Source organism: Panthera onca, chromosome B2, assembly GCF_046562875.1.
Source record: "Panthera onca isolate mPanOnc1 chromosome B2, mPanOnc1 haplotype 2, whole genome shotgun sequence".
Taxonomy (NCBI): Eukaryota; Metazoa; Chordata; class Mammalia; order Carnivora; family Felidae; genus Panthera; species Panthera onca.
Genome location: NC_138343.1, coordinates 71,140,692 through 71,262,587, shown reverse-complemented (window position 1 = coordinate 71,262,587; position 121,896 = coordinate 71,140,692). Strand labels below are relative to the sequence as shown.

Here is a 121,896-nt window from a genome sequence, read left to right as displayed (position 1 = left end):
TTGACTTATTTCTTTTCTTCTTTCATTCTGTGCCCTGGAAATTCAGTCTACCTTTTTGTAGGTGTGAGTGTATTGTTGGATTGCTACTTTTATTTTATGCTTTCATTTTAATAGTTCTTGCATCAGATTGGTCTACCAGTTAGAATATAATATTCTCCCAGCAGTTCCCTTAGTCCTTTTTTCCTGTTACAACGTTCTGGACTAAATCTTTTTATTTTCTTTAATTTGAGCTTTCTTCATTAAATCATTCATTCATATGTGTGTTTGTGGCTGTTGTTGGCATTCCAGATAATAGAGTGAAAGAGACAGATACCCCCTGCACTTGTAATTCTAATCAAAGTCTATGCCACCAAAATATTGTTTTTACTTGGTGATAGCTACATTGAGAGTCATTGTATTAGTCTATTTTTGCATATGTTTGAACATTCTTTTTATTTTAAACGTTTTTATTTATTATTTTTGAGGAGAAAAAGAGAGCGCCCCCAAGCTCCAGCACACAGGCACAAGCAGGGGAGAGGCAGAGAAAGAGGAGGACAGAGGATCTGAAGCAGGCTCTGTGCTGACAGCAGAGAGCCAGCCAGATGAGGCTCCAACACACAAACTGGCTGGAGATCATGACATGAGCTGAAGTCAGTCACTTAAACAACTGAGCCATCCAGGTGCCCCTTGAACATTTTTATAATACAAAGTTAAACTAAAAGACACCCAAAGTGCTGAGAGTGTACCTTGTAAGTTCACCTCCGTTTGTTATCAGAATCTTTTGCTGAACAACAGCTGTCTTACCATTAGTCAGTCAGAAGGTCAATTAGGGATATTTATTTTATGGAAAACTTATGTAGAGTTTTCACTTCTTTAAAGTAAACGTACCACTACATTCAGTTAATAGATTCTGTGGTTTAAATACCTTCACATCAATTGTTTCCTCCCTTCAAAAAGGATTCTACGCATCACATTTATATGATGTATTTATGCAACCACGGGGCTCTGGTCCGGACACCAGGATGTAGTGCTATCCTTACGTGTGCAAAGCCCTATGCCATCACCTGTTTACAGTGGTTGATCCTCCTGTGTATGGATGGACTGTGCCCAAACTGCTGATTCTACAGTCTCTCCATCTCTGGAGCCGAGCTGTCTTCAGGAGCTACAGCAGCAGGCTCCACACACATCCTTCCACCTGTTGTTCTTTCCCCACGACTATGTCACCTACTTCCTTGCATGTATCACTCATTTACGCCAGACTCGTTTGGCACTCATAGCGAAAACAATGTGCTGATGCGTCTAAATTAGTTTTCTCTCTTAGGAGATTCTCACTTATGATACTAATTTGCATCATAAATATTTTCTTTCTTGATTCCAAGAAAAACAAGAGCCCAGTCAGATCTGAATGATCACAAGTCCTCAATCACGGAGGTTCAAAATAATAAACTGTAATATACATAGTAGTCTTTCCATTCCAGCCTGATTAATTCCAAACTCCCCACAATCAGGGTAACTCTTCTCCCTGGAAGCATTCTGGAAAAAGTTTGCATGCCAAATGAGACATAGAACTGAATAATTGTCTCATAAAATATTAAAATTTGCTTAGAAAAAAGATTCTCTGGACATCTAATGTTTGCTGGCTGAAGCAAGGTTGTGTCCCAGCAAGCTTATCTGCTACTAATTACAATGCTTCTTCCTCCAGAACACATTTACTCGAAATATAAGTATTCCAAACATAATTACTCTTGGAAGGCTATTGCATGATAATGGTTGTGACAATCTGGGAATATTCCCAGTGGAATAGCTCCAGTTTGTTCATTGATCTATTAATAGTTCTGCATGTTTTTTTTTTTTTTTTCATGTACAGATGTTCTTTGAAAACCTATGCTAGATGATTTTTCCTGCTCAGTAAGAATTTAAATCTTCAGTATTTTAATAATTTGGGTATTTCAATATCTTCTCCTTAGTCACAAATTTTAATTTTTCTTGTCATGAACCACTAAATTAATCATAACTTTAACAGGCAAAAAAATTACAGATAGGTATTACTTTTAATAAAAATTAAAACATGACCCACAGTTACAATTCTATATTTCTTCTTATTTGTCATCAATAGCAAATGTTCTTTCTTTTTTTTATAGATAAGTAATATTCCATTATGTGAAACACAAAATCTTTATCCATTCATCTATGGATGGACACAGGTTGCTTCCATATCTTGGCTATTGTAAATAATGCTGCAATAAACATAGGGTGCATTTATCATTTTTAATTACTATTTTCATTTCTTTGGGTAAGTATCCAGTAGTGGAATTACTGGATCATATCATAATTCTATTTTTAATTTTTTGAGGAACCTCCACACTGTTTTCCACAGTGGCTGCAAGGGCTCCTTTTTCTCCATATCCTTGACAACACTTCTTATCTCTTGTGTTTTTGATTGTAGCCATTCTGAAAGGTATAAAGCAATATCTCATTGTGGTGCGTGTGTATGTTTTTTTAAGTTTATTTATTTATTTTGAGAGAGAGAGAGCACCAGCAGGGGAGGAACAGAGAGAGAGACAGACAGAGGGAGAGAATCCCAAGCAGTTTCCACGCTATCAGTGCAGAGCCTACTCAGGGCTCGAACTCACAAACCGTGATATCATGACCTGAGCCAAAGTCAAGAGTCAGATCCTTAACTGACTGAGCCATCCAGGCACCCTCATTGTGTTTTAAATTTGCATTTCTCTGATGGTTAGTAATATTGAACATCTGTTTATGTATGTGTTGGCCATGTATATGCCTATGTGTTGGCTATTCCTCTGCCTATTTTTTAATTGGATTATTTGAGGGTTTTTTTGGTGTTGAGTTGTATAAGTTCTTTATATATCTTGGATATTAACCCCTTATCGGATATATGATTTGCCAATTTCTTCTCTCATTCAGTAAGTTGCCTTGCTGGTTTATTGATAGTTTCTTTCACTGTGCAAAAGCTTTTTATTTTGGTATAGTCACAATAGTTTAATTTTGCTTTTGTTTCCCTTGCCAGAGGAAACATATCTAGAAAAATGTTTCTATGGCCAATGTCAAAAAAATTACTGCCTGTGCTTGTTTTTCTTTCTTTCTTTCTTTCTTTCTTTCTTTCTTTCAGGAATTTCATGGTTTCAGGTATAACATTTAGGTCTTTAATCCATTTTGAGTTGTTTTTGTGGATGTTGTAAGAAAGTGGTTTAAGTTTCATACACATGCAGCTGTCGAATTTTCCCAACACCATTTGTGGAAGAGGCTGTCTTTTTCCCATTGCATTTTCTTGCCTCCTTTGTCATACATTGACATAATTATTCATAATTATTCATAAAAGCATGGGTTTATTTCTGGACTCTCTGTTCCATTGATCTATATTTCCATTGATCTATATTGATCTATACGGTGCCAGAACCGTACTGTTTTGATTACTACAGATATGTAGTGTACCTTGAAATCTGGGATTGTGATATCTCCAGCTTTGTTCTGAGCATGGCTTTTTTATTGTCTCCTTACAGGCATTTAATATTTTTATTCTTAAAATATGAAATAAGTGGAGAAATGAAAATGGAATCTACTTGGACATAATTATTTCATTTTGAAAAATTTTAAAGGCTTCTAATGTTGTTAGACTTTTCCACATTTGTTAATATGTATTAATTTCTCTTTAGGCAATTGTCCATATCCTTTGATTTTTGTGCTTTGTGGAGTTTTCTTTCCCTATTTTTAATCTTAGGAAGTTTCCTCTTTGCAGAAATTAGATAAAAATTTACTTTAATTTTATGCTGCTTTTTATATTTTGAATTTTAAATTTAATTCTTAAATTCATTTGGTATATATTTAATGAAATGGTATAGTCCAAGTTATAAATAAAGATCTCTGAGCCCATGACTTTTCCCAGAATCATTTAATGAATAATTCTTTCCTTTTTTCTTTGACTTGGGACATTAACTTTATCATATATTTTAATTTTGTGTTAGTACTACTTAAAAATGTTTGTAACATATAATATTTTAATGTCTGTACAGGCTATATCTCTTTTCATGATTATTATTTTTAATTTTTAAAAACTCACTTTATGTGTTCATTCATCTAAAAAATTTAAGATCAGGGACAACTGGGTGGCTCAGTCAGTTAAGCATCCCACTTCAGCTGAGGTCATGATCTCACAGTTTGTGAGTTCAGGCCCTGCATCGGGCTCTGTGCTGACAGCTCAGAGCCTGGAGCCTGCTTCAGATTCTGTGTCTCCCTCTCTCTCTGTCCCTCCCCCGCTCATACTCTGTGTCTCACTCTGTCTCTCAAAAAATGAATAAATGTTAAAAAAAAAATTTTAAATAAATAAAAAATTTAAGATCATTTTGAATACCTTAAAGAAATGGTTTTGAAATGTCAGTGAGCCTATAATTCAATTGGAGATGATTTGACACTTTTAAATTACTCAGTTTTCTTTTCCAGGGACATGGTATATTTTTAGTTTTTTCTTTACATAGGTCACAGAAGGTGACTATTGTGACTGAAATATCTTGTCTTTTACATTAGCTAGCCAGATATTGGCAGATATATAATGACAACATCTGTAATAGCCATATTTGTCTGTATAATAATATCTATCTCTTTCATTGTCTACCTTGATATTGGCATGTATATAATAATAATATAATAATATAATAATTCATTAGCCTTCGGGTTTACTAAGCAATTATCTTATTTAACTTTCAAAACAATCTGAGGAAGTGGCATTATGGTTTCCATTTTTGGACAAGGAAAATAGAGTTGAGTAACTTGCCTCAAATTGCAACTTCTGGGTGACAGAGCCAAGTGTGTGTGACCTCTGACTTCATAGTCTGCACTGTTAACCATACCACTTTACAATATAAAAACCATTAAATTTTCTATTTTTCACTTATATTCCGATTGACTGAACTTCAGGATTTAGAGAAAAGTACATTTGAATTACAAATTTCAAGTCAGCATTCTTTATTCCCTGTTGCAGACTCCTCAATAAATCCTCTATTGAATTTCAAAGAATACTCCGGAAACAACAACTCTCAAATGACTGTCAGTAGAATGTCAAAAGAAGATTAGAAAGGCTCTATTAATATTTTTGCATATATTATGTCCTAAGTACAAACTTTGCAATTTAAAAATTATGTCTCCCTCCTACCCTGGAATTTCTTGTGTAAAAAAGCTTCTGGACATGTCTAGAAACTCCTATTTAATATTTTTACACACTAGACAACCATTATAATGACATGATGTTAATATACCTACCATGCTCACAACAGGAAAAATAAGAGGAAGAGACAGATCATTTCCTCTCCAAAGGCCATTGAGAATTGTGTTCATGAGCTGGAGTTTCTCAGCACCACTCAACTGGCCACCTAACTAAAATGACCATGCAAAAATGACTGATAACATATCAAATAACATTTGTTGCTTGTGAACAACAACTATAACATTTCTTCAGGATGAAAAAAGGCTAAAAATCTGACCAGATCATATAATTTTCTCAGAAAAATGTACATTATCAAAGATAGTGTGCTGATAGTGTGGATCCTGTGTGGGATTCTCTACCTCCCTCTTTCTCTGCCTTTCTCTCTGTCTCTCTCAAAAATGAATAAATAAACTTTTTTTTTCCCAAAGATACTTCATGGAAGAGGAAGGAAAATGGCCAAGTCTTACAAGATTAAGTCACCCAGGATCTTGGCTATTCTGATGGTATCTGTCCATCATGGCTACAAGCATCACCCATCTTGTTTTGATACATCATGTTTGCATGACCATCCAAGTGGTAAAAAACAAAGAAACAAATCAAAACCAAAACACATTAAATTTTTGGTCCCTTTTCTTCACTGGGGCCACAGGCATGAATTATTTTCATTTAGATGATGAATTTCTTCTGCACAAAGTTCATTTGGACATGTGAGTATCTTGTCTAAAACTGAGGTTTTGTTGTGATTTTGAAGGGGTTCATCAGAATTCAGACTTGCAAAATATCTCCACGTGTAAGCAAATATACAAACACCATCTTCTTTTCTTTGTATTTTTGATCAGAGTAATATCAGGACTGGCAGGTATAAATTCAGAGGCCATAGCAAAGATGGTGAAACTAGAACTTTGTCCTTGATTTGCATTAGCTGTGAACCCTGTCTCTTCTTTCTTCATTTGGCTGTGTAGACCGTGTAAGTGCTTCTGAAAGGAAAATTCCAGCAATAACTGAAAAGCAGCTTCCATATGAAAAACTCTCTGGGAGACAGAATCCTCTCCAGTCTACTGCAAACACAATGAAAAGGGCCTAAATCACCAAGACAATGAGGGGGTTGATTCCACACCATAGGGCACAGTATCCTATGCTTAGAGTAACTGCTGTCCAAAATACTGCTATCAGTATGAGAAGCCTCTAACCTATCTTGAATATCAAACAATCAGTATAGTATGCTTAGAAGTGAATTGTGAAATTTGTAAGATGTAAAGCCTCAGTTTTGATAGCTGGGAATATTCCCGAAGCAACTATGGATTCTCTTAAACCAATACTTTTCAAACTGCACTGTGCATACAAATCACCTGTGATGAAGATTCTGGGGTCTGGAGTGAGACCTGAGATTCTGATTCTCGGCAATGCTGGTACTGTTTGTTCATTGACCCCACTTTGAGAAGCAAAACCTTGGCCCAAAAAAACAGAAAAAACACAAAAAAAAACACATCTCAGCTGACTTTTAGATAGCTCACTGGGAAGTCCACCATGGCTCCTTTAATATTTCAATACTCTACTTCTCCATTATACAGTAAAGAATTGGGGATGAGGTTTTGTAATTCCAAAGAACTTGTACATAGTCTAAGTCATTACAGCTTGCAACAAAACAAGCCCAGCAGAGAGGTCAGTAAAAAAGGTGCTTCAAAAAGTAAAAAACCAGGGCGCCTGGGTGGCTCAGTCGGTTGAGCGTCCAACTTCGGCTCAGGTCACGATCTCGCGGTCTGTGAGTTCGAGCCCCGCGTCGGGCTCTGGGCTGATGGCTCAGAGCCTGGAGCCTGCTTCCGATTCTGTGTCTCCCTCTCTCTCTGCCCCTCCCCCATTCATGCTCCGTCTCTCTCTGTCTCAAAAATAAATAAACATTAAAAAAAAAATTAAAAAAAAAAGTAAAAAACCATCACATTTTGGAAACGTCATCCAAAAAATCTCAAATGGCCTTCATCAGTGCTTCTTGAAATGGTGGATATTTTTGAAGTGGCTTTTTCTCTGTAGTAGGCTGGCATGCCACCCTTTTGATGTTTAATTAACACTGAGTCCTTGACCACTGACTTTTGTAGAAAATCTTTGCTGGATGTTGCATGAAAGAATGTGCTCTTTTGAGACACTGGCAGAAATGTATTAAAGTAAAAGGCACAGCAACAGATGCTATGGTCATGACATTGAAGTACAAGTAAAACAGGTTTGCTGAAGGCACTGATAGTTGTGCCAGCATGTAGGCTACTATGCAGAGGCACCTTCTACGGTAACCATTTACTTTCTGACCGTATTCCGCATTAACCACGCCATATGTGACAAGTTCTTCCTGTGGAGCTACTCAGCAGCCCGCATGGCCTGGGCTCCTTGATCAAGTAGGAACAACAAGATCATGTCTGGTTTCTGGGGACATGACCAGCGAGTGCACAATCAGGAAGTAGCAGCTTCAGGCAGAGTATGTCCTACTGGGAAAGGTCTCATTTGTGATCTCTGCAGTGGTCAGATTTTTATCTGGTTGCAATAAATACAAGAGGAAAAATGAATATGCATGCTCCTCATCCTATAGAAAAATCTAGATAAACAGGATCATAGTGGGGGACAAAATCCAGGAGCAGCTCAGTAAACTCTGTGGCTCGTCAAACTTTCCATTCTAGTGTACATTCAGAATTTATTCCTTTCTGAAAGTGGTGCCAGCTTCCTCTCTTCAGTTCCAACTTTTGCTTCTTCCAATTACCAGTGACTGTAAAGTCCAGCTTTCCTTCTTGGCCTCTTTGATTCTCCTTTATGCAGCTAAATATTGTTTTAAATTCTTTATTTGCATGTATAATACTTTACAGCAAACCCATGGTCATGACATTTTTTTAATGTTTTTTTTTTCTACTGTAAAAATAATGGAGATAGGAAACTTAGAAAATGTAGAATTATAGATTCCCCCCCCAAAAAACTGTCCATAATTCTTATCATTCAAAAAGAACCACTAATAACACTTTAATGTAACATTTTACATTTTCCAAATACTTAGCATTTAAGATTAGTTTGTTTTTATGAAAGCAATATCACCACTTGGAAGCCCTTTAAAATTATACAGATGTGTCTGTGTAAGACTCCTAGCCCCTTCTCTCACTTCCTATGCCAAGTCTCACTCCCCAGGCATAATAATTTTCATCAGATAATCATGCCCATTGGATATATTATTTTTGACCATTGAATATTTTTAAGGGAACTTTGTTTGTTCATTTGCTTGTGGTGGTTATTCTTTAACCTCAAAGAATACATTTTACTTCTATTTCTTGACTTACTGATTTTAGGCAGTATTCATCAACTTGTAATAAAAGATGAGGAAATTAGGACATTCCACCTCTGTTCTTCCTGATTTTGTTATACTTTTTAAATTGTTGATGCTTGTAATGTTTATATTGTTTCATTGTTTTCATTTTAAAATGTAGCTCTTCTATGCTGTGTTTATAAATTGAGTTTGGAAATGTAAACCCAGGGGAATGAGAGAGAAAGAGAGGGACAGGGGCAGTACTTCTTTAATTAGTTATGCTGATGATATCCCCATCCTGAACTGACTTTTGCAAATGTTGCCTCTGAACTTGGAATTTCTCTGGGCCTCCTGTGGAAACAAGTCCTTTTATCTGTGAAGTTTAGGGTTATAGTGTTTCACTTCTCTATGTATTCCTTTAGTCTGATCCTATTTAGTTTCTATCTTCCAGAATTTTTTCAAACTTTTGGTCAATTGCTATCTCCATTTTATGACCCCTCTCTTAACCATATGTTCTTAATCTTTAAAAAAAACTTTTTTTTTTTTTAATTTACTTAATGGCTCTCCTATTATTTTACTGAGACTTCGAGAGGCCAGTGTCTAGACAGGTATGTGCAATTCACCACCTAGCAACAATTTCTCCTGTATATCCATTGCTTGGTTTCAGCCATCTTATTATGAGCCTTGATGTCTTGCTGATTGGATTATTAGACCTTAATAAAAACAAAGCCATAGGATCACATCAATACTTATTCAGATGCCAGGGACCTGGAGTTCCCTTTTCATCTTTGTGTCTATCTTCTGCTATACTCCCTACATCCTCTCATTGTTTCTTCTGTTAGATACATTCTTTTTTTTTTTTTTTTTTTTTTCCTTAGAGTGAAAGAGAGAGCGAGCTCCAGTGAGGGAGAGGGATGGGGTGGGGGGAGGGAAGAATCTTAAGCAGGCTACACACTCAGCATGGAGCCTGATGTGGAGCTCTAAGTCCACAATGCTGGGATCATGACCTGAGCCAAAATCAAGAGTCAGATGCTCAACCGGCTGAGCCACCCAGGTGCTCTTTGCTAGATCCATTCTTGCCCTAACCACCTACTTATGTGGTTCCCATAAACCCACTCTGCAAAAACCAAAGAGAAATTGAGCAGTAATTATGGCCCCCCTCCTGCTCAAAATTTCATTCATTAATATTTTTTTAAGCATATTTTTAGTGCCTACTCTGTGCTGGGCCTATTCTAGGTACTAGGCATACAGCAGAGAATGAAACAGATGAACTCTCATCCTTGCAGTGCTTATATTCTGGAAGGCAGGGACATGTTATATCCTGTAGAATTACAGTCATCCACACAAACTAGCAAACACTAGAAGCATAAAACGTGTAATGCTGCCAACTTAATAAACACATCATCAAAACTCCTAGCTGTCTTCTAACAAATTCCTAGGTAGTTAGAATCACTCTGGTCTACAGATCAGTGGACATTTAAGAATGATAATAATAATCACATTTAAAGGAACAGATGTTATAATTCAATTCTTAAAATTTTAAAACAATACTGACATCCTATACTAGAGTAATGGTTAAGTAAATTATGACATATCTGTAAAGTGGAAAGATGAGACTATCATAAATGATATTAAAGAAGACTTTAAGATAGATGACCAAATTGTTACTATTAAGCAAATAATCATGATATAAAATTATAAATATAGTTTTATGTCAATTGGGCTGTCTCAGCTTAGTGGATTAATAAAAATAGTGTCATTTTTCCCCCCCAATCATTGCTTTCAACTGTGCTGTATTGAATTCCAGATTAACATCTTGGACAAATTCCATAAAATTCTGGTTACTTTCAGGTTTTGAAGTGTAGTCCAGTTTCAAAACTTCAGTCTTAGGGGCATGTGGGTGGCTCAGTCCATTAAGCGCCCAGCTCTTGATTTCGGTTCAGGTCATGATTTCACAGTCGTGAGATTGAGCTCCATGTCAGGCTCTTCACTGACAGGACAGAGCCTGCTTAGGATTTTCTCTCTCTCCTCACTCTCTCCTCTCCTCTCCTGTCTCCTCCCCTGCCCCCCCTGCTTGTGCTCTTTCTCTCTCTCTCCCAAAATAAACTTAAAAAAAAAAAAGAAATCTTCGGTCTCATTTCTGATTCAATCTCCTTTCTTTCCCTCCTGTAACAGAAGCTAGAACTCTGGACGTGACGGAAGTAGGGGAGATGATACTACTGGCTCTGGTGGGGGGATGGGGAAGTCATCCACCTTTATATGTGAATGGTCCACAGGTCAAGCTGGGGAGGCATCACTGGCCTCACTCTGGTTCAGCATGTTCGTATCTGAGACCAGTGTCTCAGAAGACAAGATGGTCTCTAAGCATATGAAGTGTACCTCCCTTGGCATAATGCTCAGCTTTACCCAGTTCTTTTCTGCTGTTGTGAGGAAGAGAGGGACAAAGTGGACTTCCAGGTTGAGCAGGAGTTCACTCTCTCAGCTTCCTCTCTGGGTTGTATGTTTACCACCCCGTAGCCTCCTAGGGCAACCCTGTGCTCATCTGCCTTCCTCTAAATCTTCACTCCTTTTATGGAATCATGAAACCCAGACATCCGTGCTATGGCCTTTAAGATCATGAAGAACCAGACTGGGGCCAGGAGCCCTCATCTTCTCAGATAAACTGTCTTTAAACCCTATTTGTAGTGGTTTTTCAATTCCCACCTTTAGAAATTTCTAGAGTAGAAATGGACATTACTTTTTTATGGATGCCCCCATGAACAATGGAAAAATCTCCTAAAAATCTCACATGCTTTATTCCAATGGCAGCACAAAGCTACAAAACAGCTACAACAAAGGAGCAGACACAAGTCAGGAATCTAGATGCCAGTCTCTCCTTCTTCAAGGCACCTTATGGGTGTCTATGAATTCTTTTCTGGGAGTTCCTCCCCTAACCCCTACCCACTAGGCCATTTCTTTGGTGAGGTGAAGGTGAAGAGAAGAGTTTTCTAGGGTTGTGGTTGATGGTAGAAAGGCTGGTTATATACTTTTTAATAAGCCCCAGTAGAATGTTTTGAGTCCTAATTATTTATGGCTTTTAAGAGCATGACCTCAGCTTTAGACAGTAGCCACAACTCTAGGGTAACAGGAAAACTCCCATGCAAGATTCCATTTCGCAGAAAGTAGAGAGGGACATTTTCAAATTTAGTAATTTTTTACTTGAATATTTGTATTGTTTAATCTGTGTTAGGTAAAACAAAAATCTTAATTCATTCAACTACTATGATTTTCCTAAATATTGTGGGTTATGTCATACTGTTCGAGTCTACCTGGCTTCTGTTCCCATTTATTAACTTAGTGTTATAGACTAGACCAAGGCACATGAAATTGCTACGCTGTTCTCCCCACCTTGCTGCCTGATCCAGATACCATGACCTTGACCCCACTTTTGTCCTGTCACTAAGAGCAGGCAATTGGTCACTATCCCTTGATGAGAAGAAATGGAGTTCAGTGATGCCAAACAAGAGAAATGGGACCATGCTTCCGGCTATCTCATTTCTAACCAGAGCCTGCATATCCAGGTGCCTTGGTCTTGTCTCGGGATCCAATATGGTGAATCACAAGGTTATTAATACTCAGTCACAGTCTAGACTTGCCACAGATCCCACTTTCCCTCTTGAGTGTTCAGGAAGGGCAGCTGGTGCATCAGCTTCACTAAACTCTAATGGCAGAGTGTGATCCATCACTACTTTCTGCCTATGTCAATGCACTAAAATTTCTTTTATCAGCAATAACAACAATTTTAAATTGCAATATTTTTAAAATTGTGGTAAAACACACATATATATGCAAAAAATTTACTGTTTTAACTATTTTTTAAATTTAATTTTGAGAGAGAGAGAGTGTGTGTGTGCACTAGTGCACAAGTGGGGGAGAAGGGGCAGAAGGAGAGAGAGAAAGAGAGAGAGAATCTTAGGAATCTGACTTGGGGCTCAATTTCATGACCATGAGATCATGCTGAGCCAAAATTGAGTTGGATGCCCCTGTTTCAACCATCTTTAAGCATACAATTCAGTGGTATTAAGTATATTCAAAGTGTTGTATAACCATCACCATTATCCATTTCCAGAATGTTTTCATCATCCCAAACAGAATTTCTGTATCCATTAAACAATAACTTCCATTCTGTCCTCTCTCCAGTTCCTAGATACCTCCACTTTCTGTCTCTGGGAGTCTGTGTATCCTTGATATTTTATATAATATTAATGTTTTTCCCAAGGCTTACTCACCTCTGGGTATACTGATCATTGAATGTCCAGACTTTTTGGGGAAATATTTATGTATGTATGTATGTATGTATGTATTTATTTTGAGAGAGAAAGCATGCACGAGGAGGTGGAGAGAGAGAGAGAGAGAGAGAGAGAGAGAGAGAAAGAATTCCAAGCAAGCTCCACGCTGTCAGCACGGTGCCTGATGTGGGACTCTATCTCATGCACGAACCATGAGATCATGACCTGAGCTGACATCAAGAGCCGGATGCTTAACCTCCTGAGCCACTCAAGGACCCCAGAGTGTCCAGATTTTTGAATCAGGAAAGTAAGAGAGGGTACAGCTAACTTAAGAAAAGTTTACAAGTGCATGCCTCCCCCATGCATGAAAGTGAGGCAGGATCCTGGCTGTAACTACAGCACAACTGTAGAGAACTGAGTTTCCTAGAACTGCCGACTTCCTGATTTTTGCTCTTTGTTTGTATTGACTACATCATATTTTTAATATAAAGAAACTATGTCACTGGAAAGTCAGTGTTATTTATAAACAGAAGAAACGATGAGCACTGATAGAATTTAAACATGGTTATTACATTATAGCTAGAAACTATTGCATGCGGTTTGTGTGTAAAAAGCTAGCTCTTGTTTTTTGTAAAAAATACGATTAAGAAGTATTAGCAAGGTACTAAAGACTACCAGCAGACTGAGATTTTTTCCCCTAAGTTAAAAAGATTCAAAGCCATTGATATCAATAGATTATATCAATAGACTACTAAAGTGATTTCAAGGACCACTAGTGTCAAATGGTCAGTATTATGGGCAGCACTACTTTGTGAACATTTTACCCTTTTTGTCATGTTTCCCTAGTGTTATGTAGGTCCTCCACCCTTACTTAGCCTAATAAAAATTACCTATATGCATGTAGTGAGAAGGAACATCAAATAATATGTTTTATAATTTCTTTTCCTCTGGAATCATATTTCTAAAATTATTTTCCTATTGACTTAATTATCAAGAAAAAAATTTTCAGGTGCTGAGATCAAAGATTATTTGAACTTACCAAGGCATAAAAGGTTAAAAAAAAAAAAAAAAAAAAAAAGGAAAGAAAGAAAAAGCATGTTAATTCCTCTTTAATAATTCAAGATTTCAGTGATCTGAAAGTATGGGGGGGGAAATCACCTGAGTAATAAAGTATGCATCATTTGAATGGATTAAAGTTCAAATCACTGCAAAGCGGCTTATTTTTCATCCATCACCATGGATACAAAAGGACAGCTGAAGTGCAGGCATCTGACATCACAAGCATGCCCAAACATGCCCAGGAGGAGAGCTGAGCCAGTGCCACAAAGGACAAGAAAAGCAGTGAAGGGAGGGGAGAAAGAGGCAGAAGGAAAGGGTCATTGTTAAGACGATGAAACAGAAGTTCAGTTGGGAGGATTAAATACGGGGAGGCTCAAGGCCATCTGAGAAGCTTGGAGACCAGCAGTTGTTTATACCGACCTTTTAATACCTTCTTAGCCAGAAATAGAAACAGAGGGGACTGAAAGAGAAGGTATATCAGATAATTCCCTTCTCAAACAGCAGTTTCGATAATTTCTTTTATGTTCTTCTTATGTTTAGCCTTTAATTTAACTAATGTTCTAAAGCTTTGACCTGCCTGGCTCACTTATTATTAAAAATCAATCCCCCAAGTTATTGAAGACTCCAAATAACAGCTTGAAAGACAGTGGAATCAAGTACCCACAGGACAATAGAAAGTGGTAAATATTGAGAAAAATTACTATTTTGGGGTATTAAGTTCTTTTTCGTAAGAAAGAAATAAGTTTTACTTTATTTTAATTTTTTTATTAACTTAAAATTGTGTTTCCTATCAAAAGGCAGTCCATCTATTCTCTGCTGAATAGCAGGTAAGGACCTGAACTCAGGAATACTGGATTCTGAGGTGTGCTGGTAAAAGGTTTGTTTAAACAACCAGTTCTCTGGGGAAAGCCCGGATTTGTAGCACTTGCTGACTTCTGTGGTGTAAATATTTTCACCATGGCTGATTTCCAGCTACCAACATGGTGTCAACTGGCTTGCAAAATTTCTAAAGATGTAACAATTGGGTCTTATGACTGAGTGCCAGCTAGCTCTAGCATACCAGGGACTGGGTTCTGTACCAGCTCTGACACCAGCTTGTGGTGAGATTTTGAGCACCTCACTGGGCCTTGGCTTCCTCACCAGATGAAGGGGTTGGAACTGGGTTAAAACTCTAATTGTTAACATTCTGCATCAGTTTGCCCTGTGGTTTGAGAGAGGATTCCAGGGGCTGCTTTTGGAAGGGGGTGTTTGAGAGATGCTGAACTGTTAGGGTTCTATCTCCTCACATCCACTTCAACTTTGCAGGCCCATTCTGACTCTTTCACAGAGTATTTTAGATTTCTATGTAAGGTACATACTATTTGAAGAGAAGCTTTTATTACTAAGGGAAAAAAAATCAGAAAGCCATTTGAATAATTGATCTCAAAGACCCCCTTCCATTTATGAAAATCGATGATACTATGAAACTTAAAATGTGAGTCAAACACCAAGATAATGATGTCTGTGGATAGTACTGGACTTTTCTCTTTCTTGGTTAAATCTTGAACTAATACTGGTTGAAAGAGTCAACAATGCCTGAGTGGAATTATATCCGTGGAATCATAAGTTTTTTTTTTGTTTGTTTTTTTTTTTAATAAGGAGGATCTTAGAGATGACTTCCTCCAAGTGTTTTCAAATATGCCCGAAGGGTTCATCAGAGCCCCCTCAAAAAACGCCTCTGTGTATCTGCATGAGTGTGCATGAACACATTAAACATACTGTAACCTACTTGTGGCCCCTCCCCTTCCCACTGCCATGCCCCCTTCAACAGAGAAGCGGCCCATATGCTTCCTGTTTTTGAAATGTTGGGCTTCCATACAAGATGTCTTTTGAGGACATCCTCCTGGGGGGGAGGAGGAAGAAGTAAAGACAACTGATTAATGCCAGTTGCTTTGTTTAACAGGCCAGAAACCAAGCTTTAAAGAAAAGGAATACCTTGTCACTATCCCACAACCAGTAACAGGCAGAGTCATGTCTAGAATTCAGGTCTCTAGGTTTCCAGACCAATATTTCCTTTTTCAGAAGCTGGCTACCTGGCAACGGTACTTCCCATTATATGTCTCTGTGTAAATAATCTAATCCTATGTTGTCCCAATAGGGTAGTCACAACCCACATGTGACTATTGAGTACATGAAGTGTGGCTAGTCTGAATTGAGATGTGTTCTAACGGTAAAATACACACTGTCAAATTCTTAGTAATAAACAATAGTGTGAAATAGTTCATTGATAATTTAAAAATAGATTACATGTTGAAATGATAATACTTTAGATATGTTAAATAAAATATATGATAAATTTCATTTTTTAAAACTTATAACGTGACTACTAGACAATTTAAAAATAAATATGTGGCTTGTGTTATGTTTCTATCAGACAAATCTGATTTAACCTAGGGTCAAATTTCCACACCTATTAAAAGTAGAAAATATCTGCCCTTCTAATTTCTCAGGGTTGTTTTAAAATCCAATGAAGTAATCTTTGTGAAAGTGCTCTGCAAAATGCTACTCAAATATAAGATCATACTTTGAGGCATTTTAATCTTTCTTGGCCACCTATTGTGTTAATGTTTCCCTGGAAGGCAGTAAAAATTTTGTGGACTTTTTTCTTTGCTGTTGTTTATATGTTTTGGGGGGGTGGAGGTGGGGGAGGAGGTAGATAATAGTGTAGGTTACAAATGTTATAATGAACACATTAAATTTTTTTTTTTAACGTTTATTTATTTTTGAGACAGAGAGAGACGCAGCATGAACGGGGGAGGGGCAGAGAGAGAGGGAAACAGAATCGGAAGCAGGCTCCAGGCTCTGAGCCATCAGCCCAGAGCCGGACGCGGGGCTCGAACTCCGGACCGCGAGATCGTGACCTGAGCCGAAGTCGGACGCTTAACCGACTGAGCCACCCAGGTGCCCCTATAATGAACACATTAATTCTGTCTTATTTATATTCTGCGTGTGTGCTGAGCCCATCTACTCATTAGCCTCAGCGTAGAGCCATATAGATTGTAGATGCTTCTTACATGCAGTGAGAATCTCAGTTTGAGTGACAGACCTCAGAACCCTCCTGAGAAAGAACTTTTCCAAAGGGAAGAGTCAAGCATGGCTAACCTGATCAAGAGCTGTCAAAGAAGGTAGTGTCTGACTATAGCACAGTGACCTGTTCAAATCTATACCAGGCCAGCTCCCTACTGTGTTTGTGCCATAATGCAGGAGATATGAAAACACTTCCACTAACTTATATAAAACATCTGGACATAACAAATGTCACAGTTCAGAATGCTATAACAAAAGTACCATAGCATAGCCTGGGTGGGTTAAACAACAGAAATTTATTTCTCACAGTTTGGGAGACTAGAAAGTCCAAGATCAAGTTGTCAGCAGATCTGGTGTCTGGTGAGGACCCAATTCCTGGTTTGCAGACGGCTGACTCATTGTATCCTCACATGTCATTTATAAGAATAAAGGATACTAATCCCATTCATAAGGGCCTCATCCTCATGATGTAATTATCACCCAAAGACCCCCATCTCCTAATATCTCACATTGGGGGTTTGATTTCAACAAACACACTTTGGGGGGGGGCACAAACCTTTAGTCTATAACAGCAAGTAACACCTCACTAGGATCCATCTAGCAGAAAGTAACACACAGGGAAGGGGGCATTTCACTTTCACCTCTAAAGCTTGGTTCTAGAACTCTAGATCAGTCACGATACTGTCAGGAAACCACACTAGATTTGTTTATTTGTATTTATTTATTTTAAATATTTATTTTTTTTGAGAGAGAGAACAGGTGTGTGTGTTCACGGGAAGGTGCAGACAGAGAGAGGGGGACAGAGGATCCGAAACCACACTAGGTTTCTTTTATTTTATTTTATTTTATTTTATTTTATTTTATTTTATTTTATTTATTTTATTTATTTTATTATTTTATTTATTTTATTTTTTAAATTTTAATTTAATTTTTTATTTTTTTAAATTTACATCCATATTAGTTAGCATATAGTGTAACAATGAGTTCAGGAGTAGATTCCTTAGTACCCTTACCCATTTAGCCCATCCCCCTCCCACAACCCCTCTAGTAACCCTCAGTTTGTTCTCCATATTTATGAGTCTTTTCTGTTTTGTCCCTCTCCCTGTTTTTATATTATTTTTGTTTCCCTTTCCTTATGTTCCTCTGTTTTGTCTCTTAATGTCCTCATATGAGTGCAATCATATGATATTTGTCTTTCTCTGACTAATTTCACTTAGCATAATACCTTCCAGTTCCATATATGTAGTTGTAAATGGCAAGATTTCATTCTTCTTGATTGCCAACTAATACTCCATTTTATATATATATACCACATCTTCTTTATCCATTCATCCATCAATGGACATTAGGGCTCTTTCCATACTTGGCTATTGTCGATAGCACTGCTATAAACATTGGGGTCCATGTGTCCCTTCAAAACAGCACACCTGTATCCTATCCTTTGGGCAAATACCTAGTAGTGCAATTGCTGGGTCATAGGGTAGTTCTAATTTTAGTTTTTTGAGGAAATTCCATACTGTTTTCCAGAGTGGCTGCAGCAGCTTGCATTCCCACCAACAATGTAAAAGAGATGCTCTTTCTCTGCATCCTCGCCAACATCTGTTGTTGCCTGAGTTGTTAATGTTAGCCATTGTGACAGGTGTCAGGTGGTATCTCATTGTGGTTTTGATTTATATTTCCCTGATGATGAGTGAAGTTGAGCATTGTTTCATGTGTCAGTTGGCCATCTGGATGTCTTCTTTGGAGAAATGTCTATTCATGTCTTTTGCCCATTTCTTTCCTGGATTATTTGTTTTCTGGGTGTTGAGTTGGATAAGTTCTTTATAGATTTTGGATACTAACATTTTATCTGATATGTCATTTGCAAATATCTTCTCCCATTCCATCAGTTGCCATTTAGTTTTGGTGATTGTTTCCTTCACAGTTCAGAAGCTTTTATTTTGATGAGGTCCCTATAGTTCATTTTCACTTTGTTTCCCTTGTTTCTGGAGACGTGTTGAGTAAGAAGTTGCTGCAGCCAAGATCAAAGAGGTTTTTGCCTGCTTTCTCCTCAAGGATTTTGATGGCTTTCTGTCTTACATTGAGGCCTTTCATCCATTTTGAGTTTTTGTGTATGGTGTAAGAAAGTGGTCCAGGTTCATTCTTCTGTATGTTGCTGTCCAGTTTTCCCAGTACCACTTGCTGAAGAAACTGTCTTTATCCCATTGGATATTCTTTCCTGTTTTGTCAAAGATTAGTTGGCCATATGTTTCTGGGTTCTCTATTCTGTTCCATTGATCTGAGTGTCTGTTCTTGTGCCCGTACCATGTCGTCTTGATGATTACAGCTTTGTAGTTCAGCTTGAAGTCTGGGATTGTGATACCTCCTGCTTTGGTTTTCTTTTTCAAGATTGGTTTGGCTCTTTGGGGTCTTTTCTAGTTCCATACAAATTTTATGAGTATTTGTTATAGCTCTGTGAAGAATGCTGGTGTTATTTTGATAGGGATTGCATTAAATATGTAGATTGCTTTGGGTAGTATCGACATTTTAACAATATTTGTTCCTCCTATCTAGGAACATGGAATCTTTTTTGATTTTTTTGTGTCTTCTTCAATTTCTTTCATAAGCTTTCTATAGTTTTCAGTGTATAGATTTTTCACCTCTTTGGTTAGATTTATTCCTAGGTATTTTATGGTTTTTGCTGCAACTGTAAATGAGATCGATTCCTTGATTTCTCTTTCTTTTGCTTCATTGTTGGTGTATAGAAATGCAACTGATTTCTGTGTGTTGATTTTATATCCTGCAATTTTGCTGAATTCATGAATCAATTCTAGCAGTTTTTTTGTGGAATCTTTTGGGTTTCCCATATAGAGTATCATGTCATCTGCAAAGAGTAAAAGTTTGACCTCCTCCTGGCCTATTTGGATGCCTTTTATTTCTATGTGTTGTCTGATTGCAGAGGCTAAGACTTCCAATACTATGTTGAATAACAGTGGCAAGAATGGACATCCCTGTCTTGTTCCTGACCTTAGGGGGAAAGTTGTCAGTTTTTCCCCATTGAGGATGATATTAGTGTTGGGTAGCTCATGTATGGCTTTTATGATCTCAAGGTATGTTCCTTCTATCCCTACTTTCTTGAGGGTTTTTATCAAGAAAGGATGCTGTATTCTGTCAAATGCTTTCTCTGCATCTATTGAGAGGATCATATGGTTCTTGTCCTTTCTTTTATTGATGTGATGAATCATTTTGTGTTGTGGATATTGAACCAGCCCTTCATCCCAGGTATAAATCCGACTTGGTCGTGGCGAATAATTTTTTTAATGTATTGTTGGATCCAGTTGGCTAATATTTTGTTGAGGAATTTTGCATCCATGTTCATCAAGGAAATTGGTCTATAGTTCTCCTTTTTCGTGGGGTCTCTGTCTGGTTTTGGAATCAAGGTAATGCTGGCTTCATAGAAAGAGTTTAGAAGTTTTCCTTCCATTTTTATTTTTTGGAAAAGCCTCAAAAGAATAGCTGTTAACTCTTCCTTAAATGTTTGGTAGAATTCCCCTGGAAAACCATCTGGCCCTGGACTCTTGTTTTTGGCAGAGTTTTGATTACTTATTTGATTTTCTTACTGGTTATGGGTCTGTTCAAATTTTCTATTTCTTCCTGTTTCAGTTTTGGTAGTGTATATATTTCTAGGAATTTGTCCATTTCTTCCAGATTGCCCATTTTATTGGCAGATAATTGCTTATAATATTCTCTTATTATTGTTTTTATTTCTGCTGTGTTGGTTGTGATCTCTCCTCTTTCATTCTTGATTTTATTTATTTGAGTCCTTTCCTTTTTCTTCTTGATCAAACTTGCTAGTGGTTTATCAATTTTGTTAATTCTTTCAAAGAACCAGCTTCTGGTTTCATTGATCTGTTCTACTGTTTTGTTTGTTTTTCTGTTTGTTTTGATAGCATTAATTTCTGCTCTAATCTTTATTATTTCCTGCCTTCTGCTGGTTTTGGGTTTTATTTGCTGTTCTTTTTCCAGTTCCTTAAGGCGTAAGGTTAGGTTGTGTATCTGAGATCTTTCTTCCTTCTTTAGGAAAGCCTGGATTGCTATATAATTTCTTCTTATGACTGCCTTTGCTGTGTCCCAGAGGTGTTGGGTTGTGGTGTTATCATTTTCATTGGCTTCCATATACTTTTTAGTTTCCTCTTTGACTTCTTGGTTGGCCCATTCATTCTTTAGTAGGATGTTCTTCAGTCTCCAAGTATCTGTTACCTTTCCAAATTTTTTCCTGTGGTTGATTTCGAGTTTCATAGTGTTGTGGTCTGAAAATATGCACGGTATGATCTTGATCTTTTTGTACTTACTTAGGGCTGATTTGTGTCCCAGTATATGGTCTATTCTGGAGAATGTTCCATGTGCACTGGAGAAGAATGTGTATTGGTCTGCTTTAGGATGAAATATTCTGATATATCTGTTAAGTCCGTCTGGTCCAGTGTGTCATTCAAAGCCATTGCTTCCTTGTTGATTTTTTGATTAGATGATCTGTCCATTGTTGTGAGTGGGGTGTTCAAGTCTCGTACTATTATGGTATTACTGTGAATGAGTTTCTTTATGTTTGCAATTAATTCATTTATATATTTGGGTGCTCTCACATTTGGTGCATAAATGTTTATAATTGTTAGGTCTTCTTGGTGGATAGACCCCTTGATTATGGTATAATGCCCTTCTGCATCTCTTGATACAGTCTTTATTTTAAAGTCTAGATTGTCTGATATAAGTATGGCTACTTTGGCTTTCTTTTGTCATGATAGTTGGTTCTCCATCCCCTTATTTTCAATCTGAAGGTGTCTTTAGGTCTAAAGTGGGTCTCTTGTAAACAGCATATAGATGGGTCTTGTTTTCTTATCCATTCTGTTACCCTATGTCTTTTGATTGGAGCATTGAGTCCATTGACATTTAGACTGAGTACTGAAAGATATGAATTTATTGCCATTATGATGCTTGTAGAGTTGGAGTTTCTGGTGGTGTTCTCCGGTGCTTTCTAATCTTTGTTGGTTTTGGTATGTATGTATGGATGGATGGATGTATTTATATTTTCATCTTTTCTCCCCTCAATAAGTCCCCCTTAAAATTTCTTGCAGGGCTGGTTTAGTGGTCACAAACTCCTTTAATTGTTGTTTGTCTGGGAAACTTTTTATCTCTCCTTCTATTTTGAATGACAGACTGGCTAGATAAAGAATTCTTGCCTGCATATTTTTCTGATTCAGCACACTGAATATATCCTGCCACTCCTTTCTGGCCTGCCAAGTTTCTGTGGATAGGTCTGCTGCAAACCTGATCTGTCTTCCCTGGTAGGTTAGGGACTTTTTTCCCTTGCTGCTTTGATGATTCTCTCCTTGCCTGAGTATTTTGTGAATTTGACTATGATATGCCTTGTTGATGGTTGGTTTTTGTTGAATCTAATGGGGGTCCTCTGTGCTTCCTGGATTTTGATATCTGTGTCTTTCCCCAGGTTAGGAAAGTTTTCTGCTATGATTTGCTCACATAACCCTTCTACCCCTATTTCTCTCTCTTCCTCTTCTGAGACCTCTATGATTCTGATGTTGTTCCTTTTCAATGAGTCACTGATTTCTCTAATTCTTAAATCGTGCTCTTTTGCCTTAATCTCCCTCTTTTTTTCTGCTTCATTATTCTCCATAAGTTTGTCCTCTATATTCCTGATTCTCTGTTCTGTCTCATCCATTTTTGCTGCTGCTGTATCCATCTGTGATGGCAGCCCAGTTAGAGCAATTTTTATTTCATCCTGACTAGTTTTTACTTCTTTTATCTTCGCAGAAATGGATTCTAATCTATTTTCGACTCCAGCTAGTATTCTTATCGTGATTCTAAATTCTGGTTTAGACATCTTGCTTGTATCTGTGTTGGTTAAATCCCTGGCTGTCGTTTCTTTGTGCCCTTTATTTTGGGGTTAGTTCCTTCATTTTGTCATTTTGAAGGGAGAAAAGGAATTAATGAGGTGGAAAAATTAAAATTAAAAAAAACTTAAAAATATTAAAATTAAAAATTAACACACACACACACACACACACACAAATCTAATAAATGATGCTAGATCCTAGGTGTGTCTTGGTCTGGGTATTGAAAGTGGTTTATAGATTGGAGAAAAAAAGGGGGGAAAAAAGGAAATTGTTTGAGAATTTGAAAAAATGAATACACTGAAGTAGACTAAAATGAAATGATGGAAGTAAAACGGAATTTGAAAAAAAATTTACACAAAAATAAAGAATATAGTAGAAAAAAATTAAAGAAAAATAATTTTAATAAAAATTAAAAATAAAAATGAATTTTTTCTCTTTCTGTCTTCAAGAAAAAGAAATGAAAAAGAGAAAAAAGAAAAAAAATGAAATTGTTTGAAAATTTGAAAATGTGAATACACTGAAGTTGACCAAAATAAAATGATGGAAGTAAAATAGAATTTGAAAAAATTTACACAAAAATAAAAAATGTAGTAAAAAAATTAAACAAAAATATTTTTAATAAAAATTTAAAATAAAAATGAATTTTTTTTCTCTTTCTGTATTCAAGGAAAAGAAGTGAAAAAGAGAAAAAAAAAGAAAGAAAATTGAATAGATGGACCTGCTAACAGAATGAAATAGGACTGAAAGTACTTCATTTTCCCCTAGAAGTCAGTCTATGTAGTTCTTTATAGTCCATAAATTAAGCAGGTGGTGAGACTTGTGTTCTTGAAGAGTGAGATCAGCCCAGTTGGGTGGGGCTTAGTGTAACAGCTCCATTCTCCACTAGATGGCACTGCTAGCCTACTGGGGTGGATTGTTGTGGCACTTGTAGGTGCGTGTGCGCATGTGAGGGAGTGGTGTCACCCACTTACCCAGTGTCTAGTATCAGAACTGTGTTCTCCTTGATCAGCAATCACAGACTGGTCCTCTGTCTTCAGCTTTTGTCCTCTGCCCACTTTTTCACTGTCTGTGACCAAGCCCCAGGCAGTACCTCTCTCCCGAGTTTTGTCTCAGATGCAGGTGTTTCCCCCGGCCCCTTCTGAAGGACTGCAGCTTTGACCCGTTCTGCCCCTCTGTGGGAGGGTCTCACCTGGGCTGCACCCAGGAACGCTTGCTGGACCCTGCTGCTGCCAGTGCCCTGAGACTACAGCCAGGTGCCGGCCTGCCCCAGAAAAAGTTTGCCAGATAGTGTAGCAGCAGCTTTTCAGGGATTATGGAAAATTAAAACACACATCTGGCACCAGGCTTCACCCTTAACGACCTTATTCCAGTACCAGCAAATGTGGCAGTTCTCTGGGGTCGGCTGGGACCAGGTGGCCTCAACAGTCTCTACCAAATGCCCTTCCAGCAGTGGAACTGCTTTTCCCTGTGTGGCCCGAGAACCTCCCGGACCCCACTCTGCTCCTGGGGATTCTCCCTTCCAACCAGAGCACCACCAGGTATCGAGCTGCAGAGTTGCAGACTCTGTGCTCTCCTTGTTTACAGTCTTAATAGAATTTAAACCCTTTCTCCTTTCTTTCTCCCTTTTTAGTTTAGTCCCTGTCTGTTTCCAATTTTCCACTTTCTCTCCAGCTGCTTTTCAGGAGGGGGGCTTTTCCCATATTCTCCCCCCAGTCTCCGTCCTCTCTCCACAAAAGCACCTCCCTTCCCGCTGTGGCTTCTTGCTCCCCACGTTCACCTTTCTACGCCGCGTACCTGCTGAATTCTGTGGTTCAGGTTGTGCAGATTGTTGTGTTAATCCTCCAATCAGTTTTCTAGGTGTGCAGGATGGTTGTGTTGGTCTGGCTGTATTTCATGGACGCGAGACACACAAAAAACTTCCATTTTTTCTGCCATTTTGGCTTCCCCCTCTTGTTTATTTTAAATGTTTCTTTAGTTTTGGGAGAGAGAGAGAGAGAGAGAGAGAGCAGGAATGCATGCACTAGCAGAGAAGGTGCAGAGAGAAGGGGACAGAGCATCCAAAGCAGGCTCTGCGCTTACAGCAGTGAGCCTGATGCAGGGCTCACAGAAAATTGGTATAAAGGTGTTGAAAGGCTAAAAGATCACAAAGAGAACACTGAGGTAAACCAGATATTTGTAACTGAAGAAAGGAGTTAACCTGTGTAGTTAAGGGAAGAAAATAATTGGGGTTGGGGGTCACTGGAGTGTACGAACTCAGAGAAAAGGCCCTACAGGGCTGGTATCTACACTCCTAGGGGAAGTTCTAAACATGTAGATCCAGAAGCAGCAAAAGACATGTTACAGTAGAGCCAATTGCTGGTGCTGTAATAACACTGATAGAAGCATGGACATCAAGAAGGAGATTCTTTCTCACCAACTCCCACCTTCCAACCTTTCCCTAATGCTTCCTATTGTCAGAACCTAGCAATGAGCTAACTAGCAAGGGTTCTGGGTAATGTAGCTTGTTGAGTCCTAGTCCCAGCACTATATAATAGAATCTAGAAAGGCAGGGTAGGATCTGAGAAACGGTAGGCATACTTCTGGCATTATTCCAGTTCACCTTTGTAGCGACATAGTCGTGGTGAATCAGTGACGGCCACCAGTGGGTTCTGGAAAGAAATGGGATAGACTGTTGCATGATATAGCAGTGGCCCTGCTGTTTTTCCTAGCAAGGACCACCAGTGAAGGTAGATGTGTTTTTAAGTATGAGACCCTCCCCGGGAAGTCCCAGAAATTATCATGGGAAAGTCTTTTGACGGTGGAAGTACTATAAATCAGAAGGGGTCAAAAGACAACAATATTTGGTTGATAGTATCTATATTTACATCCTGGAGAGCTTAAAATTGCATATATGTTTCTTAGATGAATTTTAAATTAAGTATGCGCCAGACTGGTCCACGAACCTATACTAATTTTCCTTTGGAGAAACAGCTCTCTCAGCTCTTCTGGGAGAACACGAAAATTCAGGAGACTTGATGACACCTTTTCTACCTTCTCCACTCCAAGCAACCACTTGGCCACAGTAATTAGTACATGTTCAGGTATAAGCAATCAGAATAAATATTACCAGGATTTCAATTGGACCAATGAGAAAAGAGGTGTTCTTTTCCCCATGGGGTTGCTAGGTGACTAGAGTAGAGTGTAAGTTTGGAGCTTTGGTGTTAATACCTGGCTTTCTCTAAAGCCTGTCTGATATAAAAATTTTCCTATGTAAGTACATGAAAAACATAAAGAGAAAACATAAAAAAGGTTTTAAATAAAATTTTAATGATATTCAGCATATGGATCTAACTATATCTAGAGATAGGTCTACTTCTAAATTTTTCTATTATATAAGTCCATGTATTTTTTTTTAACTAAGTCATTTAAAAAGTTGAGGTAATGCTCACATACAGTGAAAAACATCTATCTTAAATTTACATTTTGATGAGTTTTGATAGAGGAAGCATTCTTTTACCTCCACCTCTGTCAAGATATAGCATATTTACAACACTAAATTTCATTCCCTTCCAGTCAATCCCTACCCTATCCCCATAGTTGATTGTTCTGATTTTCACCAGTATATAAATTAACTGTTTTTGAATTCACTATTAGTGGAAATATACAGAATATATTCTTTTGTGGTTGACTTCTTTTGCTCAACATACCTTTGAAATTCATCATGTTCATCGGTAGTTAATTCTATTGATGACCAGCATTACATTATAAGGATATACATTTTAAAAATTCATGCTGATGTTGATGGATATTTGGGTTGTTTCCTGTTTTATTTAATATGAATAAAGCTGCTATAAACACTGTTGATTAAATATTTTTTGGATATATGCTTTTGTTTTTCCCAGGTAAATACCTTGGAGTAAAATTAGGACATGTTAGAGATACATGTTTAACTACATAAGAAATACCATCTGCATTTTTACCTGGATGTCCCATGGATACCTCAAACATAGCTCCCAAAATACTTATTACTGTCCTTTACCTCAGACTTGAATTCTGTACTCACTGTCTTGGTGAAGGGAGCCAGGTGTCTTAGCCAGGAATCAGCATATTTGTCAATTAAAATTAAAAATTACCTAGCACACTAATTAAGTTATAATAACTTAATAATTACTTAATATTAATTAATAATTATCTAGCATATTTATTGTAAATTTAAAATATAGTCACCAATTTTAACAGAATTTCCTATGTATTATTTTTAGTAAAGGACAGGCAATTGTCCACTAAGAAAATTGTATTGACATTCTCCCTTTCAAATCTAACAATGTGAATAAGAATAGAATTATGGCTTCCTTCAATGCTATTTCTACTGCTTTGGAGGTAGCATTTAATCTATAGGTCAATTTACTTAAAGATATAATTGTGGAGTAATGAAATCTGAAAACATGTATTAAAAACTAGCTTAAACCAACTTTTGATTTAGATCTTTTCATGCAAAACAAAAGCAAAAAACCCCACATTCAAATAAATTCCATGACATTGAGAAACTATTAATGATTTACTTGCCAATTATGAAAGAAGAAAAATACTAGTAAATATCTCAGTGGTTTTTTTTTTCTCCACTAACAAAATTAACTTGTAAATTTCATCTAGCAATCAAAAAAGACTTATCATTTAATTTTTTTTCAACGTTTTTTATTTATTTTTGGGACAGAGAGAGACAGAGCATGAACGGGGGAGGGGCAGAGAGAGAGGGAGACACAGAATCGGAAACAGGCTCCAGGCTCCGAGCCATCAGCCCAGAGCCCGACGCGGGGCTCGAACTCACGGACCGCGAGATCGTGACCTGGCTGAAGTCGTATGCTTAACCGACTGCGCCACCCAGGCGCCCCAAAGATTTATCATTTAAACAATAATCAAATGGTGCCAGCTTTCTGTACTGCAAAGGCAAATAATAGCAATCAATTAGACTCAATTTGTTTTTATAAGATCAAATCACTGTCCCTAACTTGTTTTCCTAAGCCATTCAATTTCTTTTAAACACCTAGCATGTTTAAAAGTTAGTATTATATACTGACAACCTACTATTTACCTGTAATTTCTCCTTTTTCTTTTTTATTGAAAAAAAATTTTTAATCATTATTTATTTTTGAAAGAGAGAGAGAGGGAGACAGAGTGTGAGGCGGGTAGGGGCAGAGGAAGAGGGAGACAATTTGAAGCAGGCTCCAGGCTCTGAGCTGTCAGCACAGAGCCTGATGCAGGGCTTGAACTCACAAGCTGTGAGATCATAACCTGAGCCGAAGTCGGACTCTTAACTGACTGAGCCACCCAGGCACCCCTTACCTGTAATTAATGTTTAAATTTTTCTAGCAATATGCACACCAGAAGTTAAATTTAAAAGTTTTAAATTTTGTATTATCATCTATCTAGGTAAAATGTATAAAAATTGTGCCAATACTTTTTTTTTCTAAAGAAGTATTAAATGAACAACTGAACTTTAGCTAAGGATAATTATACTGGTGTGCTTTCCAAGATATGATTATTTATAGTATGCCCCTTTTAAAATGTAGTCATTGTAATTTCTGGATTGTCTAGAATTGGAAAGTCTACCTATTAATTTTATGAAACTTCTGACATAGAGTTCAAATTTCTTAGTTTCTCCATACAGAAAATGATTAATTTTATTGGTAAGCACATCTAGGAAGATTTTAATTAATATTATCTGTATTGTCACATAGCGTTAAGAAAGGCAACTGAGGTCTTGTAGAAAATGAACAGTTAGCAATATAATTAATCTGGAGATACTGTAATATCAATGTAAGCCCAAAATATTAAAAATAAAACCTCAAAGTCCCTAATGATCATTAGTATAATTCCTTTCATAAACATAATCTTTAAAAACAATAAGAAGTCTGATTCCTGTTAAATATAATTTCAAGTGGCGTAATATAAAAATGTACTTTTGTTGGCTTTTGTTTTTTCTGAAAAGCAGAATTCTATGTAGTATATAATAGAATGAGATATCAAATAGTATTATCTTAGAAAATCTAATCCTATCAAAATGATTATGTCAAAACCAGGTAACATCATATAAAAATTTCAGAAATTATCTCAAACTTTTGGATAACTTTTTAAAAAATTAGTTTAATAAGCTGGTTTTACTTATGGAGATTTAGAAATCCTTTGGGTCTTTATTCAAGGTCAAATAAATTGATAGTCACTGTTAACTCCAAACATGATAGAGTGAATAAAACTGCACATTGTAAATACTTTGAAAATGTGTTATATACAATTAGACAATTTTTTGGAGACTTCCAACCTTTCAAATGCTTCCTTGCTTTCTAGCAATTCTATTAACCTGTGGGTGAAACACATTAAAGGCGTTAAATTTGAAGCCTGGAATTTAGCTGACCTAGGCTTGATTCTCGCCCCTACCACTTACTACTTTAGTTATCTCCTGGAAGATTCTTTCATCTGTCTGAATCTGTTTCCTCAGGTATAAGAATGAATAACAATACCTGTCTCAAATCAGGAATGAAGATACAATGAGATTATATTGCCTGGGTATTGCCCGTGCAAAATAAATGTCAGTTTCATTCTCAGCTGTCCTTGAGTGCTAACAACCTTCATTTGACTCTTTGGGGAGAGACGTTTTGTTTTTTTCACCTAAATGCACGAGGCATGTTTCTTGACCCTCAGCTATTTCCTTTAAAAGTACTCCACCAAAGCGTTGCACTGCATAATATTAACTCTAACGGAGTCAGTAATAACTAGTGAGCTATTGTAACGAAGAGTATTAGCAAATTTAAACTGATGAGAAGTTACTTAAGTGCACTTTAGGTATTACTCATCTTTATTTTTTCACTGACAGACAATTGCTATCTTCTGCTTTCCATACAGAAAATTGCACTTAATTACAGTAATGTTTAGGTGGGTTAGTCTGTAACTTGAAGTAAAATATATTGACGGGATAAAATGAAAGCTTTGAAATAGTGCAAAATTGGGAAAACGAGGTCAAGCAAGAAACAGAATTACTGTAATTCATGGTGAGAAGATTGATTAGCACGCATTTGCCTTCAGCCTTCAAGATTTAGATTCTCTACAGAATGGAGGTAAAGCCCAGTTTTCAAGGAATTACCAATGGCGAATAAAATAGCGTTCGGTGTTAGGCCATCTTGGTAATCACAAGGTTCAGAAAGGCTTAATTAAAATAACCTTCACTGAAGAGAGGATTTTTTTTTTTTTTTTTTTTACTTTCCCTACCTCCTGCAATTAATGCAGTTTAATGCACTGTCAATTGTTTAAAGGGGAAAATACGCCATACTGCAGTTCTCAACAGGTTACTGACAAGCGCCACAGACATTTACTAAAACAAACAAAGAAACAAACAAAAAACCTGTGCAAACGTCTCAAAATCATTCCACCTCTAACCCGTTCCAAAACCTAAAAAAATCACTTTCAAGCCAAACTCAGGGCGTGTTAATGATTTACCTCGAGGCAGGAGCATTAGTACACTAACTACACCTACTCCTAAAAATACGCAATCTCAGGGCTAAGACAGAGAAGGAACTGGCTGTTTGCTTATAATTTAAAATCAAATGCGTTCCCAAAGGAATTCGAAAAAATTTTCAATGTTTTCAATCACGCATTTGCTGATTTCTACAATTCATTACACCACCGACCTTTCTCCTCCACCCACACCCTGCCCTCAAGACCCAAAATCCCTGCAATCTCGCTTCGCCCAGCTGCCTAAAAGGCCCGGCGCTTGGCCGGGTTTGGGTGCAAACCATTTCCGTACACTCGTTCCGCGCTACAGCTAAAGCGGTCAACCAATGGCTGCCTTCTCCTGTATTCATCGTCCCGCCTTCCGATTCCACTGAAGCCAATAGAAAAGGCCACCTGGTGTCGGAGGCCAATGGGAGATTGGGGGGCGGGCGTCATTGGCTGCAGCCGCGTCGCAGTGCAGTATGGGCCTCCGTCTCCGTTACCCTGGTGCCCAAGTCGCCGGGCCCGGCGCTGCCAGGAAGCTGCTGTCCCCGCCCCTATTTTGGTCCTGCGTTCAAACTTCCCGCACCCCGTCAGTCCCGGCGCCCGCCCCCCAATCTTTGCAGCAGCAAGGTACCCACTCTTCGACAGCTAGACTCTGAATCTCCGGCCGGGAGTTTGCTCCGCGGAGAGAAGGCAAGGAGGCGGGACGCCGCGTCGGATCTGAGGAGGGCCGGGGCGGGTTGGGGGTGGGCTTTGGCGTGGGCGTGGAGATTGGGGAGTTGGGGGTGCGAAGTGAGGCTGTGACTGGAGCGTGGAGGGCTGGCCTTTCGTGGAGGCCTGCGAGTTAAAGCGGGGAGGATGAAAGGATTAGGGATGGGGAGGGTTTAGGGACGCGGGGAGAGCAGAGTCCTAGGAAAAGATGTGAAGAGCCCGTCAGCTGGGAAAGGACCAAGAGGATGGGAGGTTTACCTACACGTGGGGGGGATTAGGAAGTTAGGAGGAGACGGAGTTGGGGAAGGGTTGGTTATTTGTTGGAATCAGGAAGGGAGCTTATTGCAAGAGGATCTAGAGAAGGGGTTAGGAGTTATTAGAAAACCTTAGAAGCCTGTGGCGACTGAAGGTGGGAAAGGAGGGACAGAGCCGAGAAGGGAAAGGAGGCTTTGAGGCTTTCGGTATCTCTGGGATAAAAAAATGGAGATTAAGACTATGGTTGGAGTAGAAAGGCCCATTCATTTGTCCAGGGTTTAAAATTGTTAACATGTCTTTCCGGATGAGAGGAGGAAAGATGCTTGGCAAAAAATGCGCCTACTTGGCACAGAGGAGTCACTACTCAAGCAGTTTTTAACAGTGGTGAAGATCATGGGTCCTGAGTTTAAACACCTCTCATACACTTGTGACCTTGGACAAATTACTGACATCAATTAGTAACGAATTATTGGCTAGTAACAAATTACTAGGGGCATATATATTTTTTTCTATTTGGGAATGGGAGTAGTAGATATTATGAGGATTATTGAGATGTTCATTTACCTATACTTAGGTAAGTGAAAACAGTGGATGGTTCTGTTAAAGTGGGTTTCTTATTGGAATTTGATTTGTGTGAGCAATTCGATGGGCTGAATTTATTGGAGATTTTCTTAATCTTTTCCTTCGTTGACCCTGCTCTGAGAGTCTGAAGAAAGTTTTGGCCCCTCTCCCTAGGAAAATATACTTGGACACATACTTGTTATGCCCGTCCTTTACCTGCAGGTTAAGAACTTCGGTTGATATATCTTTGGGATCAAAAGTCATCCTTCAAATAGTTGTTGTTGTTGTTATTATTATTATTATTATTATTATTTTGGCGGGAGGGGACTACATGCAGTTTGGGAAAAAGGGTACAGTTCTGGAGAGTGTTTACTTTCTTTAGTATGTTGTTATTTTAATCCATATTTTTTTCCAGTTACAGTTCCATACTTGTATATTACTATTCTGTTTCACTTTGGGCTTTTGTTGCATGTTGACTTACATGTTTATCCAAACTCACAATAGGAAATAAGTTTGTTTTGAGATTCTGAATTGACAAAGCATCATTTCAAATATCAGAAAGTAATTGGTGACTTTGGAAAAGAGATTTTTCTTCTTTTGTCAGAGTCACATCTTTCCTTTCTTCCTTCCTTCCTTCCTTCCTTCCTTCCTTTCTTTCTTTCTTTCATTCAAGTTTATTTGTTTTGAGAGAGGCAGAGACAGTACAAGTGGGGGAGGGGCAGAGAGAGGAGAGAGAGAGAGAGGGAGAGAATCCCAAGCAGACTCCTCACTGTCAGTGCAGAGCCCAGCCTGATGCAGGGCTGAATCTCACCGACTGAGAGATCATGACCTGAACTGAAATCAAGAGTTGAACAGTTAACCAACTGAGCCACGCAGGCGCTCCAGAGTCACATCTTTTCTGTTAAGCAGTCATGGAACAGTGTAAGACACAGAAGTCCATTAGAAGATGCTATTCTCTTGGGGCACCTGGGTGGCTCAGTTGATTAAGCATCCCACTAATCCCAGGGTCTTGAGATCTGGCCTCTGTCCGTCTCTTCGCTGAGCGTGGAGTCTGCTTGGGTTTCTCTGTCTCCCTCTGCCCCTCCCTGGCGCGCATGCGCACACACATGCTTTTTTTCTCTCTCTCTCTCTCAAAAAAAAAAAAAAAAGAAGTTGCTCTTCTGGCACCTGGTTATTCTCCTGCGTGTTATTACCCATTTTCTTTGTGGGATGCTCCTCCTCTGCTCATCATTTAATTATCGTGTTTCCTCATAAGTTAGTCTGCTTTCTCTTCACTCTGTGTTCTTTTCTTGGCTGAGTTCATCCTCAGGATTCTGGTAGTCTTGGCTTCCACCATCTATATTTTATTAATGTACTCTCAATTTTTATCTCTATCCTGGAACTCTTGAATTAGCTCTAAATTTGTATAGTTAATTTTTGATATTTCCAAATAGATTTCCCACAGGCATTCTAAAGTCAGTCTGCCTGATATTAAACCATCACCTTTCCCCACCAAACTTGTCCTATTGAATGCTACCATATTTACCCAATTTTTTAAGCCCAAAACTTTGGAATTCATTTAGGTTCTTCTCTGTTCTTATAGTCCACATACAATCTGTCACCTAGTGCAGTTTGTTTCACTTGATAAAACATTTCTTAATTCTGTACTCTACATCTCTACTTACCCACATGAGTTCAAACCACTATCATTTGTCTCCTGATTTCAAGAACAGCTGGTCTTCTGCCTTCAGTCTTATTGGCCTCCAATTCGTGGGTTGGAGATGGATCTTTGTAAATGTCAGATCTGGTTATTTTATTTTATTTTATTTTATTTTTTTGACTAAAAGAGATTCATTTTATTTATTATATTTTTTTGCCAGTGAGATTTTTACTTATTTATTTATTTTGTATTTTTAAAAATTTACATCCAAATTAGCATATAGTGCAACAATGATTTCAGGAGTAGATTCTTTAGTGCCCCTTACCCATTTAGCCCATCCCCCCTCCCACAACCCCTCCAGTAACCCTCAGTTTGTTCTCCATATTTATGAGTCTTTTCTGTTTTTTCCCCCTCCCTGTTTTTATATTATTTTTGTTTCCCTTCCCTTGTGTTCATCTGTTTTGTCTCTTAAAGTCCTCATAAGTGAAGTCATATGATATTTGTTTTTCTCTAATTTCACTTACCATAATACCCTCCAGTTCCATCCATGTAGTTGCAAATGGCAAGATTTCATTCTTTTTGATTGCCGAGTAATACTCCATTATATATATATACACCACATCTTCTTTATCCATTCATCTATTGATGGACATTTGGGCTCTTTCCATACTTTGGCTATTGTTGATAGTGCTGCTATAAACATGGGGGTGCATGTGTCCCTTCGAAACAGCATACCTATATCCCTTGGATAAATACCTAGTAGTGCAGTTGCTGGGTTGTAGGGTAGTTCTATTTTTAGTTTTTTGAAGAACCTTCATACTGTTTTCCAGAGTGGCTGCACCAGCTTACATTCCCAAGATCTGGTCATTTTAATCCTAGAAGATATTTTGTTTCCAACCACCTTCTTTGTATGATATAAAGGTCCTTGTAATGATCTCTTTGACTTGATCTCATCTCATTTATTACTTTGTCACTACCCTCCCTAGCCAGTGCAGTCATTCTAAATCAACATTGTCTAAAAGAAATATAATGTGAACCATATACAGAGTTTAACATTTTTTCAGAGCCACAGGAAAATACAAACTGTGAAATTTTAATAGTATATCTTATTTAACCCAATAAATCCAAAATACTATTTTAACATATGATTAATATTTAAGAATATTCTTAAAAATTTTTTTTTAATGTTTATTCACTTTTTGATAAAGACAGAGTGTGAGTGGGGGAGAGACAGAGAGAGAGGGAGACACAGAATCCGAAGCAAGCTCCAGGCTCTGAACTGACAGCACAGAGCCCGATGCGGGGCTCCAACTCACAGACCTTGAGATCATGACCTGAGCTCAAGTCGGACACTTAACCGCCTGAGCCACACAGGCACCCCTTAACAGTATTATTAAGGAGATATTTTATGACCTTTTTTATGGACTAAGTTTTCAAAATTCCATGTGTATTTTATACTTATAGCATATCTTGATTCTGACTAGCTAGCTCAGTAGCCACTGTATTAGATAGCACAATTGTGTACTATTTGCAGTTTGATGATATTCCACACTTATAAATGCCTTTTACTTTTGCAAATGTTGCTTCCTCTTACTGAAATTGGGTCTTCTCTCACCTCATCTACCTGCCCAACTCCCTCCCCATGTCCCCTCTAAAAAAAACAATCTGCAAATACATATACTTGTGCATAACCTCTGCTAATACCTAAAGATTCAATTTAGGCCTTACCTGGAATTGTCCCCAAACTCCCTCTGTCCTCTAATCTTAGTTGTTTGTTTGTTTCTTTATATATATGTATGTATATATATATATATATGTATATACATATGCACATACATATATGAGCTCGAAGCAGGGTTCCATCTCATTAACCAAGAGATTATGACCCGAGCTGAAATCCAGAGCTGGATGCTTAACTGACTGAGTCACCCAGACACCCCTTTCCTCTAATCTTAGTTATAAGTTTACTTAGCCTGCTTTACTTTTTTGGTCATTAATACTCATACTCTTGCATTATCTTTTTCTTCTTGTATTGGAGTTTCTTAATAGTAGCGTATCAGTTGTATCTTACTTAATTTTGTATCTCCATTCATAGGTTGGTGCCTGGCATAGTAGGTGTTCAGTAAATGCCTTATGCATGAATGAATAAATATTCTGTGATGTTTTCATTTGACTGACTAGACTTTGGGAATGCATGTTGTAGTTAAGATGCTTTAATTTGACCCACTGTTTCAAAATGCTGTTTAAAATGAAGCTGATTATGCCTTAAATTTTAAGTGTAATATATATTGTGATCTGACCTAGAGTCTGGGAAACCATACTCAAAATCTAAACATAGTTTGATTTTAAAGCAAGAGTAGGTATTGTGTAGGGGTGTCTGGGTAGCTTCGTCGGTTAAGCGTCTGACTTCGGCTCAGGTTAGGATCTCACAGCCTGTGAGTTCCAGCCCTGTGTTGGGCTCTGTGCTGACAGCTCAGACCCTGGAGCCTGCTTCAGATTCTGTGTCTCCCTCCCTCTCTGTCCCTCCCCCACTCACACTGTGTCTGTCTGTCTCTCTCAAAAGTAAATTAACATTAAAAAAAAAATAGTAAGTGTTCTGTAAATAAAGGTAGGATAAAGAAATGCTTAGGGGATATCCTGGAAAATATAGGTAGAAGAGTGAAAAACTACTTGGTTTTATTATCTGTTTATAATACTTTATCTCTTTTATAGGAGAGAAGCAGTTGCAGTTTTAAATGCAACAATATTGTTTTTACCTTTGTCTCATCTTCAGTTATTTCCATTCCTTTTTGAGAGATCTCCTTATTTATATCTTTCTTTCTTAGTTTGTTTTCATTTTACTCATCTAGTTGTCTGTTGTATGAGCTCTTCTGCTGGCAGGAGAGATAGCCAGGCACCAATGTTTTACACAAAGAAGCCTGAATACAGGGAAATGACAGGAAATTAACAGTTCTTTGATTTTGTATAGTTTTTTTTTTCCTTAAAACTAAGAACTTTTCTTTTTTTATTTTTTTAAAATTTAATGTTTATTTATTTTGAGAGAGAGAAAGGGAGACAGAGCACAAGAGGGGGAGGGGCAGAAAGAGAGGGAGACATAGAATCCAAAGCAGGCTCCTCTGTGACCCTCCCCCGTTCATGCTCTGTCTCTCTCTGTCTCAAAAATAAATAAACATTAAAAAAAAAAAAATTAAAAAAAAAAAAAAGAATCCAAAGCAGGCTCTGGGCTCTGAGCTGTCAGAACAGAGCCCGACGGAGGGCTCAAACTCACAAGCTGTGAGATCATGACATGAGCAGAAGTTGGACGCTCAACCGACTGAACCACCCAGGCACCCCTAAAACTAAGAACTTTTCTTAGTCACATGAATCAGCTAATCATGATATTCCATATATAGTAGACTTTTGGCTTAGGTCTACTTTCTGATTCATTTGAAACTTTATATAAGGAGGCTTCTGGTACTGAATGGGCTTCTGGTCATCTTTTTCTGACCTATTATGTGTGACCTATACTATTTGGGACTTTTTTTTTTAGAAGTAAGTTAATTTTTGGATGAAAAGTGATGTGTTAGATTTGCTGGTTTTCTAGCATCGCCATAGTAGCACTCCAGGCCATTTGTGCTATCCAATACAGTGGCTACTGAGCTAGCTAGTCAGAATTGAGATATGCTGTAAGTGCAAAATACACATGGAATTTTGAAAACTTAGTCCATAAAAAAGGACATAAAATATCTCCTTAATAATACTATTAAATATTAATCATATGTTAAAATAGTATTTTGGATTTATTGAGTTAAATAAGATATACTATTAAAATTTCACAGTTTGTATTTTCCTGCAGCTCCTGAAAAAATGTTAAATTCTTTATATGGTTCACATTATTTCTTTTAGACAATGCTGGTTTAGAATGATTGCATTGGCTGGGGGGTAGTGACAAAGTGATAATTGTTAGGAAATAAACAATTCTTAGGAATTGAAATTGGGCAAGACTTGGAGTTTTTCTTTTTTGCTTTTATCTAGTTACCCTTGTATAGATAGGGAAAGCAGATGAATAACTGTTAGTTAATTCATTCTCCATCACAAAGAATTAATTTAAATTAGCTGGAGAACTGTACGTGGAACATAAATCTTCAGTGTTCTGTTAATTTAGGTAACTTTTCTCTCTTAAGAGAAAAGTTTGGATGTGGGATGTGAGGTTAAGAAGGAATCCATGATCCTTAGATTTGCAACATAAAATCTAGTAGATGGATGTGCCATTTAATGAAATTAGAAAAATAGGAAAGAGTGGGTGTAAAAAGAGGACAAATCATGATTTTGGTTTTGGATATATAAGTTTGAAATGATTTTCAGATACCCGGGTGGAGTTGTCAAATACATAGGTGGATATGTGAATCTGAAAGTCAGAGTAAATGAAGTCTAGATGAGATCACCTAAGGAGAGAGTGTAGATAAAGAAAAGAAGGCCAATATGTGGGGACTTGGGTTTTCCAACATTTAGAGATAAGGAAGAGGGGGCAGACTCAACAAAAGAGACTGAGAAGAGACAGCCAGAGAGTTAGTAAGAAAACCAGGAAAGCAGCTGGCTATGGGAGCCTAGAAAGAAAAGAGACTTCTGGAAGGAGGGAGATGGTTAGTTGTTTCAAATGTTGCTGTAAGGTCAAGGATGAATAGTATGGAAAATTGGCTACTGGATTTAGCCAAGATGAATGGTGGGGATGAAAACCTGACTAGTGTGGATTCAGATTCTGGTTGGGAAAGTAGAGATAACATTCTAGATTCTAGATTACTCTTCCAAAGAGATTCACTGGAAAATTAGAGTAGAGCAATTGCATCATAGATGCATTCGAATGTAGAGGTACACAACAGCTTTATTAGAGCCTCTGTTGATAGGAATGGTCCTATACAGAGGGTAGCAAGAGCAGAATCCTTGAGATAGAGAAGTGTGGGAAGGGAGATAGGTCAAAGGTTTAGCTCTGAAAAAGAGCAGAAATGTTTCTTTAGTTTTAGTGGTGGGAGGGCAACAGTATGAGATAGATGCTGATGGAGATGACTTCAAAGATGAGGCAGTTCTCATCTGATTGTTGATATTGAAATACCAAATGGATTACTCAACTGAGAGAAAACTGTACAGTCATACCTCATTGCACATTGATATGCTTTGCATATACTGCCTTTTTTTTTTTTTTTTTTTTTTTTACAATTTAAAGATTTGTGGCAACCCTGCATTGAGCAAGTCTATTGGCACCATTGTTTCAATAGCATTTGCTCACTTTCTGTCCGTGTCACATTTTCTTAATTCTCACAGTATTTCAGACTTTTTTGTTTTTACCATATTTGTTATGGTGATCTCTGATTAGTTATCTTTGATGTTACTACTGTAATTGTTTTGGGGTGCCATGAACTGCACCTGTGTAAGACAGTGAACTTAACTGATTATTGTGTGTATTCTGATTGCTCCACCAACCAGCCGTTACCCCATCTCTCTCTTCCTGTCCTTGGGCATTTCTATTCCCTGAGACACAGCAAGATAGAAATTAGGCCAGTTAATAACTCTATGATGGCCTGTAAGTGTTCAAGAGAAAGGAAGATTCAGACATCTCTCACTTTAAATCAAAAGCTAGAAATGATTTAAGCTTGATGAGAAGGCATGTCAAAAGCCAAGATAAGCCAAAAGGTAGGTCTCATGTATCACACAACCAAGTTGCAAGTGCAAAGGAAAAGTTCTTTAAGGAAATCAAAAGTGCTGCTGCAGTGAACACATGAACAAGAAAGTGAAACAGCCTTATTGTTGATACGAAGAAAGTTTTGGTGGTCTGGATAAAAGATCAAACCAGCTATAACAGTCTGTAAGCCAAAACCTATTCCAGAGTAAAGCCCTAACCCTCTTCAGTTCTGTGAAGGCTGAGAGAGAGCTGCAAAAAAAAAAAAAAAAAAAAGTTGAAGCTACAGTAAGTTGACTCATGAGGTTTAAGGAAAGAAATCATGTTAATATCAAAGTGCAAGGTTAAGGAAGTGCTTATGTAGAAGCTACAGCAAGTTATCCAGTAGATCTAAGATAATAAAGATGGTGGCTTTACTAAACAACAGATTTTCGGTGTAGACAACAGCTTTCTATAGAAACAAGATGCCATCTAGCACTTTCATAGCTAGAAAGGAGAAGTCAGTGTCTTCAAAGCGTTAGAGGACAGGCTGACTCTTGGTATGAGCTAATGCAACTAATGACACTAAGTTGAACTAGTGATCATTTACCATTATAAAAATTCTAGAGCCCTTAAGCATTATGCTAAATCTGTGCCTCTGCTTTATAAATGGAAGAACAAAGCCTTGATGATAGCGTATCTGTTTACAGCATGGTCTACTAAATATTTTAAGCCTACCATTGAGGCCTACTGCCCAAGAAAAAAGACTCCTTTCAAACTATTACTGCTCATTGACAACACAGCTGGTCACCTAGGAGCTCTGAGAGGGACAGACAGATTCATGTTGTTTTTATGCCTGCTAACACAGCGTCCATTCTGTCTCCCTGGATCAAGGAGTAATTTTGACACTCAAATCTTATTTTGAAAATACATATTAGCAGGGCGCCTGGGTGGCTCAGTCGGTTAAGCGTCCGACTTCGGCTCAGGTCACGATCTCGCACTCCATGGGTTCGAGCCCCGCGTCGGGCTCTGTGCTGACAGCTCAGACCCTGGAGCCTGTTTCAGATTCTGTGTCTCCCTCTCTCTCTGACCCTCCCCCGTTCATGCTCTGTCTCTCCCTGTCTCAAAAATAAATAAACGTTAAAAAAAAAATTAAAAAAAAAAAAAAGAAAATACATATTAGCTGTATATGTAGCTGCTATATGTTGTGATTCCTCTGATGGATCTGGGCAAAGTACATTGAAAACCTGGAAGGGATTCACCATTCTAGATGCCATGAAGAACATTTATTTGTGGTCTATATATTAACATTAATGGAAGTTTGAAACAAGTTGATTCCAGCTCTCATGAATGACTTTGAGGGATTCAAGACTTTGGAGGAAGTCAATGCAGATGTGTTGGAAATAGCAAGAGAACCAGAATTAGAAGTGGAGCCTGAAGATGTGACTGCCTTACTGCAGTGTCATGATCAAACTTGAACAGGAGTTGCTTTCTATGGATGAACAAAGAGTGATTTCTTGATATGGAATCTTCTCCTGGTAAAGATGCTGTGAAGATTGTTGAAATGACAACAAAGGATTTAAAATATTATATAAACTTAGTTGACAAAGCTGCGGCAGGGTTTGAGAGGATTAATCCCAATTTTGAACGTTCCACGAGTAAAATGCAGTCAAACAGCATTGCATGCTACAGAAGAATTGTTCATGAAAGGAAGAGTCAATCAATCAGTGACACAAACTTTATTGTCTTCTTTTAAGAAATCACCGTAACTACCCAATCCTTCAGCAACCACCACCCTGATCAGTCAGCATGCATCATTATCAAGACTTTCCACTGCAAAAAGATTACAATTCCCTGAGGGTTCCAATGATAATTAGCATTTTTTAGCAATGAAGTATTTTTAAATTAAGGTATATACCTTTTTTTAAAGACATAATGCTCTTGCAGTATGGTTTAAACATTTATATGCATCAGGAAACCAAAAAATTCATTTGACTATTTTTCTTTCAGTCTTCACTTTATTGGAATATTCGTTTTATTGTGGTGGTCTGGAATTAAACCTGCAGTATATCTGAGGTATGCTTGTGGTCCATTTCAAGGCTTACTGTCTTAACTCTGTGACCTTAGGTAAATTATAATCTTTGGTAACCCAGTTTGTTTTTATGGGTGCTAGTTTTCTTAATCTGTTCAAAGAAAAGAGTGATCCCCCAGGTTTCATTCCAGTGCTAAGTTGGTATGTAATCTTATTAAGCTAGAGTACTTATTTTTATTTGCTTATCCTTTTTTTTAAATTACTGTAGTACAGTTGACACAGTGTTACATTAGTTTTAAGCATACAGCGTAGTGATTTGACAACCTATAGGTTATGCTATGCTTACTACATGTGAAGTTACTGTCACCATACAATGCCATGATGATACCTTTGACTAGATATTGTATGCTGTACCTTCCAACCCCATGACTTATTCATTCCATAACTGGAATCTTGTACCTCCCATTCCTCTTTACCCATTTTGCCCATCCCAGGCACCCCACCTCCAACCCGAGTAACCACCAGTTTTCTGTATTTATGGGTCTGTTTCTGATTTTTAAAAATTTGTTCATTTGTTTTGTTTTTCAGGTTCCACATATAAGTGAAATCATATAGTATTTGTCTTTCTCTAATTGATTTATTTCATTTAGCATAATACCCTCAGGGTCCACCCGTGTTGTCAGAAATTTCAAGATCTCATTCTTTCTTATGGCTGGGTAATACTTCATTGTGTATATACCACATCCTCTTTATCCATTTGTCAGTGGATGGACACTTGGGTTGTTTCCATATCTTGGCTATTGTAAATAATGCTGCAGTTAATGTAAGGGCGCATATATCTTTTTAAATGAGTGTTTTTGTTTTCTTTTGGTAAATACCCAGTAGTGGAATATCTATTTTTAATAGATAGTGGTATTTCTATTTTTAATTTTTTCAAGACTCTCCATACTGTTTTCCTCAGTGGCTGCACCAGTTTACATTCCTGCCAACAGTGCATGAGAGTTCTCTTTCTCCACATCCTCTCCAGCACTTATAATTTTTCTTTTGGATACAAGCCATTCTGACTGGTTTGAGGTGATATCTTATTGTGGTTTTGATTTGCATTTCCCTGATGATTAGTGATATTGAGCATCTTTACTTGTGTCCATTGGCCATTTGTATGTCTTTGGAAAAAAGTCTATTCAGGTTCTCTGCCTATTTTTTAATTGGATTGTTTGGTTTTGGGTGTTGAGTTGTATAAGTTCTTTATATATTTTGGATATTAACCCCTTAACAGGTGTACTAGGTTGGCTTTTTGTTTATGGTTTCCTCTTCTGTGCAAAAGTTTTTATTTTGGTGTAGTCCCAGTAGTTTACTTTTGCTTTTTGTTTCCCTTTCCTGAGGAGAAATATCTAAAAAGTGTTGCTACGGTCTATATCAAAGAGATAACTGCCTATGTTTTCTTCTAGGAGTTTTATGGTTTCAGGTCTCACATTTAGGTCTTTATTGTGTTATTTATTTTTGTGTATAGTTTAAGAAAATGGTCTAGTTTCATTCTTTTGCATGTACCTGGTCAGTTTTCCCAACACCATTTATTGAAGAGGCTGTCTTTCCCATCGTATATACCCTCCTTTGTCAAATGAATTGACCACACAAGTGTGGGTTTATTTCTGGGCTCTCTATATTGTTCCATTGATTTATGTGTCTGTTTTTGTGCCAGTACTGTCTGGGATTGTGGTTCCTCCAGCTTTTTCCTTCCTTCTCAAAATTGCTTTGGCTGTTCGAGGTCTTTGTAGTTCCATTCAAATTTTAGGGTTATTCTAGTTTTGTAAAAAAAATACTGTTGGTATTTTGATAGGGATTGCATTGAATCTGTACGTTACTCTGAGTAGTATAGACATTTTAACAACATTAATTCTTCTAACATATGAGCGTGGTGTATTTTTCCATTTGCTTCTGTCATTGTCAACTTCTTTCATCAGTGTTTTACAGGGTTTTGTTTTTTTTTTTAGGTTATTTATTTATTTTGAGAGAGAGAGCAAGAGAGAGACAGACAGAGCTAATCCCAAGCAGTCTCTGCCCTGACAGCACATAGTCTGACATGGGGCTCAAACTCATGAATTGTGAGATCCTGACCTGAGCTGAGATCAAGAGTCGGATGATTAACTGACTGAGCCACCCATGTGCCCAGTGTTTTATAGTTTTGAGAGTATAGGCCTTTCACTTTCTTGGTTAAATTTATTTTTAGGTATTTTATTCTTTGTGGAACAATTGTAAATGGAATTTGTAAATAAAATTCTGCTACTTTGGTATTAGTGTATAGAAACACAACAGATTTCTGTATATTATTTTTGTATCCTGCAAATTTATTGAATTAATTTACTTTAATAGTGTTTTGGTAGTCTTTAGGGTTTTCTATGTATAGTTTTGTATTATCTACAAATAGTGACAGTTTTTTTCCTTTACCAATTTGGACGCCTTTTTAAAATTTTCTTGTCTGATTGACGTGGCTAGGATATCCAGTATTATTTGAGTAGAAGTGTCATGAGTAGACATCCTTGTCATGTTCCTGATCTTGGTGTAAAAGCTCTCAGTTTTTCAGCAAGTATGGTGTTTAGTTGTGGGTTTGACATACATTGCCTTTATTATGCTGCAGTATGTTTTCTTTTAACCCACTTCGTTGAAAGCTTTTGTTCAATAGATGGCTTGAACAATTTTGAATTTTGTCAAATGCTTTTTCTACACCTAATGAGATGATCATATGATTTTTATCCCTCATTTTGCTATGTGGTGTATCATGTTAATTGATTTGCAGATATTGAGCTATCCTTGCATTCCTGGAATAAATCCCACTTGATCATGCTGAATGATTGTTTTAATGTATTGTTGAATGTGGTTTGCTAATATTTTGTTGAAATTTTGCATGTATGTTCATCAGGTATATTGACTCGTAGTTTTCTTTTTCAGTAGTATCTTTGGTTTTGGTATCATGGTAGTGCTGACCTTATAGAATGTATCTGGAAGCTTTCCATCCTCCTCTGTTTTTGGAATAGTTTGAGGAGAATAGGTATTCTTTCTTTTCTTTTTTTTTAAGTCTTTATTTAAATTCCAGTTAGTTAACTACAGTGTAATGTTAGTTTCAGATGTGCAGTTTAGTGATTCAGCACTTTCATATAACATCCAGTGCTTATCACAAGTGCACTCCTTAGTCCCCCATCACCTATTTAACCCATCCCACCACCCATCTCTCCTCTAGTAACCATCAGTCCATTCCTGGTTTGCTTCTCAGTTTTTCCCCTACGTTTTTTTGTTTTGTTTCTTAAATTCCACATATGAATGAAATCATAAGGTTTATTTGTCTCTCTGACTGACTTATTTCACTTAGCATAATACTCTTTTGCTCCATCTATGCTATTGTAAATGGCAAGATTTCATGCCTTTTTATGGCTGGGTAATATTCCATTGTGTATATATACCGTATCTTCTTTATCCACTTATCAGTCAGTGGATACTTGGATTGTTTCCATGGTTTGGCTATTGTAGATAATGCTGCTATAAATATCAGGATGCATGTATCACTTTAAATTAGTGTTTTTGTATTCTGTGGGTAAATACCTAGTAGTGCAATTGTTGGATCATAGGGTAGTTCTATGTTTAACTTTTTGAGGAACCTCCATACTGTTTCGCAGAGTGGCTGCACCAGTTTGCATTCCACCAACAGTGCAAGAGGGTTCCCCTTTCTCCACATCCTTGCCCACACTCGTTGTTTCTTGTGTTGTTGATTTTAGCCATTCTATCAGGTGTGAGGTGATATCTCACTGTAGTGTTGATTTGTATTTCCCTGATGATCAGTGATAATCAGCATCTTTTCTTGTGTCTGTTGGCCATCTATATGTCTTCTTTGGAAAAATGTTGAGAGTAGGTATTCTTTAAATTTTTGGTAGAATTTACGTGTGAATACATCTGATCCTAGATTTATTTTTGTTGGGAGTTTTTTGATTATCAATTCATTTTTTTTTTTTTTTTTACTAGTAATCAGTCTGTTTAGATTTTCTATTCTTGATTCAATTTTGAAAGATTGTATATTTATTTAGGAAATTAACCATTTCTTCTAAATTGCCCAATTTGTTGTCCTAAATTTTTTTCATAGCATTCTATTCTAATTCTTTGTATTTCATTTGTTACATCGCTTTAATTTCTGATCTTATTTATTTGTGAGTTCTTTTTTTCTTGGTGAGTGTGGCTAAAGGTTTGTCAATTTTGTTTTTCTTTTCAAAGAACCAGCTCTTGGTTTCATTAATCTTTCCTTTTTTTTAGTCTTTATTTCACTCTGATCTTTATTATTTCTTTCCTTTTACTAGCTTTGGGCCTTTTCCTCTTGAAGCTTCTTTAGGTGCTGGGTTAGATTGCTTATTTGAGATTGCTTGTTTCTTGAGGTAAGTACAAATCATTATGAATTTCTCTCTTAGCACTGTTTTCACTGTGTCCCAAAGGATTTTGGACTGCTGTGTTTTCATTTTCATTTGTTCCTATGTATTTTATTTTATTTTTTTTTTTATTTCTTTGTTGAGTCATTGGTTGTTTAATAGTTATACTTTGTAAGAAAAATTAGTAGTTGTTTTATTAGTTGCCTTACTTCATCTTCCTTTTTCTTTTAGCCTAGTGTTTAGGGTCTTTTTGTTTTTAATTTGTTACTTTTTGTTTGCTTATGTGGACTTTTTCTGGCAGTACTATTAGCCAGGCAACATTGTTTCCACAAGGTCTAAGCACTAATTATTTATTTATTTATTTATTTATTTAAAAAAAAAATTAACGTTTATTTATTATTGAGAGAGAAAGAGCATGAGCATGGGGGGGACAGAGAAAGGGGGAGACACAGAATCTGAAGTAGGTTCCAGGCTCTGAGCTGTCAGCACAGAGCCCGACGTGGGGCTCGAACTCACAAGCTGCAAGATCATGACCTGAGCTGAAGTTGGACTCTCAATGGCCGAGCCACCCAGGTGCCCCACTAATTTTTTAAAAGTAAATTTTCATAGGTGTCTAAGAGTCTATTCCTTGGGAAGGCTTAAGTCATTGAGTGCTATATTTTCTAAGGAATGTTTGTTTTCATGAAGGATTATAACATATTATAGGATGTCACAAGTATATGTAGGTTAGAAATACCCACCTTATGGGGCACCTCTGTGGCTCGGTTGGTTGAGCATCCGCCTTCAGCTCAGGTCATGATCTCATGGTTTGTGAGTTCAAGCCCCATGTCAGGCTCTGTGCTGACAGCTCAGAGCCTGGAGCCTGCTTCAGATTCTGCCTCTCTCTGCCCCTCCCCTGCTCACACTCTGTCAATCTCTCTCTCAAAAATAAATAAACATTAAAAAATTTTTTTAAAATAAAAAAAGAAATACCCACCTTAGTTCAGAATAGATCCTAAATCAGAAACTGGGTAAAGATAAGATATTCTCTAGTATTTTGGGGGTTACTCTTGAATTTTGTCACTTTTAAAGTTTTCTCATAAAATTAACATGCAATATTTTTTAAGGAATATATGAAGGATATATATTCATATATATTATATGTACATATCTTTTATATATTCCCTAAAGGAATAAAGGACATTATGACTTTTTCTTAGTTGTCTCTCTTTGATGGAAGAGCCAGACCCTGCTCTAAAAGAACTCACAGTGTATTCTTGCTCAAATTGCTTTCCTCATTGTCTATAATGGCATCTGTACCATCACTAATTTTTGTTGACTGACTTGGTGTATGAATTGCAGTTGTATGGATTTTGGAAAAGTGATTGCTTATATCAAGTTGCCTTAAAAGGGTGGGAATAACTTAGAAATAATTGGCTTAAAATATATTTGTTACATTAACAAATTAAAGATGTAGATTTGTATTTTTCTCCTCTCTTCTTGAAGACCACATTAAAACTATATTAAAGAAGAACAACAGAATGAACCTATAACTTTGAAGGGATGGTCGGGTACTCTCTGATAAAACATCACAGCACATTTTCTGAAAGTGGAAAAGAATAATGATGAAACATTAAAACAGAAAACTATGTCAAAATATTCAAGAGGGAACTATAGCAAAGAAAGTTCAGATATATTTAACAGGATCTTAGAGAATCTTAGCATTTAAAAAGTCAGAGACCAAGGGTAACTGAAAATGGGAAGAATAGTTGAAATATATAACTATATATATATATAGTTATAACTATATAACTACATAACTATATATGTATAGTTGTAACTATATAACTATAGTTATAACTATATAACTATAGTTATAACATATAACTATAGTTATAACATATAACTATATATATAACTATATAAATATATAACTATATAATAGTTATGCCTCCTTTTCCACTGAATCCCATACAGAGTGACTCAGTATAATATTCCCTGCCCTTCACCACTCCTTTTCTTTCCAATCAAAAAATACAGAAGTCATTTTTTCTGGAAATAAAAATAAAGACAACTCTAAAGGAGAAGTACAGTTGTCATGGTGGACATTTGTATCTGGACATTATCCCTCCTCATCTAGGGAAGCCCCATGGAAAATGACTGATTCTCTGCTGTTCATCCTAAAGCATAGTGTGCCTATCAGGAACCCCTACTCACATGTACTTGTTTTCCATTCATTCTTCTTTTTTCTTCTTATTTATCAGTGAACAACCAATAATTACCTTCAAAAAAATAAAACCAGCAGTATTATAAATGAAAATTCTATGGTAAAGAGAAAAACTTTCACCATGTGAAACAGATAGTTCCTGAATCAGAAGAGATCTTAATTTAAAACAAACAAAATGGAGGCACCTGGTGACTAGGTTGGCTAAGTGCCCGACTTCAGCTCAGGTCATAATCTCACAGTTCGTGAGTTTGAGCCCCACTGGAGCCCCGTGTTGGTCTCTGAGCTAATAGCTCAGAGCCTGGAGCCTCCTTCAGCTTCTGTGCCCCTCCCCCACTCACACACTGTCTCTCTCAAAAACAAACATTAAAAAAAAATAACAAATAAAAAATAAAATGTCTAGTGTTCTCAGAGAAATACAAATGCATTGCCTCAGTAAAGCAAGAACAGAATAATTATTAAAAAATCATAGTAAGAAAGATTTATTGGAAATTAAAGTGTTTATACAAATTAAAAACAAAAGCAGAACAACCCTGGATAGTTAAAAGATAAGTTGAGTAAGTTTCTATTTGAAAATAGAAAAACAGAGAGCAGGTTTGTTATTTAGTCAGTTATTTAGTCAGTTTTAAAAAGAGTAAACAGGAAAGTGGGTTATCAGAAAAGTAACATAACATTTCTAGTGCTTAAAGATATTGGTTTCAATATTAAAAGAAGGAGGGAGGTAAAGGGGCAACACAATCAATGAAAAAAATGACCCACACCTAGGCACGTTGTGGAATTGCAGTATAAGAGGAGGGAAAATTCTAAAAGCTCCTAAGGAGGGGGAAAAAAAAAGATAACCTATAAAGGAATGAGAATCAGATGAGCATAACTAGAGTGTAAACTCCATAATGGCAAGGATTATTGTTGTTGTTTTCTTTATGGTTACATGGTAAAAGTTCAAAAGAAATACATGTTGAATAAAAGAACGACTGTAACATCTAGCAAGAACCTCTTCAGGGTTTAGAAGACAGTGGAGCAGTGTCTTTAATGTTCTGAGAGAAAATGACTTAACTTAGAATGCAGAACCTATGAAAAGTATCAAATTGGAGGGCAAAATAAAGACATTCTCATGTATATAAGGACTCAGAACATTTACCTCTTAACCTATCTATATACCCTTTCTGTTGAAGTTATTTGAGGATATGGATCAGTAAAATGATCAAAACTAAAGACGGTGACATGAGCTACTAGAAATGGTGGGTCAACTCAGAAGTACTATAAAAGTGATTCCAGAATGACAGTGGTATAACAGATATACAAAGTAATTGTTTAAAGTAGAAAAGGGAATAATTGGTCCCCAAGGAAAATGTGTTTAAGAGGAAGAATGGAATGGATTCAGCCTGTAGATAGAATGACTAGGAAGCTGGGTAAATATTAGTGATATAGAAAGGTGGTTTTTTCCTTTCAATAGGATAAAAGGACAATTAGGAATTCTAAGGAAAAAACCTTGCATAACCCAACAAGCCGTTGCATGTTGCAAACATTTAAAATGAGTCACAAGTTAAATCCTCATCTTTTATAGTCTCAAGTTGCTAATTCAAGAAATAGCATAAGCATGAAAGTATAAGCCATTAAAATAGTTATTCCAGGGAGAGGGACTTGAATAATGGGTCAATGGATGTTTCCTTTTTTTAAAACTTTATGCATATATTTGAGGTAGGATGGGGGAGAGTGGGTGTTGGTGCATAGGAGGTAAATGACAGGTAATGTTTTGTGGGTTCTACCTTTTGCAATGAAAAGTTAGGCATTTCTGATTAAGATGTGATAGGTCATAGGGAGTTGCTTCTGCTATATGCATATAAACAAATAATCCCCATCTATACCATATAATCAGCTTTTAGTTATATTATTGGAATTAAAACAGTTTTGACAAGGAATATAATCAATTTACTGAATATCTTGTATGTTTGAATTGAAAATAGTTGATTTTTACCGAGTGCTTATTGTGTCATAGTTATTGAATTATCCCATTTAACTGTCATAGCAGTTCTCTAAGGAAGTTACTATTATTATTGTCTTTAAAGATGAGATCATTGAGATTCAATGAGCCAAGCACCAGTATATGCAGCTTTAAAAACTTAAGTTAATTAAAATTCAACAAAATTAAGAAATTAGTTATTCAGTCACATTTACCACATTTCAGGGTGCCCAGTAGCCATATGTGGCCAGCTACCATACTGGACAGCACAGATTATAGAACATTTCCATTCTTGGTGAAAGTTTTATTGGACAGCCTTGCCTTACAGAACCCTTCTTTTCCCCCCCATTAAGTGTTTCTTTATCTTTTTCCTTTTTAAAAATATAAAGCATTATGTATGCAAATTTGTAATCTCTCTTTGATGAAGAAAGACTATACATGATTTCTCCATATTCTTGTGCTTAATACATTGTGGGGGTCACTCCAGACTGCAGAAAATACACAGAGGTAGTCCTCATTCCCTTAGTAGCTTGATAGTATTGTACTTCACTGTGTGGTTATATGTAGCTAGTTCCTCATTGATGGTCCTTTGATTGTTTTAGTTCTCTACCACTGTAATACTGCTGCAATGAACAGTAGTAGTGCCACCTTGTGCATATGTTTCTTTCATATAGTGCTAGAAGCACTATACTTGTAATAGTAATTTCATCAGTGGGATTTTTTTTAATATTAAAAACGATTATTCCAATTAAAAAAGTAATCTAATTTTATTTTAATAGAAAATAAAAATATATAAAGAGAGAAAAAATCATCTAAAATCCATGCTGCTCAGACACTATTTGGGTGTATATATATCCCTTACTTTGCAAATATTTTTCACTTCATCAGGGAAGAGTACTCCTTAGTTTTGGGTTTTTGGGTTTTTTTTTTTTATGAATATGTGTAGTTGAGATCATATTGTGTTCACTAGTTTGAATTTTTTCTTTACCATAGTAGTATAAACATTTCCTCTGGTAACACAAACGTTTTATAAGTTTTTCTAACGACAGCACGATATTATGCTGTATTGATTTTTACAATATTCTTAATTATTCTGCTATTGTTAGAGATTTTGTTTGCTTCCTTTTTTTTTTTAAATTGTACTGCATATTTGATGGGGGGGTGGGAGGGAGGGGAGGGTGGGTGATGGGTATTGAGGAGGGCACCTTTTGGGATGAGCACTGGGTGTTGTATGGAATCCAATTTGACAATAAACTTCATATGTTGAAAAAAAATAAAAAAAATTGTACTGCATAAACATTTGTGCATAACTTTTCCCCTAATTTTAGGATTATTTTCTTATTACATAGGAATAGGATTATTGGGCCAAAGGTTAAAAGCATAATTAAAGTTTTAATATATCTTGCCAACTTTTTTTCCCAAAAATCCTGTGGATCTTTTTTTTTAAATGTTTATTTATTTTGAGAGAGAGTGCGAATGAGCATGAGTAGGGGAGAGGCAGAGAGGGGGAGAGAGAATCCAAAGCGGGCTCCATGCTATCAGTGCAGAGCCCAATGTGGGGCTCAGTCTCATGAACCATGAGATCATGACCTGAACTGAATTCAAGAATTGGGTGCTCAACTGAGTGAGCCACCCAGGTGCCCCACTGTGGATCTTCTCTTGATAGGCATTCCAGCAGCATTAAAAAAATATTTATTTAAGTAATCTCTACACCCCAGCGTGGGGCTCAAACTCATGACCACTGAGGGCCCCCTGGGCACACCCTCCCCTTTTTTCTTTGAGTGCACTGCCGGCTATGGGTCTTAACATGTATTTGCCCATTTAACTTTTGACCTCCTATTTTTCTCGTGGGGTCATAGGAGTTATTTATTTATATGTTAAGGATGATAACTATTTTTCTGTCATGTTGCAACTTTTTCACCAGGTGTTTAAATTTGGTTAATTTTTTACATACTTTAATTTTACATTTTTATGTAGTTATTTTTGTTTGTTTGTTTCTAGTAGTAGGCTTGCCTTTACCACTCCCTGCCTCCCCAGAAAAGAAAAAAATGGTGAATAATGGTCATTATTCATCTGTCAAAAATCAGCATTTGTGTTTATTATAAATCTTAAGATTCAGGGGAGTCAAATTCAGTTAGCATTTATTCAGAAACATTATATATTAGGTACTTTGTATGTTCTCTGTCCAAGCTACAACATTCTGTCTTTTCTATAGACTGTAAATAACAATGTGAAAATAGGGATGAATTGAATTATAGCCTCTTTTAAAAATTATAAGCAGTATTTATTTGCTTTAAGTATCTTTATAATAAACTATAAAACCTATTTCACAAAATATAATGAGTTTCCTTCCCTCTTTCCTTAATTGTAAGAACAAATATGTATCTTCTGGTTGCTAATGGGCTAATCTCTACTACAGATATCTAGAGAAAACAAATTGCAGACATGAATATTATCACCAGGATCTGAAGTCTCTAAAGGTTGCTCTTCAGGCTTGTCGTGGATTTTTTTGGAGAAAGGAAATCTGTGAAATTATGTGAATAGAGAACATTTTTCAAAAACCATGGGGGAAAGAGAAAGAAGTCCAGATAATGATCAAGAAAGTAAGACAGATAAACGTTATTACTCTTATTCTTCATCTGATTTGGAAACTACTCAACAATCTTCTGGCCGGTCATCGCTAGTCAAGTCCTCTTCACCTAAGAGTAAAAAGGGAAAAAATCCTAAAAGACAGATTTCAGATAGCCAAGTACATCACCAAGGTAAGCATTCTAAAAGAGAGTCTAGAAGACTCATTTTAAGTGTTTAAGGAAAGTTGTATGAATGAAACTCTTCTATTACTATGTATATTGATATGTGCATGGAAATGGGCTGATTTATAAATATATGTGTGTGTGTGTGTTTGTGTGTGTGTTATATACACATAGTTTTGTATATATAGTTGTTGCTTATGGTGCTGTGTATTATCCTTTGTTATAATAAAAATCATACTATATACAGAAGAAAGAACTGTACATTAAGTCTTCTCATTTTGTTTTATTCTTTCTAAATAAATGCTTGTCTTGGTGTTTCTGAGGTACTATACAGGCAAAAAAAAAAATCACAAAGTAGTACCTTTTTAAGTCTCCACTTTTAATAAGCAGCAGAAGACATTGCTATAAAATACTTAAGGGGCATTTTTATAGATTGAGTAAAATTACTTCCTCTAGGTTACACAGCGCTTACTACAAAAGTTCAAATTAATTCTAGAAATGGAATTTGGGACTTGGGACCACCACTCTGTTTTCTATTAAACTGTGTTATAATGCAAACAAGATTAATCATTAGAAATAATTTGTCTTATTAAAATGTTACTAGTCTGGAACTACATATTAATACATATTTGACAAGGCAATATTCTAGAAAACTCTTCTTTGTCTTAATGAATTTCTGGTCAAAAAACCTCTGATGTACTTAGTGACAAAATATGTAAGGACTACCGTAGAAAAATACACTACAGAATTATAAACTAAGGCAAATGAGTTAATTATAGTGTTCATTAATAAATGCAGCACAGCTATAACAGCCCCATTTAGAAAGATTATATAGTTTAGATTGCAAGGCAGGGAGGGGTAAAACTGGGAACTGAAACAGGGGCCAGGTCATGAAACTCCTTGAATCCTCTAATAATATATTGACTGTCTGTTTCTGTGGAGAAATAGTTAGCTATAGAATAGATTTAAGCAGGGGTGTAATTAAATTTGCCTTTATACATTTTTACTTTGAAAAGTAACATTCGCTTTGAAAAAATCAGCAAAGAATATATGTTAATTTTGAAAGCAACCCTTTCATGGACCCCTGATCTAACTTCCCAGGGATGTTCATACTTATAACAATTGAGTGCTTTTTCTTTCTCTTCCTTTCTTTCCTTTTCATTCCTCTTCTTTTATTTCCTTTCTTTTCTTTCTTTCTCCAGTACAGTGCTACAAGTTTTTTGTTCTTTTCCTCAGTGTGAGCCTCTTATTTTGATTTTGTGGTTGAAAGCATGATCTGATATTAAACTTTTGCTATCTAATTAAGAATAAACAGACTTTAGGGTTGAATCTTAGACAATACCCATTTACTCCTAAGAAATAATTTACATACTTCGTGAATTACTTGCAGGAATACTTTAATTTTTTACTACTTCCCCAAAGCAATTTAGGAGGCTACCTAATTAAAGAGAATTCTTAAACCTTACCTTATTTAAGAAGATAATTGAGAAAAATCTATGAAAAACAGTTCCAACATCACCCAGAAAAATCTGTTATTGTCTTTAGTCTGACTTTTACTATTTTCTGCTTTGTATTGCCTTCTGAATTAAAATCTGTGGTAATTTGTCTACCTTAGATCAATCAACAGGACCATACCAGTTACACTTAAGCACTTTAGTGTTTCCTTAAACACTGAGTTAGTGTTAAATAGAATATGCTATTTAAGTTGCAACTGCCAGTGTATAATAAACTAAGGAAAGAACACATGTAATTAAAACAGCATCTTGAACACTTGAATTTGTGGATTTGAATGTTTGATAGCATATTCTTCCTTTCTCTTTTTAATTATCAGCATATCTAATTATTTTTAAAAATGAAATTGTTCTATCAAAAGTTATATGCATAATGATAAAATTTGATGATAGTTTAGGTTATACATGTTTGTATATTACATGTTATATATGTTTTCTATTTCGTGTGTTACCAATAATATAAATATCAAGTTTTTTTATAGATATGTAATTCATCTTTACTACATTTTTTTTACTGCATGTTTTTTAAAGGAGTCCTATTTTATTTTTATCACCTGAAGGAAGAAAAAAAGCAGTACTTTCTCACCCTCTTTTTCATACTGACTTAGCAAGGGGCAAATGAAGAGTGATATACATGACAGTCAATCATCTTTTCTTTTCTCACTTGAATTAGCACTGTATTTCATCTTGATAGTTTTAAAAATGAAAATAAGTAAATGGCATTTAGGAAATATTTTTGAATTAGGTTAAGTGTCCTTTTTATGATCAGTTTGTAGTCATATGAATAGAATATGCTGTAAATCAATGTTCCAGTTATTAGGATGTGAAAAAGTTGGTTTTGGAAGGCCTTTCTGTTTGACTGAATAGCTGAAGTATATTAGAGGAAAATTCTGTCGATTCTTATGTAGGCTTTAACTTTTCAAATAAGTTTCTATTTGTATGAAATCTTGTTTGCTGAGTAATATGATTTTATACATAAAACAGAAATTTGGAAGAATTAATACTCATCTTTATAATCATTTTTATGTATAAAGTTTCTGTCATTCTAAGAGTTGAGTACATATTCCATAATAGTATATGGATACCAAAACTGTTACTAACTCAGTATGTTGGGAAAGAAAGAAAATTGAAATGATGGATGCCCCAATTTAAAATTAGAGCAGTGCTATCCACAGGAAATATAATGCAAGTCACAAATGTAGGCCACACATGCAATTTTATATTGTCTGATAACTATATTACAAAAGAAAAACAGGTAAAATTAATTTTAATAATAGACTTCATTTAAACCAACATATCCAAAATCTTATTTATTTATTTATTTATTTGGATAAAGAGTGAACGTGCATAGGAGAGGGGCACAGGGAGAGGGAGAGGGAGAGAGAGAATCCTAAGCAGGCTGCATACTGTCAGCCCAGAGCCTGATGCCTAGCTTGATCTCATGAATGCTGAGTCCAATCAAGTCGGACGCTTAACTGACTGAGCCACCCAGGCACCCCCAAAATATTATTGTTTCTAAGTGTAGTTAATATAAAACATTATGTTTGGAACATTGTGCTTGCTTTTTTTTTTTTTTTTTTTTTTGAACTAAGTGTTTGAAATTCAGTATGTACTTCACAGTATACCAGATCTCAGTTTGGACTGCCCACGTTTCAAATCTCTCAGTGGCTACATGTGGCTAGTGACTACTACTATATTGGATAGTGTAGTTTCAGAGTTACAAGTAGGCTTTCCCTCATTTATTATCATTACCACTTCCTTTTGTGTATTCACACATTTTTAGAACTGGAATCCCAAATCAGTACACATTCAAATCACAGTCATTAGAATCTTCTGTTTTTTAAGTGAAATTTTGTAATGTAAATTGTAAATATTACTTGTTTATATAATGGAATTAAGGTATCCATGACTAGAGAGATGGGTAGGGAAAGGTTAAATTTTCTAGTTTTTCTTTTCTTTTTTTTTTTTTTTTTCATCTGGAATGCATTTCCTTCTTAAAAACTGCAGTCACCTTGGAGATTAAAGTTCATTATTCTCAACTGTGGCAGGCTTCCAGATGCCTCTTTTAAAGGACAGGGGCTCTGTACACTGGGGCCTAAGTTTAATGAACTTTTAGTATAAATAATGACATTCCAAATTTTTGCGAAATGTTATTTAATATGTATAGTTTAAGGATTTCATATGCATATATTTTTTAGGGTGTAGTTTTTTTGTTTTTGTCTTGTTCTCAAATTGCATCAAATGTTTTTGATTGAACCTTACACAAAGAAAGCCCCTGAGCAAGCATTTAAAATCATGTCTGTACTGCTAAAAGTGTTTTTCATTTTTAATCGCTGATAAATGGGATTAGGTTCTTATTGTGCCAGAGAATATTTGTGGAGAACTTCCTATTTTATATGAATTCTTTGTTTAGTCCTCACAACAACCTAGTTATATAGGTGCTGTTATCCTAATTCTATGGGTGGGGAAAATAGACCTGGAAAGATTTAGCCGAATTGCCTAGGAAGTTCTTAAGTGGTAAATCAGAGCCCCAAACCCAAGTCTTCTTGTTGTATAATATGTTGTAATCTTCTTTCCCCAAATAAAGAAAAAGTTCTAGTTAATTTAGAGAAAACGTACATTTCATCATTCTGAATTATAATCCCAAATATCTTGGCATAAATTACTTGAATATCACAATGTTTTCTCCAGTGTTTATTAAACCATGCTAATGGTGATGATGACCATATTTGAATTCTGGCTTGCCATCTTATCTATAAAGTTGAAAACGGTAAAGCCTGATACTGGCATTAAAAAAAAAATTTTTTTTCAATGTTTATTTTTGAGAGAGACAGAGTGAGAATGGGGGAGGGGCAGAGAGAGGGGGCTACCACTCATACTGCCATATTTTAAAGCAGTGTAAAATAATTCCCTGTAAACTGTTGAGATATCATTTTGATAAGTCAGAATATTCTTGACCTTTCTTAAAAGGATTCTGAATGTTTCTTAATAAAAACATTAGTATATAAATATATGTATATTTATATACATTAACATTATATTAAGACCTCTAAAACCTGATACTTAAATTTTGTAAGGTCATTTTTTAAGGAACAATATAATTAAAGAATGTTATGGATCCACTTGTGTTAGAATGAATAAGTAATATTACATTGGTAGGGCTCTCACTTTACATTGTTACTGTTTCCTTTTTAGCCGCTAGGAAGCCAAGCCCTAAGGATCCACCAAACAGAAAGGGAGTCCGAGTGGGATTTCGCTCCCAGAGCCTCAATAGGGAGCCACTTCGGAAAGATACTGATCTTGTTACAAAACGGGTTCTTTCTGCAAGACTGCTAAAAATCAATGAATTGCAGAATGAAGTAACTGAACTCCAGGTCAAGTTAGCTGAGCTGCTAAAAGAAAATAAGGCTTTGAAAAGGCTTCAATACAGACAGGAGAAAGCCCTGAATAAGTTTGAAGATACGGAAAATGAAATCTCACAACTTATTGCTCATCATAACAATGAGATTACAGCACTCAAAGAACGCTTAAGAAAATCTCAAGAGAAAGAACGGGCAACTGAGAAAAGGGTGAAAGATACTGAAGGAGAACTATATAGGACAAAATTTTCCTTGCAGAAACTGAAAAAGATCTCTGAAGCTAGACACCTACCTGAACGAGATGATTTGGCAAAGAAACTGGTTTCCGCAGAGTTAAAATTAGATGACACCGAGAGAAGAATTAAGGTAAAACTTATACAGCTTTAATTGTGCTGTTTTGATATCGTTTTTCATTGGGTATTTAAGAGCATACTCTGTTAAGACTGCTTATTGAAATTCAGATTTGCTTAGAAATGAAACTATTTCTTTAATATTTTAAAAATTATCTTTCTGAGGAAGATTAGGAAAAAATTAAGATTGTATATTTAAGAGCAAGATACAAAAAATTTATACATTAATGGGAAGGTTAATGAATGAATGAGTGTTTAATTCCACGAATCTTAGTCATTTTGGGTAAGTACATCATTTGATTACCGGAGTGTTTCTCTAAAATTGAAAACAGTACACTGATAGCTATAGTGTATAAAACTGACATTTGGGGCCATTGTGTAAGAAATGCCACAAGAAAAATACTTTGTTTTTATTTCTTTGAACATTTGTAAAAGACATTTTTGGCAGCAGAGCATATCCTTATCCCCCCAAATAGAAACTAACATGAGAGGTGGGTAGAAGAATGTTGAGTTACTAGCCTGAGAATACAGCAGAACGTTTATTTTTTCATTTTCATTTTTATATTTTTAAAGGGAGAGGGAGAGGGTGTGTGAGTGGGCAAGGGGCGGAGGGAGAGGGAGCATGAGTGGGAGAAGGGAAGAAGGGGAGAGGGAGAGAGAGAACCTGAAGCAGGCTCCATGCCCAGTTCTGAGTACATGCAGGGCTGGCTCGATCTTAAGACATGCAGTCATAACTTGAGCTGAAATCAAGAGTTGGATGCTTAACTGACCGAGCCACCCGGGCACCCAGAAAGGTATTTTTCTTGGGGCACCTGGGTAGCTCAATCGTGCCAAATTCTTGATTTTGGTTCAGGTCATGATCTCACCGTTTGTGGGATTGAGCCCACATTGAGCTCTGCACTGACAGAGTGGAGTCTGCTTGGGATTCTCTCTCTCCCTCTCTTTGCCCCTCCCCTGTGTGTATGCATGCATGCCTGCTTGCTCTCTCTCTCTTTAAATAAATAAACTTTAAAAAAAAAAGGTATTTTTCTTATAACAAGTTGGAAAAAGAGTACTATCCCATGATTGTTATACAGAGAATTTATATTAGATGCTAACTCATATGTATGTATATCATGTGCACATGATAAAATTACATAGAAGTAAATGCATATACAATATACACATGAATATGTGTGTGTGTGTGTGTGTGTGTGTGTGTGTGTGTGTGTGTGTATGTGTATGTATGTGTGTATCAAACAGAAGCCCTGAGTCAGGGCTTATTAAAACTGATGAGTAGTTTGGAAAGCCAAGGTAGGGGAAAAGTATGGGAATAATGCCTGCTGTGACATCTCTCTGAGGAAGGGCAAGTCAGAACTACAAGTAAATTAGCTTCTGCAATGTATTAATTGGGTGTTTTTAATACAGGGTATGTTATTGTACTTCTTTGTATAGTATACCGTGTTCAATATACCAATGCTAAGCCCAGGAGCAGTGGCTTACTAATAGAGTGTACATCAGTGGTTAGAAAAAGTATCTAACTTACTCTATAAAATTAGCAATTATTATCTTCTGCTTGAGTGCACAGAAGATACCATATTGTGTAGGCTTCACCAGTGATCAACCCAAACTGCAGAGCAAACATACGGAAACTTTTTTTTTTTTTTTTTTTTTTTAAGGGGCCGCTTACCTTGAGGTGGCTTGGAGGTAGGGGCTGAAAGCAATTCCTGTCACAAAAAACAACAAACATTTTAATTGTTTTTAAAGGGGAGTATAAAATGTGCCAAATCGTAGGGTTTGAAATTGGGAACCAAGAGCACAGAATGCTAATAATGATAAAAAAAACAAAAACCACCTCTGTGTATGTTTGTATAAAACTAGAGAGAACATGGCATTGCATTGTACACACATATACATACACACACATATGCTGTGGTTCTCTCTTACAACCAGTTATGAAGGAGGTTTATAGGGTGTTGGCAGAAAGAGGAGAAAGAAGGAAGAGAGGAAAAATAAATCTGTGGATTCTGAGTAGTAGATGGAGGTTAATTATGTGGCTGCCCACTTGGGAGCATGAAAATCAGTCATCTGTAATGATATCTTTGAAATACTTGTTAACTGTATAGGGTCCTCAATTTTTTTTTCTTGCTGGATTTAAAAAAGTGCTTTTAACTTTTTATTTTGAGATAATTATAGATTGATACGCAGTTGTATGAAAATTATATGTAGAGATCCTATATACCCTTCATCCAATTTCCCCAGCAGTAACATACTGCATAACTACAATATTGCAGCCAGGAAATTGGTTTTGATAGTGATACAATTCATCAACCTTACTCAGGTTTCATTAGTTTTGCATGAATTCATTTGTGTTTGTGTGTGTGTATATGTTTAGTTCTCTGCAGTTTTATCACTTGTGTAGATTTATGTGACCACCACCAGAATCAAGATGCAGAACAGTTCTATCACAAGGATCCTGCGCTACCAACTTTTATAGGCACAGCTACCTTCTTGCCTTCCTTCCACTCTAACCTGTGACATCCACTAATCTGTTCACTATTTCTTTAAATTTGTCATTTTAAGAATGATATATAAGTGGAATCATGTAGTATTTAAGCTTTTGAGATGAATAGATTTTTTTTTTTTCCTAGAGCTCCATCCAAATTGTTGTATATATCAATAGTGTGTTCCTTTTTTATTCTTGAGTAGTATTCCATAGTATGGATGTACCACTGAGTGTTATGGTGTATCCCATTGGAGGACATTGGGGTTGTTTCCAGTTTTTAACTATTAACTAATAATGCCACTATGAGCATTCCTGTACAGTTTTTTGTGTAAACATAAATTTTCATTTCTCCGGGATCTGTGCCTGAAAGTGTACTTGATGGGTTGTATGATAAATACATTTTTGGTTTTGTAAGAAACACCATTCTCTTTTTAGAGTGGCAGTGTTATTTTACATTTGTACTAGCAATGTATATGTGATCCAGTTTCTCCACATCCTTGCCACCATTTGATGTTCTCGCTCTTTTATACTGTAGCCATTCCAATAGGTATATAGCGCTGTGTCGTGGTTTTAACTTGTATTATTCCTAATGGCTGATGGTGTATATCTTTTCATGTGCTTATTTGCCATCTGTAGATTCTATTCATGTTCATATTTTTAGCCTATTTTTAAATTGGATTGTTGGTGCATTTACCATTGATTTTTGAATCTTTATATATTATAGGTAATCTAGGTCCTTTGTCAGATGTGGGGCTTGCAAATATTTTCTCCCAGTCTGTAGGTTGTCTTTTCATCTTATTCACAGGGTCTTTCAGAGGGAAGGTTTTAAATCTTGATGTAATCTAGTTTATTAGATTTTTCTTTTATGGATTGTACTTTGGTGTCAAATGTAAGAATTCCTTGCCTATTTCTATCACCCTTTGCCTGTAGCTCCAGAGATTTTTTACTGTGTTTCTATCCAAAAGTTTTATGGTTTTATGTTTTCTTTTCTTTTTTTTTTTTTTAATTTTTAACTTTTTTTTAGAGTTTATTTTGAGACACAGAGAATGAGTGGGGTAGGGGCAGAGAGAGAGGGAGAGAATCCCAAACAGTCTCCGCACTGTCAGCACAGAGCCAGTGCGGGGCTCAGGCTTACAAACAGTGAAATCATGACCTGAGCCAAGATCAGGAGTCAGGCGCTTAACTGACTGAGCCATCCAGGCACCCCTATATTTTACTTTCAAGTTCATTTTGAGTTGATTTTTGTATAAGATGTGGGGTTTAGGTTGGGATTCTTTTTTTTTTTTTTTCTTTTTTTGCCTGTGGTACCCAGTTACTCTAGTACCATTTGTTGAAAAGACTATCCTTCTTCCTTTTAATTTGGCACCTTTGTCAAAAACCAGTTGGGGATATTTTTGTGGGTCTATTTCTGGATTCTGTAGTCTGTTGATCTATGTATGTATATGTCCCTCTGCCAATGTCAGACTTCTTCATTATAGGCGACATAGTAGGCCTTAACATCAGGTAGTGATTCCTCTTATGTTATGCTTTTTTTTTTTTTTTTTAAAGTTTGGCTATTTTAACTATTCTGGGTCCTTTGCCTTTGCATATAAACTTTAGAATAAGCTTATTTTTGTCTACAAACACCTTGGGATTTTAATGGGAAATGCATTAAACATGGATCAATTTGTGTAGAATTGATATGTGGAAACTTTCTACTCTTGAACACAGTATATTCATTTATTTCATCATCATCATTCCCAGGATATAGATCCATACAGGTTTTTTTAGATTATACCTAAGTATTTATTTTCTTTAGAGCAATTGTAAATACTTTCAGTTCTTTCTAGATGAGGAAATTATGTTTGGACTTTTATTTTCAAATTTCAAAGCTTATTTTGTTGTAATAATTATTTTCACAAGGAGTTATGAATATTTTATGCACATGAAGGAAGAGCTTGGTTTTAGCAGTTTACTTTCAAATATTAGGAGTGTTGAGTTAATTAGCTGTAAGCCCCAAAGTTTGGTTGGGAGATACAAGCTACTTCATTTATATTGTGTTTGAAGTTCTATTGGAAATGACATTTAATATGTAATTATGAACCTACTATGCTCAAATCAGTCTTATTTCAGCTGTCATACCATACTGAAAATTATTTTCATTTTTTAAAAAATTTAAATCCAAGTTAGTTAACATATAGTGTAATGATTTCAGGAATAAAATTTAGTGATTCATCACTTACATATAACATCCAGTGCTCCTCTCAACAAGTGCCCTCCTTAATGCCCATTGCCCATTTAACCCATCCCCCCACCCAACACACTGCCAGCAACCCTCAGTTTATTCTCTGTATTTAGGAGTCTCTTATGATTTGCCTTCCTTTCTGTTTTTATCTTATTTTCCTTCCCTTCCCCTATGTTCATCTGTTGAGTTTCTCAAATTCCACGTATGAGTGAAATCATAAGATATCTTTCCCTGACTTATTTTGCTTAGCATAATACCCTTTAATTCCATCCACATTGTTGCAGATCGCAAGGTTTTATTCTTTTTCATCACGGAGTTGTATTCCATTGTATCTGTATATCACATCTTCTTTATCCATTCATCAGTCGATAGACATTTGGGCTCTTTCCATACTTTGGCTATTGCTGATAGCACTGCTATAAACATTGGGGTGCATGTGCCCCTTCAGGTCAGCATTTTTGTATTCTTTTGATAAATACCTAGTACTGCAGTTGCTGGGTTGTAGGGTAGTTCTATGTTTAACTTTCTGAGGAACCTCCATACTGTTTTCCAGAGTGGCTGCACCAGTTTGCATTCCCACCAGCAGTGCAAAAGGGTTCCTCTTTCTCCGTATTCTTGCCAACATCTGTTGTTGCCTGAGTTGTTAACTTTAGTGATCCTCACAGGTATAAGGTAGTATCTCATTGTAGTTTTGATTTGTATTTGTATTTGATTTATATTTCCCTGATGATGAGTGATGTTGAGCGTTTTTTCATGTGTCACCTGGATGTCTTCTTTGGAAAAGTGTCTATTCATGTCTTTTGCCCATTTCTTCACTGGATTATTTGTTTTTTGAGTGTTGACTTGGATAAGTTCTTTATAGATTTTGGATACTAACCCTTTATCTGATATGTTATTTGTAAATATCTTCTCCCATTCTGTCAGTTGCCTTTTAGCTTTGCTGATTGTTTCTTTTGCTGTGCAGAAGCTTCTTATCTTGATGAGGTCCCAGTAGTTCATTTTTTGCTTTTGTTTCCCTTGCCTCGAGAGACATGTCAAGTAAGAAGTTGCTGTGGCCAAGAAAAAAGAGGTTGTTGCATGTTTTCTCCTCTAGGATTTTGATGGCTTCCTGTCTTACGTTTAGGTCTTTCATCCATTTTGAGTTTATTTTTGTGTATGGTGTAAGAAAGTGGTCCAGCTTCATTATTCTGCATGTTGCTGTTCAGTTTTCTCACCACCATTGCTGAAAAGACCGTCTTTTTTCCATTGGATATTCTTTTCTGCTTTGTCAAAGATCAGTTGGCCATATTTGTGGGTCCGTTTCTGGGTTCTCTGTTCTGTTCCATTGATCTATGTGTCTGTTTTTGTGCCAGTACCGTACTGTCTTGATGACTGCAGCTTTATAATGCAGCTTGAAGTCAGGAATTGTGATGCCTCCACCTTTGGATTTCTTTTTTAACATTACTTTGACTATTTGGGTTTTTTTCTGGTTCCATACAAATTTTAGAATTGGTTGTTCTAGTTCTGTGAAAAATGCTGTTGTTATTTTGATAGGGATAGAATTGAATATGTAGATTGCTTTGGGTAGTATCGACATTTTAACAATATTTGTTCTTCCAATCCATGAGCATGAAATGTTTTTCCTTTTTTTGTGTGTCTTCTTCAGTTTCTTTCATAAGCTTTCTATAGTTTTCAGCGTACAGATCTTTCACCTCTTTGGTTAGGTTATTCCTTAGGCATTTTATGGGTTTTAGTGCAATTGTAGATGGGATTAATTCCTTGACTTCTCTTTCTGTTGCTTCATTATTGCTGTATAGAAATGCAACTGATTTCTGTACATTGATTTTATATCCTGCTACTTGGCTGAATTCATGAGTCCGTTTTAGCAGGTTTTTGGTGGAGTCTTTTGGATTTTCCATGTAGATATCATGTTGTCTACGAAGAGTGAAAGTTTGACTTCCTCCTTGCTGATTTGGATGCCTTTTATTTTTGTTGCCTGATTACTGAGGCTACGACTTCCAACACTATGTTGAATTACAGTGGTGAGAGTGGACATCTCTGTCATGTTCCTGACCTTAGGGGAAAAGCTCTCATCCTGATTGAGGATGATATTGGCTGTGGGTCTTTTGTATATGGTCTTTATGATTGTGAATTATGTTTCTTCTATCCCTACTTTCTTGAGGGTTTTTATCAAGAAAGGATGCTATAATTTGTTAAATGCTTTGTTTGCGTCTATTGAGAGGATCATGTGGTTGTTATTCTTTCTTTTATTAATGTGATGTATCACATTGATTGATTTGCAGATATTAAACCAGCCCTGCATTCCAGGAATAAATCCCACTTGGTCATAGTGAATAATTCTTTTAATGTATTGTTGGATCCAGTTGGCTAGTGTTTTGTTGAGAATTTTTGCATCCATGTTCATCAGGGAGATTGGTCTGTACTTCTTTTTAGTGGGGTCTTTGGCTTTGGAATCAAGGTAGTGCTGGTCTCATAGAATGAGTTTGGAAGTTTTTCTTCCATTTCTATTTTTTTGGAATAGCTTCAAAAGAATAGGTGTTAACTCTTCATTAAATGTTTGGTAGAATTCCCCTGGAAAGCCGTCTGGCCTTGGACTCTTGTTTGTTGGGGGATTTTTGATTACTGATTCAATTCTTTACTAGTTATGGATCTGTTCAAATTTTCTATTTCTTCCTGTTTCAGTTTTGGTAGTGTATGTGTTTCTAGGAATTTGCCCATTTCTTCCAGATTGCCCAATTGTTGGCATAAAATTGCTCATAAGATTCTCTTATTATTGTTTGTATTTCTGTGGTGTTGGTTGCAATCTCTCCTCTTTCATTTGTGATTTTATTTATTTGGATCCTTTCCTTTTTCTTTTGATCAATCTGGGTAGGGGCTTATCAATTTTGTTAATTCTTTCAAAGAACCAGTTTTCATTGATCTGTTCTATTGTTTTTTTTTTTTTATTTCAGTATCATTGATTTCTGCTCTAATCTTTATTATTTTCCTTCTTTTCCTGGCTTTATGCTTTATTTGCTTTCTTTTCTAGCTTTTTTAGGTGTAAGGGTAGGTTGTATATTTGATACCTTTTTCCTTCTTTAGGAATCCCTGGATGCTACATACTTCCCTTTTGTGACTGCCTTTGCTGCATCCCAAAGGTTTTGGACTGTCATGTTTTCATTTTCATTGGCTTCCATGTACTTTTTCCTTTTCTCTTTAATTTCTTGGTTAACCCATTCATTCTTTAATAGGATGTTCTTTAATCTCCAAGTATTGGCAGTCTTTCCAAATTTTTTCTTGTGGTTGATTTCAAGTTTCATAGCATTGTGGTCTGAAAATATGCAAGGTGTGATCTTGCTCTTTTTGTACTTGAGGGCTGATTTGTGATCTAGTATGTGATCTATTGTGGAGAATGTTCCAGTGCACTTGAGAAAAATGTGTATTCTGCTTTAGGATGAAATGTTCTGAATACATCTGTTATTGTTTCCTTGTTGGTTTTTTGCTTATATGATCTGTCCATTGCTGTACGTGGGGTGTTGAAGTTTTCTCCTGGTACGGTATTATTATCAATGGGTTTCTTTATGTTTGTGATTTATTGATTTATGTATTTGGGTGCCTCCACATTGGGGCATAACTATTTATAATTGCTAGATCCTCTTGGTGTATAGACCCCTTAATTATGATATAATGCCCTTCTTCATCTGTTACAGTCTTTATTTTAAAATCTAGTTTGTCTGGTATAAGCATGGTCACTCTAGCTTCTTTTGATGACCATTAGCATGATAGATGTTTCTCCATCCCCTTACTTTCAATCTGTAGGTGTCTTTAGGTCTAAAATGAGTCTCTTGTAAGCAGCATATAGATGGGTCTTATTTTCTTATCCATTCTGATACCCTAGGTCTTTTGATTGGAGCATTTAGTACATTAACATTTAGAGTGAGTACTGACATACTAACTCTTTTCTAAATGGAGGAGCCTCTGCAGCCCACCTGAGGCTAATTCCTACCTTTTCATACTTCCTAAAGCCTTTGGCCCAATTTGTAATTATATTTTCCGTAATCTCAGTGATCAATCCAGAATTTGAAATCTGTACTCGTGAGTTTCTTGATTTACTATGAAAATTAGCTTTTGTTTTTGTGCCTCATACATTTATTCATACTTTATTACTTTATCCAACACAAGGTTAATCTTTTTTCTTCAAACTCAATAGGTTATAGTCAGTACCACTAATTGGGTAAAAGAGACCTCAAGGAGCTCAATTGTGGTGTTTCATTTTACATAACTAAAACCCAGGAAAGTCCTGAGTATCCCTTGAAATTGCAGTGAAATAGTAGTGCTATCTTTAAGGTCTGTGCTACTGTTTCTTAAGAATGACTGTATGGTGTTTTTTGTTTCATTTGGTGTAGCTTTTTTTATGTTCCTTAGGCTGGAACTCATGGCAGGCAGGTTTGTTTATTTGTTTAGTGATTGTCTCATTCCAGGAAGGATTTCGGGCCATGATTCTTACTCCCTTTTGAGTTATATTTTCTTTTTAGAGGACAGGACAAAAAGCATTTTCCAAGTTACCTATAAATAATTTAGCTGTGGAAAAACATCCCTCTGACTATCATCCTCTCTCTACGTTGGGTGCAGGCTTATTTTGTTAGTTGATGGAACTGAGAGAATGCACAGAGTCCCCATGATTTAGGAGCATGGTAGTTTAGAAGTAGATACATGTTTAGGGAGACAAATAACCAAAGGTATGAGTGGAGACAACCACCCATGACCTCTATTTTTTCCCTTGTGTGATATGGTCTGCCCCAAAATGGACCATATACCAGGGATGAAGAACTGCTTGATATGGTTAAACTTGTTTAATTCAGTACAAAGGGGCAGACAGGTAAATCAGACTACATATTTATTTCTTCATTTATGGTTGGCTTTATACCATCATTTTGGCTTTTACTTCAGTTAATTTACTGAATAGAGTTGTTCAGTAGTAGCCCCATTTTAATATATTAACTTAAATATTAAGTTATATGTAATATTTAATAGTTAAATAAAACTGCAGCAAAGTATAAAAAAGCTGCAAAAAATATAAAAGTGTGCTTTTATAGCAGAAAAACATTTTTAGTTATATAATGCAGTGATTCCCAGTTTGTGGTCTGAAGACCTGTTGATATGTTTAAACATTACAGACCCCCCTTCCCCAGGAGCTTTTGTTTATGTGGGTATATCAGAAATGAAAACTGAGAACATTTAACTATATTTCTTAATTTATTTAAAAATAATAATAAACAACTGACTACGTGTTATAATATTTTTTAATGAAAAATATTGTATTTTCTAAACAAAAAATGAGAGAAGAGTGGCATTGTTTTCTATATTTGCAGTTTTATTCAATGTCAGGCTTAATATAGAGGACACCTGCATACTTAAAGCTGCTTCTGCATTCAGTCTGTTGCTGTATGTTATTATGGTTGATAGATGTTTAAAAAATGCAGCCTCACACAAATGTCTATAGGAGTTAGAAAATGGAAGAACATTTTAGAAGCCTTTTCAGATAGATAGATAGGCCTCTTTGATACTAGATCAAAACATAGTAAGTGGTGTTTCTTATAGGTTTGTTGCAGAGTGGAATCTGAAGCCATGGATCAGTGAACTTTTTGTACTCTGTCATATCACTTTTGTACTTGTTCATTGTATTAGGTAGATTTTCTAAATGCTGACCATTTTCTTTATATATTGTCACATATTATATATATAGCCTTTGGAAAATTCTAACATATATTCATGATGATGAGTGAAAACAGCAAATAATATTTCATTATAAAAGGGTTCTGAACTTGCAGACTCCTGAAAGTGTCTAAGGGACCTTTAGGTGATCCCTGCACCTCTTGTTGAGAATCACTGATTTAACATAAATAGTTCTTTATTAGCAAGTTCATTTGTGATTACCCCCAAATGCAGTTTCTTTTGATGACTGCCAACCTGCATCCACCATGGCTTACGAGGCCTGCAGCTGGCCTCCAGTAGCAGCTGAAGGTAAAGGCACTAATTCTGTCCCCATTCCTCATTAGAAACACAGAGCTCTGGTTGCATTCCTCATCTAAGGGTACAGTAGCATACGGTCATAGGGAAGACCAATAAAGCAAATACCATGAGTTGTAACTATCTTAAGAATCCTTAGTCATTAAATAAGAAAATTATCTACAAAGTTATGAAAAGATCATAAATGTAATACCATATTCATGCTATTAAAAGGATACCAGTAAACTGTAGGGTGTACACTTAATACATTAAAAAAATCCAACCGTGTTTTAGTATTGAATTGGCACAGAGTAAACTAAATAAATTACCTTGTTAGAAAAACATTATTAACAAGGCTTTCTCTCCCTTTTTAGAAATTTTTAAAGATTTTGGGGAGTGATTTGAGTAGCTTGAGTATCATACAGCTATGAAAGGAGGTTTGAATACTCTTCTTTTTCTTTTGATAGATTTTCCTGTTAGAGACTAGCATTCAAATTCCCTTGACCCTAGAGCTGCCCTCGAGTGGGTATTTGTTTCTCCGTGATACAAACATAGCCCTCCAATGTAAACCATTTTCAAAAATAAGAATTGATTCATCATTATCTTCTCTTACGCTTCCTAGTTTATTCAGAACCAGAATGGAACTGTCTAGTATTGGGTCCTTTTCCTGCATCTTTCCCTGCCATACCTTACTCTTGTGTCTAGGTATCTGCTCTAAGCATTTTCTGTCCTTTCACCCTTCAGAAACCGAAAGCCAGAACGCCCCTCGTTGCCTCACTTACTTGGTCTGTATTATTTCTTAAAAAATGAAACTAATTAGCACATTTGGAGGTCAAACCGAGAAATCAGTTTTGTTTTTGTCCCACTCTGACTTAGTGCAGGTCCCTTAATTGACAGGTTTCAGTTGTTTCATCTGAGGAGTGAAATGGAATGATTTGAGCCGCCTTTTGTTTCTGAAACCTGATGAGTATAAATCATGTTTTCAAATCTTTTATGGGCCAAAAGTGTTTTTAGCGTGGTAAACCATATTTATTAAAAAATAATGAAGTCCTTATTATGTCTGTTGAATATTGGGAAAATGTAAGATTTTTAATGTTAAAAAAAGGAACTGCTTGTAAAATATAATAGCATTTGTTGAGATCTTACTAATTTTTATTGTATAATTATTCAAGGAATTGGCTAGATTTTGTTATATTGTTTACAAATATTTTTACCAATTTTGGTGGGAGTGTATTTACAATGAAATTATGGGATCTGTGATTCAAGGGTAAAAGTTTAATACTCTTTATCCAGAGAATAAATTTTACAGGATCCTTTCAAACTATCCATTTAGTTAGAACAATTGTTATAGCAATTTTATGTTAATGTTTAAAATAATGTTTCTGTTGAAAAGTAATACAAGCATTACAAAAGTCCTAAAAATTCAAATAATACAGAGAAGTAGACAACGAAACATCACTATCCTTTCTGTTATCCTTGTAGACTCCTTTCCAAGAAATAATCACTGTTAAGAAATCATCTCAACAGGTACAAGTTCAGGGCACCTGGGTGGCTCAGTCGGTTGAGCATCCGACTTTGGCTCAGGTCACGATCTCATAGCTCGTGAGTTCGAGCCCCGCATCAGGCTCTGTACTGACAGCTCAGAGCCTGGAGCCTGCTTCTGCTTCTGTGTCTCCCTCTCTCTCTCCCCCTAACCCACTCGCATTCTGTCTCTGTCTCTGTCAAAAATAAATAAACATTAAAAAAAAAAATTAAAAAAAACATGTACAAGTTCATAAAGATCCTTTTTTTATTCACTAACTATAATGGGAGTGTACCATGCACACTGCTTAGTATGTTGTTTTTACTGAAACATATTTTGGTACTCTTTACATGTTACATGTTATTGTGTGCATACATACAAGATTATATATACATCTATATATATATATACACACACATATATATATGTATATATATAAACTCACAGCATGAATAAAATCTGCCTCATTCTTTTTTTTAAATTTTTTTTTTTTCAACGTTTTTTATTTATTTTTGGGACAGAGAGAGACAGAGCATGAACGGGGGAGGGGCAGAGAGAGAGGGAGACACAGAATCGGAAACAGGCTCCAGGCTCCGAGCTGTCAGCCCAGAGCCCGACGCGGGGCTCGAACTCACGGACCGCGAGATCGTGACCTGGCTGAAGTCGGACGCTTAACCGACTGCGCCACCCAGGCGCCCCAACCTCATTCTTTTTTTAAATTTTCCAGGTATATTGAGATATAATTGACATACAACACTGTATAAATTTAAGGTGTACAGCATAGTGGTTTCCGTATATTGTGAAATGATTATCATAATAAGTTTAATAAGCATCCATCATCTTATATACAGTCAGTAAAAAGAGAAATCAAAAAAAGAAAAATAAATGTTTTTTTCCCTGTCATGAGAACTCCTGGGATTTACTCTTGTAACAACTTTCATATATGTCATATAGCAGTGTTAATTATAGTCACCCTTTTGTACATTACATCTCTAGTATTTATTTATTTATCTCATACCTGGAAGCTTATGCCTTTTGACCATCTTTCTCCAATTCTCCCTCCCCCCATTTTCCTCCTGGTAACTCCAAGTGTGATTGCTTTTTCTAGGAATTTTCTTTTTGGTTAAATATGCCACATGTAGGTGAGATCATACAATAATTGTCTCTTTATGACTTATTTTACTTAGCATAATGCTTTAAAGGTCCATCCATGCTGTCCCAAATGGAAGGATTTTCTCATTTTTTATAGCTGAATAATATTCCATTGTATGTGTGTATACACCACATCTTTATCCATTCATCCATTGATGGACACTTAGGAAGTTTTCATGTCTTAGCTATTATAAATAATGTTGCTATGAACATGGGGACACAGGTATCTTTTAGAGTTAGTATTTTTGTTTCCTTTGGATATATTCTCAAAAGTGGAATTGCTGGACCATAGGTTCAGTGTAATTTTAGTTTTTTAAAGGATCCTTCATACTGTTTTCTGTATTGGCTGTACTAGTTTACAGTCCTACCAACTGCATAAGGGTTTCCTTTTCTTCACATCCTTACAAGCATTTGTTATCTCTTGTCTTTTTGATTATGGGCACTCTTATAGGCATGAGGTAATATCTCATTGTGGTTTTGATTTGCATTTCCCTAATGACTGGTGCTGTTGAGCATCTTTCACATATCTGTTGGCCTTTCATATATCTTCTTTGGAAGACATTTGGAAAATGTCTATTCAGGTCTGCCCATTTTTAAGTGGACTTTCTTTTGCTATTGAGTTGTAGGAATTTAGGAGTTCTTTATATATTTTGGATTTTAACCCCTTATCTGATAGGTGGCTTGCAAATATTTTTTCCCATTCAGTATGTTGTCTTTTTAATTTGTTGATGGTTTCTTTTACTGTGCAGAAACTTTTTAGTTTGGTGTACTCTCTTCTTGTATATTTTTTATTTTGTTGCTTGTGCTTTTGTGTTCTGTCCAAAAAATCATCACCGTGATCCATGTCTTAGAGCTTTTTTCCTTTGTTATAGGAGTTTCATCTTTTCCGGTCTTATGCCTAAGTCTTTAATCCACTTTGAGTTAATATTTAAGAGTAGTGTAAGTTAGAGGTCTAGTTTCATTCTTTTACATGTGAATATCCAACTTCCCGAGACCATTTATTGAAAAGACTGCTTTTCTCCATTAAGTATTTTTGGCTCTCTTGTCAAATATTAGCTGACCATAAATACTTGGATTTATTTCCAGGTTCTCATTTCTGCTCCACTGATCTCTTTGTTTTTATGCCAGTACCATACTGTTTTGATTACTGTAGCTTTATAGTATAGCTTGAAATAAGGAAGTGTGATGCCTCCTGCTTTGTTACTCTTTTTCAGGAGCACTTGGCTATTCAGGGTCTTTGTGGTGCCATGCAAGTTTTAGGATTTTTTTTCTATTCCTTTAAGGAATGCCATTGGGATTTGATAGTGATTGCATTGAATTTATAGATAGCTCTGGGTGGTATGGACATTTTAACAATACTATTAATTCTTCCCTTCTATGAACACAAGTTACCTTTTTCCATTTATTTGTGCCCTCTTTGATATCTTTTGACAGTGTCTTGTATTTTTCAGAGTAGAGATCTTTCTTCTCCTTCGTTAAGTTTAATCCTAAGTATTTTATTGTTTTGGTGCTATTATAAATGGGATTGTTTTCTTTCTTTTTCACATAATTTATTGTTAGTGCACAGAAACATTACTGATATTTGTAGATTAATTTGGTATCATTCTAACAGTTTTTTGGTTGAGTCTTTAGGATTATTTTTTATATATAAATTCATGTCATCTCAAATAGAGACAATTTTGCTTTTTCTCCCCAATTCTGATGCCTTAAAAATTTTTTTTAACCTGTTTGCTATAGGTAGGCCTTCTATTAAATAGGAATGGTGAGTGGGTACCTTTGTCTTGTTTCTGAAAGGAAAAGCTAAAGCTTTCAGCCTTTCACTATTGAGTATGGTATTAGCTATGGCCAACATATATGGCCTTTATTATGTTGAGGTATGTTCCTTCTATACCTAATTTGTTAAGAGTTTTAATTATGAACATTTGTTGATAATACAGTTTGAATATGAATTACGAATATTTGTTGATAAAACATTTTTGTCAAATGCTTTTTCTGTATCTATTGAAATGATTATATGATTTTTTTCTTTCATTTTATTAATGTGTGTATCACATTGTTGATTTCTATATGTTGAACTATCCTTGCTTGCATTCCAAGTATAAATCCCACTTGATCATGGCAAATGATTCTTTGAAACGGCTGCTAAATTTGATTTGCTAGTATTTTATTGAGAATTTTTACATCTGTTTTCACCAGGGATATTGTATTTTTTTTTTTTTTTTCCTTCTGATAGTGTCCTTTTCTGGCTTTGGTATCAGAGTGATACATGCCTTGTAAAATGAGTTTGAGAGTATTCCCTTCTCTTCAGTTGTTGAAAAAGTTTGAGAAGGATTGGCATTAATCCTTCTTCAGATGTTTGGTAAAGTTCACCAGTGAAGCCATCGGGTTCTGGGCTTTTCTTTGTTGGGAGATTTTTGATTACTGGATCAATCTCCTTACTAGTGATTCATCTCTTCAGACTATTTCTTCCTGATTTAGTCTTGGTAGGTTGTATGTTTCTAAAAATTTTTCCATTTCCTGTGGTTGTTGAGTTTATTGGTGTATAGTTATTCATAGTAGCCTCATGATTCTTTATATGCCTGTGTTATCAATTGTAATGTCTCCCTTTCAGTTATAGTTTTGTTGATTTGAGTCTTCTCTGTTTTTTCCTTTGTTAACTTTGGGTTCAGTTTGTTCTCATTACAGTTCCTTAAGATGTAGATTTGGGTTGTTTATTTGGCATGATTTTGCTTCTTACTGTAGGCATTTATTGCTGTGAACATCACTCTTAGAACTACCTTTACTGGATCCCATAAGTTAAGGTATGTTATGTTTCCATTTTTGTTTGTCTAAGATACTTTTAAAATTTCCCCTTTATTTTTCTTTGCTATACTGGTTATTCAAGAATGTTAATTTCCATGTATTTTTGAATTTTCCAGTTTTCCTCTTGTTAATGATTTCTAGTTTTATACCATTGTGGCTAGAGAAAATACATGGTATGAGTTTAATCTTCTTGAATTTGCTAAGGATGTTTTGTGGCCTAACATGTAGTTTATCATGGAAAATGTTCCATTTTCACTTGAGAAGAATGTGTATTCTATTGTTGGATATGCGTACGTTAGGCCTGTTTGGTCTATAGTTTTCAAATCTCTTCTTTCTGTATTAATTCTCTGTCTAGATGTTCTATTGATTGTCGAGAGTGGGTTATTAAAGTCTCCAACTGTTATTTGGTATTGCTGTTTATTTTTCCTTTTAGTTCTGTTGGTTTTTACTTTATGTATTTACGTACTCTGATCCTGGGTGCATAAATATTTACAATTATTATATCCTCTCGATGCATTGGCCCCATTATCATTATATAATAATCACCTTTGTCTCTTTTTACATTTGTTAGTTTAAAGTATCTTTTGTCTATAGCTGCCACTGTTTTTTTTTTCTTTTTTCTTTTTTTTTTGGATATCATTTATTTGAATGACTTTCCATCCCTTCTTTCAGTCTTTGTGTGCCTTTAAGGCTATAGTTGGGTCTCTTGTCTCCCATCCAAGTAGTAACCAGGCCCCACCCTGCTTAGCATCTGAGATCAGATGAGATGGGGCGCTTTCAGGGTGATATGGCCATAGACTGGGTCTCTTGTAAGCAGCATATCAATGGATTAAAAAAAATTTTTTTTAAATGTTTTTATTTATTTTTGAGAGACAGAGACAGAGCATGAGTGGGAGTGGGGAGGCAGAGAGAGAGGGAGACACAGAATCTGAAGCAGGCTCCAGGCTCTGAGCTGTCAGCACAGAGCCTGAAGTGGGGCTTGAACCCACGAACTGCAAGATCATGACCTGAGCCAAAGTCAGACGCTTAACAGACTGAGCCACCCAGGCGCCCCGGATTTTTTTTTTTTTTTTAAAGCATTCCACCATCATTTCTATATCTTTTGATTGGTGAACTTAATCCATTTATACTTAAAGAAATTATTGATAAGTAACAACGTACTAGTGCCATTTTGTTAATCATTTTCTGGTTCTATGGATCTCTTGTTCCTTGTTTGTGATCCTGTTGTCTTTTTTGTGTGTTTTGATGTCTCGTGTTGTCAGTATGCTTTGACTTCTTTATCATATTCTTTTGTGTAATTACTACAGATTTTTTCCTTGTTTATCATATTTTATTTACACATCAAATATCTTTAAACTATAACCCTCTATTTCAAACTAATAAGTTAACTTCAATAGAATTCCTAAGCTTTACACTTTTACTTCTCTTTCCCCTCATATTTTAGGTTAATGTTACAATTTACATATTATTTAATATTGTATAACTAATAAGATTACTGTAGTTATGGTTATTTTTACTGTATTTTTAAAAACTTTTAATCTAGAGTTGTAGTTGAATTATGCATTGAAATTACCATATGACAGGATCCAACTTTGACTCTGTATTTACCATTACCAGTGAATTTTACTCTGCCTTCTTATGTTTTTATGATATTAACTAGTGTTCTCTTATTCCCACTCAACTCCCTTCAGCATTTTCTATAAGACAGGTGTAACAGTGATGAATTCCCTCAGGTCTTATTTGTTAGGGGGAGTCTTTATTTCTCCATTGCCTAAGGACAGCTTTGCCAGGTAGCATTCTTGGTTGATGGGTTTTTTTCCTGGAATATTTTGAATATGTCATCCCATTCTTTTCTGGCCTGAAAAGTTTCTGTTGAGAAATCCAAAGATTATCTTATGGGCGTTCCTTTGCGTGTAATTTCTTCCTTTTCTCTTGATGTTTTTAAACTGCTGTCTTTGACTTTGTACAATTTTATTATAGCATGTCTTGATGTAGTTTTATTTGGGTTCAAGCTATTTGGGGTCCTTTGGGCTTCTTGAAACAGATCCCTCCTGCTTCATTCTCTTTGAAGGTGGTATATTCTTCCATTGTGTAGAAACATTATAATACGTTTAACCTCTTCCCTTACTAACATATATGTTAGGAACTTGTTTTGATAGTGTAATTATACATGGCAGTGAACTTAAGTCTTTGCATGCATATGTAAGTATACTAATGGAAATTCCTGGAAGTGGAAATCTCTGGATCAGTAAAGCATTTTCAAATCACTTTTGGTTATTTGTTAATACAAGGAATCTAAAAAATGCTACTGGATAATAGTTTTTCTTATGGTAATCAAGTTAAGATCTTTTATGATTAAATTGGCTTTCCTTGTGATATCATTCAAGAAGATTTTTATTTTATTTTTATTTTTTTAAATGTTTGTATTCATTTTTTAGAGACAGAGAGAGACAGAGTAAAATCAGGGGGAGGGACCAAGAGATAGAGGGAGACACAGAATCTGAAGTAGGCTGCAGCCTCCGAGCTGTCAGCAGAGAGCTGGACACGGGGCTCGAACTCACTAACCACAAGATCATGACCTGAGCTGAAGTCAGTCACTTAACCGACTGAGCCACCCAGGCGCCCCAGAAGATTTTTAAAAACACGTATTTTTATGAAAGCATCTTTAATATGGAAACATTGATGAGTTGTGCCAACTTGTCAGAAATTATTGGCTCAAAATTTAAGACCAAATAAAAAGTTATTTATATTTAATTATGCTGTTGACGAATACCTACTTCCTAAGGTGTTAAGTTCCTAATGGAAGAGAATTTTATACATGCACACATGCACACAAACTAGGTTCAGATTCTGGTTCTATACTGGGCTATCTTTGTGAAATCCAGTACCACTTAGATTAGTTGAACCTAAGTTTCCAGTCTGTAAAATCTTGCGGGTGGTGATAAACAGTGTTAGAGGTAAAGTTCATGATGATTCTAGCTTACTGCCAACTACTTACTAAGCACCTAATGTATGGATAAAAAATAAAGTACACTCAGAGAAAAGTATGTTATTTAAAAGGAAATACATGGGGCGCCTGGGTGGCGCAGTCGGTTAAGCGTCCGACTTCAGCCAGGTCACGATCTCGCGGTCCGTGAGTTTGAGCCCCGCGTCGGGCTCTGGGGCTGATGGCTCGGAGCCTGGAGCCTGTTTCCGATTCTGTGTCTCCCTCTCTCTCTGCCCCTCCCCCGTTCATGCTCTGTCTCTCTCTGTCCCAAAAATAAATAAAAAACGTTGAAAAAAAAAAATTAAAAAAAAAAAATAAAATAAAAGGAAATACATCATAGCATGGTAGTATTGGAGACTTTGAAAGGACCATGGAAATTGTTTTTTGCATTGGTTTGCAAATGAGCTCAGTGTACTTCAAGGGTTCTATTGTTTTTCAAAAAATTTTTGAAAGTACTGATTTCATCCATTGGTTTTTCAAATTTTAGCATTTCTTCAGAGGCAGCCAGATAAAGGCCTAACTATTCTGTGTGGTGACTGGTGAGTTAGGTTGCAGAGAGTGCTTCAAAAACTCACTTGCCCCGCAATCTGATGCAGCCCCTGAAACACCTTCTTGGGGAACTGTCTAGTCCAACTTAAGCATTTAACAGTTGAGGAAGCTAGGACAGAGAGATGTTATTTTTCTTCTTCTAGATCACATAGAATCACACAGGTCACTAGAATCACATGTCTGGAACTAGAACTACAGTCTGCTGTGTCCCATTCTTTTGCTCTTTCTAGTCTATTATCATTTTAGTAAAATCTTATTTTATCACATATTTAAAAGCTGAGTAATAGGATTCTCTTGTAATAGTACATTTGAGTTTTATCATAATTTTATAACATGGATAAAAATATTAAAATTTGGCTATTTTATCAGTATCTTCTAATAAGGTGATGCACATGCTGGAAAAGAAACATTGTTTTTTTTCAAAATCTGTCATATCTTGTTAATTCTCTGTATACAATGTATTGAGTGGGAACCACTTCTGAAACCTGTTTTATTTTTGGTATTAACAATGCTCAATACTGTGGAGTAAAATCTAACTGTATGTTGGAAGACAATATCAGAATAAGCAAAGGCTTATAAACATTTTAAAAGAGAACAACAGCGATTTCATTAGAGTAATAAGACCAAAGCCCACTGCTTGTAATGCTCAGAGGAGGTATAACTATTAGATTCCAAGTTTGTTTCTATCTTGTCCTGCTCAAAGCAGATGAAGAAATAATAAGAGATAACTCATTTAAATTAGCTCAGTTTCCACATTCGAATGTATCATCCCCCGGAGAACTGAAGAACCTTATGAATATGGTTTCAGAACCTTTGTCAGTATATACTGGAGACTTAGGAAGACTAGGGATAGGTAAGAAAAGTGAGAAAAAGCAAGCACCAGTGTTTTCAAAGGCACGCAGAGGAAGATGTTAGAAGCTATTAATCAGTAAACTTAATGCCAATCTCTACCAAATTTTCGAATATGTTTTGGAACATATTTCTGACTTAGAACTACCTTACTCTTTTCCTTATTAGACTGCAAGATTGGTACATCAAAAAAAAAATACTATATCTACTAATTTTTCTATGTACATAAAATATATACATTCAATTCTAAATTATATATTATAAACTATACAGTATATACTACATACTATACTATACCACTTATGTAGTACATATTATATACATCTATTTTCTGTAGGTATGTACTATATCTACCAGATGGTAGTAGATACAGTATATCTTTGTATATAGTAGATACAGTAAATCTTTCTTGTGTTTTAATGGAAAAATGTGGACTAGTCGAAAATGTTAGAAAGCTTTACAATTGGATCAGTAACTGAACCTAAAGGGTGCCAGTAAATAGCTGTCAGGTTGGAGAGAACATTCTTAGGTGAGTGCTTTGGAGTGCCATTTTAAGCCCTAGCCCTTTGTCAGCATATTTATTGGTCAATTTGACTAGGCTCCTTAGGGGTAAGAACAGGTCTTATTTGATTTTGTATTTGCAACATTTGACATTCTATCTGGCTAGAATTAATGTTTCTTAAAGGAATGAGTGGATAGATGGATCAATGAAAGAAAGTGGCATTCATGACAGGTTTCAGAAATAGGAAGGACAGCTAATTTGATGGATGACAAGTTTAAGATTGAATTGATCAAAATCTGGCCCCAGACAAGCAAGATAAAATTTAATCTGGTTAACTGTTGAGTCCTCAATTTTTTCCATCTATTTTGTGGGTATCATATGGGAGACTTGATTTGAAAGTAATTGAAGTTTTAAAAAAAGCATAGCATTTTAGTTGTTGAATCTATGGTCATATAGCTGCTTAAGAAGTTAACAGAAGGAAAAAAAGCAATTAACCAATTATGCTGGTCCTCAGGCTCTAGGAAATAATAATAATTAATTTTACTGGCCAGATAACATTTTAAAACAGACACCAAATTTTAGGTAACAGACTGACATGTATAGAGCAAGCAGGAGAACCAGAAGTAAAAAAAAAAAAAAATGGGAATATAAGAAACAGTGGAAGCACCATGGAAGTGTGAATAAGATTCAGATAAAGGGAAAATGTAATGTGTTTCAGTAGTTAAAGAGCTGTTTTGTTGGAAGAGGAGAAATGGATATGCTCTTGGATGTTGCTGAAGGTAGTACAAACCTAACATTTTTAGGTTGAATAAGCAGGTTACTGCTTATTCATAAGGAGCTCCAAAATAAATTGGAATTGTCCAATGATAATAAAATCAGTGCCCTTTGAATTACTGGACTTTCTGCCATCAGAACTATTTGTACAGATGCTGAATGACCACTTACTAGTAATATTGTAAAGCAACTCTTCTATAAGGTGGGCTATGGTCCTTGTTTACCCAAGGGTCTAAATCTTCAGCATTTAGAATAACTCAGAATAATTTAGCAGAGATTAAAACAACTGCCATTTATAAACCTGTGTGAACACATGCAATATTAATATTTTTATGTAAGTATATATTGCTTTATTAATTAAATAGTAAGTGGGGGGTGAGATTAATTATCCTTTGGATTTGCTTGCAAAAGTTGTTAAGTTATATAAACCTAAAAAGTTACAATTCTGTGATCTTTCCTTTTGGTGAAATATTAGTTATTTAAATTTTTTCTTAAAGACATTTTTAAATTGACAGTAAAGTAGGAGGAAAAATACTTGTAATCCTTCCAGTAAAAGATAACCACTATTTACATTTTTTCATTATATGTCTTTAATTTCTAAAAGCACTTTTAATGTTTTTCTTAAGAAATATTTTGAACATACAGAAAAGAGAATATTTAAAACAGGAACCTACTAGCTTGTTACTTTTGCTTTAGATCATATACTTAAAAGATGTTACTTTAAGGTTTCCTTGTAGACTATTCTCTAAAACATCCTTTTCTCTGCTTTCCCTCCACGGAAGTACTTTTCTGAAGTTGATAGATATATCTCCTTTGTATTTTATTTTCATTGAAACATATTTTTAGAAATTGTATTTTTATTTTTACATAAGTAGCACATATGCATTATTAAAAAACTTGAGAAAAATAACTAAAAACATTATTTCACTCAGCTATCACCAGTTTTAGCATTTTAGTATATATCCTGGATCTTTTCTGTGTGTACATTTTGTGTATATTAGATGTCAAGAAATTTGGTTCTATTACCAGCTTGCTAGGAATTTTATTTTAAATCATGGATAATACTGAATTTTATTAAATGTTCAAATGCTTTTTTTCTTCTATTGAAATGATTATTTTTTCTCATTTAATTAACATGGAAAATTACATTCATTTATTTAAATTACTCTCTTCCTTTGCTTTCTTGGGATAAATGCTCTTAGTTGTGACATAATTTGTGTACATTGCTGAATTCCTTTGGCCAGTATTTGGGATTTTTGCAACAATATTCACATATCGTGAATGGAGAATGGCTTTATTTTTCAGGTTGTCTTTATCTAGTTTTGGCATCATGATTATAAAAATTCTCAAAGAATGACTTGGAGAGCTTTTCCTTCTTTCTGTTCTCTCTTTTTTCAGATTGTAAAAGATAGGGAATATCTGTTTCTTAAAATTTCATAGATATCACTTCTGAAACCTTCTGGATGTAGTGCTTATTTGTGAATTTATTTTTGTCTTTCTGTTTTTTTTTTTCCATTTCCTCACTTCATTTAATAGTTATAGATTGATTCAGATCTTGTATTTCTTTTCACTTTTAGTAATTTATATTTTTCTGAAAAATTATTCATTTTATTTCATATCTTGCATTTGTTGGCATTAGGTTTTTCATAGTGTTTATGATTTTTAAAATATATTATTTTTGTATCTATATGCTCCATTTTTATTTCTAAAGTAATGAATATGTATTTCTTCTTTCACTTGATATAGCCTGCCAAAAAATTTAGCATTTTTTAGAGACTTACTTTTAGGTTCAGAGTTGAACTTAAAACATGTTCAGGGTTGTTTTACCTTTCTGGTGAATTTTTTTTTTTTTTTTTTTTTATCATTAATAACTCCTCATCTCTTTCTAATAATGCTTCTTGTCATAAAGCCTTTTTGGTCTACACCACTGGTTTTTCTTTTTTGGGTAATATTTTTGCCTAATACATTTTTTTTTTTCTTTCTTGGGTGTGTGTTAATGTTTTATCTGTGCTGGTACAATACTTATATTTTTAAAAAGAATCTAATAACATAAGACCATCCCTTTCAACATTATCCATTTACATTTGTTGTGATTTAGTGTGATATTTGGATTTACATGAGTTCTCTTTGTTTTCTTTTATTGAAGTACAGTTGAGACACAGTATTACATTAGTTTCAGGTGTATAACAATAGTGATTCCACAACCCTATGCTCACCACAAGTGTAGCTACCATTAGCCACCTTAGAATGCTGTTACAATACCATTGACTAGATTCCTTATGCTGTACCTTTTCTCCCCATGACTTAATTCATTTCATAACTGGAAGCCTATACTTCCCACTCCAATTCACCCATTTGCCCATCTGCTACACCACTCCCCTCTAGCAACCACCAGTTTGTTTTCTGTATTTATGGGTCTATTTCTGCTTTTTATTTGTTTTCACATTTCACATATAATTAAAATCATAGGGTATTTCTTTGATTTATTTTACCTGGCATAATACTCTCTAGATCCATCCATGTGATCACAAATGTCAAGATCTCACCCTTTTTATGGCTGAGTAATACTCTATTGTGTATATATACCACATCTTCTTTATCCATTCATCTGTTGATGTATACTAGAGTTTGCTTCCATATCTTGGCTTTTTAAAGTAATGCTGCAGTAAACAGGGGTACATATATCTTTTCGAATTAGTATTTTAATTTGTTTTGGATAAGTAGTAGAATTATTGAATCATATGGTATTTCTATTTTTAATTTTTTGAGGTAACTCCATACTATTTTCTACAGTGGTTGCACCAATTTACATTTCCAGCAACAGGTGCATACAGGTTGCTTTTTTCTATATCCTTGCCAACACTTGTTATTTCTTAACTTTTTGATTCTAGTCATTCTGACAGGTGTAAGATGATATCTCATTGTGGTTTTGATTTGCATTTCCTTTATGATAAAGGATGTTGAGCAGTTTTTCATGGGTCTGTTAGCTGTCTGTATATCTTCTTTGGGAAAAGTCTGGGTTCTCTACCCATTTTAACCCGATTTGTTTTCGTGGTGTTGAATTTTATAAGTTCTTCATGTATTTTAGATATTAACCCCTCATCAGGTATATTATTTACAAATATTGTCTCCCATTTAGTAGGTAGCCTTTTCATTTTGTTGGTTCCCTTCTCTGTGCAAAAGCTTTTTATTTTGTTGTAGGCACAGTAGTTTATTTTTGCCTGTGTTTCCTTTGCTTGAAGAGATATATCTAAAAAGATGTTAGTGCCTGTGTTATCTTCTAGGAGTTTTATGGTTTCAAGTCCCACATTTAGATCTTTAATCCATTGTGAGTTTATTTTAAGAAAGTGGTCTAGTTTTCCCAGCACTATTTATTGAACAGACCGTGTTTTCCTCATTGAATGTCCTTGCCTTCTTTATTGTAGGTTAATTGGCCGTATAAGTGTGGGTTTATTTCTAAGCTCTTTCCTCTTCCATTAATCCATATATCTATTTTTGTGCCAGTACCATACTGTTTTGTTTACTATATTTTGTAGCATTTCTTGAAAACTGTGATTGTGATGCTTTTAGCTTTGTTTTTTGTTTGTTTGTTTTCCCTCAAGATTGGTGGACTATTCAGGATCTTTTGTGGTTTCATACAAACTTTAGGATTATTTTAGCTCTGTGAAAAAAATGCTGTTGGCATTTTAGTAGAAGTTGCATTGAATCTTTAGATTGTTTTGGGGTAGAATAGCCATTTTAACAGTATTCTTTCAATCCATGAGCATGGAATACTTTTCCATTTGTTTGTGTCATCTTCATTTTATAAGTGTTTTATAGTTTCCAAAGCACTGGTCTTTCACTTCCCTGGTTAAATTTATTTCCAGGTATTTTACTTTATGTTTTTAGTGCATGATTGTAAAGGGATTTTTTTTTTTTTTTAATGTTTGTTTTTGAGAGTGAGAGAGAGAGTGTGAGTGGGAGAGGGGTAGAGAGAGAGGGAGACACAGAATCTGAAACAGGCTCTAGGCTCTGAGTTGTCAGCACAGAGCCTGACGTGGGGCTCAGACTCTTGGAGTGTGAGATCATGACCTGAGCCTAAGTTGGACGCTTAACTGACTGAAACACCCAGGGGTCTCAAAGGGGTGGTTTTCTTAATTTCTTTTACAGCTACTTCTTTATTAGTGTATAGAAACGTGACCAATTTCGGGGCGCCTGGGTGGCTCAGTCGGTTAGGCGTCTGACTTCGGCCCAGGTCATGATCTCGTGGTCCGTGAGTTCAAGCCCCGCGTCGGGCTCTGTGCTGACAGCTCAGAGCCTGGAGCCTGTTTCAGATTCTGTGTCTCCCTCTCTCTGACCCTCCCCCATTCATGCTCTGTCTCTCTCTGTCTCAAAACTAAACTGGAATCCGTGGGGTTTTTTTATGTATAGTATCATCATGTCCTCTGTAAATAGTGACTTTTTTCTTACCAATCCAGATGCCTTTTATTTCATTATGTTTGATTCCTGTGGCTAGGACTTCCAGTACTATGTTGAATAAACGTGGTGAAAGTGAACATCCTTGTTTTGTTCATGTTCTTAGAGGAGAATTTTTACCATTGAGTATGATGTTAGCTGTGAGTTTATATGGCCTTTATTATGTTGGGGTGTGTTCCCTCTAAACCCATTTTGTTGAGAGTTTTTATCATGAATTGATGCTGAATTTTGTTAATTTTTTTTTTTGCATTTTGAGATCATCATATGATTTTTATCCTTGGTTTTCTTGATGTGGTATATTTGCAAATATTGAACCATCTTTGCATTACTGTAATAAATGCCACTTGTTTGTGGTGACGGTCCTATTAATGTATTATTAAATTAGGTTTGCTGATATTTTGTTGAAGATTACTAAGGATTTGTTGATGTATTTGGAAGCTTTCTTTCCTCTTTTATTTTTTGGATTAGTTTGATAGGTGTTAACTCTTTTTAATGTTTGGTATAATTCACCTGTGAATCCATCTGGTCCTGGACTTTTGCTTGTTGGGAGTTTTTTTATTACCAGATCAATTTTATTGCTAGTAATTTGTGTGTTCAGATTTTGTTTGTTCCTGATTCAGTTTTGGGAGATTGTGTGTTTGTAGCAATTTATCCATTTGTTTTAGGTGGTCCAATTTGCTGGCATATAATTTTTCATACTGTTGTATTATAATCCTTTGTATTCTGTGGTGTCTGTTGTTAACTTCTTTCATTTCTGATTTTACATATTTGGATCTTTTGTCTTATTCTGATGAAAGTTTTATCAATTCATTTTATGTTTTCAAAGAACTAGTTCTTGATTCATGGATCTTTCTGTGGTTTTTTTTTTTTTTTTGTTTATTTTTTGTTTTGTTTTGTCTCTAGTCTCTATCTCATTTATTTCTATTCTGATCTTTATTATTTCTTTTCCTCTACTCTCCTGGCTTTGAGTTTTATTTGTTCTTTTTCTAGTTCCCTTAGGTGTAGGGCTAGATTGATTCTTTGAGATTTTTCTTGTTTCTTGAGATAGGCATTTATCACTATAAATTTCCCTCTTACATCTGGTTTTGTTGCATGCCAAAGATTTTAGAACATTGAAATTTCATTTTCATTTGTCTGCATATATTTTTTTTATTTTCTCTTTGACTTTTTGGTCGACCCATTGGATGTTTTGTAGCATTTTGTTTATCCTTCATGTGTTTGTGCGTTTTCCATTTTGTTCCTTAGATTAACGTTTAGTTTCATACTGTTGTGGTCGGAAAAGGATGCATGATAGGATTTCAGTCTTCCTAAACTTATTGAGAAATTGTTTTGTGGCTTAACATGTACTGTACTGAAGAGTGTTCCATTTATACTTGAAAAGAATGTGTACTCTGTTGTTTTGTATGGAATGTTTTATCTGTTATGTCCATCTGATCTACTGTATCATTCAGAGACATTATTTACCCTTTGATTTTCTGCCTGGATGATATCCACTGATGTAAGTGGGGTAATAAAATTACCTACTATTATTGTATTACTATCAATTTCTCCCTTAATGTCTTAATATTTCCTTCATATATTTAGATATTTACAATGTTTACATCCTTTTGTTGGAGTGACCCCTTTATTATTTATGTAATGCCCTTCTTTTGGCCTTATTATAGTCTGTTTTAAATTCTATTTTGTCTGATAGAAGTATTGCCACCCCACATTTTCTTTTGCTTCTCTTTGTATCAGATATCTTTTTCAGTGCTTTCACTTTCAGTCCATATGTGTCTTTAGGAGTGAAGTGAGTCTCTTTTAGACAGCATATAGATGGATTCTGGTTTTTTATTCCTGCCTGCCCTCTCCCATATCATTTGAGTGGAGCATTTATACCCTTTATATTTAAAATAATCATCAATAGTTATGTACTTACTGCCATTTTATTAATTGTTTTCTGGTTGTTTTGTTTGTTATCTTCTCTTCACTTTTTTCTTGTGATTGATATCTTTCTGTAGTGTTATGCTTGGCTTTATTTTTTTGTGTATGTTACAGGTTTTGGGTTTGTGTTACTATGAGGTTCATTTATAACATATTAAGTATATAGCAGTCTATATTAAGTTGATGGCCCCTTAAGTTTAAACACATTCTAAAAGAAATCTTTTTTTACCCCCTCTTCCACTTGTCATATTTTATACCCTTTTATTCATAATTTTTAATTTTACCTCGAATATAGATTTTTCTTTTCCACTTAAAGAAGTCCCTTTAAAATTTCCTTTAAGGCCAGTTTAGTGGTGACAAACTCCTTCAATTTTTGTTTGTCTGAAAGACTACTCTCTCCTTCTATTCTGAATGATATCCTTGCTCATTGGAGTATTTTTATTTGTAATTTGTAATTTTTTTCCTTTTAGCACTCTGAATATATCAGCCACTCCCTTATAGCCTTTAATGTTTCTGTTGAAAAATCAGCTGATAGCCTTATGGGGTTTCCCTCGTATGTAACTTTTGCTTCTCTCTTGCTGCCTTTAAAATTCTCTCTTTAATCTTTGACATTTAATTTTTATGTGTCTTGGTGTGAACCCCCTTGGGTTACCTTGTTTGGAACAATCTGTGCTCCTGAATTTGGAGGTCTATTTCCTTACCCAGGTTAGGAAAATTTAGAGCTATTATTTTTTCAAGTAAATTTTCTGCCCTTTTCACTGTTCTCCTTCTGGGAACCATATAATGCAAATGTCCGCTTGGTGTTGTCCATGAGATCATGTAAGCTATACTAACTTTTTGAATGCATTTTTTTGTTCTTCAGCTTGGGTGCTTTTTGTAACCCTGTCTTTCAGATTGCTATTCCAGTCTTCTGTATCTGCTAATCTATTGATTACACTAGAAGGAATTTTCATTTCTTTATGTATTACTCAACTCTGGTTCTAATTTATATTTTTTATCTCATTGTTGAAGTTCTCACTGAGTTCTTCCATTCTTCAGTCCAGTGTGGACATCTTTATGATCATTACTTTGAATTCTTTATTAGCTAAATGGGTTTATCTGTTTCATTTAGTCCTTTATCTGAGGTTTTTGTCTTGTTCTTTCATTTGTAGTATATTTCTGTGTCTCTTCATTTCCTTGACTTTCTTTGTTTCTGTGAATTAGGCAGAATAGCTACTTCTCTTAAACTTAAAGGAGTGGTCTTATATATGGTCACATCCTGTGTAGACTGTCTGTCCCTGGTACTTTCGGTTAGCTGGCTGAAGCTGTATCAGCATGGGCTGTGGTTCTTAGGACACTTGTGCTGGGCCTGCCCTAGGATGGCCAGAGCTGAAGTGGGTATAAGCCAGGTCAGTCCTGGGTCTCTCCATGTAGAGGGCACCTTGGAAGGATAGCCAAAGTTTTGTAGCTGCAAGCTGTGAGAATCCCAGGGCTCTCCTCACAGAGGGTGGCCTGGCATGATAGCTGAATCTGAAGTGGGTGCTAACTGGGGTGTTTTGGGACTCTCCCTGTGGGCCAGCCAGGAGATCCTCCTCAGGGGCACCCTGGCAGTGCGGCTGAAGCCGAGGTTGGGCACAGGTAAGTTTCAGCAGAAACTTTACAGGCCAGAAGGGAGTGGCATGATACATTCAAAGTGCTGGGGTGCCAGGGTAGCTCAGTTGGTTAGCATCCAACTCTTGATTTCCACTCAGATCATGATGTCAGCGTTCATGAGAATGAGCCCCACCTCAGGCTGTGCACTGACAAGGCAGAGCCTTCTTGGGATTCTCTCTCTCCCCTTCCCTTGCTTGTACACACACAGATAGATAGATAGATAGATAGATAGATAGATAGATAAAACTTTTTTTTTTAAAGTGCTGAAAGGTTATCTGGCAAGGTTATCATTAAGGATTGAAGGAGAGGGAAAGAGTTTTCCAGACAAACAAAAGTTAAAGGAGTTCATTACCACTAAAATGCCCTTACAGGAAATGTTAAATTAAGTGGAAAAGAAAAGCCATAATTAGAAGAACATTATAAAAGGAAAAGATTTAATGAGTAAAAGCAAACACACAGCAAAGGGAGTAGAGCAGATCACTTACGAAGCTGGTATGAAGATTGTAAGACAAAAATAGCAAAATTAATTTTAAAATATTAGATAGGGATAAAATTAGATAAGGGGACACACAAAATAGATGTAAAATATGACAACATAAACATTAAACACGGAGGGAGGAATAAAAATGAAGTTCTTTTAGAATGTGTTTGAACCTAAGTGACCATCAACTTAAGACTGGTATATACTTAGCATGTTATAAAAAGAACCTTATGGTAACCACAAATCTGAAACCTATAATAGATATACAAAAAAATGAAGAAAAAGTAAGGGAAACAAAACACTAATAAAGTCAGTCATCCATCCAAAGGAAAGAGAGCAAAAGAAAAAAGAAACACAGAAGAACTACAAAAACAAGCAGAAGACAGTTAACAAAATGGCATAAGTATATACGTATTAATGATTACTTTGAATGTAAATGGCTTGAATGCTCAAAAGACATTGTGGTGGGGGTGGAGGGAGGGTTGGGAGGAATGGATAAAAAAAACTATGCTGTCTACAAGAGAGTCAATTCATATCTAAAGACAGACTGAAAGTGGAGAGAGGGAAAAAGATAATTCCATGCAAATGGAAGTGAATATAAAAAAACTGGGGTACCAATACTTATACAAAATAGAATTTAAGACAGACTATATTAAGAGACAAAGAAGGGCATTACATAATAATATAGGGGTTAATCCAAGAAGAAGACACAATTGTCATTATCTATGCACCCATCATTGGAGCATATACTTATAGACATAAATGGAGAAATTGACAGTAAAGTAATAGGTGGGGATTTTAACACCCCACTTATATCAATGGATATATCATCTAGGCAGAAAATCAGTGCCTGCTGACACATTAGACCAGATGGACTTAACATACCATCCAAAAACAGAATACACATTCAAGTACACATGAAACATTATTCAGGAAAGAACACATTATGCTACAGAACTAGTCTCAATAAATTTAAGAAGGTTGAATTCATGTCATGCATCCATTTCTAGCCACAATGGTATGAAGCTAGAAATCAATCACAACAAAAGAATATGAAAAAAACACAAACATGGAAGCTAAACAGCATGCTATGAAACAACCAAGAGGTCAACAAAGAAATCAAAGAGGAAGTAAATATAGAGAGACAGCTTAACAATGTTCCAAAATCTTTGGGATGTAGCAAAAGCAGGTATAAGAGGGAAATGTATAGTGATAAAGGCCTACCTTACAAAACGAGGAAAATCTTAAATAAATAGTATACCTAAAAGAACTAGGAAAAGAAGAATAAACAAAGCCCAAAGCCAGTAAAAGGAAGAAAGTAATAAAGATTGGAGCAAAAATAAATGATATAGAGACTTAAAGAAAAAATAGAAAAGATCAGTGAACCAAGACCTGGCTCTTTGAAAAAAAGAAGTAAATTTGATAAAGCTGTAGCCAGATACATCAAGAAAAAGAGAGAGGACCTAAATAAATAAAACCAGGAATGAAAGAGAAGTAACAACTGATACCACAGAAATACAAAGGGTTTTAAGAGACTAGTATGAAAAATTATATGCCAACAAATTGGACAACCTAGGAGAAATGGATAAATTCCTAGAAACACACCATCTTCTAACACTGAATCAGGAAGACATAGAAAATCTGAATAGACTGATGACCAATAACAAAATTTAAAAACTCTCAACATACTGGGGCACCTGGGTGGCTCGGTTGGTTGAGAGACTGACTTCAGCTCAGGTCATGATTTCATGGTTTGTGAGTTCGAGCCCTGTGTCAGGCTCTGTGCTGACTGCTCAGAGCCTGGAGCCTGCTTCTGATTCTGTGTCTCTCTCTGCCCCTCCCCCACTCATGCTTGGTCTCTCTCACTCTCAAAAAAATAAATAAAAAAGAAAAAAAGAATTAGAAAAAAAAAACTATCAACATACAAAAGTCCAGGGCCAGATGAATTCACAGGTGAATTCTCACCAAACATTTGAAGAAAAGTTAATACCTATTTTTCTCAAACTTCCAAAAAATAGAAGAGGAAGCAAAGCTTCCAGATACATTCTACAAGGTCAGTATTACCTTGATACCAAAATAAGACAAAGACACCACAAGAAAAGAAAACTACAGGCCAGTATCCATCATGAATCTAGATGCAAAAATCCTCAATAAAATATTAGCAAACTGCATTCAACAAAATATTTTAAAAAATTATTCACCATGATCAAGGATCATGGATTTATTCTAGGATATCAGGGCAATCCTGTATTCACAATTCAATCAACATGATACACCACTTTAAACAAAAGTGATGGATAAAAATCATATAGTCATGTCAACAGCTGCAGAAAAACGCATTTGATAAAATTCAACATCCATTCATAACAAAAACTCTCAAAGTGGGTGTAGAGGGAACATACCTCAATATAATAAAGGCCATATATGACAAATTTACAGCTAAAATCATACTCAGTGGAGAGAAACAGAGCTTTAAGATCAGTAAAAAGACAAGATGGTCTTGTTCTTGCCACTTTTATGCAATATAGTACTAGAAGACCTAGGCACAGCAATTGGACAAAAAATGAAAGTCATTCAAACTGACAAGAAACAAGTTAAACTTGTCACTGTTTGCAGATGACATGGTACCATATGTAGAAAACATGACTCGACCAATAACTGTTAGAATAAATGAATGCAGTGAAGTTGCAGGATACAAAATTAATATGCAGAAGTCAGTTGTGTTTCTATACACTAATAAGGAAGTAGCAGAAAGCAAAATTTACAAATTAACATAGGGGTGGAAAGAGAGAGGCAAACCATAAAACATCTTGAGGGATGCTGGAGGGGAGGTGGGCAGGGGATGGGTTAAATAGGTAATAAGGACTAAGGGGGGCAGAAATAGATCTGTAAAGACAGAGATCAAACTGATGATTGCCAGAGGGGAGAGTGGTGATAAGATGGGCAAAATGAGTTAGTTGGAGGTACAGCCTTCCAGTGTGGAATAAATAAGTCACGGGAATAAAAAGTACTAAAAAGTACAGCATAGAGATTATAGTCAATGGTATTGTAATAGCATTGTAGAGTGAGATGTTCGCTCTAGTTGTGGTGAGAACATAAGGTAGAGAGTTGTGGAATCACTATGTTGTACACCTGAAACTAATGTAATATTGTGTGTCAACTATACTTCACTAAAAAATTAAAACTTAAAAAATGTCACCTTACAGAAATACTTTTTCATATGTACTCTTCCCTACCTCTCTAGTTTTTGGAAACAGATTTTAGATATCCACTTGTTTTATTCATAAATATTTCAGCTTGTATCTTTCTGAAATATAACGACCTTTAAAACAATGCCATCATCCAGTACCAAGAATGACATCTAAAAAATGAACAGCTTTATAATATCTTCAAATACCTAGTTAGTACTCAAGTTCTCAATTGTTCTTTAGCTATTTAAAGACTTTAAGCCATCCATGGGGTGTCTGGGTGGCTCAGTTGGTTGAGCATCCGACTTCGCCTGAGGTCATGATCTCACAGTTCGTGAGTTTGAGCCCCCCATCGGGCTCTGTGCTGACGCCTCAGAGCCTGGAGCCTGCTTCAGATTCTGTGTGTCCCTCTTTCTCTGCCCCTCCCCCGCTCATGCTCTGTCTTTCTCTCTCTCTCAAAAATAAACATTAAAAAAAAATTTAAAGACTAAGTCATCCCTAGGGACGAGAAGATCTACATATCTAACAGTACTGATAAAATCAGGGACTTTGAAATAAAAGGCACATGAAAAAAATACATACAATTAAAAAAAAGACAGCTGACAGACTGGAAAGAAAAAGTGTGGTGACAGAGTGGCAGGAGGTGTGTGCTTACCACCTGATGCTTTGGCTGTGCCCATTGCCAGTAGGGGATCCTTGAGTTGTGGAGGGGGAGGTGTTTCCCAGAGGTTCATGGATGATGTCTTGTCAGAATCATGGGGCCTCCAGCAGGAAACAGCATTCCTTCAGTTCTCTTTGCCTCCTTCCCTTTCCTTTCCCTCCCCACAGTCACTGTGGTCTCTCCTCAGAGAGAGTGAGTCCCGCCAGCTGCAGCACATGTGGCCAGGCAGATGACCACCTACCACCTTTACCTTCTGCCTCCTCTGCCAGAAGGTCATATGGGCCTGCCACCACCTCTGCCACCTATACCACCGGCCCTGGCTCCACAGCCTCCTCTGATGTATAGTTGAGCCACTTTCAGGCGCAGAGATGGATGGCTCCCTCAGGTGTCCTGATGTGCTGTGCGGAAGTCTTTTGGTTCAGTTATGGATACTTGCTTTGTGGATCTGATTAGCTGTAAATTGAAAGGTGGAGAAGAAAAGGAATGGCTCATACCACCATGATGTTGATGTCACTTAAAAGAAAATATTTTAACCTGAATCTTTTCACAGACTTTATGGAAAATGTTTGAAGACCATGGAAATGACTAGTATTTTTATCTAGAAATAATTTGCAAGGTAATTTCTGCACCTCGAATAGTGCCGTGTAATATTATGCAGCTGTATATATTTGCCTGAACTCTGATTCCCAAATATCCGTGTTTCTCATCATATCTTTGGCTGAATTTGCAACCAACATAAATGACTATTCATGTATGCTTCAGACAAATGCTTAAGAATTTATTTACAAGTCGTTGTAAAAAGCAAAAAAAGGACTACCAGGTTAAGGACCTTATTAAATTGTTGGTAGATCTGTTTGCCAGTTATTTTATGTTCATGAACACTAAGCGCAGCCTGATTTGTAGGTCTTGTATGGTACCACTAGAAACATTATTTCAGTGCTAAGTGCAGTGTTTTACTCTTCAGTTATTTTCGAGTATTATTTTTTTATATGTTTATATACACATCATAGGAACTATCCAAAAACCTTGAGCTGAGTACCAACAGTTTCCAGCGACAGTTGCTTGCTGAAAGGAAAAGGGCATATGAAGCTCAGGATGAAAATAAAGTTCTTCAAAAGGAGCTGCAACAACTGTATCACAAATTAAAAGTAAGTATTTCATTTTATATATATATATATATATATATTAGTTGAAAACACAACATTTTAGGAGGAGATCCAACCTGGTGGAGAAGTAGGGGGACTCAAAGTTCCCTCATCCCTCAAACACAGCAGTGTTGAGGCCAAAAGACTTTGAATTCCAAGAGTCCGGGCTGCAGAGTGACAAATATCCTGGGGACCCACAGGGACAACCTGGCGGGTCATAGTTGCATGATTGCAAACTGGGAGAGATAAAACGGCCCACATAGGCACGGATGGAAGAGATCCCCTTCTGTGGAGAGACAAAGGGAAGAGAAAGAGAGTCTGAGGAAGCATAGGACTATATCTGGACAAGAGAAAAACCACGGACTGGGATGGAGAAAGATCCAAACTCTAACTGTAGGACTTCCTCTGGACTGGGGGCTGGCTGCCCAGTTTGCGCATGTGGAGAGGACAGGAGCCAGCCCCTGGCTTGGTAACTAGTTCAGAGGCACAGTCCATGGTGGGAGAAAGCTATCCCTTCCCTGTATTGCTGTGGGAAGAAGGTATATAACCGTTTCAAAGGACAAAGACTGCCTGCACCCATCAGCCAGAGACCACTTATCGGTGGCATGGAGCAGTACTTCCCCAGAACTAGGGCATGCAGAGCAGAAGCCTTTAAGACATCGGGATTTAAATCCCAGCAGAGCGCCAGGGAGGCATGAGAGTTGGCAGAGCGGGACAAACCGCGCATGTGGCACTGAGGTGGTGCAGAGCAGCACTTCCCCGGAACTGGGGTGCATGGAGCAGGACTGTTTAAAACGTCAGGATTTAAATCCCAACCAAGCGCCAGGGAGGCGCGGGAGTCAGCAGAGTGGGACAAACTGCCTCGTTCACGTCTGTGGCACTGCGAGGATGGCCTGAACAGAATGGTTTGGGACACCCAGTCCATGGACGAGAGACTGGGGTGTTGCCATTTTTCTCCCCATCACCAACAAGGGGGGCTTCAGGGAATGGACAGTGGGCCCACAGTGTAGGCTTGACCTGCCTATGCCAAACCACACCCCTCTGCACCTGGTAACTTCGCATCTACTGGAGCAGGATTGATGCTGTGGAACCAGACAGCCCCTCCTCCAGACCAGCGCTTCAACCGGTTCCAAGGCACCCAGCGGTTTTGCATTTTCTGATTTAATTCTTAGACAATTCTTAGTACATATACAGATTCTTTTCTTCCTTTTCTCTTTCTTATTTCTTCCTCTAGTCTGGTTATTCCGGTTGTTGGTTTGTTTAAGCAGACATATTTAATCTATTCTCTTTATACCTGCGCCTCCTGGCAGGTATACCTCTTTATACCTCTTCCCCCCTCCTCCCCACCCCCCCAAGATTAACCCATAGAGTTTCTCTGCCTGGTCAGTTTTTTCTTTTTCCCTGCCCCCATCATCTCTCTCTTTGTTTGGGATAAGGCCTCTTCCATCAACAATGCCACCACCTTTTGTTTTGCTGTAGCTGGTGTTTTTTTTGTTTTTTTTGTTTTTGTTTTTTTGTTTGTTTGTTTGTTTTATTTTCCAGGGCTACTTGAATGAAAAAAGCAAAGCACACCTGGTGGAGGGTCCAAAACATCACTACGAGTAGGGAGATAAAGCAACCAGAGTCACAACAACAGAGAGCAAGTAACACACTCCAAAATACACCTCCTGAAGGGCCAGGCCCTGGGCAATGTATGACCCCTCTTTAATATAGTAGTGCTTGTGGGTGCAGGACACATAACAAGCTTTTAAAACATAAGGGACAGAAAACTAGCCAAAATGACAAAACGGAAGAATTCTCCTCAAAAGAAATTCCAGGAAGAAATGACAGCTAAAGAATTGATCAAAACAAATATAAACGATATAACTAAACAAGAATTTAAGATTAGTTTATTTTGCACCTCATTTACGGCATTTTTTAATTCATCATGACTATTTTTTAGTTCCTTGATCTCTGCAGCAATGGATTCTCTGCTGTCTTCTTTTTTTTTTTTTTAATTTTTTTTTTTTTTAACATTTATTTATTTTTGAGACAGAGAGAGAGCATGAACGGGGGAGGGGCAGAGAGAGAGGGAGACACAGAATCGGAAGCAGGCTCCAGGCTCTGGGCCATCAGCCCAGAGCCTGACGCGGGGCTCGAACTCACGGACCGCGAGATCGTGACCTGAGCTGAAGTCGGACGCTCAACCGACTGAGCCACCCAGGCGCCCCTCTCTGTTGTCTTCTAATCTTTTTTCAATCCCAGCGATTAGAGGCAGTGACAGTGAGGATTGAAGAGACAGAGGGGAGAATAAGTGAAATAGAAGATAAAATTATGGAAAAAAGATGAAGCTGAGAAAAAGAGAGATAAAAAAATTCTGGACCATGAGGGGAGAATCAGAGAAATAAATGATTCAATGAAATGGAATAATAACTGTATCATAGGAATTCCAGAAGAGACAAAGAGAGAAAGGGGAAGAAGGTGTACTTGAACAAATCATAGCTGAGAACTTCCCCAATCTGGGGAAGGAAACAGACATTGAAATCCAGGAAGTGCAGAGAACTCCCTTCAGACATGACTTGAATTGATCTTCTGCACAACATATAATGAAACTGGCAAAATACAAAGATAAAGAGAGAATTCTGAAAGAAGCTGGGGATATGCGGGCCTTAACCTACAAGGGTAGACATATAAGGGTAGTAGCAGACCTATCTACTGAAACTTGGCAGGCCAGAAAGGAGTGGCAGGAAATTTTCAATGTGCTGAATAGGAAAAATATGCAGCCAAGAACCCTTTATCCAGCAAGCGTGTCGTTCAGAATAGGAGAGAGAAAGATTTTCCCAAACAAAAACTGAAGGAATTCATCACCACTAAATCAGCCCTACAAGAGATCTGAAGAGGGACTCTGTCAGTGGAATGTTGCAAGGACCACAACGGGCCAGAGACCGCACTACAAGCATGAAACCTACAGATAGCACAATGGCTCTAAATCCATATCTTTCAATAATAACACTGAATGTAAATGCACTAAATATTGCAATCAAAAGACATAGGGTATTAGAATGGATTAAAAAGAAAACACCCATCTATTTGCTGTCTACAAGAGACCCATTTTAGACCTGAGGACACCTTCAGATTGAAAGTGAGGGGATGGAGAACCATCTATCATGCTACTGGAAATCAAAAGAAAGCTGGAGTAGCCATACTTATATCAGACACACTAGATTTTCAACTAAAGGTTGTAACAAGAGATGAAGAATGGCATTATATCATAATTGGGGGTCTATCCATCAAGAAGAGCTAACAATTATAAATGTTTATGCACCGAATCTGGAAGCACCCAAATATATAAAACAATCACAAACATAAGCAATCTTATTGGTAAGAGTGTGGTAATTGCAGGGGACTTTAATACTCCACTTACAACAGTGGACAGATCATCCAGACAGAATATCAATAAGAAACATGAATGATACACTGGACCAGATGGACTTGGCAGATACATTCAGAACTTTTCATCCTAAAGCAGCAGAATATACATTCCTCTAGAGTGCACATGGAACATTCTCCAAGATAGATGACATACTGGGTTACAAAACAGCCCTCAATAAATACAAAAGAATTGAGATCATACCATGCACATTTTCAGATCACAATGCTATGAAACTTGAAATTAACCACAGGAAAAAGTTTAGAAAGCCTCCAAATGGATGGAGGTTAAAGAACATCCTACTAAAGAATGAATGGGTCAACCCGGCAATTAAAGGTGACACTAAAAACTATATGGAAACAAATGAAAATGAAAACACAACAATTCAAACCCTTTGGGATGTAGCAAAGGCAGTCCTAAGAGGAAAATACATTGCAATCCAGGCCTATCTCAAGAAACAAGAAAAATTCCAAATACAAAATCTAACAGCACACCTGAAGGAACTAGAAGCAGAACAACAAAGAAACCCCAAGGCCAGCAGAAGAAGAGAAATAATAAAGATTAGAGCAGAAATAAACAATATAGAATCCAAAAAAACAGTAGAACAGATCAGTGAAACTAAGAGCTGGTTTTTTTGGAAATCAAACAAACAAACAAAACAAAATTAACCCCCTAACTAGACTTCTCAAAAAGAAAAGAGAGAGGACCCAAATAGATAAGATCATGAAGGAAAATGGATTTATCACAACCATCCCTCAGAAATACAAGTAATTATCAGAGAATACTATGAAAAATTATATGCCAACAAACTGGACAACCTGGAAGAAATGGACAAATTCCTAGACACCCACACACTACCAAAACTCAAACGGGAAGAAATAGAAAATTTGAACAGGCCCGTAACTAGTGAAGAAATTGGATCAGTTATCAAAAATCTCCCAACAAATAAGAGTCCTGGGCCAGATGGCTTCCCAGGGGAATTCTACCAGATATTTAAAGCAGAATAAATACCTATCCTTCTCAAGCTGTTCCAAAAAACGGAAATGGAAGGAAAACTTCCAGACTCATTCTATGAAGCCAGCATTACCTTGGTTCCCAAACCAGACCCCACAAAAAAGAATTATAGGCCAATATCCCTTATGAACACGGATGCAGAAATTCTCAACAAGATACTAGCAAATCAAATTCAACAGCATGTAAAAAGAATTATTCACCATGATCAAGTGAGATTCATTCTTGGGGTGTAGGGCTGGTTCAGTATTTGCAAGTCAATCAATGTGATACATCACATTAATAAAAGAAAGGATAAGAACCATATGATCCTGTCAATAGATGCAGAAAAAGCATTTGACAAAATACAGCATCCTTTCTTAATAAAAACCCTCAAGAAAGTTGGGAAAGAAGGAACGTACCTAAACATTATAAAAGCCATATATGCAAAGCCCACAGCTAATATCATCCTCAATGGGGAACAACTGAGAGCTTCTCCCTAAGATCAGGAACATGACAGGGATGTCCACTCTCACCACTCCTGTTTACCAAGTGTTGGAAGTCCTAGTGAAAGCAATCAGACAACAAAAGGAAATAAAAGGCATCAAAGTTGGCAAAGAAGAAGTCAAACTTTCACTTTTTGCAGACGACATGATACTCTACATGGAAAACCTGAAAGACTCCACAAAAAGGCTCTTAGAACTGATCCATGAATTCAGCAAAGTTGCAGGGTACAAAATCAATGTACAGAAATCAGTTGCATTTTTATACACCAATAATGAAGCAACAGAAAGAGAAATCAAGAAATTGATCCCATTTACAATTGCACCAAGAACCATAAAACACCTAGGAATAAACCTAACCAAGTATATAAAAGATCTGTATGCTGAAAACTATAGAAAGCTTATGAAAGAAATTGAAGAAGACACAAAGAAATGGAAAAACATTCCATGCTCATGGATTGGAAGAATGAATATTATTAAAATGTTAATACTACCCACAGCAATCTACACATTCAATGCAATCCCAACCAAAATCGCACCAGCATTCTTCTCAAAGCTAGAACAAACAATCCTAAAATTTGTATGGAACCACAAAAGACCCCAAATAGCCGAAGTAATTTTGAAGAAGAAGACCAAAGCAGGAGGCATCACAATCCCAGACTTTAGTCTCTACTACAAAGCTGTAATCATCAAGACAGTATGATGTTGGCACAAAAACAGACACATAGACCAGTAGAATAGAACAGAGACTCCAGAATTGGACCCACAAAAGTATGGCCAACTAATCTTTGACAAAGCAGGAAAGAATATTCAATGGAAAAAAGACAGTCTCTTTAACAAATCGTGCTGGGAGAACTGGACAGCAACATGCAAAGAATGGAACTGGATCACTTTTTTACACCATACACAAGAATAATCTCAAAATGGATGAAAGACTGAAATGTGAGACAGGAAACCATCAAAACCCTAGAGGAGAAAGCCGGCAACAACGTCTTTGACCTCAACTGCAGCAATTCTTGCTTGATACATCTCCAAAGGCAAGGGAATTAAAAGCAAAAATGAACTGTTGGGACCTCATCAAGATAAATAGCTTCTGCACTGCAGTGGAAACAATCAGAAAACTAAAAGGCAACTGACAGAATGGGAAAAGGTATTTGCAAATGACATATCGGACAAAGGGCTAGTATCCAAAATCTATAAAGAACTTATGAAACTCAACACCTGAAAAACAAACAGTCCAGTGAAGAAATGGGCAGAAGACATTAATAGGCACTTTTCAAAGATGACATCCAGATGGCTAACAGACATGAAAAAATGTTCAACATCACTCATCATTAGGGAAATACAAATCAAAGCCACACTGAGATACTACCTCACACCGGTCAGAGTGGTTAAAATTAACAACTCAGGAAACAACACATGCTGGCGAGGTTGTGGAGAAAAGGGAACCCTCTTGCACTGTTGGGAATGCAAACTGGTGCAGCCACTCAGGAAAACAGTGTGGAGGGTCCTCAAAAAATTAAAAATAGAACTGCCCTATGACCGAGCAATAGCACCACTAGGAATTTATCCAAAGGATACAGTTCGTAGGAGTGCTAATTCATAGGGGCTGTTTATAGCAGCACTTTCAACACTAGCCAAATTATGGAAAGAGCCTAAATGTCCATTAACTGATGAATGGATAAAGATGTGGTTTATATATACAATGGAATACTACTTGGCAATGAGAAAGAATGAAATCATGCCATTTGCAGCAACATGGATGGCACTAGAAGGTATTATGCTACGTGAAGTAAGTCAGAGGAAGACAGATATCATATGTTTTCACTCATATGTGGATCTTGAGAAGCTTAATGGAAGATCAAGGGGGAAGGGAAGGGGAAAAAAATAGTTACAGTTAGAGAGGGAGGGAGGCAAACCATAAGAGACTCTTAAATACAGAGAACAATCTGAGGGTTGATGAGGTGTAGGGGAGAGGAGAAAATGGGTGATGGGCATTGAGAAGGGCACTCCTTGGGATGAGCACTGGGTGTTATATGTAAGCGATAAACCACGGGAATCTACCCTGAAAACCAAGAGCACGCTTTACACACTGTATGTTAGCCAGTTTGACAATAAATTATATTAAAAAAAACACAAAAAACCTTAACATTTTAAAACACTTACTCATATTTGTGGGGGCCAGGGTGGCTCAGCCGACTTCAGCTCAGGACATGATCTCACAGTTTGTGGGTTCAGGCCTGCATTGGGCTTTCTGCTGTCAGCACAGAGCCTGCTTGGAATCCTGTTTCCCCTCTCTCTGCCCTTGCCCCCCTTGTGCATGTGCTCTCTCTCTCTCAAAAATAAGTAAAACGTTAAAAAAAAAAAACAACTTTAAAAAAATGTTTAAAACATTTACTCATATTTGTAAGTTGGTACTATGTAATTTACACCAGGGTGCCTGGGTAGCTCAGTCAGTTGAACGTTCAACTCTTAATTTCAGCTCAGGTCATGATCTCATGGTTCATGGGATTGAGCCCCACCTCGGGATCTGGGCTCTGTACCCTGCTAGGGATTCTCTCTCTCTCTCTCTCTCTCTCTCTCTCTCTCCCTCTCTCTCTCTCATGTTGCCCCTACTCCAGGCATGCATGTACAGGCACCTGCATGTTGTCTGTCAAAATAAATGAAAAAATTTTCGAAAGGAGTTACTTAATTTATAATATATATTGGTTGAAAACTCAACATTTTATTTTTTTTTAACTTTTTTTAATGTTTATTTTTTATTGAGAGACAGAGAGAGACAGACTGTGAGCAGGGGAGGGGCAGAGAGAGAGGGAGACACAGAATCTGAAGCAGGCTCCAGGCTCTGAGCAGTCAGCACAGAGCCTGATGGGGGGCTCGAACTCACAAACCAAGAGATCATGACCTGAGCTGAAGTCAGATGGTTGAGCCACCCAGGCATCCCTAAAAAGTCAACATTTTAAAGCATATTTGTAAGTTGGTACATTGTGATTTACAAAATTCTAATATTCTCTTTGGTACTTTTAAAGAAAAGTTTTGGTAATATAGTCACTATAACACATGCCAAAACTGAAAACATTGAATCCTAATAGGAATGATATAACTGAAATAAGTTATGAAATCCTAAAAGGAAATTATGGGAACTGGAGTTTTTCCCTGTTGCATGGTTGAATAATCCAGTGTTCTTCCTCAGATAACCCCATGATTATTTTAAAAGTTGTTTCAACTAATGCCCTTCATTTTCACAGTGTTGAGAGGAAGCATTCACATTATTTAATTTTGTTAAAGGTGTTCTTAATTCTATCCAGAGGTCATTGATGGCTGGAAATTTTGTGCAAAATTGAATGTTTATTCATTATCTTACATAGAATTTTCATTTTGTTAATCAAATTCTCAGACCCATAGTCCCAAAATGATAAAGAATACTGTGTTTTAAAAAACGTCTAGTTTTGGGGGTGGCTCAGTCAGTTAAGCATCCAACTTCAGCTCAGGTTCATCTCACTGTTCATGGGCTCCAGCCCTGCATTGGGTTCTGTGCTGACAGCTTGGAGCCTGGAGCCTGCTTCTATTCTATGTCTCCCTTTCTCTCTGCCCCTCCCCTACTCATGCTCTGTCTCTCAAAAATAAATAAACATTGAAAAAAATTTTTTTAAACCTCTAATTTTTAACTAATTCAAAACCCACATTTGAAAGATGCTAACAAAATTATTTTGGGCTCTGTTACTAAGTCTGAAAGACAGTTTAAGATAGTTACTAGCTCCATCAGGTAGGAGTGGGTAGAAAATGAATTTTGCCTTATTTGTGCTCATTTATTTTGATTGCCAGTACATATTGCACTTTTTAGGGAGAACCATTTCTCTGCCCTAACCTAGATGTTCTAGAGACATTCCTTTCTATAGTTTGGTAGGTAAGAAGGGAAATTGAACTAGGTATAATATATTCCAGTTTGGTGAGGAAAATACCAGTTGATGAGGTGAGAATTTTTGTTTTATTTTAAACTGATACTCTACATCCTTAATTGTATTATGGGTTTCTTTTCAGGAAAAGGAGAGAGAACTGGATATAAAAAACATATATTCTAATCGTCTGCCAAAGTCTTCTCCAAAGAAAGAAAAAGAACTTAGATCAAGAAAAAATGGTATAGTGGCTATTACTGTTGAAAAACATATTGTAGTTGTCACTTATTAATAGTAAAATCAAATAATTCTGAAGTAGAAGGCAGGGAAAAAACTTCTTTGAAGTAAACTTAAATTTCCTCGTAGCTAATTTTCAGAAATCTTGTCAACTTTCTGTTTTTCCTGAGGTCATTAAATTATGTTTTACATAATTTTTAATTTTTTTCTTATAATTATTTTTGAAACTTTTATGAAAATATGTAAGAATACTTCTGAGCGGAGGTTGATTATATTACAATGAACCTTTATTATGCATCACTTAGCTTTAATAGTTACATATTTTACTAATTTTACTTCATCTATTTTTTTCTACTTCTAGAGTATTTCAAAGTAAATCCTAGCAGTCATTTCACTCATAAGTACTTCGGCATTATGCATTTTTTTTTGCTTTTTGTTAAACAAAAGTATAATTTTTCCTTTTTTGAATTGCAGAAAGTTAAAAACAAATTTTGTAAAAGCTTAATAGGGTTTACCTGTTTAAATTGTTCTCGAGTCACAGAATTGCCAGTTAACCCTAGAAACAAAAATAGTAATAGTGGGTAGGCACAGAGCTGAGCAAAACATGCATTATCTCGTGTAGATGGTGAACATATAGCAGTTAAATTCCATGTCTTAGCACTGTTCAATATGATTAGAAAAATTCTTTTGTAATTTTCATGGTAGCTGCATGCCAAAGTGATTTTATAGACCAATGTACAAAAGGAGTACAAACCAGTGATGACTTCGAGCTGGAAGAATTTCCTATAACACCACAAACAGTTATGTGTTATGAAAACAAATGGGAAGAACCTGAACGTCTTACTTTGGTGAGTTTAGAAACATGATTAGGTACTAAACTCTAGGTTTGAAGTTATTCCAAAAAACATAGTATCAAGTGTTTTAAAAGTTAGCAATGAAGCTAGTGCCATAACTGTAAATATGAAAGTAACCTTTTCAAAAGAGGTAACACCTATGTATTTTATTAAATCCCTTTGGATCAACTCATTGCATCTTTCAGATGCTTCAGGAAGGTTAGTTGTACCTTCTGGATTGGAGATAGCAGTTTCTTACTTTTTATGTAATCTAATAATATGAAGAAGAAGAATCAGATATCTAATAATCAGATAATCTAAAAATCCTCCTTGCCCTTATATTTAATAGTAAATTATAGTACTTTTCAAATGATTTTTTACAATTAGTCTACATATTTTTTTGGCCTTATTATATGAGAATTTTATAGATTAATTGAATGTTGAGCAAAGTCTTTGCAGTTCAATCTGACTTTATATAACTAACCATTAGAGCGAAATTCAGGGGAGTCTGTATTGGACCTTCATCGAAAAGGACTTTTATACTGAATACCAGAAGGTTCTTTTCTTAAGAGATTTCTGTATTTTGTGTTTACAATTTAAATCCCAAAGAAAATAATATACCAGGGATCCAGCATATTTCACATATTCCTATGTTTTTGTGCCCTGTAAGTTTCCCAGTGACTCTGAACTCTTTTCTTGTGGTAATACCAGACAGGATGGTCTGATTTGATTCTTGGGCTGTATGTGCTAAGTGTCTTTCTTCCTATATTTTCACTGTCATTGAAACTAGATCATGTTTTCTTTTTGAAAAGGGTAAAGTGTGGAATAGAAACTCATTCTTAACTTTAAAAGGATTAAAAAATAGTCTTTATAAGATTCAGCATGAACAGTAGCAACCTGATAGGGTGAAAAGAGTACAGCCTTGGAGTTAGCACTGTTTTTTAATTAAATTCTGGTTCTAACATTTTAGTTGGGACTTCCTGGAGCCTCAGTTTCCTAGTGTATAAAAGAGGGATGGGCTACCCATCAGGGTTGTGGTAATAACTAATCACACAGTTTATAAGGCTCTTAAGACTTCCTGCCACTTTAAAGGGTCTTAGCAAATGGGAATGTTATTAAAGTACAGACCAATAAGTTCCTGTTGGAAAGAGACCCCAAATACAGTGGCTCAAACAAGATGCAGATTTTCTTTTTTATGTAATAGATTGAAGGTCAGTGTGTAGTCCAGGATAGGTAGATAGGTTTATTCCTTGGCAGTCATCCTTTGTCTTAATGTTCTTCCATCTTAAAGAGTGTAGTCCTCCTCTGTATGGTTGGAATTGGCTCACCACCCTTGTGAGGAGGAGGAACAAAGTGGAGGGCAAGCAGCTTTTGTTTTTATAAATGTGATCGGAAGTTGCATCTGTACTTTTACTCACATCCCTTTGGTCCGTTTAGCTCCAAGTGAGGTTAGCAAATGTAGTCTCTACTTGAGCAGTCCTATGCCCTGCTAAAGCTCTCAGGGATTCTGTAACTAAAAGGAAGAGGAAAATTGATACTAGGGACAATTCTCTGCTATACTTTGTAATAGGTATTTTACTTTTATTCAGAAAAATTACACACACATGTTAAAGGGACCATAAGGAACAAGTAATTTTGGGTTTACATTTTATTTATTTAAATATTTATTATAAAATTTATAGTATAAACTTGAAAAATTCAGTGCAGTTGTTACTGCCTGTATTATAGCTCAGCACCTTCTCCCATGGCCTCTCCGTACGTTGTTAATAGCCTTTTCTGGTTAACTGAATTAATCAGATTTTGCTGTGAAAATGTACAAAGCAAGGATACTTCTGAAACATATCTCTTCAGAATTGTTTGTAGAGTATTGGCTTTAATTTTATTGGTTCTGATATGTCTTCTACTTTTTAGAAAAATTTGAACTAAAATAATCTTATGTGCCTTTGAAGTATCTTTCAGAGGGTGGTAACTTGTGATTTACTGCTTTATTAAATTAAAATTTAGTTTCTAACTTGGTGTCATACTTAATGGGAGATAAATCTATGATATTTAAATGGCTTTTTCTCCCTTTTAACTTGTGAACTTGCATTAAAAAAATATATATATGTAATAGGACCTGGAATTGCAAGAAAGAGGTGAGCATGAAGAAGCAGGGATGCTAAACCCAATTGTGAAAAGAGAAGAAAAATTTGTGAAAGATCAAGGATTCCGTGTTGTAAAACAGGAGGTTGAGAAGCCGGAGGATGGTAAGAAAAGAATTTGTTTAATCAAGAGATGAATCAGCATCTTTTGGTAAAGAAAGGGTTAGCATCCCTTAATATTCTCATATTTTCCAGCTGCACAGTGAATTGGTTATACAGAACAAGAAAAGGTTGATACAGTGTTGGGGGATGGTCTTTTAGGAATCAAACATTTCAATACAGTTTTTAAGGAAGGGAAAAAATGACTGTTAAGTTGCTATTTGGGGTTAGGTAATAAGGACAGTTACCTTCAGAAAGTTCGGATGAAGTAGAATTCAGATGAAAGGGAAAATTTTTGTGTATAAATTAACTAAAACTTGATGAAGAGATAATCAAAGACAATACACTTTATTGGCTTGACCGTCAGACTGGCCAAAACATGAAAATCAATGAATTATGAGGCCCCAAATATATTCCTGTAAGTTTTCTTTGGTTTTAGTATGTAAAACAAATCTTTAATGTATTCAACCATTAGTATGGAAGTTTAGGGAACCAACTCATACAGCTTCAGATATTGAAAATGAAGTTCAGGAATAAATTCATTTCCATCTGGATAAAATATCTTAAATGTATAGGTGAGAGGGATCCTGGACTTTAATCCTCTGCATATATTTCATTAGTCTTACAGAGAAATCCTTTTTTTTCCCCTTAAAGTTAATGGAACATAAAACTGTCGCCTAACTATTGCTACAGTTACTGTATCTATGTGTATTTTTAGTGTCTGTTTAGAGCAATGTAACAGGTAAATTAGAAAATCTATTCCTGTTGGCTAATGCACAAAGGGAGATGCTTCCACATGTTAAAATATAGAATAGAAAATTAGATAGTATGTCTGTTGTGTCTAGGTACTGAGAAAAGGAATAAAGTAACAGAAGACTGGTCCTTTCTTTCCATCTTATTGATTTTTTTTTTTTTTCTGGAGTTTGTATAGAATGGTCTCTAACATCAGTGAAAATGTTCTAAAGCTTCTAAAAGTTGTATATCTCATGCCCATACCTTAAAATACTTCCATGTGTATTGTTCCCAAATAAGGACATTTTCTTACATCATTCCAGTATAGTTTTCAACTTCAGAAAATTTAACTTTGATACAACATATTTCTCTAATCTGCCGTCCATATTACAGTTTTGTCAGTTGACACAGTATTGTCCTTAATAGCATTTTCTTCTCCATGATATGATCATGAATTGCATTTAGTTCTCCTATCTCTTCAGCCTTCTCTAAATATTTTGTGAGATTAACATTTTTGATGAATAAAGACCCATTTTTTAAAAATTCCTCATTTGAGGTTTATCTGAAGTTTTCTCTTAGATTCAACTTAATGTATCTTCAGTAAGAACACTATATACATGATGTTGTGTCCTTCTCATGGTATGACATCTAGAGTTTCAGTTTATTTTTAATTTTAAAATAAACTCACCCCATCCATCTATCACTCTCTATTCAGTGTACCGCACTATATTAGGTATAAAAAATAGAGACCCTTCTTCCCTATCTCTAAACTGAAGAACAAAATTCTTTCTATAAATGTGAATTTTAAATGCAGTACACATTAAGTATATTCTTTTTGAATTCCAGACTATCAAGTATAGCAATGAAATTTACAGTGTTCATCTTCACTGTGCTGATAACTAAGTTAGATAGACTGTTTTGTAAAAGATGAGAATTGAGTTTTCCTAAAGATATTGACTCCTATAAAATCTCATTTTTTTTTAATTTGATTTCATGCAGAGTGGGAAAGAGAAGAACTTGCTAAAAAGGAAAAAGACAAGGTATCTTTGCTGGAGAGAGAAGAAAAGCCCGCATTGGAAACTGGAAGATACCAAATGGAAATGTACCAAATTCAAAACATTGGTAAATTAGAAGAAGAGGAAGAAGAAAGGCTGAAGAGAGAAATGCTACTTGCTAAACTGAATGAAATCAACAGAGAACTTCAAGATTCTCGGAATCTAAAATGCCCTCCTCTGCCATTGCCACCTGATTTGGAATCAAAACTGCACTTCCCAGACAGAAGCCCCAAAACATCCATGTTCTGTGAATCCTCAGAGAGAGTGTTTAATGGGCATCATTTGCAAGACATCAGCCACTTTGCTACAAAAGGAGACGGTCAGAATCCAGGAAGTATTAGAAGCCCAGCCTCTCCAAATGAGCTTGCATTTGGCAGCTATGTGCCTTCATTTGCAAAAAACACATTTGCAAAAACGTCAAATCCATTTAGCCAGAAGAGTGGCCTTTTGGATCTCCAAAGAAACAGTATAGAAAAACTTGGTAAAGACAGTGTAGATTTAATTACAAGAAAAGAGAAAAAAGCTCATCTGATGGAACAGTTATTTGGTGCCAGTGGCAGCAGCAGCAGCACCGTTTCCTCTAAAAGCAGTGACCCAAATTCTCTGGCTGCCGGCAAAGGAGACTTTGACTCTCTCAGTTTTCCCCCTGGGGATAAGAGCAGTAGGGATAGAGAACGTGATGAAAATGATGACTTTTTCCTCAGCGAAGGAAGAAGTTTTAATCTAAATAGACACCGATTGAAACATGCAAACAGTAAACCAGCAGTAAAAGTAGTTGAATCTGTAGAAGATGAAATTGAAGAGGTAGTCCTGAGATGACTGATGACAGTATATACTTTTTCCAATTGTAAATATTAAAATATTTTAATACAATATTTATTATACACATTTAGAATTTTTAATATGAAAAGTCCTTATTAAGGAATGATTTTTAATAGAGAAATACAGTGTAAATGAAAAGTAGATCATATCATGCCACATAGCTAGTTTGCCAAGAATGAAGGCGACTTTTGAATGAAACCAAAAATAGAGATGTATCTTACTTGGTTTTGACTTTTTATTTACAAATAGTTTTACCTTTTAATCAGATCTATAGGAAGTTTTACTCCATTGGAGTTCATATTTATTTCCTATTTTTATCCCTATTTGTTTACTTATTTTTGGTCATATCCTTACTGACCTAAATGTAGTCTTCCTCCTGAAAGTTGAGTGGAAATTAAGGGTGAGAGGCTCTGGGTTAGGAAGCATAGCTCCCAGATGGTGGAGAGCTGGTGCTACTTAGCAGCCCTGTGCTCCGTGGGCAGGACAGGGGTCCCTTTCTAACAAACAGGGCAAAGCTGAGCTACTCTTAAGTGGGAGCAATGACAACACAGGGGCTGCTGCATTTATGAGCTGCATTAAATCACTTACCTACGACTGTGCTAACATATTAAATTCAGAAGACATTTGTCTGTTTGCATGGATAATTCCCCTATCATGGCTCCCGGAGGCTTGGGTATCCTCTCCTTGTTCTCCTACACTCTTTGTATCACAGTGACTGGGGTTGAGATTTCATACCCAAATACACAAAACTGAAGAGATTTCATCCTAATATAGAAACTCAATTATGTTTCCAGAGTATGTAACTTGGAAATTCTAGTATATATTTTAAGGTTTGAACTTATGTCAAAACCAACAATAGACAATGAGAGTGTAATACTGTTGGACTTGTAGGACTAATTATAAAGCAACCTTGGGTTAAAAATGTTTTAGAGATGGGCTTCTGCCTTGCTAAGTAGGGCGGATGTTTTTCTGTTTAAATGCATTGGTCTTCTTTTGCTCTTTGTAGCTCACTTCATCTGCAGAGGAGTTGATGACCTTGGACTGCTGGGTATGATTGGTCTTTAAGAAGCAGTAATATACCACCAACCAAGGAGAAAACACTGTTAAAATGAAGAGTGGTGGAAATAGTGTGTCAGGGGAAGCATAAAAAAATGTAGATTGACACTTATTCTAAAGTGAGCTTTTTTTCCTTCAAAAATTTCAAAAATTTAGTATGTATTTGCTAATGGTATGATTTCTGATGCCAAGTATATATACTGATAGATGAGGGGACCAGAGTTACTGTTTTATCTTGAGTTCTTATGAATGCTGATTATTGAATATAATTTCATAACTATTTGGCAAGACTTACCTGGATAGGTCTCTAATGAAAAGATAGGCTATCTGTCATCTTCTAAATTGTGTTACTGTCATTGATTGGGAACAATCTCCCAGAAGTGCTAAACCACATTAAAATTTTTTTTTAGTAAAGAGGTTTGATGTCTGATTAAAAAAAAGCTTGTTGCAAATCATTCTAATATATGTAAACCACATTATCATAATTCAGTTCTTGATAAAATATTATGTAATGTTAATTTTGTTCATAGCTGCTAATTTTTCTGCCAAAAGTATTCTGATTTTTAGGTTGTTTTAAGAGGCTTTTTAAAAGCCTTTTAGTAAAGTTTTATATTGAGATCATTTAATTAGTCTCTTGCTTTTTTTCTACATAATGTTTTCTAGTCTCTTTCACCAGATATAACAAGACAGGGTTTTTAAAATTAAACCTAAAATTAAGTTACAGACTTAGAAGTATTATGGTGTTAGGCATTAGAATTGGAGATTAAAATGCACACAACAGGTTTGTTTTTTTATGAACAAACCTCAGAGAGTAAATCGTTTTTTTTCTAAATATCAAGATAAATTTGTTATTTGTACTCAGAACTCTTAACTCACGATGGCTGTTTGAATGATAGCTTAAGTCACTCAAGAAATTCATGGTAGAAACAGGACCAGCAGTGTTAAATTTTACTTCTTTACTCACCTTTTTCCCCCGTCCAGTATTTTTAATTAAAGTAGATGAATTTGCCCTAAATCAGGTTAGACAGTATGCTAGTCTTATCAGATAATTATAGTTTTAATTAATCCTTTCACCCTTAATAACTATCCTAATGGCATATATTGCTCATAATATAAAAAAGCGGGGAAGGAGGATTAAATTGAATCATAAACTTATTTCATGTCTGATTCTCTAGTTCTGATCCTCCTCTCCATCTCCTATCAGACATACTCACCTTCTGGTATCCCTGGTTGAGTGTCAGTCAGATACAGCATGCAGATCTGCCCTATGAAAAGGGGAAGGGAAATGTGTGTTACAGTCACAATGTGGATTTTTTAGGATTCAAAAAGGAACTGTAAATTGTTAGGAAAAGATCTGCCTTTAAAGCTTTTTCCTTTCTACACAACAAATGCCCTTTCACATTAAAGTCTCCTTTTATATCATTTGAAAGTGCTCTCTTTTTAGTAAAGAGTGTGTAGTCATTCATTAATGGGGTGCCCTGCATGTAGCAGGTGCCAGGAGAGTAAGACAGACCCTGCCCTTGCCCTCACAGTGAATGCAGAGCACAGTGAGCCAGACTGCACAGTTCCATCCCTGCCCTCCCACCCACTCTCTGAATGTCCTTGGGTTGCTCAGCTGTTACTGCTCTTTTATAACACTTTTTAAGGTAGTTATGAGGGATGAATGAAATACTTAGGTTGATGCTTGGCAGGGTGCCTGGCACATTATAAGCACTCAGTAAACATCAGCTGTTATCTTAGGTGATTGAAGTTCTTTTAGGGTATAATTGGAAAATAGAGCATAGGTATGTACATACAACGTACTGACACTACACTTTGCACAAGATAACAGGCCAAAAAAAAAAAAAAACCCCACCCGAATTACCATAAAACATCTATACTAAATGTGTTGTACCCCTTAGCTCTGCGCTTAGAACTTTCCTTGCTTCATTCATCATTAACTGTGCAGTCAGCCTCATAGCAGAAATAAAATGAAATACAGAAAACATAGCACTTTGTATTGCATAAGGTGATAATTTGCACCCCAGCTCTCCCACAATGTGTGTATCCTTGGATAAGCTACAAAACCTCTTTTCACCTCCTTTCCCCCCTCCCTCATGGTATTGCATACATTAAATGAGTTGATATGTGAAAAACAACTGTAAAGGCTCAAATATTGATGTTTTGGAAAGGTAATGTAGAAACAGGGAAGAGAAGTGATACTTATTGAATGTTGGGCATTACAGTTGGTGTTTTTATGCATGTGCTTTAGCTCATTTAATCCTCACAAAGTTCTTTCTAAAGTGGATACTTACTCCCATTTTACACTCGGGCTAATAATAGACTATATTCAATAGTCTCAAGAAGTCCAAAGAAATAAGATATTTTAGAAAAGAATTTTGCATTTACTCTTTAAGTGGTAAATAATGGAAACCCAAATCAAACCAGCTTTAAAAAAATATTATTTTTGGCTTAAATATGGAAAGCTCATTGATCTGGAGGTTCAAATAACAGTGCTTACTTTGTCCACCTCTTAGCCTGGCACCCTGCAGCTGGCACCGACCTCAAAAAGAAAATCTTTCCTATACCTCCAGCAAAAATCTGGTGGGCTAGTTTATATGCCCACCTATAGGGCTGGTGACTTTGTGTAGGGGAAGGATGACACCCTTCTACCTCTCTTCATGGAACGATCACAACTTCTACAGAAAGGGGGAGGCATTTTTCCCTGATGAAATTTTGGACATAAAAAAGCAATTTGCTTTACAGTTATGGTGGATTTGGTTCCAGACCACCACAATAAAGTGAGTTGAATTATTTTTTTGGTTTCCTACTGCATATAAAAGCTATGTTTATACTATAGTCTATTAAGTGTACAATGGCATTATGCCTAAAAGTAAATGCATACCTTAATTAAAAAGTATTGCTAAAAAAAAAAAAAATACCATTATCTGAGCTTCCAGCAAGTTGTAAATTTTTTTGCTGGTGGAGGGTCCTGCCTCAATGGTAATGGCTGCTGAGTGATCAGAACTGCGGTTGCTGAAACTGGGGGTGGTGGTGGCATTTCCTGAAGATAAGACAACAATGAAGGTTGCCACATCAATTGGCTCTTTTCAGGAATGATTTCTCTGTAGCATGTGATGCCATTTGACAGCATTTTACACACAGTTGAACTTTCAAAATTACAATCTTTTGAAACCCTACGGCTGCTTTATCAAGTAAGTTTATGTGATAGGCTAAACCCTTTGTTATTTCAGCAATCTCCACAACATCTTCAGTAGATTCCATCTTAAGAACCCCTGTCTTTGCTCCTCTGTAAGCAGCAGCTCCTCATCCCTTCGGGTTTGATCATGCGATTGCAGCAATTCTGGCACATCTTCAGGCTCCACTTCTAATCGTAATTCTTTTGCTGTGTCTACATCTGCACTTAGTTTCTCCACTGAAGTCTAGAACCCCACAAAGTCATCCGTGAGGGGTAGAATCAACTTCCAAACTTCTGTTAATGTTGCTATTTTGACCTCTTCCCATGAATCACATTCTTGATGGCATCTAGAATGGTGAATCCTTTCCAGAAACTTTTCAATGTACTTTTCCCAGATCCATCAGAGGAAGCATTACCTATGGCAACTAATGGTCTTAAAAAAATGTATTTCGTAAATAAGATTTGAGTGTCAAAATTACTCCTTGATCCATGGAGAGAGAATGGATGCTGTGTCAGCAGGCATGAAAACAACATGCATATCACACGAATATCACTGTATGTCATCAGAGCTCGTGGGTGTCTAGATATATTGTCAATGAGCAGTAATATTTTGAAAGGAGGCTTTTTTTGAGCAGTAGGTCTCAACACTGGGCTTAAAATACTCAGCAAACCATGTTATAAACATATGTGCTATCATCCAAGCTTTGTTGCATTTATAGAGCCAGGCAGAGTAGATTCATCATAATTCTTAAAGACCCTAGGATTTTCAGGATGGTAAAAACATTGCCTTGACCCCTGAGAAGAGAGTCAGTCTGTCCTATGAAGCTTTGAAGACAGGCACTGACTTCCCCTTTCTAGCTCTGAAAGTCCTAGATGGTATCTTTCAATATAAGGCTATTTAATTTACATTGAAAAATCTTGTTTAGAGTAGCCTCCTTCATTAATGATCTTAGCTAGTTCTCCTGGAGAACTTGCTGCAGCTTCTACATCACTTGCTGCTTCATCTTGCATTTTATGTTTTGAAGACAGCTTCTTTCCTTAAACCTCATGAACCAATATCTGCTAGCTTCATACTTTTCTTCAGGAGCTTCCTCAACTCTCTCAGCCTTCATAGAACTGAAAAGAGTTAGGGCCTTGCTCTGGATTAGGCTTTGGTTTAAGGGAATGTTGTGGCTGGTTTGATCTTCTATCCAGACCACAAAACTTTCTCCATATCATCAATAGTCCATTTCACTTATCATTAATGTGTTCACTGGAGTAGCACTTTTAATTTCCTTCAAGAACTTTTCCTTTGCATTCACAACTTGGCTGTTTGGCACAAAAGGCCTAGCTTTTGGTCTGTCAACCAAAAGCTTCCAACATGCCTTCCTCACTAAGCATAATCATTTCTAGCTTTTGATTTAAAGTGAGAGAAATGTGATTATTCCTTTCACTTGAATACTTAAGAGACTTGTAGGATTATTAATTGGCCTAACTTCAATATTGTTGTGTCTTAAGGAATAAAATGCCCAAGGGGAGGGAGGAAGATGGGAAATGTCCAGTGGAATAGAACACACACAACAGTTATCGATTAAGTTTGCCATCCTATATGGGAGCGGTTGGCATTCCAAAACAGTTACAACAGTAACATCAAAGATCACTGATTAGATATTTTTATATGGTGACAGATGATAGCTACACTTGCTATGAACATAGCATAACATACAGACTTGTTGAATCACTATGTTGCACACCTGAAATTAATGTAACATTGTGTGTCAGCTGTATTTTAATTAAAAAATCACTAATTAGAGATAACCATACAAATAAAATGAAAATTAAAAATATTACAAGAATCATTAAAATGTGACAGAGGAATGAAATGAGCAAGTGCTGTTGGAAAAATGACACCAACTTGTTCAATGCAGGGTTGCAACAAACCTTCAAATTATAAAAAATTCAGTATTTGTGAACTGCAATAAAGTGAAGCACAATAAAATGAGGTGTGCCTGTATTTTCCAATTAACACTAATTAATGGCTCTTATGGAAAAAAAATATCAAAAGGCTCTTAATCGAACAAGCATTAGTTACTCAAAACTCCGTATCTCTAGCAACAAGCCATTTTAGCAATATGATTACAACCATGGGGTTGCACTATGAAGTTAATTCTGTTGTTGAAGGGTGAACTGTCCCATCATTATTGTAAGATGAGTATGTAAGACATTAACACTTTAGAGTTCACAGAGGAGTTCCAGAAATGTACTTTTTTTGTACCAAATGCTACATTTGTGAAATACATCTATATATAAATGAACATACTCTATTTCAGTCTAGAACAAAACAAAACTTAGAAATGGGTAGCCAGGATAGGGTAGAAACAGGATAGGGTAGAAACAGTTTGCCACTTACTAATTAAAACTTTGGTCAAATAATTTAACTTTTCTTAAGGTTTCCTTAGATGTGAAATGGGGCTGATCATAGTTTACAGTTATTGTGAGGATGAAATGAGATGATGTTTTCTTGAGAGAAGAGACTAAGTAAAACAGGCATGTCAGTAGAGGGAGAACATTACCTATTAAGCATTTTCTTTTGTTTCGGTATCAATACCCCAAACTTTTCTGTATCAATACCCCAACAGAAGCTTGTCAATATGGTATCTTAAAAACTAAATGTGATATTTTACCCTATAATCTGCCATCTTTGAAGTCACCTTGTCATTATGGACCCATGCGGAGGTTGCGGTCGCCCACAGAAGGACTTTGCTGCTCCCAGGAACAGGCAGCCTGTGGGAGAAGCAGCTTCACACACATAGTTTTGCTTCTCCAGTTGTTTCCATGGAGGAGTAACAGAAATAGGAGCCCCTGCTCTGGTCTGAAGGCAGAGTATTAGAATTCAGGAAGAAGCCTCTCTGCTAGTATAGCTAAGGGGGGTGTCCTGAATAGCATGGCCAAAGGCAGCTGTTTTTCTTCTCTAACTGACCTGAATATCAAATTTCAGAATTTTTGTCCCAGTTAATGTGGATCCTGGTAAGGCCTAGTTTTCACACTATCTGTAACAGGACATCATAGACTTCAGGGCTTTTTTTCACACTGATAAAAAGAACCTGAGAGTTACCATATATACACAGTTGGGATACTGAAAACCTCTGGGTACACCTAGAAACATGGGTTTATTGCAGTTTTGTTTTTCTTCTACAAGGACTTCCCTCCGGTTCTTAAATTTACCTCCAACAGTTTGTTTCTAATGTCAGTGACATCCTAATTTACTCTCCTAAGCACTTACAGAAGAACTCCTTCAATAATCAGCACAAATCTCTATGTTCTGTATCCAAAATATTTTTCAGCAGAGAAAGAGAATCAGTAGAACCAAAGAACATATGCCAGGAGAATCTGTTACCACTCAAACATTACTACTGGGGTCCAGAATCAATGGGGCCCATAACTCTGAGGTCTAGTTTTAAATAAACAAGTTTGCTTTATTCTTTAGGCATTAGTTCTCAAAGTGTGTCTCCTGCCCACCCCCCCAAGCCTCACCAGTGTCCCCTGGGAACTTGTTAGAAATGCCAATTCTTGGGGAGCCTGGGTGGCTCAGTCGGTTAAGCCTCCGACTTGGGCTCAGGTCATGATCTCGTGGTTCGTGAATTCAGCTCTGCATTGGCTCTGTGCTGACAGCTCAGAGCCTGGAGCCTGCCTCAGATTCTGTCTCCCTCTCTCTTTGCCCCTCCCCTGCTCTCTGTCTCTCTCAAATAAACATTAAAAGAAGAAATGCCAATCCTTAGGTTCCACCCTAGACCTCCTAAATCAATGACTCTGGGTGTAAGGCATTCTGTATTTGAACAAGTCCTCCGGGGATTCTGATGCAACTCAAGGTTGAGAACCAGTGCTCTGAGCTAACACTAGTAGGTGAGGGGTTGAGGGGCATTTCTACTTAGATTGGCTGCCTGCAGGGTTTTGCAAATTGAAATTTAGCACAGCTTGGGATCATAGTGTGAACGTACAGTATATGAACTCACCTTTGTCCCTCACACTGCACTTTTTTTTTTTAAGTTTATTTTATTTTGAGAGAGACAGCATAAGCAGGGGAGGGGCAGAGAGAGAAAGAGAATCCCAAGCAGGCTCTGTACGGTCAACACAGAGCCCAATGTGGGGCTTGAGCCCACGAAACCATGAGGTCATGACCTGAGTGAAATCAAGACTCAAATGCCTGACCAAGCCACCCAGGCGCCCCCTCACACTGCACTTTTTGGACCAGAAACAAACCACTGTCTTTTTTATGGCTACAACAGTTATGGTCTATAACAGTCCTCTGTTATGTATCAGAAGAGTTGAACTAGTCAGGGAAGAGGAATGCCATTGGAACCACCAGCACCAAAAAGATGGAGTGGTTCATATGTCATTCCTCTATCATAGCCTGTCGTCCCTAAGCTTCCAGAAAAACCCTCAAAATGTTGTCCTACCGCATTTCCTGAAGAACTAATCAATATGGTTTAAATTTGACATTCTTTGTAGGGCATGCACTTTGGTATAGCAACAAGTTTATTAAATTTAAAAGTTTAGCTTTTTCAAAATTTGAGAAAAATGTGTGTGTGTGTGTGTGTGTGTGTACTTAATGTTCCAGGCAAGTAACTTCTTTGCTTGAGGTTTAAGAAACATTAAAATTATCTAAATGAAATTGGCCTATAAACAGGGAATATGTTAAAAATTAGAAGTATTCAAATTTCTCATGTGTCCACTTTTTGCATCTTTGAAGACACATAAATAAGAATTCTGATGTACATCCAGAGGTAGTACCTACCTCTACCTACACAAGTAGGCCATGTTTTATGAATTTGGATTTTGTTTGCTATATAAAGTCTCCATCTGCCTTTCTCTGACTTCCTTGATTTATATGGCTGTTACCAAAAACCCCCACCTCATCAAGGACATACCTGTTGCTGTATAATGTGTTATAAACAGATATAGATATAAACAGTTAAAGATGGTGCCCAGTACTGGGCCATGCAAAATAGTGATGGTGGTGATGATGAGGTAGGGGGTGTGGTGGGTGAAGGAAGTGGTGGTTATGAAATTAGCTACATTTCCAAATGTGTACTCAGGAGAAACATTGTTTTTCAAGGGCTTAGTTCCCATAAAATGCATTACCACTAGGAAACGTACAATTCGATGGGCCATTAAAAATGTAGTGGGCTTGTATAACTTAAATACATTCTTAAAGCTGTGATTATCCCAATGTAATTTTGGCCTTGGACTAGCAATCTCTTAATCAATATAATATTGGTTCTAACACTCACAGCAATCGTAACTTTACCAACTTCCTTGTGGAATTATAATTTTACCAATTTCATTTTTACTCTATTGATAAGCAAGTAAAAAGTTATCTTTCAGTTATGAAATTCTCCCCTTACACTCCTTCGCCTGTTCTCATTTTCAGCTGTGACTTAATTTCTATTTCTGTTTTTAAGTGTTTTTTTTTGATTAACTGCAAAGTTTGATAGAGCCAGCAGCATAATTAAATCGGTGTATATTGTCATTTGGGTCTTTCCTGAGCTTGCTGAAAGGTTGCTAGGATACTCTCTTAAAGATACAGTTCTCTTGATTAATTGCAAAACCTGGATTGCCCAAGTAACAGTTTTATTAATTCATAAAAACACAGGTCAGGATTGCATTTAAATTTATAGCAAGATGAGTGGTATATATCTCTGGATGCTTTTAGCTTTACAGAAATGTGTCTAGGTACACTTATAAAGAATGTGTTTTGAATTACAATTTAGTGGTTAAGAATTAGTCACTTTTAGTTAAGGGAGAGTATTCCTTTGTGTTGTACAATGTATATGGGTTTGGGACTGAAAGAACTCTGAACTTTAAATTGCCACTAGGAAATAATCCATGGTGTAATACTGTAGACATCCTACTGTAGTTATTAGGATTATAATTATTGACATATTCAATTCCAAAATTTCATATAAAGTACAATTATTGTTTCTGGTTGATTTAATAAAATAAATCAAGAAACTGATAAACAACTTCATCTATAATAGTTTGATGTGATATGGCCAGTTGTTTCAAAGGTTAAGGATGAGCAAATGGCTTTAAATGGTTGGCATTCTTCCAACAATTGTTTTATAGCTAATAAATCTGAAAATAACTATGACTGAACCTACTCAACTGTCAATCATCCAGTTCATCTATTCATTCACTTAAAAGCCTCCAAACACTTTATGGGGCTTATATTATATACAATGCACTTTAGTAGAAGTCAAAAGTGGATTTTTAGATGACATGAGGCTTTTATTTCAGAACAGCAATTTTTATACTAATATGGAAGATAGATTACACCATTCAAGAATTGCACATAAGAAATAAGAGAACATAAATAACTAGAAAATAATTAACAAACTGGGAATAAGTACATACCCATCATCATTACTTTAAATGTAAATGGTCTAAATGCTCCATTCAATAGATAGTATGCAGGAATGGTTAAAAAATAGACTCAACTATGCTGCTTATAAGAGATTCACTTTAAACCTAAAGACACACACAGATTAAAAAGTGAAAGGATGGAGAAAGATTTTCCGCACAAATGGAAGGAAAAACAAAAGCTAGGATAGCAATACTTAGATAAAATAGAATTTAAAACAAAGACTGTAATAAGAGACAAAGAAGGACATTACATAATGATAAAGGAATCAATCCAACAAGAGGAGGTAACAATTGTAAATATCTACGTACCCAACATTGGAGTACCTAAATACATAAAGCAAATATTAACAGACATAAGGGAAGAAAGTGACGGCAATACAATAGGAGGGGACTTTAACACTTACATCAATGGGTAGATCATCCAGACAGAAAATAAATAAGTAAACAGTGTTTTTGAAAGACACATTAGACCTGATGGACATAAAAGAGATAGAACATTCCATCAAAAACCACAGAATACACATTCTTTTCAAGTACACATGGAACAATCTCCAGGATAGACTACATGTTGGGCCACAAAACAAGTCAATAACTTCAAGAAGACTGAAATCATATGCATCTTTTCCAACCACAATGGTATGAAATTAGAAATCAGTTACAAGAAAAAAGAAAAAAACAGAAAAAAAACCACAAACAAGTGGAGGCTAGACAGCATGTTAGTGAACAGGCAATGAATAAACAAAGAAATCAAAGAGGAAATAGAAAAATACATAGAAACAAATGAAAACACAATGTTCCAAAAACCTTTGGCATGTAGTAAAAGCAATTCTAAGATGGAATTTATTTATTTATTTATTTATTTATTTATTTATTTATTTATTCATTCATTCATTCTTCCATCCATCCATCCATTCATTCAATTTATTTTTAATATGGAAATTTATAGCAATAAAGGCCTACCTCAAGGAACAAGAAAAATCTCAATCTCAATCTAACCTTGTCCCTAAAGAAATTAGAAAAAGAGGAACAAAGCCCAAAGCCAGTAGGGGAAAAAATGATAATAAAATCAGAGCAGAAATAAATGAAATAAGACTTAAAAAATAGAAAAAAAATCAAGGAAAGCAAGAGCTGTTTCTTTGAAAAGATAAAATTGATAAACCTTTAGCCAGACTCATCAAGAAAAATAAGAAAGGACCCAAGTAAATAAAATTAGAAATGAAAGAGAAGTAACACTGACACCCCAGAAACACAAAGGATTGTAAGAGACTACTACAAAAAAATTATATGCCAGCAAATTGGACAACGTGAAAGAAAAGGATACATTCCCAGAAGCATACAATCTAACAACACTGAATCAGGAAGAAATAGAAAATCTGAACAGATCAATTACAAGTAACAACATTGAATCACTAATCAAAAAACTCATAAGAAACAGAAGCCCAGGACCAGATGGATTCACAGGTCAATTATACCAAACACTTAAAGAAGAATACCTATTCTCCTCAAACTAATCCAAAAAATAAGAGGAAAGAAAGCTCCCAAATATATCAACAAATCCTCAATTATCTTCAACAAAATATTAGCAAGCCTGATTTAATAATACGTTAAAAGGATCAGTCACCACAAACAAGTAGAATTTATTCCAGGGATGCAAAGATGTCTCAATATTCACAAATCAATCAATGTGATACACTTCATCAACAAAACAAAGCATAAAAATCATATGATTATTTCAATAGGTGCAGAAAAAAAGCATTGACAAAATTCAACATCTGTTCATGATAAAAACTTTCAACAAAGTGGGTGTAAAGGGAACATACCTCAACATTAAAAGACCATATATGACAAACCCACAGCTAACATCATACTCAATTGGGAAAAACTAAGATCCTTTCCTCTGAGATCAGGAACAAGATTAGGATTCCACTCACCACTATTATTCAAGATAGCACTGGAAGTCCTTGCCACAGCAATCAGACACGAAGAAGAAATAAAAGGCACCTATGTTGCTAAGGAAGAAGTTAAATTCTCACTATTTCAGATGACATTATTTCATACAGAGAAAACCCTAAAGACTTCACCAAAAAAAACCCATTAGAAGTTATAAATGAATTCAGTAAAGTTGAAGGATACAAAATTAAAAAAAAAAAAATACCTGGAAATCAGTAGTGTTTCTATACACTAATAACAAAGTAGCAAAAAGAGAAATTAAGAAAAAATTCCATTTACAATTGCACCAAAAAGAATACTTAGGAATAAACTTGACAAACGAGGTGAAAGATTTGTACTCTGAAACCTATAAAACACTGATGAAAAAAACTGAAGAGGACACAAATGGAAAGATATTCCATGCTGATATATTCAAAGAATTAATATTGTTAAAATGTCCATACTACCCAAAGCAATCTAAAGATTCAGTGCAATCCCTATCAAAATACCAATGATCTTTTTCACAGAACCAGAATAGTCCTGAAATTTGTGTGGAATCACAACAGACTCCAAACAGCCAAAGTAATCAAGAAGAACAAAGCTGGAAGTTCCACAATTCTAGATTTCAAGACAATACAAAGCTGTAGTAATCAAAACAGTATGATACTAGCACAAAAATAGACACATAGATCAATAGAACAGAATAGAAAGCCCAGAAATAAATCCACATGTATATAGTCGATTAATCTATGACAAAGAAGCAAGAATATACAATGAGGAAAAGACTGTCTCTTCAATAAATAGTGCTGGGAATATTGGACAGCTACATGCAAAAGAATGAAAGTGGACCACTTTTCTACACCATACACAAATAGATTAAGGACCTAAATGGGAGACCCGAAACCACAAAACTCCTAAAAGAAAACACAGGCAGTAATTTCTTTGACATTGTCCATAGAAATATTTTTTTTAGATAAATCTCCTCAGGCAAGGGAAACTAAAGCAAAAATAAACTATTGGAACTGCACCAAAATGAAGTTTTTGCACAGCAAAGAAAACTATTAACAAAATGAAAAGGGAACCTACTGAAAGGAAGAAGATACTTGCAGATGATATATTTGATAAGGAGTTAATACTCAAAATATATAAATAACTTACACAACTCAACACCAAAAAATGATCTGATTAATTTGTTTTCCAAAGAAGGCATACAGATAGCCAACAGGCACATGAAAAGATGCTCATCATTAATCATCAGAGAAATGCAAATCAAAACCACAATGAGATATCATCTTACACCTGTTAGAATGGTAAAATCAAAAAGACAAGAACTAACAGGTGTTGGCAAAAATTTTGAGAGAAGGGGCCCCATGTGCACTGTTGCTGGGAATGTAAATTGGTGCAGCCACTGTGAAAAACAGTATGGAGGTTTCTCAAAATTTTTAAAATAGAAATACCATATGATCCAGTAATTCCACTCTTGGGTATTTACCTAAATAAAACAAAAACACCAATTAGGGAAGATATATGTACCCTTATGTTTACTGCAGCATCATTTGCAATAGCCAAGATATGGAAACAACCTAAGTGTCCATCAATTGATAAATGGATAAAGGAGATGTGAATAAATAAATAAATAAACAAATAAATAAATATTACTCAACTATAAGATTTAATAAGAATGAAATCCTGCCGTTTGCAACAA

General features: G+C 36.1%; 1 protein-coding gene and 1 long non-coding RNA gene across 6 annotated transcripts; one reads left to right on the top strand and one right to left on the bottom strand.

The window, feature by feature from the left end:
• The first annotated feature begins 14,068 nt into the window (after positions 1-14,068).
• On the top strand, positions 14,069-109,303 carry LCA5 (lebercilin LCA5). 5 transcript variants are annotated; one of them, XM_078447105.2, is made up of 9 exons: positions 14,069-14,481; positions 52,038-52,380; positions 57,078-57,607; positions 92,775-92,912; positions 101,853-101,949; positions 102,650-102,792; positions 104,891-105,023; positions 106,749-107,608; positions 108,633-109,303. In XM_078447105.2, exons 2-9 carry the CDS (start codon positions 52,182-52,184, stop codon positions 108,678-108,680), a joined length of 2,148 nt encoding a protein of 715 aa, XP_078303231.1. In that variant the 5' UTR covers positions 14,069-14,481; positions 52,038-52,181; the 3' UTR covers positions 108,681-109,303. The 5 variants fall into 5 exon arrangements, with proteins under 5 accessions (XP_078303231.1, XP_078303229.1, XP_078303233.1 ...); XM_078447103.2 differs by lacking the exon at positions 14,069-14,481 and adding an exon at positions 30,685-30,912; XM_078447106.2 differs by lacking the exon at positions 14,069-14,481 and adding an exon at positions 30,686-30,912 and having other exon boundaries at positions 106,749-107,651.
• Positions 92,114-116,006, bottom strand: LOC144616396 (uncharacterized). The gene is made up of 3 exons (XR_013555678.2): positions 114,524-116,006; positions 109,897-109,947; positions 92,114-92,217 (listed from the first exon to the last, which is right to left on the bottom strand). It is a non-coding gene; the product is annotated as an uncharacterized LOC144616396 (long non-coding RNA).
• Positions 116,007-121,896: the final 5,890 nt, after the last annotated feature.

Coding starts and splice junctions, on each gene's coding strand:
- LCA5 (XM_078447105.2), top strand. CDS start 52,182: ATGGGGGAAAGAGAAAGAAGTCCAGATAATGATCAAGAAAGTAAGACA. Junction 52,381..57,077: donor TAGCCAAGTACATCACCAAG/GTAAGCATTCTA, acceptor TTTCCTTTTTAG/CCGCTAGGAAGCCAAGCCCT. Junction 107,609..108,632: donor TAGAAGATGAAATTGAAGAG/GTAGTCCTGAGA, acceptor TGCTCTTTGTAG/CTCACTTCATCTGCAGAGGA.